The sequence below is a fragment of the Haliotis cracherodii genome, unplaced genomic scaffold, assembly GCF_022045235.1.
Source record: "Haliotis cracherodii isolate W230 unplaced genomic scaffold, xgHalCrac1.p SCAF_6, whole genome shotgun sequence".
NCBI lineage: Eukaryota > Metazoa > Mollusca > Gastropoda > Lepetellida > Haliotidae > Haliotis > Haliotis cracherodii.
Window position 1 is genome coordinate 59,725,936 of NW_027266319.1, and position 106,072 is coordinate 59,832,007.

Below are 106,072 nucleotides of genomic sequence, written 5' to 3' on the forward strand. Positions count from 1 at the left end.
CGGTGTGTGTATGTTTGTGTGTGTGTGTGTGTGTGTGTGTGTGTGTGTGTGTGTGGCTGCTTGTACCAGTCGAGACTGATGCCGATTTCTAGTGCTAGCTCACTGAGATACCATGCCGCAGTTTAACATGAATACCCCACTCAGACATAGTATACTGACTCCAAGCCGATTAGCCCCTTGTTTTAGCGGTGTCTCGCCGGGAGAGCCACATTAGTTAGAGGGTGTTTCTTTCACTTCACCCAATGTATCTGGAAGAGGGTGCAGAAAGAATGTCTGGTGATGGACTATAAGGAAGATGAGGAGGTGAAGAAGCTGGTGAGAATAGCTGCTGCCCTCCCTCTAGTACCTCGTGACAAAGTGGATGATGTGTGGCTTGATGCCATTGCTGACTCTCCTGCTGGCCCTAAAGTGACTGCCTTCATGGACTACGTGACAACCAGTTGGGTTCAAGGAGGGGCCTTCATGCCAGAGATTTGGAACCATTTCGAAAACCAAGGCCACCGTACCAACAATCACCTGGAAGGGTGGCACAACAAGATAAAGAAACTTGCCAAGAAGTGCCACCCGAACATCTACGAGGTAGTGAAGCTATTTCAGCGAGAGCAGTCACTCAAAAAGGTTGCAGTCCTGAGACTCTCTCACCAGCGGTGAGAACCTTCACGAAGAAAGAAGTACAAGGCAATCGATGCACGTATTGCAGTAATGCAGTACGTAATGACATTAAATCCATTATGATATTCATATGCTATTCATATTCATCAATGTAAAGTTTTGATGAATATGTTATCCTTGTTGAATAATAAATGAGAAAACAAGACTTGTTTTGTTATATACGGTAACCTGTTAGAATCACAAAGCATGTTTTGACAGCATAGCCGCGAGAGCCACATTATACAATCACGCAACCATAACCATTGCCGCGAGAGCCACATCAATTTGGGCTATCTATTTTCGAAATGTGGCTTTGCCGGCCTGTAACCGTTTTAGCCCCTTTATGCCGTGTGCCAGACAGGGTAACAATTTACAAGTAAATGTGATGCCACGTGACACTGAATGAAAATTAAATACTGACTCCAATTAGCAAAACGGTTACTGCTACCAGAGACCATAACCATTTTTAACAAGATCATAAAGAGTACAGAGTCGTGGTAATTTAAACTGCAGTTATATCCTGGGTATACGGGCAGTTTGATCAGCTAGGGTGTTGTCACCTAAACATATCCACATTCAGTACCTTATTCGACGTAATAAGCGCCCAGCTCTAATAAGCGCCCACGGTGACATTTGCTAAGATATTGGCAAGTGAACAATCCCATTTAGCACCCCTTCCGGTTGATCAATGTACACAAGATTTATTTATTCGCATATAATAAGCACTCATGTGTTATATGCACCCTTAATTATGGGTAATTGAATTATGGAAATATATATCTGTCGTACATAAATATTTCAGCATAAATAACGATATTTATCTTTCAACTCAGTTTTTTTCACCAAAAAAATATTCTAGTATAAGCCCCCTATTTCTATTTTTGAGAGTGCCCTGGTCGCTTATTATGTCGAATACGGTATTCTACATAGGTTTGCATTGGTTACATATGTATATACTTACCACGTGATTTTCTGTTTTTATATTGATTAATTGTGTCTTATTGCAAATGTATATAGTTTAGTGCGACTTGGCCAAGATGTTAGGTTTATTAGTTGTTTTCTCAGTACACCCCGGAAGTCCAACTTTTACATAGTACCACTGGCAACATGGCTGCGAACCTCGTGGATCTGTTTGTTGGCATCGGCTTGAGTGAACAAAAAGCGAAAGAAACGCTAAAAAATGAACAGCTGACACAGAACTTGAAACATACCATTGACCAGGTACAAACGTGGCATTGTTGTGAATGCCTAATATTTTGGGGGCCGAATTATACCTTGACCTGTCACTTTCGTTTTACCTGTGGATGATGAAATCTTTGACACTTGTTTGTTAACATATTTTCAACAGAGATATGTCATCATTAAAAAAAAAGCAAAAGCTTTTGAAGACAAAATATAGACTAGGTCTATGATTATAATGCGTTCATAGTTGCTATTTTCAGAGACCATGTACCGAAATATACTCTTTGCTATTTTCAACTACAGATTTTCATAGTTTTAGCATGTTTAGATAGCAAATGCAGTTTTATGTTGTTTTATGCACCATCAAGCACATGCTTAGTTCAGTCACATCTGTGGCTGAAGACTGTGATTTAAAAGAGCCTGCTTGTTTAAACCTAATTGTATATGTGACCGAAATGAGCATTGTCTCTTGGATAGCGTATACAAATGCAATTAAAATATTTATCTGAAGAATGACATTTGGAAATATTCATTGATTATTTTTTTTCAGATTCCTAATCCTTTGTAAAAAAAATTAATACAAATTTCAATTACAAGGATATATATACCTGCATTGTAAAGAGCTTCTGTCTACAAGGATCATTTTATAATTTCCCTTAAAACTATGAAACATCAAAATGGAGATTTCATACAAAGTTCAAAACATTTAATTCAAACATATCTTTGAACACACTCCTGCAGGAAATAATTTTCATATGAACATGATGAATACCTACATTCCTCAAATAAACACTGGGCTTAACATGCTTAACATATCTAAGGTTCTCAAATAGATAACATCCAAGTGCTTATTCAAGGATTTACAGTATTCATATAAGCGGTCTTTCCAAAGCTTGCATCATGCAAGTTGCTATTTGGGTTATCAGTTAGCACACCCATAGATGTCATGGTCATGATGGACAAGTGGTCATGCTAGATTATCCAACATAACCAAGCATGATGAAACATTTATAATGTGTATAAATGCTGGAGTAGACATGGTAGAGAACTAAAGACATCAGTAATTCTCAGGCGCATAGCAAATTTCAGTTGTTACCAGCCTGAAAGGAATCTGAGAGATATTTTCTGGATTAGAAAATTTTGTAATCTTACTATTTTACTAATATGTCAAGAGGACGGAGGAATACTTTGCTGACTGATCAGCTCATTGAAGAGGTTGTACTATGACCCCTGACTTTTTTGTATATTTTGTTTTGTGAATTAATTTTAAGTAGTTGTTATCATATCCGAATGTTAATGTGTATTATCATTTATTTGTTGTGTGATTTTTTGTTTTGTTTGTTGTTAAACGCCGCACTCAGCAATATTCGAAGATGGGAGCGGGTGTTCAGGGTCGCTCTCTGGTTGATGCACGTCATCGTATCCCAGTTCCGCTTGATGTTAATCACTGGATTGTCTGGTCAAGACTCAATTATATACGGACTGCCATCATATACGTATAGCTGAAATGCTGAGTGCGACGTTAAAAAAAATGAAAATAACCTGATTATTTTTTTGGCTATGATTTTTAATTTCGTTGTGTTATCTTAGTGGAACAGTCAATTTGACCTGCAAAGCTGTAATGTCGCCAATGTTTATGAGTGTCATGTATGTTGCAGGCTGAGAAGTACGCCCCTGGCCAGGTAGCCAACAAGGACGTAGGCAAGCTGTTGTACAGCCTTGCCACTAAGCTGAAGGCACAGATCAAGACCCATCAGTCCATGCTGGTGGAATATGTGGCAAAGAAAAAGATTGCATCTGAGGCACAGCTAACTGGTGAGAGATTCAGATTGGGCTTCTTAAGGCCATGTTGTTATCACATCAGTTGTATCAAGATCCATGTGACCTAACATTTGGTGGTTTGAAGAGGAAAATTACATTCAGTGATCACTGTTTTTTGTCCTTTTTATCTTGCTCTTGACTTTCATGCTGCCTTAAGGGGGCACGGGCGGCCCAGTCATCTAAGGCGCCGCGATTCGCTGTGCAGAGTTGCGTCCCTTGGGCATGCCAGAAACCTATGATTGTGGGTTCGAATCCCGGTTCGCCCTGATTATGTTTCTAGGTTTGTCAGCACCATACCCGTGCTCGTGGGTTTCACCGAAGTGGTAAATGTCTGAGACCTACATCACTTGGGGCTTTCCTCCCACATTAAGCTGACACGCTGTGATATACGGGTAACTGGTATAAAGAGTGACATTAAACCCAACTCACTCACTCACTCATGCTGCCTTAGTTACCCTCCTGTAACCATGGTATCATGTCTAATCTTAAAGAAAACTGAAGAAAAAAAATATGTCTAATTCGATAACAGTGGCTGCTGTAGTAACTGCTTTTAACAAATTTAACATTAGGGCTATGACAAGGACCACTAGATTTTTTAAGTGTGCAACACTGCATATTTTGATGGATCACATGAAAGGCTCCTCACTTTCAGTGCGACCCGTGAATGTTTCCGGGGTAGAATAGGTCTTCAGCAACCTATGCTTGCCGTAAAAGGTGACTATGCTTGTCATAAAAGGCGACTAACGGGATCGGGTGGTCAGGTTCGCTGACTTGGTTGATGTATGTCATCGATCCCAATTGCGTGGATCGATGCTCATGATTTCAATCACTGGATTGTCAGGTCCAGACTTGATTATTTACAGACCGCTGTCATACAGCTGGAATATTGCTGAGTGCGGCGTTAAACAACAAACCAACCAACCAATCATTTTCAGTGCATTTTCTTTATGTTTCAGCTGCACTTGAGTATTTGCTGTCCAACCCAATTGAACCAGTGGACAAGGGTCAGTTTGAACAGGCGTGTGGGGTGGGTGTGGTCATCACACCAGAAGAGATTGAGACAGCGGTCAGTCTATTTTTTACATGTTTGTTTCTTTCTTTCTTGTTTAACCCTGCACTCGGCAATATTCAAGTTACATGACAGTGGCCTGTACAAACTATGGACCAGACAATCCAGTGATTGACATTATGAGCATCTATCTATGCCTGGGGTACAATGAAATGGATAATCAACCAAGTCACCAAATCTGTGTGAAAGTTTATCTTCTTCCATTTCATTGTGATTGAAAATTCCCATTTTAATTTCTGAATGCCCAAATTAATTTCAACAATGCCATTGTGATTTTACCTTGCCATCATCACAAAAATACAAGATATTTCCAACCTGTGAGTTATTGACGAATGTTTAATTTATGAGCATATACATGTGCTGTCATTGGTTATAGATTTTACTTTATGTATTCAAGCTTTCATGGCCGTGTCCGACATGGTCTAGTGGTAGAGTGGAAGGTCCGGGGTTTGATCCCCGGCCGTGTCATACAAAACATGTTAAAGATGGTGTTTGTTGTTACCCTGTCTGTGTCTCAGCATTAAGGGGCTAAAACAAGGACTGGTCAGCTCTGGGTCAGTATACTGTGTCTGAGTGGGGTATTCACGTTGAACTGTGGCATGGTATCTCAGTGTGCTAGCACTATAAATCGGCATCTGTCCGAACTAGTACAAGAAGCCACACAAACACACACATGTGCATGCACGTGGCTATATAAGTGCAATAATCTTGGACACAACGTTAAACCCCATTTCACCCCACCTCATAGCAGTGTCAAAGCGCCTTGGAGCGTCTGCCCGGAGAGCAGAAAATCTAGTGTTCGATCCCCGTCCGCGTCATACCAAAAGTTATTAAAAAATGGTACCCTGTCTGGCGCTTGGCATTAAGGGACTAAAACAATGACTAGTCGGCTTGGAGACAGCATCCATTAGGACAAAATCCAACCACAAAGAGTTCAAAATCAGAAAACTCCAAGAACCCATCAACATCAAAAGACTCCAACCATCAAGGCCATTACGTACCCTGCGTACCATCTGCGAAGAAGAAGTTGTTCATCCATATATCTTACCCTTACTTTTACTCCAACCTGTGAATGCAGAATTTATTTTTTGATTGTGCAAGTGCTTCAGATGACCAGGTTGACCCATGAACAACGTGTGATACTACATCACCAGACCTGACATTTGTTTTTCATCTTATATCCTAAGTGTTCTGTCTTTGACTTCAGGTGGAGAAGGTTATTGGCAAATACAAGAATGACCTGGTAGAAAAACGGTACCGATTCAACTCTGGGCTTCTTCTGAGTAAGATTGTTTGCAGAACTCATTGCCACGATAATTTCCTGAAAATTGTTTCATAAGTAAAGACAGACATAGATTAGGTCTTCTTTCCAAAGCTGCAGTAAGTTTTGGTGATGGTCGTGAGAGAATCTTTCTGAATTCCACATCAGCTCTATTGTGAAGCTACTCGTGGTGAGAAATCTCCATCTTTACTATGATTCTTTTTGCCTCTGATATGGTTCTATAATCAATATACCGTATTTGACGTAATAAGCGCCCGCTCTAATAAGGGCCCACGGCGATATTTGCTGATATATTGGTTAGTGAACAATCCCAATAAGCACTCCTTCAATGTAAACAAGACTTATTTATTCGCGAATAATACGCACTCGTGTGTTATATGCATTCTTAATTATGGGCAATTAAATTCTGGAAAAGTTTATCTGTAATCGAAATAAACATTTCAGTGTGTCAGCATAAACCACGAAATTTATCTTTCAATTCTCTTTTTTCCACCAAAATAATATTCTAATAAGAGCCCCCAATTTCTAATTTTGAGAGTGCCTTGGGGGCTTATTACGTCGAATATGGTAAATACTTGTATAGCATCAATGTTAACTCCTCTCATGTTATAGCATCCTTAAAGCTCAACAGACTACTGCTATAAGTGTAACGCTATTTTTCAGGGCATTATCATTTGCAGAAGGCCGAGGTCTTCCATTAACTGCCCGACGAAGGAGGGCAGTTGAAAAGACCGAGGGCTTCTGCAAATGATAATGCCCTGAAAAATAGCGTTACCATTATTATAGCTAAAATGGATGGAATTTGTTATCAAATAAAAAGAAACAACAATGTCGATTTTGAAACATTTACTGCAATCAACACGAATGTCACTGACCCACTTTTACAAATATGGAAGCGTCATAGAACAAACCAGATGACGTCACTATTGAACGTTACGTCACCTATCCCTATCCTATGACGTCACCTAACAACGGGCGTGATAATGGCCCGTCGTCAAGCAATATGAGGGCATTATCAAGTTACAGTGGCCCGCTCATTTCTGATAACATGCAGGCGTTTTTATGATAAATCTATCCATTTGAGCTATAATATCAGTTAAAATCATTTAATCACTTTATATGATTGATTTCAGTATTGTGTAAGGGAATGTGGAATCGAAAACCATGCACTGTAATCTTATGATTATCTTTCAAGTCTTTAGCACAGTTGTTTTTTGGTTCAGGTGAGGCTAGAAACAGCTTGAAATGGGCTGATGGCAAGGCTATCAAGAATGAAGTGGACATGCAGGTTAGTTATCAAGTCAGGTGGTTCTCAGATGTTGCTTTCACTTGATATTATGCTAAAATTCAAATCCGATAGATCCTGCTTATGTGTATCTAACAGCAGCTTGTAGAACGTACGGCACTGAGGAGCAGGAATTTTTCTTGGATTCCCAACTTAGTTGCCCTCGGCAAGCAAATTTGAAAAAAATAGCTGTTTTGTTTGAAAGTAGGATTTTTTTATTTTTCCTACATTCAGAGGCCCCTTAACATAGTTTTTAAATTTTGCGTTCAGTGAGGGATTGTAAAAATAAGCACAAGCTTTCTTCATCTTTATTGGTCCTGGTATCAGTGAAATGTCCGTCACCTCTACGAATTCGTAACATGAGTGGACTATATTAACACGAACTAAGAGATTTTTCAATGGTGAATTCAACTTATATTTTCGGCAGACTCTGGGCTGAATATCAGCTTCTGATCATGTCTAGATAAATCCCAGCTGTCCTGTGTGTTAAGTTTTTGTTCATACTATTTTGAGACCGCCTCCGTGGTCTAGTGGTAGAGCGTCCGTCCAGAGAGCGGAAGGTCCAGGGTTCGATCCCCAGCCGCGTCATACCTAAAGACATTAAAAGAAGGTACTTGTTGTTACCCTGTCTGGCACCTGGCATTAAGGGGCTAAAACAAGGACTGGTCGGCTCGGAGTCAGTATACTGTGTCTGAGTGGGGTATTCATGTTACACTGGGGCATGGTATCTCAGTGAGCTAGCACTAGAAATCGGCATCAGACCGGACTAGTACAAGCAGCCACACACACACACATAAACGTGCATGCATGTCGCTATATAAGTGCAATAATCTTGGACGCGACGTTAAACCCCATTTCACCTCACCTCATGCTATTTTGTACGACCAACATGAAGATGCTTTTTTCAGTGACTTGCCTCCTCTAATTAAGGGAGATACTTCATCTTGCTTGCGTGAATGTTGGATGAAGGTGTTGATGACATCCATGTGTACCATCAACTGGTGACTGTACTGTATGTTATGACCACAATGACATGTTAACAGCCAAACTGTAACAGAAATTCTGTTTAATTAACTTTTTGAATTGAGAAGAAGGTTTTGAATAAACATAAACAGTAACTATCCCTTTTACTGCAGATTTTAGATCTCCTGGGCCCAAAGACTGATGCTGACCTAGAGAAGCCCCAGAAACAAAAGGTACAGCTGTCGTCATCTAAATGGATGATTCTTAAATTGACCTTTTTGAAAAATAATATTTTGAGGATTTTGTAAATACTCTGGAAATTGGGACATGCCATGTTCTTAAAGATTTAGGAATCATTTTAGTATAATTGAATGATTGTCCAGTCATCTAAAGAAGCACAACAAAGTTTTAGAGGTATGCTGAAATGCTGATTATCATTGATTTGTCACCGATAAAGTAGAGGTATTAGGAAAGATGCAAAATGCTGATAATCAGTGATTTGTCACCGATAAAGTAGAAGTGTTTAGAAACATGTGAGTACTGATGAAAATGTTTTATCTTCTGCAGACTCCAAAGCCAGCAAAGTCTGCAGGTGATGCCCAGAAAGCTGCTGCTGCTGGCCCATCTTCAGAGAACTGTAAGTTGAACTCCGTTGTGTTTCTATTTGAGGAACTGTGCAGACATTCCTGCATAGAATCGGGCCTCAACAACCTGTACATGGGGTACGAAGTGATTGAATGGACGTGAAGCTCAGTGACTTGTTTGATCACTGGTCATCATACCCCAATGAACATTGCTCATAATATCAATCACTGGATTGTCTGGTCCAGTTTCGATTATTTCTAAAACTGGAGTTTTGTGTAGCTTTGAACAACAAGTGAACAAACAAACAAACAAAGCTCTTTTGAAGATTTTAAAGACCATAATAAAAATGACTTCAAATTTGTCTTTGGCTAAATTTTGTGAAATTCATGTGTTAAACATTGATGTTGTGTTGTGCGGAGTAAGCAATGTAGCAATTGTTTCAGTCCTGGGGGAAGACGGTCACGTGAAGAGTTTCATGGAGATGATGGGGGATGCTGTCAAGTTCCACAAGCCAGGTGAGCTGTGTGGATCAGAATTCTTCTTGTTGACACTCTTAAAAAACATGGATTTCTATCCCTGAAGTGATAAATATTCAATTATAAGGGGACTTTGTATGATTTTATAAGGATAAAAGGATAAGCATTTCTACCTGTTAATGACAAAAATTTAATTGTAAGGGGACTTTGTATGATTTCTTAGGATCAACAAATAGGAGTGTAATTCTATATCCAACTATCCAACTATCCAACTATCAAACTATCACAATTGTTTGCCCTATGATTATACTATATTAATAGGATTTTATAAATGCCAATTGTATTGTCGATAGTATGCATAACAATTGATCGTATAAATAGTTGCAATGAGTTATAAATAATACATATGTTAGGCTTAGATTGGTTCTCAGGCAATGGTTTTAAAAATATAGTGGGGGTTGGTGGTGTCTGTTTTTGTTGTTGGTTGATTAAACTAGTACCTAACCATATATGTAATTGTATAAAATCAACCTGGGAAAAGGCCTCCCTACATAAATGTATTCCTTGATGAGTAAAATACTGGAATATAGTATTTGACTTCTGTTGAACTTTGAATATTTAAGTTTTATTTATGTTTTTATTAAAACGGAAATAAAATGAAACGTACGTCGTACTATATGACAATGAGGGTGTTGCCTGAGACTACTGTTACTTTTAGCCTTGTGCGAGTGAGTGAGAGTGAGTGAGTTTGGTTTTACGCCACTTTAAACAATATTCCAGCAATATCACGGCGGGGGACACCAGAAATGGGCTTCACACATTGTACCCATGTGGGTAATCAAACCCAGGTCTTCGGCGTGACGAGCGAACGCTTTAACCACTAAGCTACTCTACTTATGTGAATTTCAAACCTGGTTGATTAGCAAGGTTTACCGAAAATCAGATTAGAACTTTCATTTCTTTTTGAGTAGCGACAGGGAGGATAATTACATTGTTGAGATTGTCAACCATACTTACTCATTTTTGTTACATTGATGAATATAATTATCAAGCATTGAAGTTGGTTTACTACTACTGCAATAGCTGACAACTATCGCAATTCTCCTGCAATAGTGTGTGCTACTAATGCAATAGAATTGCAATAGTGAAAGTAGCTCTAATAGTCACCCCTATTAACAAATCATGTGAAGTTAGGAAACTGGAATAATAATATGGGGAAAGGAGTCAAAGGCATAATCAAGTTTTTTTAGCAGATATTATTATCTCCTGTTTGTGAAAAAATGGTATGTGTTATGATCAGTTGATGGAGGAAATTGTGTTCCGGTATGATTGGTTGGAACTCTGGCTTGCTAACAAATGACACCAGTTACCCCAGAAGCACTTTTGTCAGATTTTAGGCAAAATTAATTTTTTCATGAATGTTTTGATTCATTTTTCAGGTGAAAATTACAAAACTGATGGCTATGTTCTCACACCAAAGACTATGGACATCCTAAAAGAACATCTCCGGATCACGGGTGGCAAGGTCAGAGTTGCCTCCCTTAGTTGTGCTAGGATATGTTGATTTTGGGTTTGAATCCTTGATTCATCCTTAGTATGATACTTGTTAACATCATTACCATGCACGACCTGCATTACTTACTTCAACTTTAATTAACGGGTTTTATTTGAAAATGATATGCAGTTCAAAGCGATGTTAAATGCATCACAGTCTCTCTCTTAGACTGAAATGGGTATGAGATGGTAACAATGGCTAATGAGATGGATGACTCAACTGTGAGACCAGCATCATTTACTTCATTACTTGAATTTGAAACCACCTCCGTGGTCTAGTGGTAGAGCGTCCGCCCGGGGAGAGGAAGGTCCGGGTTTTGATCCCCAGCCGCGTCATACCATAAGACATTAAAAGATGGTACTTGTTGTAACTTCTTACCCTGTCTGGTGATCGGCTTTAGGGGCTAAAACAAGGACTGGTCGACGCGGAGTCAGTTTACTGTGTCTGAGTGGGCTATTCATGTTGAACTGAGGCATGGTATCTCAGTGGGCTATCACTATAAATCACCATCGGTCTAGACTAGTACAAGCAGCCACACAAACACACACATGTGTACTGCAATTCGCTGTACAGAGTTGTGTCCCTTCAGTGAGCCAGAAATTTTTAGTCTTGAGTTTGAATCCCAGATTTGCTCTGATTATGCTACGAATACATCTAAGACCTGCATCTCGGACTGGCGTCAAATGGGAAGCTGACGCACGGGGATGTAACTGAAACACTGATCAACTGAAATACTCACTCACTCACTCACTCACTCACTCACTCACTCACTCACTCACTCACTCACTCACTCACTCACTCACTGATATAACTGTAATTTCCCTGACGCTCACATTCACAATTGTTACATTTGCATGCAGTCGTAAAATAGCTGACTGCATACTTTTATAATTATAATGTGTTGTGCTCAAAATTTGATATTACCCTTTTCTTTCCCTGACATGTAGGTATATTCAAGATTTCCCCCCGAGCCTAATGGTATTCTCCATATTGGCCATGCTAAGGCAATCAACTTCAACTTCGGGTATGCCAAGGTAAGTACCTGCATCTAGGGGCTCCCTGTCACAGCTCAGGGTCAATACTTCACACTACGTTCCTCCATTGAGAGCGGAACCAGTGATTGTTCTAACCAATGAGCATTCAGATTACATCGCACATCAGCAAAATGTCTCGTGCAACATATGTTGCCATCTGCTTCAATATCAGGCACATTAGGGTTGGCACTGTGTCCATGCATGGAGTAGAGCTCATTTAGTTATCATGAGTTAAAATGTCCTTGTGTCATTAACTGACTGAAAATTTTGCTACTACATTGCTGGACCTACACTGTGGCTTGATTCGTTGGTTAGATAATGACTACGCTGCATATCGTCTTTATGTATTAGGGTTGATGGAGGGGAGTACTGTATGTTTTGTTTGTATGTTTGTTTGTTTTTTAACACCGCACTCAGCAATATTCCAGCTATGTGACGGGGGTCTGTAAATAATCGAGTCTGGACCAGACAATCCAGTGATTGACATCATGAGCATCGGTCCATGCAATTGGGATACGATGACATGCATCAACCAAGTCAGCGAGTCTGACCACCCGATCCCATTTGTCACATTTTATGACAGGTATAGTCGCCTTTCACGGCAAGCATAGGTTGCTATTCTACCCCGGATCTTCACGAGTAGTGTTGTGGATGTACTGATGACAAGGCCCTCAAGCTTGACGGGGGCTCAAAGGGGGCATTATCATCATTGCTATTATATTGCGAATTGGTCACCTCTGTGTGGAGTTGTGCCCCTTAGACATGCCAGAATCCTTTGATCGGGGTTCGAATCCTGGTCCGCCCCGATTATGTTTCAAGGTTTCTCAGTGCCAACCTGTGCTCATGGGTTTCACTAAGTTGTAAATATCTGAGACCTGCATCACTTCAGGCTTATCTCCTACTACAGCTGTCGCTCCATGACCTAATTGAAATATAGAAATAAAGAAATTCAATCAAAATCCATTGATTCGTAATGACACCCAGCAGATTTTGAATGAAGATGTATTTTGACTGAAGTTTGGATGTCCCCCAGGCTACAGGTGGGAACTGCTACCTGAGGTACGACGACACAAACCCCGAGAAGGAGGAGGAGAAGTTCTTTGTTGGGATCCGAGAGATGGTGGAATGGCTTGGTGAGTAGATGGTCCAGTGAGCTAGTTCTGCTGTCTGCCTACTGTGTGATGCTAACCTCATCCCCAGCAACGTATGCTGTCTTAAAGGGGACTTGATTGATCAGGTGGTAAAGCTCGGTGACTTGGTTGATAGTGTGTCATCATTCCCCAACAGACATCTTCCCAAGGCAAGAGAGTTAACTGACTTTAAAAGTCCAGTTTCCACCCTTGCCGAACTAGGCTGGAATTCCTGGGCTCGATCGTAGCGCCACCAGTGGCTATTACCAGTTATGTCCCCTCTAAGCCTCTCCTATGGACCAATGAGATTCCACCTCTTGTATCACTTGTGTTTGCTTCACACAAAATGGTGGCACCCAGTCAGGACGATCTGATCGATAATAAAGATCTATATTGTGATAAAACGAGTCTTACATCGCGAAATGCATCAATTCACGTGAGCACCTTGATCAAAAACATGAAAAGATTTGGAAAATATCTGCTGACAACGAGTTGGCTGTGCACATGCTTTGCAAATCCTGCAAATCGACCGAAATCTGCTTGACAGTTTACGAACCGGATTTCGATTTCGGTGTGCGATTTTGATTGGACTATGCATAGACTAGTTAGTCCAGCCAAAATGTAACTCCATAAAACCAGCCTAGTTCAGCAAGGGTGGAAACTGGACTTTTATTATCAGTTAACTCACTTGCCTCAGGAAGATGCAACAGCATGGATTGTTGCTCACGTCAATCACTGGCTTGTCGTGTCCAGATTTACAAGCCACCGTCATCTAGCTGGAATATTGTTGAGTGCGGCGTTAATCAACCAACAAGTAAGCAAGAATCAAGTTGGGACAGTGCTGGAAGATTTCTAAAAGTCACACAACACTTGCTCACTTGCTTGTGGGGCATTAGAGCCGTCAAGAGCCATCAAGAGCTCAAGCTGAAATAGGGTCAGTATTTCATTAACCCCTCAAGCCGAGGGTATCAGTTGCAGACGTAACATGTACATGGCCTACGTTCTCTTGTGTCCTCGATAGGTGTGGTCAGCAGTATGTAGAGTAGCACCTGACCGACACGAACGATTTACGTCAATGTGATGGCTGTTTTCAGGTTACAAGCCTTGGAAAGTGACCCACGCCTCGGACAACTTTGACCAGCTGTATGCCTACGCTGTGGAGTTGATAAAACGGGGCCAGGCTTACATCTGCCACCAGCGACCAGAGGAAGTGAAAGGTTACAATAACCCGGATTCTCCCTGGAGGGACAGACCTGTTGATGAATCTCTGCAGCTCTTCGAGGTAAGTTCGGAACATAATACCGTGAAGAGGAAATGTTGCACATAATGTGGGGGGGATATAGTCGATGTCTCGTCTGTCTGTCCTTCCATCTGTCTGTCTGTAATCATATCGTTTCTGGAGAACAACTCTAAAACTGTTCAATATTTTTCAACAAAATTTGGCAGATATATCAAACAGATCCTGAAGTGGTGCCTTTTGCTATTTAAAGATTTGGGGCATTTGTATTTTTCTCGATTTCCATGGAATTATTTTGGACTTATTATCATAAGGGGGTGGATTTCGTTTCTTGAGCTCAGCTTGAAAACTGTTTAATATCTTTCATCAAAATTTGCTATTTGTCGATTTTGGGCATTTTTAATTTTTCTTCGTTTCCATGAAAGCAATTGCATTTGTTCTCAAGATGGGATGGATGTCAGAGCAGGGTTTGAAAATCATGAAATATTCTCGAACAAAACATGCCTGAGTGGTTCTTTTAATTTAAAAATGTTTAGGAATATTTTCCCCGTTTCCATGGAGACGAATGGGACTTAGTCTGAAATTGTCTTGCTGTTTCTGTGAGAGTAAAACTTAAAATCCTTTAAATAGGAAAAGTGTTTCAAATATAATAAAGATTTTTTGGTATGGTTGTGTGATTTTTTTTTCTTCATATTGACAGTTGTCAGGAAGTATTATCATAGGATAAACATCTTAAAATGGTTCCCATTGCTATTTCTAGAAAAATTTTAAATGTTTGCTTGAAAATGTGTTTCAAGGAAATAAAGATTCTTTAATCGGGTTGTGTCATTTCTTTTTGCACAAAGACTGATCTATTACTGTAGAATAAACATGGTGTGAGAAGTTTGTCTTACTGCTTTTGACATACACTAAACTTTTTCACAAATGTTTTGCAAATGTCAAATAAACCATTCTAACACCAATGCGACATACCATAGTATATGTGTATAAGCCAATCTCGCAGCATATGCTCACACAAATATTTAAAGAATGCTAAAATTGAATTCCTGCCATTTGTAAATTCCCCCATCCTTTTTGTGTTCGATGCTTGATTGGCCCATTGGGCTTATATTAAAAAAAAAAGGGACAGGGGGGGGGGGGGGGGGGGGGAGGATATATGTCATCTTCTGATGATTTATCCTGAAAAGACTCAGTTAAGCATTCCAATTGTTGTCCATTTAAATAGGAAGTTAGAAGTACAGTAACGTAGGAATTATTTCCTCTGGTCATGTCACTCTGTTGATAGCATCTTCAGTTTCTTTGTATATCTATCTGTCCAGAGTTGGGGAACCCAAGATGTCCTTGTCTTATTATTAAAATGGACACTGTGTAATGCTAATTTCCAGAGAAGATATTGAAAGCCATACACTACTTCTTTATCAAACTTGGTACATTGATAGGTCCAGTGGTGACCCTTGACTTAGGCTGAAAATGGCGGCAATGCTCATTTCCGGAGCAGATCTTGAAAACCGTACTATATTTCTTCACCAAACATGGGAAATGGATAGGTCCAGTGGTAAACTGATACCTTTTGGTTGTTTAAGGGTTTTTTAAATAATTATTTTTCAAGTTTCCATGGCAACAATATATATATATATAATTAGCTGACATATTCATGACAAGCATTTAACCATTGCAAGGCATATCAATGTTCTCTTGTTCTTCATATGATTGGCATTTGAGCTGCATTTTAGGGGAACTTGATCTTGCATTTTTGGGAGCATTTGACCTTCAGTAAATGTAATTTTAGTGTGCCTGATCTCATGTGTAACAGTCAAATAACGATTGTCTGTTCTGTAGGATATGAAGCGAGGCAAGCTCGCTGAAGGGGAGGCAACTCTGCGCATGAAGACAACGCTGGAGGAAGGAAAGAAGGACCCCGTTGCTTACAGGATCAAGTTTGTACCACACCATCGGACCGGTGACAAATGGTATGGGCAAATACAGTTTATGACAGCTCTGATTATCTTCTGTGGGTATTCTGGTGGAATAGGTACTAGGGCTGGGACAGGTAAATCAGGTCCCCGGGTCGGGATGGTACTGAGTAGGAGCCAGGTACCCACAGGACTACCCGGACCCTTGGCTAGTCACGTGATATATAGTTTAATGTTTAACAGTTTAATAAAATTCAATAAAAATAAAGCTTCAGTCAAGCTTCATAGTGTACCTGAATACTTTTTGCCGGGGTTCTGGTCAAACAATTCCCTATCGGACATTTTGTACCAATCTCTTCAGACCCACAGCTGGTACACAGGTAGGGTTGTATGATTTGGGGTTGGGTACCCGGGTAGTAAATTTGCACTCGTCCTAGCCCTAGAAGAGGTCCACAGTACCGACTGATGAGGATTGGATGGTAACACTGTGTGATGTCGCTGATTGTGTATTAACATGTGGAGACAGTAGCGATAGTAACTTATGCCATCTACCACTGGTCAGCCATGATATTAGGGCTGGGACGATACACCAAATGTGCGATTCGATACGTATCACGATATCTTACTCAATATGTTAATACACAAAATGGCCAAATACCTGGCACACTGACGATTTACACTTGTTTTCGCCTCAGTGCATTGTCCCACCGAAGGTGGTTGATGCATGTCATCATATCCCAATTGTGCGGATTGATACTCATGATGATAATCACTGGATTGTGTGGTCCAGACTCGATTATTTACAGACCGCCGCATATAGCTAGAATATTGCTGAGTGTGGCGTTAAACAACAAACAAACAAACAACATGAGAAAGCTGTAAAATTCCTCACTGCAGCTCAAAACCTCTTTCCTTCACTTACCATAGGATTCTTTTAAATAAAAGACTTCAAATAACCAAGCTCCTTAATACATTTCCTGATTTGAATTTAATGTTTGATTTATGTCGCAATTAGACTCTATAAATTACTGTCAGGTGAATATTTTTACAGAACTTAGCATGCTTAATACATTACAGGTGCAGGGTCTTTTAGTGTTGACAGTTATATACAGGAATAACTGACTTGATTTAGAGAAGTGGCCAGTGGTATTCCTTGTAAAAAATCATCAGATTTAATGAAGCCAAATGAATGTGTGTTTTTCACAGGTGTATTTATCCGACGTACGACTTCACTCACTGTTTGTGTGACTCCATAGAAAACATCACCCACTCTCTGTGCACCAAGGAGTTCCAGTCCAGGTGAGGAGCGTTCTGTGTTTGCCTCCCTGTGGGGACCCAAGTATGGGGAGTGGTGGGCTAGCCTAGTGGCGGTCCCAGCTTTCATTCCCACATATATATTACAGCCCATGACCTGTGAAGATCCGGGTTAGAACAGGTCTTCAGCAACCCATGCTTGCCGTAAAAGGTGACTATGCTTGTCATAAAAGGCGACTAACGGGATTGGGTGGTCAGGCTTGGTTGATGCATGTCATCGTATCCCAATTGGATGGATCGATGCTCATGATATCAATCACTGGATTGTCTGGTCAGGACTTGATTATTTACAGACCGCCGTCATATAGCTGGAATATTGCTGAGTGCGGCGTTAAACAACAAACAACAACCAAACAACAACCAAACAACCAAACACTCAGTGCCTCCCTGTTGCAGGAGGTCCTCCTACTACTGGCTGTGTAACGCCCTGGACATCTACTGCCCAGTCCAGTGGGAGTACGCCCGCCTCAACCTCAACTACGCCGTCGTCTCCAAGAGGAAAATAGCCAAGCTCATCAATGAAGGATTTGTCAGGTATGATGATGCTATGTGACATTTACACCATCACCAACAAGGATCCTCAATTCGGTGTCAAAAGTTCCGAAACTCTATGATTTCAGGATCAAGATTTTATTTTCTAATGGTTGACAATGCCTCTTATTGTAATGACAAATAATGGACAGGACACAGGACACATAAATTTTATGAAAAGGTAAAGGGGAGGCCGGGGATAATTAGCACTGACAGGTAAACAGGAGGCTAGGGATAATACGCACTGACAGGTAAACGGGAGGCCGGGGGTAATTAGCACTGATAGGTAAACCGGAGGCCGGGAGTAATTAGCACTGACAGGTAAACAGGAGGCTAGGGATAATACGCACTGACAGGTAAACGGGAGGTTCACCCTGATTAAGTTTCTAGGTTTGTCAGCACCATACCCGTGCTCATGGGTTTAACTGAAGTGGTAAACGTCTGGGACCTGCATCACTTCGGGATTTCCTCCCACATTAAGCTGACACGCCGTGATATAACTAGAATACTGTTAAAAGCAGCGTTAAACCCACCTCACTCACTCACTCACTCTAAAATGCCTTTCAAAGACTTGATGCTACCCCTCAGCGTGAAGATCTGGGGATACCTCTACAGGAGGTCGTGTCAAGTTGACTTTCTAATCTAGCAATTTGCGTCAAAGCCTCTGCATTCTCATCATAAGTGACAGGGTTACAAACTAACAGTTTTTGTCCACTAGTCCTTATAATGATAACTTAAAAAAAAACTTAAAATAGGTCAATTTCTACTAGTCCTTAGGATACCTTTACTACTTCTGTGAGGTTTTTATTTGTGCATATCAAAATTTGAAAATGGAGGTAGTAAAGGAATGAAGCAGAATCATTTTAGAAAGCTGACATCTGATTGGCTCAGAATCATTTTATAGAAAGCTGACATCTGATTGGCTCGGAATCATTTTAGACAGCTGACATCTGATTGGCTCAGAATCATTTTAGAAAACTGACATCTGATTGGCTCAGAATCATTTTAGAAAGCTGACATTGGCTCAAGAACCCACGCTACTTCCATTTACAAGTTTGCTCAGGGTTGACTTGACGCAACCCGTGGAAGTGTCCTCAGATCTTGACACAGAGTGGTATCCTATCGGAATATAAAATTTTAATGAAATGGCTTTAAATTTCCCTGCATATTTGTGGTAATAGTTGAAACATAATGAAGGACCCACCCATGAACTATTTCATATTTGACATTTCAGTGAGAGTTCTATTCTTTCAGTGAAAAATAATTTAGATTGCTATTTTATTGGAATAAACATGATTATATGGAAGAAATGCTCTTCTTTGAGTTGGACCTCACGTATAGTTTGTTCATGTATATGTATGGAGATGTCTCTATGAACAGATATGATTGTATTATAACGGACACATGTTAAATGTCGCAGGGACTGGGACGACCCTCGTCTGTTCACACTGACCGCATTACGAAGACGAGGATTCCCCCCTGAAGCAATCAATCTTTTCTGTGCCAAGGTCAGCTGTTTCTCCTTCATCTGCATTTCCAAAAACTGTTGACTTTCAAAATGTTACCAAAGAAATGTATGAAAAAATGTAAAGAAACTTTCTCGGCAGTCATATTGAAAAGTGTTAGTCCACTAAGGCGTCTTGTTCTGCCAGATATTCTTGTAGTCGCTAATTTGATATGTTGCATGGTGGGTAGCTGTGGTGAAAGCGTTTGCTTGTAACGCCAAAGACATGGGTTCAATTCCCCATGTGGGTTCAGTGTGTGAATTCTTGCCCCTTCTCTGTTGCTGAAAGAGATATGAAACTATACTCACTCTGTGAGGGGGATTCTGTTTTATGAGGGGGATTTGGTTTGGTTTGCTGTTTAACGCCGCACTCAGCAATATTCCAGCTGTATGATGGCAGTCTGTAAATTATCGAGATCAGACAATCCAGTGATTGATGTCATGAGCATCAATCATCACATTTGGGATATGATGACATGCATCAACCAAGTCAAAGAGTCTGACCACCCGATCCCGTTAGTCGCCTCTTACGACAAGCATGGTCACCTTTTACAGCAAGCATAGGTTGCTGAAGACCTATTCTAACCCGGATCTTCACTGGTATATGCTAGTCATAAGAGATGACTTAGAGGTTTAGATGGTGAGGCTCGTGACTCTGTTAATTGCATGTTTTCATAGCCAGTTGGTGGATTTGTTGCTCATAATATGGATCAGATATGGTCCAGACTTGATTATTTCAGGCGATGCAGTGTAAACAAGAAACAAACACTAGTTTAATATTTTTAGTGACTATCATCTAGGATGATGATACAAAATTTTGAAAAGAATTATGATCTTTAAAAAGTACCAGTAACAAAATAGATGTCTTGATGGCCCACATCAGCATCTACAGTGTTATTTGCCTAATAGTGAACATTTATGTTTGAAGCTAAATAACTAAGTAGCTCTGCACAAGAACGATTAGCCATCCTTCAATGATGACAGATTTCCTTGTAAAGGGAAGTAACTCTAGTGTAATTCCTGACTACAGGCCATATCCAAATATGAAAAAAGATTTCATTGCTTCTCGTCATGTGTTTTGTTGTGTGTTTTAACCTGCTGCTGATGTTGCAGGTGGGAGTGACGATGGCTCAAACCGTTATTGATCCCATCATGGTGGAAGCGTGTGTCCGAGATCTGCTTAATGTCACAGCCCCCAGGTAGGTTGTAATGTGATCTGTGTTATGCTGTTCTACAGGACCGTAGTGATATGGTCCTGTGACTGATGCACCGATATCTTCATCCCTGTGGCGATTCTAGCAATCTTAAGAAACTACTAAATGAATCGGGGCGTTGGGCACGCGTGGGTGGCCCAGTCGTCTAAGGCGCCGCAATTCGCTGTGCGGAGTTGCGTCCCTTTGGGCACACCAGAAACCTGTGATTGTGGGTTCGAATCCCGGTTCGCCCCGATTATGTTTCTAGGTTTATCAGCACCATACCCGTGCTCGTGGGTTTCATCGAAGTGGTAAACGTCTGAGACCTGCATCACTTCGGGCTTTCCTCCCACATTAAGCTGACAGGCCGTGATATAATTGGAATACTGTTAAAAGCGGCGTTAAACCCAACTCACTCACTCACTATGACTATAAACATTAAACAATCTTACATACAGCTGTGTGCTCAGATCATAGCCATACAAGGCATGGACACCTCCAAATATAAAGTAGATAGTGTTACAGAGGGCATTAAACATTCCCAGGAAACATTATAAAATTTGCAATCACACTGCACACATATGCGACCCATGAAGATCCGGGCTAGAATAGGTCTTCAGCAACCCATGCTTGCCATAAAAGGCGATTATGCTTGTTGTAAGAGGCGACTAACAGGATCGGGTGTGGTCAGGCTCACTGACTTGGTTGATGCATGTCATCGTATCCCAAATGTGTAGATCGATGCTCATGATGTCAATCACTGGATTGTCTGGTCCAGACTCAATTATTTACAGACTGACGTCATATATCTGGAATCTTTCTGGGTGCGGCGTTAAACAACAAACAAACAATCAAACTGTGCCACAAACGTTTGCGTCTACTTGCCCGAACAATCATTTTAGCAGATTTGATCATATTGGTATTAGCTAAGCTTACTAGACTGAACAGAATTTGGCTAGACTTGGGCTTCGAACAAGTGGCTAAAGTCACTGACTGTAACTGTAGTATTGCTGACTGTGAATTAAACAACAAACAGACAAAACCTGATGTTTGAGGAGCATGAAATATCAACCAGATGTGTGTTCTGTGTACAGGGCAATGGCCGTCCTGGAACCTCTGAGAGTGACAATAACCAACTTACCTGATGGCACCAGCGAGGTGTCCGTACCCAACTTCCCCGCAGATGAGAAGAAGGGCTCCCACAAAGTACCTCTCAGGAAAACAATATTTATTGAGCAGTCGGACTTTAGAGAAGTAAGTGCCTGCCATTAAAACACACAAAGAATTACAAGAAAAATCTAGTCTGGCTAAAAAAAGCATCTTTAAGATGTCTATCATGTCTACAGAACTCTACAAACTGGGATGTATTATGCTTATTTAATGTGCCAATAACGAGTAATATTTACATCAGTTCTGAATTGTGTTGTTTCACATAATTGTTGTCGTTATTTTCATTTGATTTTTATTGAATTACTGCATTGCATATAGATATATATATTACTCAAAAGACATTTTATGTGACTTAGTTATTTTGTCACTTTGGGTGGTCAGACTTGGTGACTAGATTGATGCATGTCTTCATGCTCCCGATGAGGCTCGGCGACTAAGCTTGTCGTAAAAGGCGACTATGCTTGTCGTAAGAGGCGACTAATGGGATCAGATGGTCAGACTTGGTGACTAGATTGATGCATGTCTTCATGCTCCCGATGAGGCTAGGCAACTAAGCTTGTCGTAAAAGGCGACTATGCTTGTCGTAAGTGGCGACTAACGGGATCGGGTGATCAGGCTCGCTGACTTGGTTGATGCATGTCATCCATCCCAATTGCGTGGATCGATGCTCATGATATCAATCCCTGGATTGTGTGGTCCAGACTGGATTATTTACAGACCGCCGTCATATAGCCGGAATATTGCCGAGTGTGGCGTAAAACAAGGAACCAGCCAACCAACCCGATGAGGCTGCTAATAATATCAATCACTGGTTTGTCTGGTCCAAACTCAATCATTTACAGGCCACCTTCATATGGTGCAGCAACAAACAAACAAACAAACAAAACAACAAAAAACAAAACAAAACACCTTCACTCACTCCCTCACCTGACTGTTTGTCTCAGGAAGCAGACAAGAACTACAAGAGGCTGGCCCAGAACCAGTCTGTTGGTCTTCGACACGCCGGTTATGTCATAGCAGTCGACAAAGTCAACAAGGTAGGCTCACAATGACAGGTGTTTATTTGGTTTGTTCCTATTTCTCCTTCTTTTTGGAATTGAACAATGTTTCTCTGATTAGTTTTCTGCATAAGTACATGATTGCACTGTTTACCATATTCGACCCAATTAGCGCCCAGAAATAGGGGGCTCTTATTAGAATATTATTTTGGTAACAAAAGAACAGATTTGAATGGTAAATTTCTTTGTTTATCCTGACAGCCTGAAATGTTTATGTACGACAGATATAGTTTCCCAGAATGTAATTGCCCATAATTAAGGGTGCATATAACAACGAGTTTGTATTATACGCGATTAGATAAGTCTTGTGTACATTGATCAATCGGAAGGGGTGCTAATTGGGATTGTTCACCAGCCAATATATTAGCAAATATCGCCTTGAGCGCTTATTAGAGCAGGGCACTTATAGCGTCGAATACGGTATGTAGTTTTCAACTTGGAGAAAATGTTTATATAGAAAACGTCCTTAAAAACTTACATCTCTGGGAATTCTAGGCAGAAGAAACTCTGATTATTGTATGCTTGTTGTAGATGCTGATTACAGTTGGGTGGTTTGTGGGACTGCATTGTGTCCCAAAGGGGTTCATACTGTAGACTACTGACTTTGGGACAACTTTACCTCATTTGTTTCATGAACCCGTGCAGATCCGGGGTAGGATAGGTCTTCAGCAACCCATGCTTGCTGTAAAAGGTGACAATGCTTGTTGTAAGAGGCGACTAAAGGGATTGTGTGGTCAGGCTCGCTGACTTGGTTGATCCATATCATCGTATCCCTGTTGCGTGGATCGATGCTCATGATGTCAATTGATTATTTACAGACAGCCATCATATAGCTGGTATATTGCTGAGTGCGGCATTAAACAACAAACAAACAAATCATTTGTTACATGTAACTTTTCCTGTCAGCTTAGTGTTGAGATGTAGTATAGGGTAGTGGTATAGTGAATACAATGTTTAAAATATCCACCTGCCTGACAGTCCAAGACGGTGCATGATTGATGGTTATTATTGTATTCCCTAAATTACCAGTCAGTCTAGTTTTTATTGGATGTAACTGGTGAATTAACTGTAGTTGACAATCTGCCAATTAATTGTTATATTCTGAGAACTGACATTAAACAGTACTGCACTTATGTTTACCGACGCGTGAAGATTCCGGGGTAGAATTGGTCTTCAGCAACCCATACTTGCCGTAAAAGGCGACTATGCTTGTCGTAAAAGGCGACTAACAGGATCGGGTGGTCAGGCTCGCTGACTTGGTTGATGCATGTCATCGATCCCAATTGCGTTGATCGATGCTCATGATATCAATCACTGGATTTTCTGGTCCAGACTCGATTATTTTACAGACCGCCATCATAAAACTGGAATATTGCTGATTGCAGTGAAGGGTTGGCATTATAGTGGAGGGTAGTGGTATAGTAGAGGGTTGGCATTATAGTGGAGGGTTGGCATTATAGTGGAGGGCGGTGGTATAGTGGAGGGTTGGCATTTTAGTGAAGGGTTGGCATTATAGTGGAGGGTAGTGTTAAAGTTGAAGGTTGGCATTATAGTGGAGGGTAGTGGTATAGTGGAGGGTTGACATTAAAGTGAAGGGTAGTGTTATAGTTGAAGGTTGGCATTATAGTGAAAGGTAGTGGTATAGTTGAAGGTTGGCATTATAGTGAAGGGTAGTGGTATAGTGTAGGGTTGGCATTTTAGTGGAGGTTGGCATTAAAGTGAAGGGTAGTGGTATAGTAGAGGGTTGGCATTATAGTGGAGGGTTGGCATTATAGTGAAGGGTAGTGGTATAGTGGAGGGCTGGCATTATAGTGGAGGGTTGGCATTATAGTGGAGGGTTGGCATTATAGTGGAGGGTGGTGGTATAGCTGAGGGTTGGCATTATAGTGAAGGGGGGCGGTCGGGTAGCCTAGTGGTTAAAGCGTTCGCTCGTCACGCCGAAGATCGTGGTTCGATTCCCGACATGGGTACAATGTGTGAAGCCCATTTCTGGTGTCCCCCGCTGTGATATTGATGGAATATTGCTTAAAGCGGCGTAAAACCATACTCACTCACTCACTCACTCATTATAGTGAAGGGTATTGGTATAGTTGGGGATTGGCATTATAGTGAAGGGTAGTGGTATAGTTGGGGTTTGGCATTATAGTGAAGGGTAGTGGTATAGTTGAAGGTTGGCATTATAGTGGAGGGTAGTGGTATAGTGGAGGGCTGGCATTATAGTGAAAGGTAGTGTTATAGTTGAAGGTTGGCATTAAAGTGAAGGGTAGTGGTATAGTGGAGGGTTGGCATTAAAGTGAAGGGTTGTGTTATAGTTGAAGGTTGGCATTATAATGAAAGGTAGTGGTATAGTTGAAGGTTGGCATTATAGTGAAGGGTAGTGGTATAGTGGAGGGCTGGCATTATAGTGGAGGGTAGTGGTATAGTTGAAGGTTGGCATTATAGTGAAGGGTGGTGGTATAGTGGAGGGTTGGCATTATAGTGAAGGGTTGATGGAGAAGTGAAGGGTTGGCATTAAAGTGAAGGGTAGTGGTATAGTGGAGGGCTAGCATTATAGTGATGGGTAGTGGTATAGTGGAGGGTTGGCATTAACGTGAAGGGTGGTGGTATAGTGGAGGGTTGGCATTATAGTGGAGGGTGGTGGTATAGTGGAGAGTTGGCATTATAGTGGAGGATTGTTGTATAGTGGAGGGTTGGCATTTTAGTGAAGGGTTGGCATTATAGTGGAGGGTAGTGTTATAGTTGAAGGTTGGCATTATAGTGGAGGGTGGTGGTATAGTGGAGGGTTGGCATTAAAGTGAAGGGTGGTGGTATAGTGGATGGCTGGCATTATAGTGAAGGGTAGTGGTATAGTGGAGGGTAGTGGTAGTAGTATAATGAGGGGTAGTGGGTGGACTATTCAAGTGACACACAGAAGATACATGACCTCGTTATATTGCAGGACAATGCAGGCAAACCCACAGAACTGCTTGTGTCTTGCAAGAAGGCAACTGAAGCTGACAAACCAAAGGCTTTCATACATTGGGTGTCAGACCCTCTCCCCTGTGAAATACGACTTTATGAAAGATTGTAAGTATACATACTTTATGTTGTAAATGTAGTTTACTTTAGTCATCTTCCCAAGGCAAGAGCGTTAACTGACTTTCCACCCTTGCCAAACTGGTATTATGGAGTTACATTTTTGCTGGAATAACAAGTCCATGCATAGTCCAATCAAAATCTCACAAAGAAATCCAAATCCGGTTTGTAAACTGCCGTGCAGATTTCAGTTGATTGCAGGATTTGCAAAGCATGTGCACCACCAACTCGGCATCAACAGATATTTTCTAAATCTTTTCATGATTTAAATCAGTGTGCTCACATAATTTTATGCTCTGTGCAATGTAAGACCCATTATATTACAATGTAGATCTTAGATTATTGATCAGATCGTCATGAGTGGGCGCTGCCATTTTGTTTGAAGCAAATGCAAGTTATACGAGAGGTGGAATCTGATTGGTCTAAAGGAGAGTCATAGAAGAGACATAACTCGTAATAGCCACTGGTGATGCGACGATCGAGCGCAGGAATTCCAGTCTTGTTCGGCAAGGGTGGAAACTGGACTTTTATAGTCAGTAAATTCCCTTGCCTCAGGAAGATGACTTTAGTACACTCAGGATGTAGATTTTGATGAGCAGATGTGCAGTTTGGAAACACCAATTTATTTTTTTGGTTCTTTTGATTCATTTTTCCATTAAGAATACTGCAAATGGATGCTTTTATTACGTGACACTTATTTATGGGAATATCTCAATGTGGTGTTGTACTTGCGAGGCCTCTTGGGTCTATTTTAATCATGTTGATTCAATAGATAGCTTTGTCTTGACAACTGGACCTCCTACAAACATCGCCAATGTTTACTCTTTTTCATTTGGGAAGTGGCCATATTAGAAAACTCAATATCACCCCAAAGATGTGAAATGTTTGGAAAGTCGAAACAAACAACTGTTGGTATTGGTCCAAATATTCAGGCATTCCTGTAACCCCTTCCGAAGGCAGTGCAAGTACTATGTCATTTATGCCGTTTATTGCAGTTCATTTCTATTTGGACTGCCTCCGTGGTCTAGTGGTAGATCGTCCGCCCGGAGAGCGGAAGGTCCAGGGTTCGATCCCCGGCCGCGCCATACCAAAAGACTTTAAAAGATGGTACTTGTTGTTACCCTGTCTTGCACTCGGCATTAAGGGGCTAAAACAAGGACTGGTCGTTTCGGAGTCAGTATACTGTGTCTGAGTGGGGTATTCATGTTAAACTGCGGTATGGTATCTGAGTGAGCTAGCACTATAAATCGGCATCAGTCCGAACTAGTACAAGCAGCCATACACACGTACATGCACGTCGCTATAGAAGTGCCATAATCTTGGAGGCGACGTTAAACCCCATTTCAACTCGCCTCATTTCTATTTGTCTATTTCCAGGTTCTACCATAAAAACCCCGAGGATGCCAGTCAAGTGCCTGGTGGTTTCCTGACAGATGTAAATAAGGTGAGCTTCTGGGGAACTACGCCGTGAATGGGACTGGACTGAATAATATGCTTTTCAAACAATACATATTGCAATATCTTTTCTATGTTCTATGTGGGGGCACGGGTGGCCCAGTCATCAAAGGCGCCGCGATTTGCTGTGCAGAGTTGCGTCCCTTGGGCACGCCAGAAACCTATGATTGTAGGTTCGAATCCCAGTTCGCCCCCATTATGTTTCTAGGTTTGTCAGCACCATGCCCGTGCTCGTGGGTTTCACTATGTGGTAAACATCTGAGACCTGCATCACTTTGGGTTTTCCTCCCACATTAAGCTGACACGCCTTGACATATATACTGGAATACTGTTAATAGCGGTGTTTAACCCAACTCACTCACTCACTCACTTGGTGTTCCTAAGTTATTACTTATAATGGCGTAAAACAATACTCACTCCAATATTCAGCTGACACATCAATACATAACTGGTACTTCTAGTCTATTCTGTAAAACAAATTGTCAGTCAGGGTTAAATTCAAAATAAAAAACCTCTTCGTTTCATAAGGTAGTAAACATTTGAAGTACCATGAAGATCCGGGTTAGAATAGGTCTTCAGCAACACATGCTTGTCATAAGAGGTGACTAACAGGGTCGGATGGTCATGCTCACTGACTTGGTTGATGCATGTCTTCATAACCCACTCAGAAATGTGCGTTCTGTATGCACAAATGTATAGCATGGACGCAGAAAAAAGAATATATTGCATCCAGAGGGAGGCATGGTAATATGAATTGTATATAACTGTTAAAGAAATATAAAGGTCCTGTGATTAAAGTAAAACCTATACGTACAGTACACTACAACTATGTACTATGCAAGACCCTCATCTTTCCTGTGGGGGCACGGGTGGCCCAGTCGTCTAAGGCGCCGCGATTCTTCGCTGTGCAGAGTTGCGTCCCTTGGGCACGCCAGAAACCTATGGTTGTGGGTTCGAATCCCGGTTTGCCCCGATTATGTTTCTAGGTTTGTCAGCACCATACCCGTGCTCGTGGGTTTCACTGAGGTGGTAAACGTCTGAGACCTGCATCACGGCGAGCTTTCCTCCCACATTAAGCTGACACGCCGTGATATGACTGGAATACTGTTAAAAGCGGCATTAAACCCAACTCACTCACTCATCTTTCCTGTAACGACTCTTGATAATTGGTGGCTCTCATGGATCCCCAGTTTTGTAAGATAATGCTAACACTGCACCCTGGACATGAGGTGAGACATTTGGATATTTTACTGGAGCTTCACAGCGTATGTGTAAGTGAAGTGGAGAAAATGATAACCACAATTTTACTTTACGTAAATAAAGTGTAAAGTCTTTTAATCTGTTAACAATCAAAGTCAGTGTGAATCTGTAACACACATAACAGCTGAAATATGTACAGTATAATGTTGGAGAGGCAATGGTAAAGTAGGTGAGATAAGATCACTGTCACCGGAGTTACCTCCCATGTATTGTCAATCTCAGGGTACGACATTTTTGGGTTTCATTCCACTGTCCTTCAAGACATGCTGAATAATCGTTCATGCTTGCGTTGTATTGAATCATTTGATGTCTGAGACTTGTTCAGACCTTCCCCCACAGCAAGCTGACACTCTATGATATAAGTGAATACCATCAAGTACTATGATACGGCAAATACACTTGCTTAATCACTGTGTGCATGGTATGTGACCCTGTTCACTTAAAACCGTTTTCTTTCCTATTTCATTACATCAGTATATCACCAGATAGGCTAATAGTCTGTTTATTTACAGCAGAAATTGGAAATTGTGACGCTTTTTTGTTGTTACTGTAATGATAAAAATGGAGGAAGCCACTCACTTACTGTTGTGCATCATGACAGGATTAAATATTTAACAATTAACAATGTGCAGTCAAGTCTCGTTAATCCGACACTCGTAAATCAGACAATCGGCTTTATTCGACACAAATGATGGGAACTGATTTAATTTGTGCAATTTAGACCTGTTAATCCGACAGTCGCGCACTCCGACTCCGACACACCTAATTTGCAACGAAATGCTGAAATCACTCATTAATTAGTCTCGTTGATACGACACAGGGATCAGCGTACTCCTTGGTCATCTGCCTGCGAGTAAACAGCCTGTGTGTTGATGCGAGACGAGTCGGCGAGCAGCTGCATATTTTACTGGCTGCAGAGATAAACTTGCTTAACAATAAACAATTATTGCTTTAAATATACAAAACAGGATTAATCACATGCCTAGATTACCTCAATCTCAATTTCGTAAATCCGACATAATCCAACCAACAATGTCGGATTAACGGGACTTGACTGTAGTTGGTATTTTCTTCATTTCTGTTTGATTTTCTCCCAGTTACCACAATGTATGCATGTGTTTTATAGTCAGTGTAAAATGACAGGGCAGGTCCAAATAGCCCACCCGGGACTAGACCCCTTATTACCCGAACCTACCTGGGTACCCTGTAGGTCTAAAGTTGGCTACAAAATTTTCAGTTGGTAATTGTTTTACAAAACCCTTGCAAAAAGTTTAAGATAGAGTATTAAAAAATCTGATCATGTACACAATGAAGTTGACTGAAGCTTTGTCTTTACACAAACATTTAAAAGTCAGAATGAATGTGTGCATAGTCCGAAAGAAATGCGAACATTTGCAACTTGTACTGGTGTAACCATGGAGTATATTTTTATTGTCATCCGGGTAGACCTGTGGACTCTTGTAACTCTTGTGGGATGGAGTCAGAATAGGACACCCCCAATCTCTAGTAGGTCCTGATAGGCAACAAAGCTGATTGGATGGTCAGACTCGGAGTCAGAATAGGACATCCCAATCTCTAGCTAGTCCTGATAGGCAACTAAGCTGATTGGATGGTCAGGCTCGGAGTCAGAATAGGACATCCCACTCTCTAGCTAGTCCTGATAGGCAACTAAACTCATTGGATGGTCAGGCTCGGAGTCAGAATAGGACACCCCCACTCTCTAGCTAGTCCTGATAGGCAACTAAGCTGATTGGATGGTCAGGCTCGGAGTCAGAATAGGACATCCCAATCTCTAGCTAGTCCTGATAGGCAACTAAGCTGATTGGATGGTCAGGCTCGGAGTCAGAATAGGACACCCCCACTCTCTAGCTAGTCCTGACAGGCAACTAAACTGATTGGATGGTCAGGCTCGGAGTCAGAATAGGACATCCCACTCTCTAGCTAGTCCTGATAGGCAACTAAGCTGATTGGATGGTCAGGCTCAGAGTCAGAATAGGACATCCCACTCTCTTGCTAGTCCTGACAGGCAACTAAACTGATTGGATGGTCAGGCTCAGAGTCAGAATAGGACACCCCCACTCTCTAGCTAGTCCTGACAGGCTACTAAACTGATTGGATGGTCAGGCTCAGAGTCAGAATAGGACACCCCCACTCTCTAGCTAGTCCTGACAGGCTACTAAGCTGATTGGATGGTCAGGCTCGGAGTCAGAATAGGACATCCCACTCTCTAGCTAGTCCTGATAGGCAACTAAGCTGATTGGATGGTCAGGCTCGGAGTCAGAATAGGACACCCCCACTCTCTAGCTAGTCCTGACAGGCTCCTAAACTGATTGGATGGTCAGACTCGGAGTCAGAATAGGACACCCCCAATCTCTAGCTAGTCCTGACAGACTACTAAACTGATTGGATGGTCAGCCTCGGAGTCAGAATAGGACACCCCCACTCTCTAGCTGGTCCTGACAGGCAACTAAACTGATTGGATGGTCAGGCTCGGAGTCAGAATAGGACACCCCCACTCTCTAGCTAGTCCTGACAGGCAACTAAACTGATTGGATGGTCAGACTCGGAGTCAGAATAGGACCCCCCCACTCTCTAGCTAGTCCTGACAAGTAACTAAACTGATTGGATGGTCAGGCTCGGAGTCAGAATAGGACACCCCCAATCTCTAGCTAGTCCTGACAGGCAACTAAACTGATTAGATGGTCAGGCTCGGAGTCAGAATAGGACACCCCACTCTCTAGCTAGTCCTGACAGGCTACTAAACTGATTGGATGGTCAGGCTCGGAGTCAGAATAGGACACCCCCAATCTCTAGCTAGTCCTGATAGGCAACTAAACTGATTGGATGGTCAGGCTCTGAGTCAGAATAGGACACCCCCAATCTTTAGCTAGTCCTGACAGGCTACTAAACTGATTGGATGATCAGGCTCAGAGTCAGAATAGGACACCCCCAATCTCTAGATAGTCCTGATAGGCAACTAAACTGATTGGATGGTCAGGCTCGGAGTCAGAATAGGACACCCCCACTCTCTAGCTAGTCCTGACAGGCAACTAAACTCATTGGATGGCCAGGCTCGGAGTCAGAATAGGACATCCCACTCTCTTGCTAGTCCTGACAGGCAACTAAACTCATTGGATGGCCAGGCTCGGAGTCAGAATAGGACACCCCACTCTCTTGCTAGTCCTGACAGGCTACTAAACTGATTGGATGGTCAGGCTCGGTGATGGTGTGTCATTACAACCCGACAGCATAGGGCTTTCCTCATAATATCAACCACTGTTTTGTCTGTCCAAGACTTGATTATTTACATGCCATTATAATGCAGCTGAAATATTGCTGACTGCGGCATAAAATAACAAACAAAGCACACAAAAGCAGCGTTGAGAAATTGGCACTAGTCCTGTAGTCCTTGCCAAACTGCCCAATGGTAAAGGTATCCTAAGGACTAGTAGAAATTGGCCCATTTTAAGGGTTTTGCTATATGTTATCATTCTAAGGACTAGTGGACTAAAAACGTTAGTTTCTACTCCTGAATAGTCGTTGTGCGTTTTACCTTGCAGGACTCGCTGTCTGTGATAAAAGGTGCAATGGTGGATATATCAGTGAGGGGGGCCAAAACATTTGACAAGTTCCAGTTTGAGCGGAATGGCTTCTTCAGTGTCGACCCAGACTCTACACCAGAATTGGTAAGTTGAAGATGTTTGGCAGAGAAATGTTACGTTGTTCAATAAATTGGAAAATTGGAGTGTTCCCAAACATTGGTTTATTTTGGATAAACTACCAACAGGTAGTTTGAACATGATGAAGGATCAGTTGAATTGTGATAAACTCATTACCATGTTCCATTCATTCAGGAAAATCCACATTCCGATTTTTATGATTGCCTTGACTTGAAGCAGTCAAGTGAAAGGGGGTGAAAGTCCATGAGCTTCCACTTCCTACTGCTTTGTATTAGATCTGGTGATGAAGCATATAAAATGTCCTTTCTTTGCTTCTTGTATTGATTATAGTCATGAAGCATCATGTATTTCCCTTCCTGACTGCTTCTTGTATTGAATCGGATGATGAAGCATCATGTATTTCCCCTCCTGACTGCTTCTTGTATTGAATCGGGTTATGAAGCATTATGTATTTCCCCTCCTGACTACTTCTTGTATTGAATCTGGTGATGAAGCATCATGTATTTCCCCTCCTGACTGCTTCTTGTATTGAATCGGGTTATGAAGCATCATGTATTTCCCCTCCTGACTGCTTCTTGTATTGATTATAGTCATGAAGCATCATGTATTTCCCTTCCTGACTGCTTCTTGTATTGAATCGGATGATGAAGCATTATGTATTTCCCCTCCTGACTGCTTCTTGTATTGAATCGGGTTATGAAGCATTATGTATTCCCCTCCTGACTGCTTCTTGTATTGAATCTGGTGATGAAGCATCATGTATTTCCCCTCCTGACTGCTTCGTGTATTGAATATGGTCATGAAGCATCATGTATTTCCCCTCCTGACTGCTTCTTGTATTGAATCTGGTGATGAAGCATCATGTATTTCCCCTCCTGACTGCTTCGTATTGAAGGATGGCACTCTCAGAGCTTCATCCTGAACAGGGCGGTCGGGTAGCCTAGTGGTTGAAGTGTTCGCTCGTCAAGCCGAAGACCCGGGTTCGATTCCCGATATGGGTACAATATGTGAAGCCCATTTCTGGTGTCCCCCGCCGTGATATTGCTGGAATATTGCTAAAAGCGGCGTAAAATCGTACTCACTCACTCATCTTGAACATGCTGAAGGACAGAAGAAAGGACTCACAGCCTGCTTGGCTACATTTTGGAACTGCAAAATAATTCTATACTTCCTAATATTTGTTTGTTGAAAACAGTTTTGCTTGATTTCTATTTTGTCTGGAGACAGCTTGTTTTGCTACCAGTGTCCCTTCCTACAGAAGAAACTTGTTTTTATGACAAAGACCTCTGGATAGGGGCCAGATTCCTTTGAACATTTTACATGGCATACAACATAGCCTTGTGCAGTGATGGAAGTCATCAGTGCTCAAAACATGTGTTTGTGAAAAAACAAACATTTAACAGTTTTGTTGACATGTGAAGACTGTAGACAGGAATGTGTTGACAAGATGGAGTGAGGGCTTAGATCATACCTCCTTACATGGTGATGTGGAAGTCCGCAGGCTGACTGGCAGAGTTACAAACTGAACCCATTCCTGTCACATGTCACACTGTCACTTGGTTGAATCTGGGAATTTTGCCAAAGCAAAATTCACGTCAAATATTTGCACCAATGTAGGGCTGGAATGAGTCCAACTTTACTACCTCCTATTATCCGACCCAAGCTGGGTACCCGCTGTAGGTATCAAGAGACAGGTATAGACTGTCCGATAGGGAATAGTGTGACTGTAGACCTGGCAAAATGTGTTTATATGTATGTATTAAACAATCTGGTCATGCATACACTGAAGTTGCCTGAATATTTTATCATTATTCAAACATGTAAAAGTCAGAAGGAATGCGAACATGAAGTGACTTGTAGATTTAGATTATTTTTGTCATAAAATATTATATCATGGGTCCGGGTAGTCCTGTGGGTAACAGGGTGCTACTCAGTACCCACCCGACCCAAGGTACCAGCCCCAGCCCTACACCAATGACTTGCTATGATGACTGTACCTTTTTCAGGGCTTCACATGAGAGTTTGACACAACTAACACCAAAAATACTCCTTAGACTATAGATGTTGGCATCAGTAATATCCAGAAAATGGTTCCCTGATGTTTGAGGTTTCATTGTGTCGGATAGGGGCAGTAGGGTAGCCTAGTGGTTTAAGCGTTCGCTTGTCACGCCGAAGACCCAGGTTTGATCCCCAACATGGGTACAATGTGTGAAACCCATATTGCTGAAATATTGCTAAAAGCAGCATAAACCATACTCTCACTCACTCACTCACTAACACACTGTGTCGGATAACAACAAGGATATAACACTCAAATTATACAGTTATCATGTTTAGTACAGCATGGTTTTCAGACAAACAAATAGTAACAAAGTTAGCACTGCAAATGTTCGAGCTGCCACAGCAACTATGTACAGCAAGAACCACTATGTGTGGCGAGCAGCAAATTATGACGATACATAAAATAATCCCTTGATCTCGCATGAAAGTATCTCACATTTACTCTTTAAACTCCATTTAAGCTGTTATCCTAAAACATCAAGGAAACCTGCAAGAAAGCTCCATTGAATACTCTGCCGGAGGGTACTGCTCGTGCATGTTCATTTTGAAACTCCCATTGTATGTTATCAACCTGTTCCTCCAAGCTTTAAATTAGCCTGTACAGTGGGGCTTCTTTCTGTTGCTACATTTTCAGTCAGTATCAAACGGGGTTCCTCTCTCCATTGCCTCGTCACCTGTCAAGGTGTCACTGATCTTATCTCAGCTTGTTCATGTATTTATCTTATGCAATTCCCGTGTTTAAGTCTGGCAATGCTCCTCATCTGTTTTACCCCCAATCTGATGACAGGGAAGGTCACATCACAGCATGGGACTTAGACTGGGAGCATTCACTGCAGATCAGTGGAAAGGAGCTGGCTGTTCAACCAGGCATAGCCAAGGGTACAGGCGATTGTCGATGGCACTATCGGTCGTATATATAACCATGTCTACCTTGATGGTAGGGAGCCAATTAGTATTGAAATTAAATCACGCTTTCAGGATTGTTTGTATGTTAGTGCCCTTTAAGATCCGGTTCATTCCATTCCTTGTGGTGTTTTAGCAACGATAAAATCAGTTGCAATTTCTTTTCCTGCTGAGAGAGCTATTTTACCTCACATTGAGCTGGTCGGAATTTTTGGTTTCAGGCTCATTAGAAGACCAAACTTGTTATGCTGGGAGAATGAAGGCGAACAGATTGACTAATTGAGTCTGACAGTCAAATTGAGAATAATCCTGGTTGATAAGGACTCAATTCATGTGTTGTGATCGCTCTTTAAATGTTTTAAATGCTTTAGACTGCATGTTATTAGAATGTGGATGTACCCTACAGTATGGTCTCAAAGCTCATTTATTGCAGTCTCCTTGAGATACACGCTAGTTGATTGCGTTTCTGTGGTCTTAGATGTTGGGCAACTTTCTAGAGGGGATTTTGTGGTAATAACTTCAGATGTCTTCCCTAAGAGTAACATTTGTTATGATTAATTTTTTGGGCATTTCAACTCAAAGAGAACTTTCTTCAAAGGAAAATCTCATTAAGATGTAATTGTAGACTTTGGTTAAATTTATTATGTCTACTTGCAGTGTGTCTTCAATTGTAATGACTTTCCGGTTGACATGATAATTAGTTAGTCTCATGAAGAACAAAAGTTTTTTGGCTTTGTGGTTTTAAGGATGAATCTGATGAACTTAGCCACTTTGCAGATATTAATGCTTCAGGGCATGTTTAATTACAAATGTTTGACCAAAATCAAATTTGAAAAACGGAAATAGATGCAGATGCAAAAAAACGATCAATCGCTACTAAAATGAACAAAATCCAAAGCTGGGGTTAAAACTGGTTCCCCAGTTTTTATCGTGCTGTGCAATTTCAGGAATGGGTCAGTACCCAGTCTGCCCTTTTCCGCCACTAAGGCGCCCCGATTTGCTGTGCAGAGTTGCGTCCCTTGGGCATGCCAGAAACCTCTAATTGTGGGTTTGAATCCCGGTTCGCCCCGATTATGTGTCTAGGTTTGTCAGCACCATACCCGTGCTCGTGGGTTTCCCCGAAGTGGTAAACGTCTGAGACCTGCATCACTTCGCGCTTTCCTCCCACATTAAGCTGACATGCCGTGATATAACTGGAATACTGTTAAAAGTGGCGTTAAACCCAACTCACTCACTCACTCACTCCTCCGCCACTAAAGTTTTAATCATATCACAGGCTTTTCTGTCTGGTCATCCGTTTTATTACAGTGTCCACAACTTACAGAAAACATTAGCAGCAACATGACGCTTTTAGTCGGGATTTTTGATGATGTGATCTCTAATCTCCAAACACAGCAGGTGGTTTATGGTAACTAAAGAGGATGTCAGTCATATAAAGCTAAATACAGTCATAAGTTGTTACTTTAATTGTTCAGCAACCCATGCTTGCAGTAAAAGGAGACTATGCTTGTCGTAAGAGGCTACTAACAGGATCGGGCGGTTGGGTAGCCTAGTGGTTAAAGCGTTTCCTCGTCACGCCGAAGACCCGGGTTCGATTCCCGACATGGGTACAATGTGTGGAGCCCATTTCTGGTGTCCCCCACCGTGATATTGCTGGAATTTTGCTAAAAGCGGCGTAAAACCACACACTCACTCACTCATTACTAACAGGATCAGGTGGTCCTGCTTGTTGGCAGGTTCACAATGACAGGTGTTTACAGATTATGTTTGTTGGTAACTAATGTCACTTACTTTTTAGATACCCGTGAAGATCCAGGGTAGAATAGGTCTTGTCTATGCTTGTCGGAAGAGGCAACTAACGGGATCAGGTGGCCAGGCTTGTTGACTTAGTTGATGCATGACATCATATCCCAATTACGTAGATCGATGCTCATGATATCAATCACTGGATTGTCTGGTCCAGACTCGATTATTTTCTGGCCGCCATCATGTAGCTGGAATATTGCTGAGTGCGGCATTAAACAACAATTATTCACAATGTTAACTTCAAAGGTCGTTTCGCACACTCAACAATGTAATGTTGTTGTCTGGTCTGTGAGAGCTAGGCCCACTCTTCATCTTCATCTGCGCTTGAATTGTCAACTCAGTGGAAACAGACAACGTATTCTTACTAACCAGTGTTCATGTGAACCAATGAAAACACGCACTGCTGCTCCGGTAGCTTTTGGCCACTTCCCTAAATAGGTTTCTTTTGGAAGCCAATTACAGATTTTTTTATTTCAGCACTTACACTTGAACATTTGAATACTTTCCGTTGTTGTAGGGACTGAAATTTAAGGCAATATTTCTGTAAGCAGTCATTTATTCAACAACCGCAGCTGTTAAACACATTTTTCTAACCATATCACAATTCTAACTGACCGCAGACAGAAGGACAAATGTCAGGATTTTAAGGAGTTACAACGATCGAAATCTTTCGCGATAAAATATACAAAATTTACCGTTTAACAACATGTTGGCTGCAGTAGAAATATATATTGGCTGCAAATAAAGCATTCTCCGGTCATACTCACAAAATTTTGGTGCCTCAAATCCCCAACAAAAGTCAAAGTTTGTCGATAACCGCAGCTTTCAACTTCCAAACAAAACATGGTTTCCAAAATAGTGGCCAAAATCCTAAACAGCACAAACCAAAACCCGGTAATTCAGACTTGGAAAAACTGCCTTGAAATACAAAAACTGTTGAACATTTGAATACTTTCTATGAATGTTATGAATTTGTTTCTCTTGGAAATGGACTTCATGTGTCCAGAAAAATTGATATTCACAACAAAACCTCATAGGCATTACTTAAGAGTTGATGACTAGGTAGACACAATTTATGGATAACAACTTCTTTAATACTGTAAAGGCGACGTTTCGGTATAGATCCTTGTACCGTTGTCAAGCAAGACCGTATTAAAGAAGTTGTTATCCATACATTGTGTCTGCTTTAACAAAATCTCAGTCAGTTGTATTGCTTGATAACATATAACAGCATGACAAACTTGTATGAAAGATGTTTAAGGTCCTGTCATTAAGTTTTGTTTCTTAAGGTAAATTTGATCCATTTTTGGTAAGCGTTTGGAAGAACATGAAGACCTGAAAATTTTGATGGTCGACAGCTTTGTTGTTGTTTGTAATGGCGATTCAGGGCCTTCTGAAAAGCATCTGGAAAAGAAATAAATTAAACATAAAAATGTTTATTTTTATTATGTCTCCTGCTAGTAATATAAACCCTCTTATACAGTGTCAACATCACTATCTGTGATTCAAGAAGCCAGCTGCAGTTTTAACTCCACAGCAGAATGACTTTCACATAAATAAATAAATTATTGACATAGCTATTGATATTGATATTGATTTTAATTTTGACAGATCTTGTGTTGAAAGCTGGATTAAATCCGTGAAACATAACATTAAAAAAGTGTGGCCTGAGATGATTACTGGGTCAGCCATTAACAAGAACCGAGGTATCTACCTTCTCAGTGTATACCAGAGCTCCAGATAAAACTGGGTATTTACGTAAAATACAGACAATTAATCACCTTACCCCAAGGTCAGGTGACTTGGCTGATTGCGTAACATTGGGATCAGGGTGGATCATTGCTCATGGCATCAATCACTGGTTTGTCTGGTCCAGACTAGATTATTTACATATAGCTGGAATATTGCTGACTGCACACAAAACACACACGCACACATACAGACACACACACACAGACGCACACACACAGACGCACGCACGCACGCACGCACGCACTCACGCACACACACACACACGTGTCAAGGCCGTGATAACTCAAATTCTAAATCCTCTCTCATTTTCTAAACTGCTTAAGCCCCAGACTAGACTCAAGAGCATCGTCTGAAATACATACCTATTTTTATCAAAGCTAGATATGAAATTAAATTATTTCCCATATCTTGTATTGGTTTACGAGAAAGCAGATCATCAGATTTGATCATACTTTGAGGTCAGTATTTTCTGTTGAAATGTGTTAGGTTAGTTTTAAGGTGTTTGCTTGTCAAACCGAAGGCCAGGGTTGAGTTCCCAATATGGCTACTATCTATGAGCTCAGTGAAGATTCGGGGTAGAATGGGTCTTCAGCAACCCATGCTTGCGTAACAGGCGACTATTTTTGTCGACTATCGGGATTGGTTGGTCAGGTTCGCTGACTTGGTTGATACATTTCATCATATCCTAATTGTATAGATCAATGCTCATGATGTCAATCACTGGATTGTCTTGTCCAGATACCGCTGTCATATATCTGGAATATTGCTGAATGTGGCGTTACAACAAACAAACAAACAAAACTGTATATGAAGGCCATATCTTCAGTGATATTGCTGGAATATTAGAATAAGTTGCATGAAAGCTGGCTCAATCACCCTTTTAAACAACACCTACATGTTTGTCTTAACTGGTCCTAGGCTGTTTTTGTGTGTTGTCTATGTGAGACATGAGCGCATAACGTGTTTCATGTTAATATGACACTGTGTGGCCATGCACGAACAGGCTCCGAAGTGTCATCCAGTCTCGTGTAAGAAAGGTTAGTTTCATATTACATTCTATGACTTTTACTGATTGATCCATTATCTTGGTTCATTTTTTGAAACTTTCCAAAAGAAACAAAAGTATATGTTACATTTTCTACATCATTGCTTCACTGAAAACTGTTCCAAGGGATTTGAATTTACCCAGACCAATCACGGTAGCTGAAATTTTGTGTGCGAAATATTTATGTAGTTATAGTCATAAGATGTGAAATGCATGGAGTTTAATCAAATCTATATTAGGAATTTTTATTTGGTTGACATTTTTCTTTATTTTCTGCTAACCAGGCACTTAGCTGTCATAGCAACAAGTGACATGATCCATTGTTTTTTATATCCCTGCTTTCCAAAGTTAATCATTTGTTTTTACAGTTGTTTAGGCCATAGTTTTGTTACAGTTAAACCTTTTCATCAAGGTTTGAGTAGTTTCAGTAGCAAACGAAAGAACTCATCTTTATTTCATGAGACAGCCTCCGTGGTCTAGTGGTAGAGAGTCCGCCCGGTAAGGTCCGGGGTTCAATCCCCAGCCGCGTCATACCAACAGACGTTAAAAGATGGTACTTGTTGTTACCCTGTCTGGCACTCAGCATGAAGGGGCTAAAACAAGGACTGGTTGGCTGGGAGTCAGTACACTGTGTCTGAGTGGGGTATTCATGTTAAACTGTGGCATGGTATCTCAGTGTGCTATTTCGGTACACACCTACCCACACTAGTTATGCATGTACATAAAGTGCAGTAATCTTGCATTTCACCCCATTTCATCTCACCGCATCACTCTTGTTGCTGACTTACTGAAGTTGCGAGATGTCTTGGTGTACTATCAGTGTAGCCATTGATCTGTATTTCCCAGATAGGTTTTAAGAGTTTGTAACTATGATATTCATGGAGTTTGGAAATAATTTTGAAGGTGAAAGCTTTCGTTGCAGTATCAGTTAAGATAAGAAAGGAAAGTCCAAGTGAGTGAGTGAGTGAGTGAGTGAGTGAGAGTGATATTTTGTTGTTCTTCATACCAATTGTTTAGAATGGAAACGATATTTCCATTGCCTGCATTAGTTACACAGTCAACATGGGAAATAAGGAGCCATGATATCCTGTTGAACAAAAACAGTTGGTGCCATCAAGCTCTGGAAATGGATAACGGCTTTCATACATGAGAAGCTAATTTGAGTTATTACAAACTGGTTTTGAAATATGTCCCGTGGTGTTTATGAGAATAGGTGTTCATCCAGTGCCAGACATACAAATATCCAGACATTTATATACAAGACAATGTTGTTCACTCTTGAATTCTCTCAGTTGATCCAGATGCAAACTGTATTCATTTGTCTTAACAATATTTGAAGTGTTTAGGTTGGGTTTAACACCACTTTGATCAATATGTTTAAAAACACTGTGAAAGGGATATGAGGTTTTTTGTTTTTTTTATGTTATGTGAACACCATTATACACAGAGATAGAAACTGACATTTAAGTGCCAATAGTCCTTAAAATGATAACATATCAAAACACTTCAAAATGGCAGATTTCTACTGGTTCTTATGTTACCAGTACTATTGGGCAGTTTGGCTAATGGACGAAGGATAATACTATCACTGATTTAACTTTAAGAATATTTACCTTATTTTGGCCTAGAAAACATTGATGATTTTCTGCAATGGGAATAAGGTTTTTAAAAGAAAATGCAGCATTACCGTATTCGATGTAATAAGCGCCCAGGGCGCTCTCAAAATTAGAAATAGGGGGCTCTTATTAGAATGTTATTTTGGTGGAAAAAAAACAGAGTTGAAAGATAAATTTCGTGGTTTATGCTGACAGCCTGAAATGTTTATGTAAGACAGATATATTTTTCCAGATTTAAATGCCCATAATTAAGGGTGCATATAACACACGAGTGCGTATTATACGCGAATAAATAAGTCTTGTGTACATTGATCAATCGGAAGGGGTGCTAATTGGGATTGTTTACTAGCCAATTTTTATATTAGCAAATGTCGCCGTGGGTGCTTATTACGTCGAATACGGTAAGTTCTGTATTCTGTGACAATCATAAAAAAATAACTTCCTCAAGTGCTACATAAATGTAAATTGACCAGGTTCCCAGCATATCAATGGAAATTAATCTATGGTGCTACAGAGTTCCTGCACATCATCATAACCTGTCCCAAGCCAAGATTAGACTGCTGCAGAGCATAAACACAGACTTTTTGTGGACAGACTGGAACATGATGCCGTCTTCACCTGACGAGATAAATCGTTATTTGGTCCCTGTACGAACAGAAAGCCTTTCATGTTGGGTGACGGCCCGTCAGTCAGTAGACACGGATAGCAGGATGGTATTTTGTATCATCAGGACTTTATGTACATAACACGAGGACCTCTTTTGTCCCACTGTGAGTGAGATTGTACACTACATTGGTATGGGGCCTGTGTTGTAGGTAATGTGTTTATGAGGGGCCTGGCAGGGAGATCAGAATATACAGATAGGAGTGATTGTCTTGCTGGTGAAAGGTTTATCATGGAGATTGTGTTTAGGATGTTTAGTGGGTCGATGATGGTGGTGGTGGTGGTTGTTGTTGTCAGAGCTGCAGTTTACAGGCTGTGCAGGATGCTGTATGGCAGTCTCAGAGCTCCAGATAAGCTGCATGTCTGCGTAAAATACGCATCAGAAATGCAGAAATATGCAGTAAAATAAAATCCAAGCGTATCAAATACGCAACGAACATTACAGATACGCTACAAAAATAAAATTTGTGAGTATCATCAAAATATTGTGAAGTAACCCTGCATATTCAATTAGCAAATCAGCAACTATTTTGAAATTATAAACGGGCATTCCTTCAACCTTGCCAAACTCCACGATGACAGTTACATCATGATCATTTGCCATCACACTTTCTTGTGGAAGTACCATGGTATTTTTGAGTCCTATAAAGCTCTCGAACCCACACGACACCAGTTTGCATGTCATCGTATCCCAATTCTGTGGATCGATGCTCATGATGTCACTCACTGGATTGTCTGGTCCATACTGGATTATTTACAGACCACCGTCATATAGCTGGAATATTGCTGAGCATGCCTTTAAACAAACAAACAAGCAAGAATATGGTAAGACTAAAATCTACTGAAAATAATGACGAAATATATTTTAGGGGCAGTTGACGTGAAAGTATTTGGCACAGACTTGAACGGTGTGTGGTGCTTGTAGACGTATTGCTGAGGTAGTTTAAAGCGGCGTTAAACCCAACTCACTCACTCACAAGGAATTGACAACAGAAAACAATAGGGCTGGGACAAAACACCAACCATCCGATCCAAAGTATCACGATACCTTGCTTGCGATACGATACGTATCACGATAATTGCTATCTTCTGTGGTGCGTAACCCATGTTTTTCTTAGACAGGACAGCCAAATACTTGGCACACTATCGATTTACACTTGGCAGTGTCAAGTATGGCGCAATGGATGAAAATATTTATGTTTTCTCTTCTCAATTTCACTAGTCTTTGGTGTAACATTTATTAAAAAATACATTTAAGGTTAGAATCAATACTTTATACTTTGTGTGCGATTGTTCTCTATACTTGTATCGAGGAGTAAAATATTGCGATCCACCAATTCATCAGTGCGTCGTCCCACTGCTAGAAAACAACGAAAGCATAACGAAAAACTAAAAAACAGCATCATAAAACTGAGAGCATGCTCGTCAAAACATGGAAATGGCAGAACTGAAACACACAGACTGCAACATTCCAAGCTAGACATGCACAGAACAAAGATCTCTTTGAAATCTTCAAAGAAAGTCTCAGAATGCACAATTGTTCCTCCAAAGTTGTGACATTTAGACACCAAAGGCTGGAACTGTTGTAATATTGCTCAACATATTTAAAAGAGAAAGTTGACTCTTGGAAAGTGGAAGTACATGCTGTACAATTGAACAAAAAACTTACCGTATTTAACGTAATAAGCCCCCAGGGCGCTCTCAAAATTTGAAATAGGGGGCGCTTATTAGAATATTATTTTGAGTTGAAAGGTCGTAAATTTCATGGTTTATGCTGACAGCCTGAAATGTTTACATACGACAGATATATTTTTCAAGAATTTAATTGCCCATAATTAAGGGTGCATGTAACACACGAGTGTGTATTATATGCGAATGAATAAGTCTTGTGTACATTGATCAATCGGAAGGGGTGCTGATTGGGATTGTACACTGGCCAATATCTTAGCAAATATCGCCATGGGCACTTATTAGAGCGGGGCGCTTATTACGTCGAATATGGCATAGGCAATCACAGTAAAGATGGAGATTTCTCACCACAAGTAGCTTCAAAATACGTCGAATACGGTAATTTATTTTCAGTGTTTATAAAGAACAAACCCTCAAAGTCTCTCACAATTGAGACTGTCGACTGGCTCACTGGACCAATGACTTGGAGTACCAGCTGACGTGTGCTATTTCTGTGGCCATGTAATTAAGTCGTCCCCTGCTGTAATATGTTGTAAGTTTCTCAAATACTGTAAATCTGGAAATTAATGCGTCTCCAAATTTATACAACTGCTGACACCTAGCAAAAAATGTGACTCAATATTAATGCGACTCCCTCTGCCCCATCTGTGGAATGATACATATCCTTACCTTTATCCAATCAAACAGGGAATAGCACCGCTTATTAGCGCTGAGTAGAGCACTTTCGTAAAAACAATAAACAGTATTTCCGAAAAAACAACACACACCTGCATTAAGGATGTTCAAAGGCAATAAAATAATTGATCTAACAACAGTTAACTGATTGGTATGAGGAGAAGGTGTCAACAAGTTTGACACAAGTGGGTAGAATTCTCGACCCCAGCAGTGATAACTCACCGAATACCCATTGTGGAAGATCTGTTCTTTAAAGACATTGTTATGTACTTGTTACAACTGCTGCTCAATAAACCGTGTTTGTGTTTATATTCATTGGTATTTCTGCTATCCTAAGTGTGAGACTCGTGAAGATTCCGGGGTAGAATCGGTCTTCAGCAACCTATGCTTGCCGTAAAAGGTGACTATGCTTGTCGTAAGAGGCGACTAACAGGATCGGGTGGTCAGGCTCTCTGACTTGGTTGATTCATGTCATCGATCCCAATTGCGTGGATCGATGCTCATGATATTAATCACTGGATTGTCTGGTCCACACTCGAATATTTACAGACAGCCGTCATATAGCTGGAATATTGCTGAGTGCGGCGTTAAACAACAAACGAACCAACTATCCTATGTGTGCAGTGAGGCCGTCTTATTGTTGGCAGTCATTTTGAGACATAAATGCGAAGTTAATTAATGCAAACGAAGACCACTCGCATTATTCACATTTAATTCACGTTCACATTAATTTCTGGATTTGCAGTAAATGTTTATCTCCAGCTTTCAGCTTATGGGAGTGTACCGTCATGCTTGTAGAAAGGACAACAAAAAAAACCAACAGAACCGACCCCGGAGCCCACAGACCTGTTTCAGGGTCGAATATTTGTTTTGGGCTTATTTTATTTTGTTTCTATAACCTTTGATTTACGGGTACCTCCATTTGGTTCTGTTACTGCATTTTTGACATCTCTGAACCTGTGAAGACCTGAGGTAGAATAGGTCTTTAGCAACCCATGCTTGCCTTAAAAGGCGACTAAGCTTGTCGTAAGAGGCGACTAACGGGATTGTCTGGTCCAGACTCGATGATTTACAGACCGCAGTCATATTGCTGGAATATTGTTGAGTGTAGCGTTAAACAACAAACAAACAAAACAAAAACATTTCTGAATCTATGGATTTTGTATACCTGATCTTGCTGTAGTGTCCCTAAAAAGTCCTCACAAAATGTTGGTCCATTTTTAAACATGGCAACGATTATTTCTTCTTAAGACAAGTGAACTACAGAGCTATGTGGCTCTATATTTGCTTCTAGGTTTGCTTGAGTTGGACCCTAGATATTGCTTTCCATTTCGCTGTATAATTGGGTCTGGTCCAGACAACAGGTGACTGATATCATGAACACCCACCCAATCACCTAGGTCCCCGAGCCTGACTACCCAATCCTCTTTCTTGGTTTCTGGAGACTCTGATATTGATTTGATAATCAGAGAGCTGTGATTGATTTTTGGAACAGGCCCCAGACCTGAACAATCAGAGCTCAAATGTAGCCAAGAAATCTGTTTGACAAACGCACATGTTTTGTGTAATTTTATAAGCAACTCCTGTCTAAAGTCTGCGGGAATTACTATAATCTATCCACGTGGTTTGCCCATGTTTAGATTCCACAGTGTTGTGTTGACAAGCTGTTTACACTGTGACATGTGCCGCCACTGTTCCGGTGACCTGCGTGTGTGTTCAACAATAAATAGTTGCCTCTGTTGCTGGTGAAGTTTGTTTCTACGTCATGATTCTTGTAACAGGCCCATAATCAAGTTCAGAGGTCAAGGGTTAGAGGTGTCACTGACACATCTCAGGTGCTGTTTGACATGTCGGAGGGAAAACAAACCTTGCAGAAGCCGACATGTGTTGGGCTGATGACTTTCATGGAGTTTTTTGTAAATTCAAATTTTCAAGCGTTACTGCAGAGAATTCAGATTGGTTTGTGTGAATACTTATGGGTCAAGTGTACCACTTCCTGTAGAGTCAAAGATCAGAGATAGAATCGGTCTTCAGCAACCCTCGCTTTGTTTGAGAAGCATTACTTAGAAGTTGACAGATGACAAAGTAGACATAATTTATGGATAACAACTTCTGAAGTAAAAGTCAACTCCTAAGTAACCCATGCTTGCCGTAAAAGGTGACTATGCTTGTCAAAAGAGGCGACTAACGGGATTGGGTGGTGAGGCTTGCTGACATGGTTGATGCATGTCATCGATCCAAGTTGCATGGATTGATGCTCATGATATCAGTCACTAGATTGTCTGTCGAGACTTGATTATTTGCTGACCGCCATCATATAGCTGGAATATTGCTGAGTGTGGTGTTAAAGAACAAACGAACAAACAAACAAAATCCTGTGGAGTCAGTCAGTCAGTGAATCAGTCAGTCAGGCCCCAATTGTGTAGACTGATGCTCATGATGTCAATCACTGGATTGTCTGGCCCAAACTTTATTAACAGCCTGCTGTCATATGGCTGGAATATTGCTGAGTGTGGGGTTAATCAACAAACAAACAAACACAGGTACCTGTGCTGGTTGTAAGACGTGGCATTGGATTGGGGGTCAAACAAACATGTTTTTGTCAGGTCAATGTTTGTCTGGACCTTGATTTGAAATGGGCACCAGGCCATGGACCTAGACAGATTAAGGATTCTTTTTTCTCATCCAAAACTGGCTCCCACAGGATTAGATCAAGCGGTATCTACACTGCAATGAAAGTACATCACAATGCTTTGCAGACCATTGTGACGTCACTGGTTACCATGACATCACAATCAAATGACATCACTAATGGCTCTGCTACTGAAGCTGTTAGCAGTACTTTTTACACTGAAAACACTGCTAATTACCATGATTACTGTCTACAAATTGAAAAAGTTGGAAGAGTGATGTTGGATGATAAATAAAATCTCACCCTCGTGTCTTTTGATGTCAAATATATCAACACCCATTGACAAAAGTAGCAAAAATCCTTGGCAAGTCTCAGAATTTTTCCACTTTTATCAACTCGTGTTGATATATTTGATATCAAAAGACACTCGGGTGAGATTCTCTATTTCTCCATATGAAGATGGTATTACTTCTGTGATTGACATTGGCTTCACTTGAAATATTTGACTCGCAAGCAAATACCGACCTAATTGTTCTTTGAAGGAATTCACTCAGGTTGTGTTGGTAATTCCACTTTGCAGAAGCAAAATCGATTGCATTTTGAACAGTGCAAAGCAAAACATTTGGTGAAAAAACGTAATGTATGCTAACTGAGACCATATAATACAGCCTCTGATGCGAATAACTTGTGAACACTTGAAATTTGATGAATCAAAACTAATTTTTGATTAGTTTTCGGCATGAATAATCATTGTGATGATGACTAATGTATCGGTGGAAACAAATTGTGATAATTGTGTTTTCTCAAGTTAACATCCAGCTGAAATTATTAAACAGCCACCTTTGTGTGCTTCGTCATAGCAGGGGCAGCAGTGTAGGGGCCAGCAGTGTAGGGGCCGTTTCGAAAGCAAAAAATATAAATTGTTACGAGAGTAATCCTTTTCCATTATAACTGCACACATTCTTACTTTTGTATGTAACCCTGATGTGTTCTACGTCATTAAAATAGTATACAAACATAACTAAGTCTTTGACTAGCATTGATCCTAGCATCCTGACTTCTTGAAGAAATTTGGAATTAGGAAATCGGTCATAATTCTTTTGTGAACACCTTAATGATTTCTGTGGTGAAAAATGTTTGGGATGTCCTGGTCATGATTCTTTTTTACCTGGTCAGTGGCGTAGCCAGCCGGGAAGGGGGGGGAGGGGTGGGTATGGAATTTTTTTAATTTGAATCATGAAAATACAAGTTGGGAACAAGTGATACTTGAACAAATATTTGCCCCCCTTGTCAAAAAAAGTTAACTACGGCCTTGCAGGTGTGCTAAACAGGTTTTGCCACAAGCCAGTGTCATTGATTTAACATATGAGAATCTTAACTGGTTAAGTTAACCTGAGGGGATTCCAAGTTAGAATTTGGCTTATCCTCACTTTGCCCCCAGGCTGGTGGGGATAACAGTGGTGGTGTTTTCACTAGGAAAGGGAGCATGTCCAAAGGTGGCAGGTGAACTGATCTCACTTAGACAATCAACAGCTATAGGTCCAACAGTGAACAGGTTAACCTCATGAGCCAGCAGGTTGATCAGGCCTGGATTCAGTTATTTCAAGCCTGCCATAATATACCTGGAATATTGTTGAGTTCAGTGTTAAACAACAAACAAACTTTACATGGTTACTTACATTTTCTATTGATGTTCTTCTTGAAATCCCCATCTATGATAGACTTAGTGAGTGAGTGAGTATGGTTTTATGCCGCTTTTAGCAATATTCCAGCAATATCACGTCGGGGGACACCAGAAATGGGCTTCACACATTATACCCATGTCAGAATCGAACCCGGGTCTTTGGCGTGACAAGCAAACGCTTTAAGCACTAGGCTACCCAACTGGCCCTATATTAGACCAAAGGCTTGTGAGTTTAAGCAATGATATGACATTAAGTCTTCATAGAAATCAGGTGGGCGTGGGCGGCCCAGTCGTCTTAGGCGCCGCAATTCACTGTGCAGAGTTGCGTCCCTTGAGCACTCCAGAAACCTATGATTGTGGGTTCGATTCCCAGTTCAACCTGATTATGTTTCTATGTTTGTCAGCACCATACCCGTGCTCGTGGGTTTCACCGAAGTGGTAAACGTCTGAGACCTGCATCACTTCGGGCTTTCCTCCCACATGATGTGATGTAATTGGAATACTGATCAAAGTGGTGTTAAACCCAACTCACTCACTCACTTTTGGAAATCAAGTGACGCTGTCTGGGACCTCCATGTCCATTCCTGTACTTATGAGCATCCCAAGGACACAAAAGTTATTCCTAAAAGTGCCTTTAAACCACACACATTCATTCAGGAACAACATGCACAGTCTTCAACAAACAAGCTGCAGAACATGTACATCGAAAGCCCTCGGCAATCGTTCCAATCCAGTGTGAAATCTCCCTATTGTTACATCTTGGAGTGATGTTGCTACTTACAGTGACAGTTTATTAAGGGAAATGTTTAAAAAATGTGCCACACCCGGGGCTTTGTTTTTCTCCAGCTCTGCTGTGTGTGTATGCCTTTATCAATATTTACTCCCTACTGGCACTGCGATAACAGACGGGTAGATGACAGGATAACAACAACAACAGACAAGATAACCAACGGAGATGTGCCAGGAAGTCAGAGATGGAACTGGGGCGAAATATTCTCCTGGCTTGTTTATTTTCAATGTATCCAACATTCTCCCTGGCAATATTTTGTAATCTTTATTCATTGACACTGCGAAACACGGTTTCAACTTTTGAATTATCGCGTATGGAAGTAAATTAAAAAAATTGTAGAATTTTGTTTTGTTTTTCCTGATAAGATTCTGCTTTGCTGTAAAGTACCCAGAGATCAGAGCTTTGTTTGTTTGTGTTATAGGCTTTGCTGTGAACAATTAGCAAAATTATAAGATATTACCCTCAAAGTGACAGTGTTTATTATTTAAGAATTTAGTTCCATAGACTATGAGTGTCTGGTATTAATGCAGCCCTGGATTTGGGGGGGTGGACATTGATCATTCATTATCAAGGGTCAAGGTCATCCCCAAGGACATTGCAGCCAAACTCAAGAAGCACTTATTTTAGGTCATTGGAACTTGTTACATGTCATTCTTAGGGTAGGGACCTGTGAAGATCCGGGGTAGAATAGGTCTTCAGCAACCCATGCTTGCGTAAAAGGCGACTATGCTTGTCGTAAGAGGCGACTAACAGGATCGGGTGGTCAGGGTCGCTGACTTGGTTGTTGCGGCGTTAAACAACAAACAAACAAACAAATATTAGAGCAGGACTTTGATCTGGAAAGGTTATGCATGACAAACATATATCAGGTCAAGGTCGGGTAACAGCGCTTTTTCTTTTATACTGGTTAAAAAAATTATATAAGTAATCATGGTAACACGAAAAATTGGTCTGGCACATTTTAATCGATCATTGACTGGCTCCAATAACTGTTGCTGTTCTGATGTTAGGCTCTGATGTCAGGCACTGATGTCAGGCCCCCCAATAAATTATCAGTACGAAATAATGAAATATAATTCCTTTATTTCTGGTTCTTTAAATATTGACGAACATCGGTGAAAAATCTCTAATTTCGTCGTCCTTATGTCGCCCTCTAAGCACAGAAGCACAGCTTTCATCCCGGGTTCAAACCGGAGGAAAAAACCCTTATCCTATAACTTGTTGTAGAGTATGTGACACTTCATGTCATTGTTGTTTATCCTGCACAGATTCTATGGTTGTGTATTGCAGCACCAGCATATCAACACGCACCATGCGGACACATGCACAAAAATTCAGATCATAAATGTGTCTCCTAGTTGATACAAATGTTTGGGGAACTTGTCTCGTCTGAAGAAGCATCCAACATGCTGTCACAAGCAAGATGCTGCTGTTGCACAAGTGCCGTTATCAAAGCTCTATCAACATTGTGGCTCTGATCTATCGTGTTCGCTGTCACTGATAGCTCTGGAAGGAGAGAATCTGTATCACCGCTCAACCCTTTTAGTCATTTTGTACCAAGAACATTCACGATAAAATCAGCTGGGCAAATTTCTTGAGTTGATTAAATCTGGAGACTACAAAAAATGGCGTTCAGTCTGTTACACTGATTAAATCTTTAAGATAAAGTCTCTACCCGTTGTTTTATGCAATTCAAAATTGCAGCAGTGCATTGATCGTACTTGCATGTTATTGTTTCCCAATTTGGCGGCCATTAGTGGATGTTTAATCAATTTGTGTCCGCTGATCCCAGACTTGGCTCGTGGTCCACCACTGCAGCGATTTCGTAATGTTCAGAAGTCACTCAAATCGCTATTAATGGAATACTGTCTGATCAGTTTGATGTCTGTGTGGGAAGGTGGAATGGCCAATGAATGCATCCTAATGCTGTCTTAGCATATACATGACTGTTTTATTGTGTTTGCGGTTTGTGTCCCAAGGTGTCGATTATAGAACAATGTCTCCTGCATCATGTGCATGTTGGCTTTAAGGGAGACAGGATCAAATGTTCGCAAGTCTCTTAGGGTATATCATTATTTCACATTTGGATGGATTACATATTTACTTAGATTGATGATGTTTTTAGAAGATACCTCATATTGGGCTTTCATCAAGTTATGATCATCTCGGGTAAAATAATATTTTTAATCCAATGTTTTGTCAGGAAATTTGATTTGGTTTGTGAGTTTCACAGAATTTGAATATTAGTGTTCATGTCTTAGAACATAGGAAGTTGGGTTGGAATGGAAAATGTTCCACTGATCCTGATATGATTGGCAACAGGTTGTCGGGATAAAGCTGAAATATTGCTGACTGCAGCATTAACCAACATTCACGCACTCACCACTATAGAAAACAAGTAGTCTTGTGGGATGTTTGAAAACTTCTGGCCTTGAATTAAAAAAATATATAAACAAATTACTGAAAAAATGCTATTTAACCTTTGCATGCATCCGACGAATGAAACTTACAAGGATTTTGCAAAGTGCAGGATTGAAAAAATGGAATAAAAAAAAGAGGAAAAAATAAATTTGATGTAGCGTCCCTTCTACAGAAATAGCATGATTCCCATCTGTGGAAGCTGAGGGTGCTGTGCTGTGCTGTGCTGTGCTGTGCTGTGCTGTGCAAGAATATGTTGCTGAAGACCTATTCTACCCCAGATCTTCACGGGTCGGATAAACTATTGACAAGGGATATTATGGATTACTTCTTTCTTGCATATATGGGGCGGTCGGGTAGCCTAGTGGTTAAAGCGTTCGCTCATCACGCTGAAAACCCAGGTTCGATTCCCGACATGAGTACAATGTGTGAAGCCCATTTCTGGTGTCTCCTGCCATGATATTGCTTGAATATTGCTAAAAGCGGCATAAAACCATTCTCACTCACTCACTCACTTTCTTCCATCTATTCTTGAGAGAGTGAGTGATGTTAACAGTATTCCAGTTACTAGTATATCATGGTGTGCCAGTCAGCCCCACGTGATACAGGTCTCAGACAATAATATTCCTTGGTTGATTTCCTTGTGATAATCTTTTCAAAAATTTAAAGTACTGCACAGCAATTAATAACTTTCTGCTGACATGATCGACTCAGAAAAACAAACAAACAACCTGTTGATCAAATGCACTTATCAGCATGTTCAGAGCTGTAGAGATAGAATAAGCTATGACATTTTTGACAAACAACAGCGAAGTTGTCTTTTCTTATGTGGAGATAAATACCAAGGTTTAAACCTGGTGCACACATGTTGAGACCAGGAACTGATTTGTAAATCCAAACCAGGGACAAGTATGGCAAGTCAAGCCATATTTTGTCTACATAGTTAGCCGTAGGCATATGTGGGTGGTGTATCATCAGCTAAAGATGTAATCACCAATACTATCATGTCTCCCGCAGGATAACATTTATGACTTTATTTAATGTCAAAATACTGGGCTGGAGCTTGGTACCCTCCTATCTCAGCAGATATGCAGTTATCAAGATGGCTGCCAGGATCCAAGATGGCTGCTGACAAGAAGCAGACGCAAATGTTGTTGACATAGATTGAGTGTTTTTACAGGTCAGCCTTAGACAAAACAGGTTTTGTGATAAGTTTCATGAAAGCGTATCATTGAAATGGATGATTATTTACCCTTTGATGCTACTGGGTCGTTTGAAAATAAGCAAATTGAGTGACTATGATGTTCTTTTCACACTGACATTCATTGGTATCAGTGAGATAGGAATCTAAGTTTTTGGGTGGATTGCAAAAGAGTATGTCAGTGATAAAATGCAACTCAAAACAAAGGGTTAATTGTTGAAAATGCAAAATACAGTTTTCAACAAGAATTTGTCATTTCATATATATACACATTATAGCAGCGGTATCCAGAAAGCTCAAAAGTGAAGTCAAGTGTGAACACACCTGAAACTCACTTATGTGGACATGTTGAAGGCTTCATTGAATAGATATGTCGTCAGTCTGGGTTTGAAAGTACATCATTCTGCAGCTGTTCTCACACCAAGTGGGAGTTTGTTCCAAGGTGAAGGTCCTGCTGCTTGGAAAAAACGATCACCAAATGTCTTTGTACGTGACGGTAGAGTTCTTGCCATGAGTCAATCTGATGTAGTGAGGAGATGTGATGGCTGGTTATTTCTGTACAAGATCAGACAGACATGCTTGAGCCGCTTAATTTCTGTACAAGCCGCGTTTTTGAATGCCTGGAACCTTAAAACTCATATGACCATAAACGGGGGGCACGGGTGGCCCAGTCGTCTAAGACGCTGCGATTTGCAGTTGCATCCCTTTGGCACGCCAGTAACCTATGATTGTGGGTTCGAACCCCGGTTCACCCCGATTATGTTTCTAGGTTTGTCAGCACCATACCCGTGCTCGTGGGTTTCACCAAAGTGGTAAACGTCTGAGACCTGCATCACTTCGGGCTTTCTTACCACATTAATCTGACACACTACGATATAACTGGAATACTGTTAAAAGTGGCGTTAAACCCAACTCAATCACTCACTATGACCATAAACATTAAACAATCTTACATACGGCCGTGTGCTCAGATCATAGCCATACAAGGCATGGACACCTCCAAATTTAAAGTAGATAGTGTAACAGAGGGCATTAAACATTCCCAGGAAACATTATAAAATTTGCAATCACACTGCACACATATGCGACCCATGAAGATCCGGGCTAGAATAGGTCTTCAGCAACCCATGCTTGCCATAAAAGGTGACTATGCTTGTCGTCAAAGGCGACTAACAGGATCAGGTGGTCAGGCTCGCTGACTTGGTTGATGCATGTCATCGATCCCAATTGCGTGGATCGATGCTCATGATATCAATCACTGGATTGTCTGGTCCAGACTTGATTATTTACAGACCACCGTCATATATCTGGAATATTGCTGAGTGCGGCGTTAGACAACAAAGAAAGAAAGCACACATATGCTACTTTGTCCCTTGTCGTATGTCATTATCGTGTAATGACTGCACTTTTTCCAGGCACACTCTTCAACAAAAGTTTCAAAATGTCAACCTCGCTCAAACTATTGATTGAGACATTACTGCGACTGGATTGAGATATCGGAATTCTTGAAAAAAAGTCAGTTGTATAATTTTCACATTACAAATTCGACTCTGTACTCTTATTGATTAAGATCACATGTTAATGTAATGTTATCCATTTGGGTTAAAAAATATGATCTTTAAAGCTATAATGTCTTCTATATGCACTCCTTCATGCATTTTTGGCAAATCTTTGACAAGTTGAGTCAGTATTTCAGAGATTCTATCAACGACCAGCGTCATGCTCATTAAGCCTAGCGAAGACTTCAGAGAAGGGTTCTGTAATTGCCTCCAGCGCACCCCTCTTTAAACCATCTCTCTAAGATGCTATCTTGGCACAGTTAAGAAGATTCTTTCAAGATCTTTGAATTTGCCAGGGATAGGACAAATGGTTGCATGATGCCAGGTGATCTTCATTCTGAACATTTCCGTTGTTTGATGGCAAAGCCACATTTATGTATTTCTTGCATTGAGCGTGAGACAAGATCTGTTGGATATGTGGCTTTGTATTGCTTTGTTGATAGTCTGTATAGTCATACAGACCCAGTGTTCCCGCTGGCTTTTGAAACTGTGGACTGGCATCTCTAAAAATTACCAATCCCCCCTAATTTTTAGCCAGTCCCAACTTTCAACAAATAAAAAAACGTATGAAAATTATTTGGTTTTAATTCTTGCCACATCATGTTCAGTGCAAAGATGTCATCTCTGAAGTAACTTAGTTAGATATATACGCCATCCAAACAAACTTCAGTCACAATCTTCTCTTCTTTTTTTATATATTTCGAGACAAGTCACTACAAGTGGATATTTAACCTAGAAATAGACACAGGGAAACTCTGATGGTAACAGACAAGCCAACTTGAATATCACCAATGTTTTGTTCAACAACAAAGATTTATAAGGTACTTATTTGCCGGTCCACAGGGACTGGCAGTCACATGAATTACCGGTCCAAGCCTAATTTTACCGGTAAAAAACTGGTAATTACCAGTAAACGGGAACGCTGAGACCCTGAAACAAATATATCCAATACAACCCATGCAAATCTATAATGTTTGGCAAGTCTAGATTACTGCAGTCAGGGTCTGTACAAATCTGCTGAATTCACAGAGCTGAAAATGAAGAAAGTGGGCTCTGGGCTGCTTTTTATTATATTTTATAACTATAAGTTAAAAACTGTTTTTTTCTGTAAAATATGTTCATTTCAGAGACTAGATGTTAGTCTCTTTGGTGGAGTTTACTTAATCTTAGTATGGCATTTGACTGCTTTGAATGACTAGATCATTATCATACTCTTGAATTGGTTTGTTTCCAATTTGCTAATTTGTGTATTTTCTGGAAATGACATGTGGCTGTAGAAATGTTTATCATTTTCATTATCATGATAAACATAAACACAATCAACAATCAACCATACTCCTTCAGAAATTTCTATATCAGAAAAAGGTTTTTGTAAGTTTGAAAGAATTATGAAAACTTTGTAGCGGGATACTAATATCCACAGAGACCAGTGTTGGAAATTGGTGTAAAATCATCTTCCCAACTGATGATGTTTGAAATTATTCAGTTTGCATCGTTTTCCCATTTTGCAGTGTTAAGGTCAGTAATACTCAAATACACCTAACAAAACAAGAAATAGGAGCTTACTTCAGCACTTTATTTGGAAGAAAAAGACGCTGGTCTCACTTTTTTTTCCCATGTACTATGTTTTAAGTAGTGAATCTTTCGTGATCGTTTAGACCTTCGGATCAATCTTAGATTATTTCAGTAAATCGAGGAGCCACTACCAGAGACACAAGAGCCTTGATTATTTCCAAACCATTGTGATATATTCCTGATTGTCTGAAACAGCATTTAGTCACTCACTCAATGCTCATGATGTCAATCACTGGATTGTCTGGTCATGACTATATTATATATTGATTGTCTGAAACAGCATTAAGTCACTCACTCAATGCTCATGATGTCAATCACTGGATTGCATTATATACAGATCGTCGTCATATAGCTGCAATATTGCTAAGCATTGCATGAAACAAACAACACACCCCCCCCCCTTAATTTTGAAACTGAAAGTAAGGGAGTTATGCCTAACACTGCATTGAACAATATTTCTGTTATATCACAGTGTGTCTTCTAAGTGAAGGAGTCAGTTTTATGTCACTTTAAGCAGTGTATCAGTTTTAGCACAACATATCAGGTTAATGTGGGAGGAAAGGCCTCAGTAATGCAGTTTCTAAAATTATACTACTTCAGTCAGTGAGTGGGTTGGTGGGTGGATGGGTGGTTGGGAGGTTGTGTGAGTGGGTGGGTGGGTGTGTGAGTGAGTGAGTTGGTGGGTGAGTCGGTGGGTGGGTGAGTCAGTGAGTCTGTGGGTGGTTGAGTGAGTGAGTGAGTGGGTGGTCGGGTGAGTGAATGAGTGAGTGAGTGAGTGAGTTCTACTCTGCTTTCAGCAATATTCCAGCAGTATCACACGGTCCTTTCAAGTGAAACCCGAAACCCAAAACCCACAAGTTTGGTGATGATTCTCGTTTTAATGCATCTGTGGAGGAGGATAAACTTCAACACAACACAACATGAATCAATTACAAAGGCTGATGACAGACATGATCTCAAGCCACGAAGCTGTTTCCTTGCAGATGTGTTTGTGTGTCAGAGTCTGAGAAAATATCATTTGTGAGTGGAGCTATTTTATTTATCATTTCCAAGAAAAAAGAAGCATGTTTAATTTATTTAACCATTCTTTCTGGTTAAATTTGCCAATTCATCATGTTTGTGATTCACCTTATTTCAAAGGGTTTGGAGTTGCGCACAAAGACATGTGGAAAGCCGATATGTATTTGTTTAGTGCTCCTGCAGCATCTGGCCAGGTCTATTAAACTCCTACAGTGACACCAGCAGCTCCCGGCCACTCCATCATCAGTTAAGATGACAGCTCTTCTCTTTATATGTACCCAAGGAGTAACATTGCTGAGTCTTGATTAAAAAACATTTTCATATTGGATCGGACAAGGGTTAACACGCTGAACCCCATGAGGCTGGGGATCTTATTTATGTCTGTAGACTTGATTAATGAAGACCTTTTAAGTCCATTGGCGCAAAGGGTTTTCATAATGAGTTCTAAGTGTGAGTCTATATAAGTCCTCCAGAGGGTTTTCAGATAAACTTTTATGATGAAAAATGAATCTCAAGTCGTCAACATGTTTTAGGACATTTTGAGGTTGTTGAGGACGACAGAAGGGCGTGAATGTTGTTAATGCTGCAGTCAGCAATATTCCAGTTGTATCATAGTGAGTGAGTGAGTGAGTTTGGTTTTACCCCGCTTTTAGCAATATACCAGCAATATCACGGTGGGGGACACCAGAAATGGGCTTCACACATTGTACCCATGTCGGGATTCGAACCTGGGTCTTCGGCGTGACGAGCGAACACTTTAGCCACTAGGCTACGCGACCGCCCCTGTTGTATCATGGCAGTTTGTAAATAACTCATTCAGGACCAGGCAAACCAGTGACTGAAAACATGAGCAATTATCCAATTGCAAGAACATGCAGTCAGCCAAGTCATAGACAACCTGTGAAGATCTGGGTCAAAATAGCTCTTCAGCAACACATGCTTGCCTTAAGACGACTATGCCTGTCCTAAGAGGCGACTAACGGGATCGGGTGGTCAGCTTTGCTGACTTGGCTGATGCATGTCATCATATCCCGATGTGCATGATATCAATCAGTGGATTGTCTGATCCAGACTCGATTATTTACTGGCTGCTGTCTCATATGGCTGGAATATTGATAGCAAACCAAACAAACAAAAAAACAAAAAAACAAAATCATTGTACCTCAAAGGCATGGATCGTTGTTCACTGGTTCATCTCATCCAGACTAGATTACTTACAGACTGCCCTCATATAGCTGAAATTTTACTGAGTGCAGCGTTAAACAAGAAAATATCAGTCAAACAAACCTGTTTTGTGTCTAATCAGAAACTGAGGTTAATGTAGTGAGAGTCCAACCTGTGACTTCAGCATGACGCATCATGTCGATAAGCAGACACAGTCTCACTCTGTTTTCGGTAAAATATGAATCAAGCCTCTATGGGTATTTTTAGTGCAGGTTTTCGTCGGATATCACTTATAGATAATAAATTTGTTATGCCATGTGCTGTTTATTTAGAGACGAACTTTGATAAAATCAAGGACTTGAGTCTAAATGGCAATATCTATTATATATTTAGCCGAGAAACAAATATTGTAACAACTATATCTCCCTCTATGTAAATCCAGCTGTGTAAGTAGCCATTAAATAATCTCTCTGCTGTGAGTGTTCTCTATGTCCATCTATCATCCAAGTTTTTCAATTCTTTGAAAATTTCAAACTGAAAATTAGTCTTACTTGACGAGGGGCGGTCGGGTAGCCTATGGTGGTTAAAGCATTCGCTCGTCACGCCAAAGACCCAGGTTCGATTCCTGACATGGGTACAATATGTGAAGCTCATTTCTGGTGTCCCCCGCCGTGATATTGCTGGAATATTTCTAAAATTGGCGTAAAACCATACTCACTCACTCACTCTTACTTGACTACTAATAGTACAAGTGATATTAAGGAGACGTACATTTGTTCAGATTTGCAGTATTATTGTGAATTTGATGCGAGAAATTTCAACTGGAACTGACAGTGTTAGACAAAGTTTTCTTTCCAGGCATCGAATACTCAATAACAACTGCAAATCTGAAAACACTCGACGTTTAACGACTTTGTAAAATATGAAAGTGAACAGTAATTCTTAGTGGCACTCTCGCGACGGGGACTCGCACAGTTGTGAGACAGACGTCACAGCCGTGGAATGTTGTGACGTCACTCTAGTGTCAGCTGGGGTCAATTTCTGGATAACTATTTCAGCCAGTGTCATAGCCGTGGAATGTTGTGACGTCACTCTAGTGTCAGCTAGGGTCAATTTCTGGATAACTATTTCAGCCAGTGTACCTTAGTTGTGACGATGTCATGCGATAACAAGAACGCGAGAACCCAAACACACCAGCGAAGGGGTCGGGTCCATGTTAGGATCCTAGGTTTGACATAATGATCGCCAAATAATCGCCAAATACAATAAATTGTTTTGTTATACTGAATTTTAGGGGTGTCACCATACAGGTACCTCATGATACGATATGTATCTCGATTTTGAGGCCAAGATACGATACTTACCTCGATATAGCATTACCAACCTTTCATTCGAGAAATTTAGAAACAATCTTTTTAATTACATATCACATTCACAATAATGTGTTCTTATCACTGTCAGTAGATTATTTTGTAACTAATAATACTTAGAAAAGGTTGATTCTGTTTATTCGAACAAGTGTCAGACACTAACAAGTTTTCACGTGTGTCATATTCAGATCAAAAATATGACATTTCGATTCGAAAAGAAAAATCAATCTATATGTCAACAAATGGATACCAATTTCAATAAGAATTCGTATCGATATAAATTTACATGTATCTCGTATCGTATTCTGAGAATTATCTACCTATGCATCGGTACAATCAGTAAATCATGACATCCCTATTCAGATTTGTGAAGTGCTTAATTTCACTTGGGATTTTCTTAGTCATCCAACGTTTGATAAAGATCTTTTTGAGAAAGATCAGCTAACTGTGTATTGCCATTTGGAGACACCATGTTGTTTTCCAGCAGTCAGATCACGTGACAGATTAGAATGGATCATTGTCAGTAGTGACCATGTGCTAAGTCATTATTTGAGGTCATCGTCCGACACATGATTTGACGAAACCTTTTCGGGTCAGTTTTCTATTTACAATCATCAGCATTCATATAGCTTGTTTCAACACATAATATAGACTTACCAATAAAATTCAAAGATTCTTGACAGAATTATGTATGCATTAAGTTACCAGGTTTATATTCGTTCAGATGGGGCATGGGTGGCCCAGTCATCTAAGGCGCCGCAATTCGCTGTGCAGAGTTGCGTCCCTTGGTCACGCCAGAAACCTATGATTGTGGGTTCGAATCCCAGTTCGCCCCGATTATGTTTCTAGGTTTGTCAGCATGCTTGTGGGTTTCACCGAAGTGGTAAACGTCTGAGACCTGCATCCCTTCAGGCTTTCCTCCCACATTAAGCTGAAACGCCGTGATATAACTGAAATACTGTTAAAAGTGGCGTTAAACCCAACTCACTCACTCGCTCACATTCTTGTAGGACCCGTTACGACAAGAACCTCTTCATCATTACATCGAGGTTAACTGTGCTTGGAGTCAGCCAGGACAGTTTATTCACTAGAAAGACATGGTTCACTTCACAACAGTAGATGTCTCTGACTGATTCCAGGGTAAGTGTTTGTGTCATGGGAAAATGGAATTACGGTCTAGCCGTTAAAGTTGCACTGTAAATGAGAGTACATTATAATAAAGATGCAGCTTGTCAACACTTTGTTTTTTAGTGATTTCGTTATTGCTATGATGTTACTATGCAGTAATTCGTCAAGTTGTGGCACTAGTCCCATTTGCCATGGGAATATTTTATATTTATTTGTTATATAACACTATCTTTGACAAGAGACCTGTGAAGATCTGGGGTAGAATTGTTCTTCAGCAACCCATACTTGCCGTAAAAGACGACTATGCTTATCATAAGAGGCGACTAACGGGATCCGGTTGACAGACTCGCTGACTTGGTTGAAGCATGTCATCGATCCAAACTGCATGGATCGATGCTCATGATATCAATCACTGGATTGTCAGGTCCAGACTCAATTATATACAGACCACCATCATATAGCTGGAATATTGCTGAGTGCGGCGTTAAATAACAAACATCACATCACATCATGGTTTGATTGACGAAAGATTGATTTACTCTCACAACTCAAGTAACATCCCTTGTACAGACCCTCAAACAATGCTATCCCAAAATCCACAGAGCAGCCTTAGCAGTGTGATTGTCGTATGTCTATTTTAAAGTATGGGAGTTACAGTCGTCTCAGCGTTACGATGGCTTTGTGGAACCGGGCACTGGTTTGTTTAAGCATTTTTTGTTACCAGAAAACAATATCATGAAAATTGATTACATTTATTCCAAGCTGTGCAGTATCCGACACACATCTTGAAACAAAGACGAGGGACAGACATTGGAGCAGTCTTGCTTTATTTTTTTTGACGCCTATTTATTAGAAGGGAAGAAATGAAAGGGAAACACTGGCATTGTCTCTGTACAAACACATAAGAAGGCCAACATGGCTAAGGTCCAGTTTTTTGTAAGACATTTTCTTTTTAACAAGATAATTTATTTTCAAGCATGATGAACAATGCCCTCACAAATTGTTTTTAAATGGATTTTTTTAAAGTGAGCAATATTTCACTTGTGTTACAGTGAGGGAGTTTTTGTGTGAAGATCTCGAGCGGGCTCATGGATGATGCTTTGAACATGACGAAGGTCATCTTGTTCTTCCTGTTTCCCCAACCCTCTCACGTTTGCTTAGACACATGGTTGTTATGTTCATGTTAGTGTTGATTGTCATTACATGGAGCTTTACCAGAGTCTTGCCTACAGAATCTTACCCAGAATGCCCACGGAATCTTTCCCAGAATCTTACCCAGAATGCCCACGGCATCTTTCCGAGAATGCCCACAGAATCTTACCCAGAATGCCCACAGAATCTTACCCAGAATGCCCACAGAATCTTACCCAGAATGCCCACAGAATCTTACCCAGAATGCCCACAGAATCTTTCACCGAAATGGTAAACATCTGAGACCTGCATCAGTTCTAGATTTCTTCCCACATTAATTAAGCTGACACGCTGTGATATAACAGGAATACTGTTTAAGGCGGTGTTAAACCCAACTCACTCACTCACTCTTTTCTCTAATAGAAGATCTGGTATGTATTTTTTCAGCCATCATAATCATTGACCATGGCCATCAGTCTGGGACATTTCATTTTTTATATAGATCTTTCATTTATGAGACGTTGCCTTTATGCTTCAAAGGTTGTTTTGACCCAGCGTCTATTAGAAGCCTAGTGTCAATATGAGCCTCGGCATATATTAGTTCAAACATGATAGCCGTATAAGACCTTTGATTGAAACTCAAATTGGGCAATAAAATTTATTTACATATAGATTAGTTTATTCATGAAACATATCTAGAGTATGGAAAGTTACTTGTACTTTTAATAGAAAAAACAGATCAGAAAGTTTAAAATGTGCTCCCATTTCTCTACCCAGTGTACGTCTGCAAACATGTGGCCATTTTGAAATATTCCTTTCTTTGCCCTATCACCTGTGTCCTTCCTTATTACTCCCCAAGAAACATTCTTTGTTCAAATCTCTAGCTAGAATAGAAAATGGAAAACGTTTACTCAAACAATCATTCATTGCACAGGAATGTACTTTTTTTTCTGTCAGTTTCCCCTGAAATATTGTTTTTGATAATTCTGTCAGATGAACTGATCAAAGCTTGGTTCTTCAAGTGTAAAATATGATTAATGAAGCGAAAGCAGCTGCTTTGCAGGTTACCAATTAACTCGGAGTAATCCACGACCCATCTATCCTTCCCACGGCAGGGGTAGGGTTTCAATATTGATTACACGCAGTCGATAATCATATTTGTCATAAGGCTCATTTCACAATAAACGTTACGATATTAGTGCAGATGTTGAAATAGTCAACCCACCCATAGTGGTCAGCGATGAGGTCTCATTAAAATGTCTGTGCCTCAATAGGGATAATTAACATTTGAAATAATTGACCGGTTAATGAGTTTGACCAGTGTCAGTTCAGTTGGCACACCCCTGAACATGAAAGATTGTTTGTGCAATGAATCATATAGCATGTAATTTGGGGGAGGGTATCGTGATGACGTCTTGTCGAGAGGCAAACGATTATTAATTGAATTTTTCATGGCTAGTATTATTTCAGGTCCAGTTTGAATGGTCAGTGGGGGTCAAGATCACGATCGTTTGCCAGATTGTCAATTGAATCATTCGCTGTGCAAATTGTATACAGAGTTATTGACAGTGACTGGTCAGTGGAGGTCCAGAGAGCAGCCATTTATAGAAGCAAGAGGCCTTGAGTGGTCAAGATATGGGCTTTAATCAGCAGTTGTCTGCCCTGGTCAGTGCTGGACTCGGCCAACTCATTAGCAGTTGAGGAGCTAAGTACCTCACACAGGGGCATCGGTGAGATGAGACAGCCCCGATACAGGAAATATTTCACAGATTAAATAGGGTTCAAGTTCACAGGTTGGCCTGGGAGTGTTGATATAACCATCAAGGACCCATTCCACAAACAGATCTGTGAGCTACGACTGTCAGTGTAAAAGTATAGAAGTTATGATGGTGGTAGCACTGAGCGCTCTGTGCCCTGTTCCACAAAACAATCTTAGCGTATCAGAGTAATGAACTAGGCTGTATTCCACAGAGAGATCTCTGTGCTATGACTGTCCATGTAACAATGTAGGACAATTGTCGTAGCACTCTCTAAGATTTCGTTGTGCCCTGTTCCACAAAACGATCTTAGCGCTAAGGCTGATCTGGAAGTATTAGTGTAATGAACTAGGCTGTATTCCTCAGAGAGATCTCTGTCCTATAACTGTCCATGTAAGAATGTAGGACAATTGTTGTAGCCCTCTCTAAGATTTCGTTGTACCCTGTTCCACAAAAAAAATTGTTTAAAGCAACAGAAAAATCCAGGCTCACTAGCCTACAATTATCCTTCTTTACTGTTGTTACAAATGAGTAAAACTTGTTTTTTCTCCGTGAATATCAGTTTGATAGATATAGAACTCTGTATCATCAAAAGTTTGAGTGTATTGGATTCTCAGAGGCATCAATTTATGTTGGTAAAAAAAACTAAGATAAGATGTGTTGTAAGAGCACACTAATACAGCTTTGGAATGTATCCATTATTTTTTAGTTGTTGATTAATTTTTTACAAAAAGCTAGAACGAAGTAAGACACATGGAGAGACATAAGTTTGTTTTTACTTTGTTTGTTGTGGTAAATTAGAATTGCTAATCAAATATTGTAATCTCATTTGTTGTGGAAGCCGTTTCACGTTTCGGCTGAGACAAAAACAGAGCTAAAGATAAGCACCATATTTGCGTAAAATACCCCCCCCCCCAAAATATTCAAAACAGAAACAGAAACGCATGCAATAAATGAAAAAAAAATGTTTAAAAACAGCACATGTAAAGACACAATGAAGATTTTTCAGCATGCGTACAAAGCAGCTAATTTCCAAAACACAATTACCAGCTAATTTACTTTCCGAGTCAAGACTATATATTTAGAACAATTATCATGGTTATATACGCCTTATTTCATTTTTTTTTAAATCTTCAGATGTTCACTCTTTTGGGGGAAAAACCCAATACAGTTATGAATAGATGAGTGAAAAAATATTGGTTACCCAATGACATATGTAATAACCCAATTTAAATATTTAAATAGAAACCCTAGAGTAAAAACTTGATTACTCAAAATGTTATTTGGAGCGCCGGACCAAAGTAATAGCTGGTTTCTTCTGTATCTGTTGTTTACATATGTGGAATAATTATGATCAGATACCACTGTTTTAAAAATACAGAGATGTACATTGTAAATAACTTTACAATATGTGTCCTATTTTTGCCCCCTCTCCCGAGTGAGCATTCTTTTTACAATTAAAATGATCGAATATTCTTTATTATCAGTCACGAAATTCCATGTGGCCATGCAATTTAATTTCCAACTCTCTTCTACTGAAGTCTGGTAAAAAAATATAAAATAATAGAAATAAGGAGCAATTAGGGAGGGTACAAACTGACAACCTTGTCAAACCAATAGCTATTATGATCAACTGTCTTTTGCATTTTTGAATTTTGAAAATGGTCCTTTAAAGTTTGGCAATGCCCTGGGACAGATGTCACTGTGAAGGATAGGGTTGTGGACAAAGCCATTGTCCGGGGTCGCTATGTCCTTGCAGCCATTGACCAATCAGTCAACAGCCTGACACATGACCCCAGTCAGTCGCCACGATGTCCATGGGAGGGGGCATCTGCACGGCGCCGTGCACGGTTGGCGGGAATTCTTCATGAGGTTTTAATGCTGGATAGGTGATGATAATTGTGCCATAATTGCAAATTAAATATTATTGCAATTTGTGACTGTGTTTCAGTTATTAGGATAATCCAGAGGGTGACTCTAGGTTGCTTTTATGGACACGTTTGCAAATGAAAGTAATATTTTTGTGAGTTTGATTGTCTAGTGTGCGACTTTTTGTTGTTCTTTTTATATAAATGGCAAATATGTAAATATGATAATTCAGGGTGTGATTGACACTTTGAGAAAAAAAAATTCTTAGGTTGACTCAGTGAAAACAAGTTTATGATCAAGGTTAGATAATTCCAATTTTAAGAAAATTAAAAGATTAATTTTTTCTAGAGTCAGTCAGTGATACTGTTTTCCAATAGGACATTTGTCTTTTAATCATATAAATATGCAAGTCTGTGTTTTTTTGCTTATCACACATACAAGGGTTTGCATTTGGAAAAAAGATTCTTCCCCGCTTGACTTTGAATTATTAGCAACCGAAGAGACAGTGATGTTCTCGGAGACAGCAAAGCTCAGGTCACATCCTCCATGATGATGTACAATTACAGCATGAAGCCATCTTGCCATAGACCCCGCTCTTGACTAGACATGGTAGACAAAGCTCCTACATCATCGTCATGGTGACTCCTCATCCCAATAAAAAATAATATCAGTATTGGAATTACAATTTAGAAGAGACAGGTGCCCCTTGGGCTCGTCTGGACCAAGTCCCAGGGGAGTCAGCTGGCTCAGGTGACAAATAGCTCTTATATTTTTACAGACAGATTCTTCAATTTATTCCAATAAAAGTCTTTGTCTAGGTTTTGGCTTGACTTTTAATCAACCAGAAAAGGAAAAAAACGATGCTCATGTTTTTTGTCTCTGGGCATACTGGGCAAAAAATATTGTTGGATAGAGTAAGAAGTGCATTTAAATAAGTATCTTTAAGAAGCTGTTCGAGATTTGGTGTTTAGTTTTTGTTGCAGTGCTTAGCTTGAAGCGCTGCATCATCCCTCCTTTAAGTATCATTGCATGGGGTATACCGGTATATGTACAACGTTAGATTGCTTTGTTGGGATCCAGATGTTAGTGTCTTAAGTGATTAGAATCGGAATCAAATGGCAGTGATATACATATTCATAGTTGGAAATTGTGGGGTCACTCCATTGTAAATTAGGGGATGGGGGTCACTCTATGGTTGAACATTGGGAACAGGGGTAGCTCCATGGTTGAAAAATGGGGGGTGGGGGTGCTCCATGGTTGAAAATTGAGGGATTGGGGTAACTCCATGGTTGACAATTGGGGGATGGGGGTAACTCCATGTTTGAAAATTGAGGGATGGGGGTAACTCCATGTTTGAAAATTGAGGGATTGGGGTAACTCCATGGTAGACAATTGGGGTAACTATGGTTACAGCGCTCTGGCCTTTGCTTCCCTCCCTGAAGACCCAGCTTCAGTATCCATGGTTTCCTTTGCTGGGATAGAATGCTAGATATTACTATAAACAGCAGAAGCGTATTCACTCACTTTTTCAAAGGTATAACAAATATTGAAGATTTCATACTTTCATCATATCTTCATCAAAATTCAAATAATTCTAAAACATAAAAATGAATTTGAATGTTGTAGATAATGATATTCCCTTAGGCCTCCCACTGTGGGACTGTAGTGTGGATTAGTAATACCATTGATGCACAACAGCCTGATTGTGTACATGGGACATGCTTGCCTTAGTAATACCATTGATGCACAACAGCCTGATTGTGTACATGGGACATGCTTGCCTTAGAAAGCGACTAACGGTATCGGAGGGTCAGGCTCGCTGACTTGGTTGATGCATGTCATCGTATCCAGATTGCGTGTATCGATGCTCATGATATCAACCACTTGATTGTCTGGTCCAGACTTGATTATTTACAGACTGACGTCATATAGCTGGAATATTGCTGAGTGCGGCATTAAGCAATAAACAAACAAACAACAAACATGGGAGGCAGCCATGACAGACAGCCATGACAGACTGTGCAATGTACTTGTTCATGTGGAGTTACGATCATCTTAGCGCTAAGATCGCTTTGTGCAAGTGGACCCAGGTTAGAATTGATCCCCGGCATCCTACGCTGGTCGTATGAGGGGACTTAAGAGTGAGTGAGTTAAAAATTATCAATGCATCAGCAGAAACCTATGATTCAGGGTTCGAATCCCGGTTCGCCCAGACCATGTTTCTAGGTTTGTCAGCACCATACCCGTGCTCGTGGGTTTCACCAAAGTGGTAAACGTCTGAGACCTGCATCACTTTGGGCTTTCCTCCCACATTGAGCTGACACGCTGTGATATTACTGGAATACTGTTAAAAGCAGCGTTAAACAAAACTCACTCACTCACTCACTCGTAGGAGACGTTATGACGTCATCGGTTACCATGACATGACAATCAAATGACATCGTTAATATCTCTGTCACTGAAGCTAGTCAGTTGTTCTTTTTGTTCTCAAGACACAATATATTACTGTTTACAAACTGAAAAAGTTGGGAGAATAATTTTGGATGATAAATAGAATCTCACCCTTGTGTATCCAAAAAACATATATTTAGTGTTATTTTGATGTACCAAAATTGCTCACAGTTATTTAATGTTTCACAAAAGATATCTTCTTTCATTACAGAAAACGTTTCATCCACTATTTCTTTAAAACAGAAAAATGAACTCTTTTACATTATATTATGTTAAAATTGTTTGATTTGTTTCCAATTTTCATTGTAAGATGTGCTTCTCTTAAGTTTCATTTCATGATGTTAATAGCACGGCTTTGGGTAAATGGAAGTGGTGAAATGGATTACAGGGTAGCTCTCTACTGAAAAATGAGATGTGAGATGTTAGCATGATGGCACCAAAGCCATATTTTCCCACAAGTTTTCAAACACTCTTCAGTATAGGAACAGCAGAGCTCTCTTTTCGTCTCTCCGCTTCATGTTAATTTTTGAGAAATAACCTCCATGAGTTGCCGTGACATTACAATAGCCCAAGAAGATGTTGAGCAACTGCCAATTAGCTTTATGACGAATGGCAAAGGCAATCAGACAGAAACACAATCCCCTCTATCAGACAAGTGTCTCCGGCATGCTCAAATTTGGTCTGAATTTGGCAGATTAACGTACACTTAACGCCCATAGAAAGTCCAATGTCTTGGCGATTCGACACTTTTAAGCTTGCCAAACAGAGGTGAATTTTTTATTTGATTAATGGGTAGTTTCTCTGAGAAAAAGCTTCTAGTCTTGCGTGCATGTTCTACATCAAGGCCCAAAGTGCTGTTTAACAATAGTTTGTTACATGTCAAAATGCCCCATACCATTTCGGCTGCAATCATTACATCACCCACAAATGCTTTTTGCACTTCATAAAAGTGACCATGTTTCAAGAAAATTAAGAGAGGGTGATATTTTGGAGGGGGAAAAAATGCGAAAAAAGGAGTTCCAAACTTAATAAATATCGCAAGGATGTTTCTCTCCAACTGTGAACAGCAGCTGTCATGGATGGAAACAATGTAGGAAATATTATCATTTGTAAATGTTATTTACTAATTTGTTAGAAAACAACAGCATCAGTTTACTGAAATATGAGTGATGATGACATCTGAAACTGACATGAAATAAAACCCCGTACTTTTTCCTTGATTAGACTCGTTAAAATTAAGGCCTGTCTTTTGGAAAAAATGCAGTATTTGCTGGGATGTCTTCGTATATTGCAATATTAAATTATCGTTAAGTTTTTAATTTGATGCAGTATTGATACAAATCTATGAATATTGATACAAAATAAATATCTCACTGCATCAGTAATGTTTACATTAAATAAAGTCTCTATGGTTACAAAGATGGACAAGGAGAAGGCAGAAGGTTCAACTTTAAACATGGAATGGATCAGCTAGGTTCATAATAAGCACTAAATTGATTGTTTGTAGAACTGCCTAGGCTTTTATCTATACTCTTACAGATATCTTGGCTACAATTTTCTATCAATGACACCCTAATTATCTTTATGTCTCTTGCTGTGCTTTAGATTCTATCAAAATAAAATAGAATAAAATAAAATATATCAAGGCTACAATTTTCCATCAATGACACACCCTAATTATCTTATGTCGCTTGCTGTGGTTTAGATTCTATCAAAATAAAATAAAATAAAATAAAATATATCAAGGCTACAATTTTCCACCAATGACACCCTAATCATCTTTATGTCTCTTGCTGTGGTTTAGATTCTATCAAAATAAAATAAAATAAAATAAAATATATCAAGGCTACAATTTTCCACCAATGACACCCTAATTATCTTTATGTCTCTTGCTGTGCTTTAGATTCTATCAAAATGAAATAGAATAAAATAAAATATATCAAGGCTACAATTTTCCATCAATGACACACCCTAATTATCTTTATGTCTCTTGCTGTGGTTTAGATTCTATCAAAATAAAATAAAATAAAATATATCAAGGCTACAATTTTCCATCAATGACACCCTAATTATCTTTATGTCTCTTGCTGTGGTTTAGATTCTATCAAAATAAAATAAAATAAAATATATCAAGGCTACATTTTTCTATCAATGACACCCTAATTATCTTTATGTCTCTTAAATTGCTGTGATTTAGATTCTATCAAAATAAAATAAAATAAAATAAAATATATCAAGGCTACCATTTTCCATCAATGACACCCTAATTATCTTTTATTTCTGTTGCTGTGCTTTAGATTCTATCCAAAAAAAATAGAATAAAATAAAATATATCAAGGCTACCATTTTCCATCAATGACACCCTAATTATCTTTTATTTCTGTTGCTGTGGTTTAGATTCTATCAAAATAAAATAGAATAAAATAAAATATATCAAGGCTACCATTTTCCATCAATGACACCCTAATTATCTTTTATTTCTCTTGCTGTGGTTTAGATTCTATCAAAATTAAATTAAATTAAATTAAATTAAATCAAATTAAAAAAAACAAAACAAACTTCAATGATGTTTTCAAGCAACACAAATCCCCGGAAAGCAAAGCATTTTAATATATTTTGTATATACAATTAAAAACTTTTAAAAGTACCTCTCAGAGAATTATATTAAAAAACGTAATTTTGAATTGTTTGGGTGAAGAGTGGCATGTGGCATACTGGGTGAAAAGTGGCTTTTGGGAAGAAAACACTGACCAGAGTTGGTCCCTTACATCTGTCTAAATCTTTTAACGTCTTTGGTATACCCGGGGATCGAACACCGGACCTTCCGCTCTCTGGGCGGACGCTCTACCTTTAGACCATGGATGCGGTCGGATCACAGGAACAGCTACAAAGACATGTTCTCAGGGAACAGCAATCTCATTAAAATCAGATCTTAGTTCTCGCTACCGCTAAACAAAGCTTGTTTAGCGGTAGCGAGAACTAAGATCTGATTTTAATGAGATTGCAGGGAACAGTGACATAATCGGACAGTGCACCTCACACAGCCACCTCCTCAAGTCAACTGTTACTAGGTCTGGACAAAATGATCAATAATCAGAATCATCGTCACTGGGAAGAAATAGTAACAATTATCGAAATGAAACTGTTGTCATCGATAATAATTCAGATAAACTATTGTGATGAAATAAAGTTTACTTTAAGAGGCTTGTCATTGTCAATAATGTCACTTGTCAAAGACAGAAAGCAACTGTTTATCTCAAATGTCCACAAGGTATTCCATGGTTAAATGTGTCACTGCTCACCAGTGGCGTGAAATCTGTTGATTTCTTTTGGGACTTTCTTGTATATTTTCTTAAAGTTACTTCTCCGATATTTATCGATAATTGATCAGTATTTAGTTAGTGATTATCGATTTCTATGATCTATATCGATAGCCAGCCCTAAATGTTATAACAAGGCAATGGAACCAATGCAGCCTGATGGATGTGGGATTGTTTGTTATTTTGTTTGTTGTTTAACGCCGCACTAAGCAATATTCCAGCTATATGACGGCGGTCTGTAAATAATCGAGTCCCGACCAGATAATCCAGTGATTGACATCATGAGCATCGATCTATGCAATTGGGATACGATGACATGTATCAACCAAGTCAGCGAGCAGCGGCATGGTATCTCAGTGTGCTAGCACTATAAATCAGCATCAGTCCGGACTAGTACAAGCAGCTGCACACGTGCATGCAAAACGCTATATAAGTGCAATAATCTTGGATACGACGTTAAACCCCATTTCACCTGACCTCCTGTGATCCAGGCTTACTGACCAGGCTTAATGTTTAGGTGATCTATTGCCTTGCCTTTGCATGTGTTTGTGATGGGTGCCACTGTTTGATAGTGTTTCACAGTTGTATGCCATATATTTTAAGTGGTTGGACCCCCTGGGCAATGTACATTAGTGTAAGATGATAACAGGGATGATATCGTTCTTCTCAGAGGCCAATTTTCGGACCCGGTCGGGATTTATCCATACATCCAAAACTAAGTGCCCTTGAGAGGCAAGTTTTGGGGAAAATTCTTATTTTTGATCAAAATATATGTTTGGATTTTTTAAAAGTTCTTATTTTCCTATTTTCCCTTGGGCACGCCAGAAACCTATGTTTGTGGGTTCAAATCCTGGTTCGCTCCGATTATGTTTCTAGGTTTGTCAGCACCATACCTGTGCTCGTGGGTTTCACTGAAGTTGTAAATGTCTGAGACCTGCATCCCTTAGGGCTTTCTTCCAACATTAAGCTGACACGCCGTGATATAACTGGAATACTGTTAAAAGCGGCGTTACACCCAACTCACTCACTCACTAACTCCTCATCTTTTGGTTCTGCTATCCATGGAATACAAGTCACTACATTTTCATGAAGTAGGACCATTTTTATTCTCATTTTGGAATTTAACTGACATTTGCTGCAGACTTGGAGCCGAAGACTGATCTACATAAATCCCCTGCCAGGGCCCCGTTCCTCAAAGCGATCTCAGCGCTACAGTGATCGTAAGCCTATGTTAAAGTATGGGACTTATGATCACCTTAGCGCTGCAGTCAGTGTCATTTTGTGATATTCAGATGACAAATGTTATAGCTTGTGAAGGTTGCTTGTAGTGTACTTGGAACTAAAGGCTTGCAATGTTAAAATACCTCGGAAATTAAGCAGCATTATAGAAATTGACACTAGTCCTGTAGTCCTTGCCAAACTGCCCAATAGTTAAGGTATCATAAGGACATTTGACAATTTTAAAGGTTTTGCTACATGTTATCATTAAAAGGACTTGTTGAATAAAACTGTTAGTTTCTACCACTGTTATGAATTTTAAATCAATTCTCATTGGACTTTTGTTTTCTCCAAATTTGTCTTTCAATATTGGGCACATTGTTTGGAAGAGTCATATTATCAAGATAAGCAGTAATTCAATAGAATCAGGGTTTTTGAAAAAACATGTCAACTGTAGTAGTGCAAGTTAGCACTTTTCCATTTGCCCAAGCGTGTTGCCTGATCAGGTTGTCCTGAAGACTTGTAGAACTTCAGCTCTTTCAGGGGTGTTTTACCGTTAGATAAATGTTCAGTTGGACTGAAGATACATACTTTGGAGAATCTGTCTGGTTTGACATGATCAAACACTTTCCTTGAAATGTCTCTGATGTTTAAAGTGCCCTGTGGACTGCCTCCGTGGTCTAGTGGTAGAGCGTCTGCCCAGAGAGCGGAAGGTCCGGGGTTCAATCCCCTGCCTTGTCATACCAAAAGATGTTGGTACTTGTTGTTACCCTGTCTTGCGCTCCGCATTAAGGGGCTAAAACAAGGACTGGTCGGCTCGGAGTCAGTATACTGTGTCTGAGTGGGGTGTTCATGTTAAAACTGCGGCATGGTATCTCAGTGTGCTAGCATTTTCCTTCATGTGTCTGTACCTTAAGAGAGTCCTGGTTACTCCTGCCGTTTACCCGTGCTAGGTTGAAACTAAATCGGCATCAGTCCGGACTAGTACAAGCAGACACACACACACACATACACATGCATGCATGTCGCTATATAAGTGCAATAATCTTGTACGCGACGTTAAACCCCATTTCACCTCACCTTAAAGTGCCCAGTTTTTTGTTTGAATTTTACAATTTCAATATGTCTGTAACAATTGAGGCTGCGAACATTTAGAGGGTACATGGTCCCAGGGGTGTTGTATGTGGGACAAATAGCTGATAATATTTGGTATGCAGAAATAATATTTCAACATTTAAACATAATATTTGTGTTCGTAAGCATTTCTTTATATAATTTACTCCAAATCACACCCTTTTCTCAATGCTTTTTAGATTTGTGTTAAATAGTATCCGGGACTCAGAGCTGAGCAAAGAGACCCAGAATGCAAAATGTGATGGTATTTTGGATTCAGCGCGTGACCATTTGAGAAGATACTCTTGGTTTGTAGTTGTTGAATGAGAAACACTTTGAGTTGCATACGACCCCAACGTTCACAAGGACATTTCTCAGCTGCACCTATTACAATAATTCGACATCGTCAATTTGTTTCCCATCTATTGGTTCGAATGGCGACAAAAACAGTAACTTGACATTGCATTATGAGATAGTTGTGGCACCATATGACAGATTTAACCACTGTTCTGAAAGATTGGACATGTTGAATTGGATTTGGGCTGGAATCCTCCAAGAATGTCTGCCGAAGTTCTAGCAGCTCTGAGACTTTCTGGCCAATTGTGAGACGAGAAGTCTGAGAAGGGTTTTTATTTCCCTTCATTTTTGCGCAAGCATGATGAGCTTTGGTCAAAGGTGTTTCCCAAATCCAATTATTTTTGTTTAATTGTGAGAGCTACTTCCCCTATGAATATGATATGAAACGTTAATCATATTGCTTCCGTACCAGTGTATCTGGCCAAAGTTTATGATTGCCTTGACATGTTCTAGTTTTTAAACATGTGAAATGACCAAAGCTTCGAGAACCATTGCCGGAGGAATCATGCCAGTATGATTTAAAGAGTTCTGTGTCTCATCTCTGATTGAAAAGTTTTTCTTCCAAGTTTTTGGGTACCATTTAATATAATGTAATGTAATCATGGAATGGTGGTATGGAATGTAGATTTGACATTCCTTAGACACAGCGTCTCTTTTTGAATGGTTGATATCTTTTTGTTAACTCTTAACAAATACTGAATATTCTTTTCATGTTTATTCTATTGTACATGTTGTGTAGTATTTAGGAAGGTAAGTTGTTTATTTTTTTATCTTAAAACAGACAAAATTATTTTCTTGTTTTAAGAATTGACTTCAATTTTGTGGGTGTACGCGAAGGTATAAACGATAAAAAACGGTACGCAAATTGCGCAAATCGGTGCAGCATGTATTCGAAAGTCAACAATAACTTCACAGACTGCTTTTTTTATTGTTAACACAAAAAACTGCAGACGATGATAAATAAGTGACATCCTTCAGTGCAATAATACGACACCAGCCCTGACGCTCTATATTCAGACAATAAGGAATAGTAGCCCTTGAGTGGGCGTGGCCTGACCTTGTTTGGGGTTTACGAAGACATGAACATAAAACAGATTGCTAAGTTACCCAATCAAATGCCACAGAATCACTCGCACCTTATATTTGATGAACCAACCCTGACACTGAAAAATTGAAAAAATAAAGAGAGAAATTCAATGTTTTAATGAAAATTCTTTATTTGGTTAATTTTAGTTTCCAAGCTGTTCAAGAAACACCTTGATTCAAGAAAACCATAGCCTTAATTTCTATACAAGTCATTCGGGGTGAAATTTTTTTTTACTAGATTGTGGGTAATCATCATCGGGGAAAGGTGTGGTGGCGTAGCCCAGTGGTTAAAGCAGTCACTTTTCATGCTGAAGGCCTGGGTTCGATTCCCCACATGGGTGCAATGTGTGAAGCCCATCTCTGGTGTCCCCTGCCGTGATATTGCTGGAATATGGCAAAGTCACTCACTCACTCACTCTCACCCAATCACCCAATCACCCAATCACCCACTCACTCAATCACCCACTCACTCACTCACTCACTCACCCCACTCACTCACTCATCCACCCACCCACTCACTCACTAACTCACTAACTCACTACCCAGAGACTGCTGGTCCACCTTGGCCCTCACTCACCCACCCACTCACTCACTCACTCACTCACTCACTCACTCACTCACTCACTCACTCGGTCACTCACTCACTCACTCGGTCACTCACTCACTCGGTCACTCACTCACTCACTCACTCACTCACCAGAGACTGCTGGTCCACCTGGGCCCCTCTGAGGACAAATAGCAATATATAGAGCTCCTGAATATTGCTGTGTGCAGCATTAAACAACAAACAAACAAACAAGTAGCAATAGCAAAAGATGACAGCATCACATGTAAGTGGGCAAGTGAAGTCACTCAGTAAACTGACGAGCTGATATATGACTTGCCCTTTGTTCAGTACACAGTTTTTAACCCCCCGAGACATCGATGGCTACAGAGGAGTCCTCATTCTGTAGCATTCTTTACAAAGTTTTTGAGACCTATTTAAAACAGGGTTCCATCTGCATGTGATTTTTCAATTTTAGCAGACTTAGATCTGCAAAATAATCTAATTCTATTTCTGATGAATACGTTACATTTATACGCTAGACGGTGTTCCTTATATACACCAAGAATCACCTTTTAAGAGAATTCTACGTGCAGCTTTTAGCTACACGCATCCATAAATCTCCGAAAAAGGCAGACAGATTTGTGAAATACGGTAAAGGTTAAGTTAAATCTAAAATTATGATCTGTCGTCATCAGAACAAGCATTCATCTTCTTGTCTAAGACCCAGAAGGCGGAGATTCATAAGAAATTTAGCCGTAGAATGTCAGGAACGTTATTATATGCATTTGCTCAGCAAATACATCTTCTGGATTCTCTGATTTAAACCAGATTGCTTAAATTCATGGAGAAAAATTGGAAATAGCAGTCGTGATATGTATGTAGAAGATATGCGTCAGTAATTGGCTGTGTTTCGTATTTGTCTAGCTTGTACATAACATATAGGCAATCTATCAGAGCTGGGCTTTAAAGACGTAATGTCAGTCTTGTTTGGTTGGCTTAGGAATTTGAGAAACTTCAGAAGGTTAAAAGTAAGCACATTAAATGTTAGGAGAAATGTTGTCACTGCCAAATATTGTATCTTGTTAGAATCTGTCATAAGATTCCACTTGTTGTAGAAAAAGTGTACGGAATAGTTTATTATCAGAAAAGTATTTCATAATTAAGAAAACAATGCACATAAATTAGCAGGAATGTTTGTTCAGTGTACCTGTCTGTGTGGAATGTTTTTTTTAAGATATTTATGTTCAGAAAATTAACGGTGAAGTTCATTATCAGAGAAGAATTTCATCCTGAAAATAATTTTGCAAAGAAAAGGTTGTGAGAAATGGGGTGTTTTTGTTTTTTTTCATCTCTTTGCAGATTCTTTTTTAATATGTTTTTTTTAAAGTGCAGAATATTTTGCTATTAGAAAAGAAATCTATAATCAAGAGACGTAAATAATGGGGAATGTTTAAAGGAGAAAAGAAGATATTGACGGTGCCCAGACAATCGTAAAGGACCATTAGATACTCATATTTCCTCCAGAACAATATGTTATAAATGTTTTTAATGTATATAAGCCTATAAATCATTGCTTTGATCTCTGCAAAATGTATGTGCATAATTTTTTACATGATCCTCTTCTGGCATTTGTTGCTTGTGATGAGGCGAGTTGAAATGGGGTTGACATCGCATTCAAGATCATTGCACTTCTATTGCAGTGTGCGTGGGTTTTAAAGTGCTAGCCTTCTGAGATACTATGCCGCAGTTTAACATGGTGTCCCACGCACACACAGCATACTAGCTCCAAGCCGACCAGTCCTTGTTTTATCCCCTTAATGCCTAGTGCCAGGCAGGGTAACAAAACAAAAAGTACCATCTTTAAATGTTTTTTGATATGACAGCCAGGAATCAAACCACTGACCGTCCCCTCTCTAGGCAGACACTTTATCCACTAGACCAAGGAGAGGGTCTTTAAAAGACCTGAAAGTTTACATTTTACCAAATAGACATGGCTACAAGTATTTTTTTCCAGGTAGCGAGTGGTAAAATTAGGAAATCAAGCCAATAGTGTAGGTAGCCAAAAGCATTTGAAATTATGTTATGTCAAATAACTATTATTGTATATTAGTGGAAACTGTGCTTGAGTTTTGTTATTTGTGACTCGAACAATGATGCAATTTATGTTACTAGATTATGTTGGTATATCCTTGCTTATCCCATAGATTATCAACTAAAATAAAATACCAATTACATTAATATTTATGTATTTCGGTTCATTGTTGACTTTAGGAAGAATTATTTGTGAGTACATTTAGTAGCACACATGTTTATTTTTGTAGTCTACAGATGTGTAGTAATAGAGTTTAGCTGCCACAAGATATTTTCCAAGGTAGTCATTTGGCTACCTCTGAATTTTAGACAGTAGACAAATTGAAATTTAGGTCACATTGGTGACCGTTTAAGTCACAACTTTGAGGCCTGAAACTCTAAACTAGGGGTGACTATTGGTCTGGAAATCACTATTGCAATAACTATTGATATTGAAAGAAACTATTGCGATAACTATTGACATTGTAAGTAAGTATTGTGATAAATATCAATGCTAATATTGTCACAATTTCATTTCTTCTGAGTGTTCGCACATCACGCCAAAGACCCGGGTTTGATTCCCGACATGGGTACAATGTGTGAAGCCCATTTCTGGTGTCCCCCGCCCCGCCGTGATATTGCTGGAATATTGCTATAAACAGCGTAAAACCATACTCACTCACTCACTCACTCACTCACTCACTCACTCACTCACTCACTCATTTCTTCTGACAAAACTGGTTCCCTTGGTGTTCTGTATGCTGATATGAATAGACAGAGCCCAGTTTCCTCCTGTGACCCCATCATGATACCAGCAAGTCCACTTCTTTGTGAGAATTGAGTTGCTTTAAATGTCGGCTGATCAGGCTCTTCTACCACAAAAAACATGAAAGGCTCTATTTTAACTCACACTCAGTTCCTTATTATATTGTTAATCAGTTTTGACATTGTCGCCGAACGATAATCCTCGGAGCTATTTCTGTATGCAGCCTCTTCTCTAACACCAGGTCTACCTCCATTCTGACACTAACTCATATCAACAGATGACATTGAATGCTCAAGTGAAATTAATAGCATCATAAGTGCAAAATGAAGAAATTTCAAAATACAGTTGTGTTTAATTGCTAATAACTTTGAAGAGCCTGACATTTTAAACACAGACTTCCGTTTATGGTCACAATTAACATCTTAATTGAGCAATAATATTAGCAACATGTCATTCTCAAGGAACTGGTTATTCAAAGCAATCTTAGCTCTTAAGCAAATTCAGCATGATGCAATAACCTTAGCGCTAATGCCACACTTTGGAATATTTTTAGTTCAACATCATGTTTAAACTCTTTTCAGAAACTGATATTCATAGAAAAATATCAAAATTATATGTGTCTTTCCTGGTTTGTTTTTTAAAGAATAAATAACAGAAGCAGAGTTTAGCTGATAATAAAAATTATTAAATTTTAACCATAAAAAAGGGAAATTTGGTATTTTGTGTCAAAGGATATTTGAAACAACTTTATCAACAATGAGTAAGGTTTTCGCATTTTGAAATATTCATAATGGCTGCAATGACAATGGTTAAGAAAAGGATTTATGAATGAGCTACATAGTGAGTGAAGCACTCATAATTTGTTTGTAAATTTATTAAAGAAAATTAACTAGTTTCAAGTGAAAGCTTTAATTTATTAAATTCAAATAGGAACATTGTAGTAGTGATTGATTAACAGTATCTTGAAAAAATATTGATTCATATTGCAGTTTGGTTTGTGTTGCATCATTCGGACTGTCTTGATCTATTAATGTTATTATTCTCTCCAAGAGGGTTTCAGGGGAGCACATGATGAATTTCCCCTTGGAGATTCCAGGGTAGAGGTGGTTTCCATCAACCTATAAAGGTTTAATGCTGCTTTGAACGATATATTTCGGTGATATCACGTCTTGTGAGCTGATGTAGGAGGGGGCGCGGGTGGCCCAGTCGTCTAAGGCGCCGCGATTCCCTGTGCAGAGTTGCATCCCTTGGGCACACCAGAAACCTATGATTGTGGGTTCGAATCCTGGTACGCCCTGATTATGTTTCTAGGTTTGTCAGCACCATACCCGTGCTCATGGGTTTCACCAAAGTGGTAAACATTTGAGACCTGCATCACTTCGGGCTTTCCTCCCACATTAAGTTGACACGCCGTGATATAACTGGAATACTGTTAAAAGCGGCGTTTAACCCAACTCACTCACTCACTGATGAAGGAAGAAGTTCTTAGATGTTTGGTGAAAGGCATGAGTAGGGAGGCGCTGACAAACCTAGAAGCATTACCAGGGTGATGGAGCCCACTGTCAATAGGTTTCTGTCAAACTGAAGAGACGCAAGTTCTGCACAGCGCCTTCTTGCACCCATCTTCCCGAGGCAAGGGAGTGAACTGACTTTAAAAGTCCAGTTTCCACCCTTGCTGAACTAGGCTGGAATTACTGGGCTCGATTGTTGCGCCACCACTGGCTATTACCAATTATGTCCCTTCAAAGCCTCTCCTATTGACCAATCAGATTCCACCTCTCGTATCACTTGCGTTTGCTTCACACAAAATGGTGGCGCCCAGTCAGGACGATCTGATCGATAATCAAGACCTATATTGTGATAAAACCGGTCTTACATCGCGAAATGCATCAAATCACGTAAGCACCTTGATTAAAAACATGAAAGGATTTGGAAAATATCTGCTGACAACGAATTGGCGATGCACATGCTTTGCAAATCCTGCAATCGATCGAAATCTGCACGACAGTTTACGAACCCAATTTTGATTTTGCATAGACTCGTTAGTCCAGACAAACATAACTCCAAAATACCAGCCTAGTTCGGCAAGGGTGGAAACTGGACTTTTATAGTCAGTTAACTCTCTTGCCTCGGGAAGATGTCTTGCACCTTACACAACTGGTCCTACAGTCACTCCTAGATCACTTTTACTCGACTCAAACCTTGCCATGAGACTAGTGGCTCTGCTTACACACTGAAACACCGTTTGCTTCCAAGTTTTAATAGTGTGTTTTGTTTTTTTGGTTGTTTTAACGCCGCTTTTAACATTATTCCAGTTATATCGCGGCGTGTCAGCTTAATGTGGGAGGAAAGCCCGAAGTGATGCAGGTCTCAGACGTTTACCACTTCAGTGAAACCCACGAGCACGGGTATGGTGCTGACAAACCTAGAAACATAATCAGGGCGAACCGGGATTCGAACCCACAATCATAGGTTTCTGGCGTGTCCTGCGGATGCAACTCTGCACAGCTAATCGCAGCGCCTTAGACGACTAGGCCACCCGTGCCCCCAGTAAACTGGCTGCTTGCATGACATCGTACTTGGATCACACGTTTTGTTCATGTTATAGTGGAATATTTGTGAGTGTGGTGTTAAACAGTGTTCGCTCTGACCAAATAAGTTTATGCCATGCTATTTAGTTCAGAAACAAACAGACCCCTGAAGATCTGGGGCAGAATAGGTCTTCAGCAACCCATGCTTGCCATAAAAGGCGACTATGCTTGTCGTAAGAGGCGACTTACGGGATCGGGTGGTCAGGCTTGCTGACTTGGTTGAAGCATGTCATTGTATCCCAAATACGTGGATCAATGCTCATGATGTCAATCACTGGATTGTCTGGTGCAGACATGATTACTTACAGACCGTCATCATATAGCCTGAATATTGCTGAGTGCGGCATTAAACAACAAATAAACAAAACAAAAAAACGAACATAATTTGTGGTCCTTTGGTGAAATAACTGACAACTGAAATGTAGCAGAGAGAATGAAGAGTGCTGCACAAGCCAAATATTGCTGCCACCAGACGGGAAACAAACGATGCACAGATAAGATGCTTCTGATTATGACAATCCAAAGTATTCGTGATGCAGCCAACTCTGGCTGGCATTAGTGGAGAAACATGTCGTGAGACTTGAGGAAATAAGAACCACCTCGTAAGCTGTCTGTGGTCCCAGTCTGGTGCATGTCTGTGGTCCCAGTCTGGTGCATGTCTGTGGTCCCAGTCTGGTGTATGTCTGTGGTCCCAGTCTGCTGCATGTCTGTGGTCCCAGTCTGCTGCATGTCTGTGGTCCCAGTCTGGTGCATGTCTGTGGTCCCAGTCTGCTGCATGTCTGTGGTCCCAGTCTGGTGCATGTCTGTGGTCCCAGTCTGGTGCATGTCTGTGGTCCCAGTCTGGTGCATGTCTGTGGTCCCAGTCTGGTGCATGTCTGTGGTCCCAGTCTGCTGCATGTCTGTGGTCCCAGTCTGCTGCATGTCTGTGGTCCCAGTCTGGTGCATGTCTGTGGTCCCAGTCTGGTGCATGTCTGTGGTCCCAGTCTGGTGCATGTCTGTGGTCCCAGTCTGGTGCATGTCTGTGGTCCCAGTCTGCTGCATGTCAGTCTCTCTGCTGCATATCTGTCTCTCTGCTGCATGTCTGTCTCTCTGCTGCATGTCTGTCTCTCTGCTGCATGTCTGTCTCTCTGCTTCATGTCTGTCTATCTGCTGCATGTCTGTCTCTCTGCTGCATATCTGTCTATCTGCTGCATGTCTGTCTATCTGCTGCATGTCTGTCTATCTGCTGCAATGTCAAGGTGTGATGAAGGGGAGACAACTCACCTGCGAATAAAGACCCTTGACGGAAGTGACAGTTGGCACCTTTTTTCAGCAGGCAGAAAATAAACCTTTGTTGAACTATCCAGGAATGTAGGACATTGTGGCAAACATACAGAAATAGATACTGGCGCCTCTCCACCAGCTTCATTAAGTTCCCCGCATCTTAAAGGTGTGTGGAAGACCTGTAGAATTTTGAACTGTTTATGTGCATAGGCGAAGTAGTCATTTTATTTCACTAACACCACTTAATCATTTCACGATATGACTAGTAGGGTTAGTCATTTCACAAGATTACAGATTTTGCAGTCACATGTCATTATATCCCAAATCCGGGACAAATGCTCATGAAATCAGTCTCTTGATTGTCTTGTCCAGACTCGATTATTTACAGACCACTGTCATATAGCTGGAATATTGCTGAGTGCGGCGTTAAACAACAAACACACTCAAATATGAATAACAGAATTAAAAGCATACTCTTTCATCACTTCTCCCACTTAAGATGTGAAGCAGCGTTCATGAAATTAATAGCATGAAATGCCAAATAAGGCATTAGACATGAGCTAGGAATGCTAGGGGTAGAAAAGGTCTTCAGCAACCCATGCTTGTTGTAAAAGGTGACTAACGGGATCGGGTGGCCAGGCTCGCTGAGTTGGTTGATGCATGTCATCGATCCCAATTGCATGGATTGATGCTCATGATATCAATCACTGGATTGTCTGGTCCAGACTCGATTATTTACAGAGTGACGTTATATAGCTGGAATGTTGCTGAGTGCGGCGTTAAACAACAACAAACAACAATAACAATATGAGATAGGTCGGGTCAACTTCTGAAGATCGTTCCAAGTGTTGTTACAAAAGTTAGCATGATCTTAGGAGTAATAAGTAATCACCAAGTTTGGTGGTACTGTGCCAGACATGAGCAGTGTCTTGCCTTTAATAATGACAGAATTGCCAAGAACAAAGACGCCATCGTACACAGCCAGCGACTGCTGTGGCTGTTTGAGCAACTCATGTTAACAAATCCCGACAAGACATGACCAAAACTAGCGCTTAGTCTCTGAAAATAGATGATTTTGATTAAATCAAGCAACAACATTTAAAAGGAGCCCCAGTGAGATCGGAAATCCTGAACCTGTGGAGAATCTAGTTGCTTCATTTAGGGCATTAGCATAATTACAGCAGGGGCTGGGCGGAAGGTAGTCTGTCTTACAGACCCTGATACAAATATATATCAAAAATAGCCCATGCAAGTCTATAATGTTTGGCAAGTCTAGATTACTGCAGTATCAGGATGAAGAGAGTCACTGGGCTCCCTTTTATCATATTTTTATTAAGATAACTGAGCAACTGTTTTTTTCTGTACGATATGTTCATTTCAGAGACTAGATGTTAGTCTAGGCGGAAGGTTAAATAATGTGGTTCAGAGATTGTCTAAGACATGACCATTAACGTAGCAGTACATTAATGAATAAATAAAAAATTGAATCCAACTCAAGCCTAGAAGGATATGGCAAGTCTAGATTGCCTCAACTCAAGGAAATTAAGCATTCTTCTTGGCTCCATTTGGATTTGTTGTTTTATTTTGTAGATTTATATCTTTAAATAACATAATCTGTACTGGGACTAAATGTTTGTCTAAATCTGCACTAAATTACACTGTTTATTGGGGGGTCATAATGCGATAAGTGCCAATATTTCCTCAATGTGCAGTGAACCGAACATGACAATAAATTTTTGGCTTGGAATTTCTGTACCTGACGTTTGTAAGCATATCACAACACCACTTAACCATTCAGCTGTGATAACCTGCCTTCAATGATTTTGCACTTGTGCTCTGGTTTAAGAAAATAGGCTGTACCCAGTGTTTTACAATTAGATAATGGAAGCGTTGTCCGCCACACACATTGAGCAAGAACAGGGTGGTGGGAAGTTATGATAGTCATATTAACGCACATTGTCGAGTGGTCTCTGGTTCTGTACCGGGACCTTGCAGGGATTCCAGAATACACCTTCATTGCTTGATGTGTGTGGTAGGACCTTATAGCATGGGGATCGGGTTGTCATGGTGTGTGAACTGGATATTAGTGTGAGATTGTTGCCCTGGCTAGCAACTGCTGGGTTTTTTTGTTTAAGAAAATGTTTTTTTTGTTCCACTGTGGATGTTGACAACTGATGTCAGCACTCCCTCATATTCACTCCCTCCCTCCCTCTCTCTCCCTCCCTCTCTCTCTCTCTCTCTCTCTCTAGGGGTGCTGGTGTAGCCTAGTGGTTAAAGTGATCGCTTGTCACACCGAAGATCCGGGTTCGATTCTCCAAGATCCGGGTTCGATTCTCCACGTGGGTACAATGTATGAAGCCCTTGAATATTGGGAATATTGCTCTCTCTCTCTCTCTCTCTCCTCTCTCTCGTCTCCTCTCTCTCCTCTCTCTCTCTCTCTCTCTCCTCTCTCTCCTCTCTCTCTCTCTCTCTCTCTCTCTCTCTCTCTCTCTCTCTCTCTCCTCTCTCTCTCTCTCTCTCTCTCTCTCTCTCACTCTCTCTCTACACTATAAGCTGTAATGTTATATTCAGCATTGTGAATTGCACGCAACAAGAGGAACTTGTGACCACAACCTCAATAGCTTCACAAACTTTCATTGTTAGTCTATGAAATTAATCTTCTACTAAACATTAAATTTCTCTATTTGGAATAAATAAATCCAAATTTCTTTTCCTTGTGCTTGTTTCATGCAAAGACATATACATCTTTGTTTCAAGACAGTGCTCTAGCTAGACTTGATTATTAAGAATTACATCTAGAATTGGTTTCGCGGGCCAGTACTTTAGTGAAATGGAGAGGGGCAGTCGGGTAGCCTAGTGGTTCAAGTGTTCGCTCGTCATGCCGAAGACCTGGGCTCAATTCCCACAGGGTACAATGTGTGAAGCCCATTTCTGGTGCCCCCTGCCGTGATATTGCTGGCATATTGCTGAAATCCACACCCATTCATGACAAGCTGAGCACTAAGATCTGATTTTGGACCAATCTTGGAACTATTTTGTCTCCTACACAAATACATAAACTGTCCCAAGTCTTGGCACCACATGTGTTTGTGATACACAGGCTTCTAACCATGCCCCCTCCTGATGCTGGAGACAGCCCATGGCTACACAAGGATCGGTATATCAGGTATCAAGTTCCACAGTTTGGACTTCTCTCTGTCATCTGCCGGTGCCAATCATGCTGCGGCTACCAACAGGCATTGTTGGTATTAATGGAATATTTACGACATTTCCAAAGACAACACAATATCTCCAAACCACCAATTACTTACGGAGGGCAACAATAAAACCAGATCCTATTTGTGCAGGGGTTTACAATTTGTCTAGAACGGACAGCTGAGGGTGATTTAAGGAGGGGTATTTGGTGATAGCATCAAGCCGTGCACCAGCTTCTCGCAGATTCATTTTGACGACTCTCTGCAAAGTTCCATTGAAAAGGTCGGGACCTGATTGAAAAATTTGGTTTTGCTGGTGGTGTTTTGATTGAAAAAATTGTTAGTCAGAGAAATGTTTTTGATCTGTTAGAGAAAAAACTGTTATCATAGTCCACAAGACCCATTCTGGCTTCTCAAGGTTGGTTTAGGAGACAGAAGCATTATCGGGATGTTTTTAATTTGTTCGGCACTAAAATATATCTCTTGCAATTGAATCAGTCCGCTGCTATCCTTGGAGATTGAATTCTTTGACTTTGATTGCGGCCGTGTGAAAAGTAGCAGATTTATATCAAGGAGGAAGGATAAATTCAATTATTTTTCCTTGTTCAATTACACAATAAAAATATGGCTCTGTACATCTTGTGGATGGCAATTTGGGTTTCAAGTCTGCGACCTTTAGGATATGCCCTTTGAACTTTCGAGTGTCATAAAAGTTCAGAATCCTATTCGGTGGGCTGGAGGGGTGGGGGGTGGGAAGACTTTTTAGTCATTGAATGTGTCATGCTCATTGTATTGATTGTATTATATGTACAAGTTCAAAGAGGCCAGACAAATTTAGTTGTATTTTTTCTGATTTTCTTTATCAATATTCAATAAGGCAGGAGGCCAAAAATAGTAAATAGATACAAGAGTGTATTGTTTGGGGGGTTGGGGGTTTGGGTTGGTAATGTTTGGTAATGTTTGTTTCTTTGTTGTTTAACGCCGCACTCAGCAGTATTCCAGCTATTTGACAGTGTTCTCTAAATAATCGAGTCTGGACCAGACGATCCTGTGGTTGACATCATGAGCATCAATCCATGACATGCATCGATCAAGTCAGTGAGCCTGACCGCCCAATCCCGTTAGTCACCTCTTAGTTGAGAGTTGCCTGTTATGACAAGCATGGATTGCTGAAGACCTATTCTACCCCGGATCTCCACGGGTCTGTTTGGATGCGAGATGTGTGGGCCTTAATTGCATTGTCTGATGGGATTGTGTTTTCAATAAATTCAACATTTTTCATGAAATCTAATAATTCATTTATTATGCTTAACAACTGATCGTGATAACACTTCGGCTCGGATATAATGTCCTAATGTTGATTGATTACACAACACCAGACAAGATGGCTGACACATATATGCGTTTTGCCCACTCACACAAAATCATAATGTCAACAAATACTGCCCCTGCTGTTAATTATTCTGTGGAGATATGGAGACATTTGAATACAAGCACAACACAGTTCGAAACATTAGAATACTGCTGCATTCATGCAAATATGATTACTGACGTTAACAATGATTAGACAATTAATTCTGGATGTGTACTCTCTGAAAAAGACAAACTAACGGAATGAACCCAATACAGGCGTCAGACCCGCTGTCTTAGCTATTCCCCTTGGGAATTTAATTTGGGCTCGGAAATCGCTGCGCACAATACTGAAAGAATAATGAATATTTATCATACAATCTGTGCAGGCTAGGCCTACATCGCAACACGTTTTCAATAAATAACATATTGAGCTAATCAAGGGCTTGGTAGTTTAGGGTTAAAACATGGTATTGAGGAGAGTTAGGAATTTCCCTTTCTATCCTGGGTTGTGGCCCCATGAGGGGAAGCTTTTAAACTGCGGCTTGTGAAAACAGACCGAAACAGACCCGGGTACTGTGTGAATGTATATCTTGGCATATCAAGGCAAGGAATATGTAGTTTCGGGAAATGACTTTACTTGAGGGAGTTCTTGTACTTGGGGCCCCCTGTCAAGAATTGCTCGAACTTCTTTTTTATCCCTCGTAGATTTTCTTCTCTCTCTTCTCATACCATTTTTTGGATATCGTGTTAAATTTGACATAACGTCATACAATTTTTATAAATGACTTTTTTTTCTTGTGTTTAAAATCAATTTTTTCTTTTTCAAGCTGTGGGGAATTTAGTTGTGACTGGTTAAAAATTAATGGAATGAACTAATATATTTTTAATTGAATTTGAAAAATTGAAATTTTATGTTATATGACTTTCATATGGCGGGATGATGATTAGGTGTCATTTGTGAAGTCCCCATGAACGTGATATTTAATTCAATTTCAGTATTGATTTTTTTGGAAAATGAAATTGAAACGAAGGAAAAACTCCAAATTTTCAAAACGAGCCATTTTTGCCACAAGCTCATACTTTGGGTGTACGTCTAATCTTTTTAAGGCACAGCAGAAAATCCAATGTAATTGTGTTTCCCATTTATTATAGCAAAGAGACATGTTTATTTCCGTGTTTGATATTAACCAGACTCTGTAGCATCAGGGTTAGGAGAAATCCTATAATGGAAAACCTCTGTTTCTATCCCTGTTGCTAATATCACAGGCAATGGGTCAGTACTGGGGACCCCTCTTTTATCAATGTCGCTTTCCTTATTTGTACCAAGTTGAAAAAATTGGATGGCGCCAATCAGTTTGTCATTTTCTGCAAATTTCCGAAAGGTTTGGTCTTCATTAATGATAGATCAGGAGCAATAAGCTCTGGACAGACCAGATTTCTATGATCGTAATCTGTAATATTGAATTAGTGAGTACATTTTATTGTTGATATCTGTTAAAAGGATGCGAGAGAATTTTTGATTGAATTATCCCTGAATGTGAATTTGGATGAAGTAAGTTCTCGATCATCTAGTTTTTCAACTGTGTTTATGAGACATTTGTCTGGTCATGTTCATCTGATTCGAGAGACTGAATTATCGTCATAAATCTCCTACTGTGATATGAAGGAGAGAACTGGATTTCATATGATGGAGAGATTTGCATCCTTGTCTGTATTGACTTGTGCATACATGCTTCAGGGTTTTGTGCAAGGGCTGTTTGTTATTCAGGCAGTGTGGTAGTTGAGCGGGTCGAGCGTTGGATGAAGACCTGAGTTTGATTCCTAACTGTGAATTTGGATGAAGTAAGTTCTCGATCATCTAGTTTTTCAACTGTGTTTATGAGACATTTGTCTGGTCATGTTCATCTGATTCGAGAGACTGAATTATCGTCATAAATCTCCTACTGTGATATGAAGGAGAGAACTGGATTTCATATGATGGAGAGATTTGCATCCTTGTCTGTATTGACTTGTGCATACATGCTTCAGGGTTTTGTGCAAGGGCTGTTTGTTATTCAGGCAGTGTGGTAGTTGAGCGGGTCGAGCGTTGGATGAAGACCTGAGTTTGATTCCTAACTTGGTTATGCTGAAGCAGAAAGAAAGTTTGAAACCATTTTCCCCTGTTGATATATTCCTGAGAATACCGGTGAAACATTAAATCTAATCTCACTCACTCACTCACTCACTCACTCACCAGATTGAATTGCTGAAACAAGTTATATCCTTTCACTCCTGTAAAAGAGATATACCAACTTTCCTGATATATGCAAGAACAAATAACATTATAAAACAACCCTATGATAATGGGTATTTTGTCTTGTTGGAATAAATTATTTTCATTTATTTGCTTATTTCCAATCAACTTGTTCATCTGTGTAAATAGGAATGCAATACACAAGGATAGGTCTATGATATTCTAGTACCAGTGATGAATCAGCTTGTCCCACTTTTGTCAAGGGCAATGGAATTCTTTTTACCAAGCCTTGACTACATACAGCCCTCTATACATCAAACAATCGAATGAGAAAACAGTATTCAATCAATTCCAATGGGAAAATGTCAGATAATCCTAGCAAATTGGTATTAGTATTCTTTGATCTCCAAATAAAAGCCTTCACAATTAATTATAGTATAGTGCCTGTTTTGTCTCAATAGTTCCTCTTCTCGTCCTACGAATGAGACAAGGCTTTATCAGTTGGTCATCCCACCAATAGCCTTCTAGCATATCAGGCCCTGATGAATAATACAGGCCCTGATGAATGCGATAACACCTCATGTCCGAGGGAAGTCATTCAACAGGTTGATATGTATCAGAAGGGCTTGATAAGGGGCCAGTGGGGGCCAATTTCCCTTGGCTATAACCTTTGCCAGTGATAAGGGTTCCCTGGAGAAATCTGGACTTTTAGGACTTGTGGCAAATCATGTCCATTAGTTGTAGTGAGTATTCGTGACGTCCCATGGTATATTGGTGAAGCAATGGTGCGGATCTGGGCCCTGTTCCACAAAGCGATCTTAGTGCTATGATCTATGACTGTCGTAAACCTATGTTAAAGTATGGGAGTTACGATCATCTTAGCGCTAAGATCATTTTGTGGAACGGGGCCCAGGCTTACACCCTGCACCTTTTCAAAGCAGGCATCCAGATTTTTAATGGTGGTTAGCTCTTTTAGTTTCCTCGAAGATGTGTGATTTGATTTTTGTTTGTATGTTTGTTGTTTAACGCCACACTCAGCAATATTCCAGCTAAATGACAGCGGTCTGTAAATAATCCAGTCTGGGCCAAACAATCCAGTGATTGATGTCATGAGCATAGATCCATGCAATTGTGATATGAGGACATGCAATCAGTCAAGTATATAAGCTTGATCATCAGATTCATTTAGTTGCCTTTTATGACAAACATAAAGTGCTGAGGACCTATATTCTTACCATGAATCCCAATAGGTGGTTTCTTTCCTATTTCAGTTTCAATAACATATCAATGTCTGATTCAAAATTGTCAGTGTTAGTGCAGCAGTTACATTTTCAGGCAGTCTGCCAGGAAGGAATACATTACAACCATCTTATCAGCCTTGTTTGATACCAGACACGTACCAGGATAGCGCGCAAACACCTATTTTGGACACTGCCAGTAATATTTGATGGTCATTTTGTTGAAAATATACATTAATGTGGTGTTTTATGATTGTGTTGGTGTGATGTCACAAGAGCACATTTCAGACATTGTCCTGTCTCGAAGATATTACAAATAGTTGCTGGCTTTCAATAGATAACCTACATTAACATCGAGGCTCTGAAATTAACAGTTGTAAAACAGTTGTTAAATTATAGTTATAAACATATAATAATAATAAAAAGGAGCCCAGAGACTCTCTTCATTTTCAGATGATACTGAAGTAATCTAGACTTGCCACATATTATAGACTTGCATGGGCTGTATCAATCTCATTAAAATCAGATCTTAGTTCTCGCTAACGCTAAACAAAGATCTGAGGACATCCCATTACGGGTCACGTCAGAACGACCTTTCATCCGACCAATCAGATCGTCGCTTACCAGATCATGAAAGTGACAGTCGGAATGGGATTTCTCATCATGCAACCTCGAAAACTTTTAAACGGGGTATTCCGAAAGATAATTACGAGCTTAACGACTGAATCTATTTAGTCTAGACCATATATTAGCCATTCGAGAATGTTCTTTTGTTCAGGTTTCAATTTTATAAGCGAGAATTTGCCAAAATATGTTTCGAAGCGTAGTCGTCAATTTGAAATTAGTGCCGTAAAGCATGAGAAAGCTGCCTTCTGATTGGCTAATGTCGACCTCTTGTCAGTATTTCCATTGGTCGGTCAGAATTCGCGAAAGGTCGGCCTGACGTGACCCGTAAGGGGATGTCCTCAGATCTTTGTTAAGCGGCAGCGAGAACTAATATCTGATTTTAATGAGATTAGGGCTGTATTGGGTCATGAGGAATGTTTTCTTTGTCCATATTGAGTTCATAGTTCGGGTTCTTATTGGATGGCCCTGCTGGACTGCAGATCTCTTCGTCTGAAACCTAACCCTGTGGTAGGGGCCTACGGAAGAACTTGAATACCAGATCATCCACGGATTGTTTTGTTCACTCACTCACTCACTCACTCACTCACTCACTCACGCTTCGTACATCTGACTCACTGAATGCATCTTGATACATCCGTATATTGAAGTAGAAGAATTGTACCAATCGCCAAGTTACATGTTAACTTCTCTTTACAGATGGTGTTCAACCGCACCGTGACATTGAAGGAAGACCCAGGCAAGAACTAGACAGTCACAAATGGCAAACCGCCCTGACCAGGTCATCATTTGTCACAGACAGGTCATCTCCTCTGTCCACTCAACAATTGTCAGGGCCAGCACAGCAGCCGGCACTTATTGCCACAGCAGATGCTAGTTATTACACAGAAGCAGACGACACTTTTGTCTGAGGCAGACGCCAAATTTAGGTTGAATGACCTACGATTTGATGCATCAGCCATAGCTGGCTGTTAACATGTATATTTAATGTGTTATTAACGCCCTGGTATAGTATTAGTATTTGCAGTGTTAGTCCATCATGATAATTTGTAAATTATGTTATGTGACATCTTTCTTCTTGTAAATTATTACATTCAGATTATTTGTCTATGCTCATCCAGCACATGTAAAGAATATTTTTTCAGACATTTTATAACTGAATACACAAAAAACAATATTTGGGTAAGTCATGAAATTAATCGTTCTTAGGACACATTTTTGGTTATTGTTAACTTGGTGATCGGATTAAAAGAAATTGTAAATGACTCCAGGGCATTTCATTGGCTGACCTAGCAAATATTTCCTTTTGCATTTTTGTCCATAAACAAATAAAAAAATAAGACAATATGTTAATTCTCATAATTGTACTAAACAGTGTGCACACTTAGCATAAAACTGCTGTGCTGTGTTTAAATAATGTGTACCAAGTTTTTACGTTTATACCTCCATATGTACAATTAGGATATTTTCAAGAACACTGGACAATTTCCTCTATGCAAAAGTCTCATGTAAATCAATTGTTATGCATTTTTGAATTCAAAAAGAATCTCTCTGCAAAACTGTTCGAGTCGAGTAGGCAAATCCCCCAAAATTGCTGGTGTCAAAACAAAATCCAATTGTTGAGTATATACATCGTATACATCAAATATCATTAAGTATTTCAAAATTCAACAAATATATGTTTGTACAAGTGAATCCGATTCTTAAATGGCTTCGTTCTTAACACAAATCAAGGTTTCCATTGCTGATGTTCAGTAAACAGTGTTTGAATTTAAGGATAAATATCAATGGGTATTTGTCATAATGCATTAAACGTAAATTTTTGAAAAAGAAGCCCCCCTTTTACTGAAAAATAATGACGTATACCTTCCATTGTAAGGAAAAACATTATGTGCCCATTTTATTGCAGACGAGTGTCTGAATACAGTTGGTAACTTTTATTTATTAAAACAAGCTGAAACATTTGAACACCAGTTACTGTTGAAAAAAATAATTTATCTCCTAAACATTAAACAATAATATTCTGATATCCAAAATCCCGGCGGCCAAGTGTATGTACTAACTTACCCCATGTATCGGATTTACATATCAATTTGTCTTTGTATCTTTAATTGAACAGGAAACAAATATTTCATCTGTCTAAGTTAAACATATATTTAATCAGTAATCGCAGCCACTTGTATGATCATGACTTGACACTCCAAGTGGATGTATACCTGTAATGGCAGTGCAGTCTGAGACAGTTTGTAGTAACACCAGTCGGAGCAGACGCAGTCTCAGTTGGAAGCAGACGACATCTAGTTGTAGACGCTACATCACTGGGTGGAGGGGGATGCTGTAATTTAGCATCCTATCTGTTTAATATTTTTGTCAGACTCCGCTGGTTATAACAAGTTGTTGAAATATCAAAACTGACATTTCAATCTAATTTTAATCTTCGGGGCAAGTCTTCTTCCTGTTATGAATAGATAGTATTTTTTCAGAATTTCTTTGCTCAATTAAACTTGTGTATCATCCCACCTTCCCAATCGCTGCTGAGTCAACATGTTCGGTGTGAATAAACGCTGTAATCAGTGCAGTATTAGGGAAGCATGACATGTCAGTAACCATGTGACATTTGATACTGCTGGTGAAATGGTGATGAGTAATGCTCACTCTCCCACCTTCGGGCGGCCCAGTCGTCTCGATTCGTCCCTTAGGCACGCCAGAAATAATAAAAGGGGGCACGGGTGACCAAGTTGTCTAAGGCACCCACGCCAGAAACCTATGATTGTGGGTTCGAATCCTGGTTCGCCCCGATTATGTTTCTAGGTTTGTCAGCACCATACCTGTGCTCGTGGGTTTCACCGAAGCGGTAAACGTCTGAGACCTGCATCACTTTGGGCTTTCCTCCCACATTAAGCTGACACGCTGTGATATAACTGGAATACTGTTAAAAGCAGCGTTAAACCCAACTCACTCACTCACCCACCTTCGGAGATACGGAAGTGTATGTGCACTGAGTCCACAAACATTATAACTTGAGTATCAGACAAGCATTCACACATCCAGAGCTCCAGATAACTTTTTGAGCTATTGAGTTTTAACTGGGTTATTACATTCATTACATTCATTGGGTAACCGATATATTTTCACCCATCTATTCATCACTCTATTGGGTTTTTCCCAAATTATGTAAACGTTTTGAGATTTTAAAAAAAATGAAATAATCTTCAAGATGTTTACAACGGTTCTAACTATAGGCTTGACTCGGAAAGTAAATTAGCTTGTAATTGTGTTCAGAAATTACCGGTAGCTCTGTTGTACATATGCTGAAAAAGCTTCATTGGGTATTTACGCGGGCTGTTTTCGAACAATTGAGTTTTCCATTTAGTGCATGCGTTTCCTTATGCAAGTTAATTGAAAGTAATTGGGTTTTGAATAGTTTTAGTTGGTATTTTACGCAAATACGCAGCTTATCTGTAGATCTGCACGTCACAAAAATTTGACATGATTTGAAAATCGGAAATTTATAATCTGTTATTTTACTAACAGGAGTCTGGATTCAAAAGGTTTAACAATGTCCATAGTTTTTGAAATTCAAGAAATGAGTAAAGTACTTGTAAGCCTAAGTCTAAGACTTAAAGATTATAGGTCCTTTGATTCAAGGACTACAGTGATAAAATAGACAGACACAGGCTCTTCATATACACTTGTGTGTGAAGCCCATTTCTGGTGTCCCCCGCCGTGATATTGCTGGAATATTGCTAAAAGCGGCGTAAAACCTCACTCACTCACTCACTCACTCATATACACTTGTATTCAAAATCCATCTACCAACACAATACACCTCCTGCACTCACACAGGTTAATTGTCACTCAACTGCCTGGCTAGAGCAAACCAAGATGGCCACCGTAGTCATTCTCAAATCATAGACGTCAGTTTCGTATTCGAGGGGAAGTTTCGTATCCACACATCAACACACAAGACCTAATTACTGACAGGGAATGGGGCAGTGGTTAAAGCATTTGCCCGTCACACCGAAGACCCAGGTTTGATTCCCCATGTGGGTACGATGTGTGAAGCCTCGCCTTGATATTGCTGGGATATTACTAAACGTAAAACCACACTCACTCACTCTAACATGGAAAACTTTGCCACAGTACATACAATACCCGGTCAGAAATATGTTTGATCTTACATGCAGGTGTAAGAAGAAGATGACATTTATGCATATTCCTGACTCGATCACCTCTTGAATGGCATCAGTAGCTTCCGTGTATAAGACTGTGTATATTGCAGTGTTTCTTCACATCGATGTGGTGGTAGGGAGAAATAGCTCCCTACAGACAGTGTTCAGTAATTATTGTGCAAATACTCATTACAGAATAATCTAGATAGATAGCTTTGTACCAATCTGATAATTTTCAGCATTACATATTATATAGAATAACCAATACATACTGATAATATTTTGTATAATTTATTGATATATATTTCTGTTTAGTGAGAGACTTTGATTTCTTAAGGGCCGACCATTTGATATTAAGGTTGGTTGGGTGGGGTGGTGGCGTCATAATTAATTTGTCCTTAGGATTGACCTGCCTAATTATATTGTTTGTTAGACATGCGGAATGTCTTTAAATAATGTTCTGTGATGTTATACATGGCCCCTTTCACCGACGAAAAATGCACATTTTGAATCAGTGACCAAAAGAATATTTCATGTCTCTAATAAAAGGGGGCACGGGTGGCTCAGTTTTCTTAGGCACCCACTCCAGAAACCTATGATTGTAGGTTCGAATCCTGGTTCACTCCGATTATGTTTCTAGGTTTATCAGCACCATACCCATGCTTATGTGTTCCACTGAAGTGGTAAACGTCTGAGACCTGCATCACTTCGGGCTTTCCTCCCACATTAACCTGACGCCTTGATATAACTGGAATATCGTTAAAAGCGGCGTTAAACCCAACTCTCTCACTCACGCTAATGAAAAATCCCAGCCTCCCAGAATATTAAATGTTGAGTCCCTATGATCCAGTGTACATGTAGGCTTTGTGTTTGTAGCTTTGGTTCAGGGGGGCCAGAAGTAACGGCTTCTGCTAGAACAGAACAAGTTAGGGGTAGTGGGGTAGGGTATTGTATTAGTATCGTATTATTGTCATGTGATGTAGTGGGACATGGATAGTGCGATACGATGAATATTGAGGCTTTGTATAGAAAATGAATTAATGAATAGAGGCCAAGGCAACACGCCCTAGTTGATTGATCAACAATAAGACATTTTGGATAGCAGAAATACCAACTTAGACATACGCTGTAAACAAACAACTATGTATTCCACATCACTGTTTATTGAGCAGCACTTGTTACAAGTATATAAACAATGTCATTCAAACATTTATTACATCCTGTGAATTGTCACTGCTGGGGTCAAGACAAGCGTTCTACTCACTCATGTCATCACTGATCACACCTGCAAGTCCAGACAGACGCCACCCAACACGGTGTCTTTGCTCTTTGCGACTGCATCGAAGGCCGACACGAGCCAGCACGCACGTATTGTTTTAGCTGAAGTACTCTACTCAGCGCTAATAAGCGTGCTATTTGGTAAGGTTGGATTAAGGTGTAGATTCTCCTGTAAACCTGACAGAGGACATTTTGTTTAGATATAATCCACTGATGCTTGAGAGGAGGGGATGTCGCATTTTGGGCTAGGGGCCAGCGGTCGCATCCTTTTGGAGACGCATTAATTTCACGTTTTACAGAATCTAAATCAGCTGCAAGATCAGTATGATCATTGTTACATCATTTGTGCGAATTGCCGTCCATAAAATACTTGTCACAATGATAGTTTGCCAAACATATGTGTTATTGGTTTGTGAGTGATGATATTCTGGTTAGGAGGTGTTTGATGAACTGATTGTGATACTGTACCTGCTATTGTCACGATGTAGCAAAGTACATTGGCTGGCACAGTGGGTCCAGTCATGTAAAAGGCTGCCATTCACTGTGTCGACTTGCATCACAGAATCTTGTCTGTCTTACAGACCCTGATAGAAATATATATCAAATACAGCCCATGCAAGTCTATAATGTATGGCAAGTCTAGATTACTGCCTCCGAAAATGATGAGAGTCACTGGGCTCCCTTTTATTATATTTTTATTAAGATAACTGAACAACTGTTTTTTTCTGTACAATATGTTCATTTCAGAGACTAGATGTTAGTCTAGCCAGAATGCTATGGCCATGGGTTTGCATTGTTTGCCCTGAATATGTTTCTAGGTTTGTCAGCACCATACCCATCCTTGTGTGTTTCACCGAAGTGGTAAGCATCACTTCTGGCTGTCTTCCCACATAAAGCTGACACATTTTGATATTACTGAAATAACTGAGGCCAAACTGATTCCGTTTCCAGTGAGATGGCCTGGTTAGGGCGGCCTTGCTTTATGTGTGACATGTTGTTCCCGGTTCTGCCTTCTCACACCTGGCATAGACAATAAACTACCTGAATCTGATTGTGTCTGTCTTGTGTCTCTGGATTGTGTGTACGTGCTTTGGTGATGTGTAGAGGTGTGGATGTTGTGTAGAGGTGTGTACAGGTGTGGGTGATGGAATGGGTTGTGTGTAAAGGTGTGTACAGTTGTGGGTGATGGAGTGGATGACACTGGGGTTGAGGTGAGCTCCTAATGGGCTTGTCACTGCAGGAGGGGAGAACTGCCACCATGATGGATATAGCTTCAAGAACTATACAAGATTAACTTGTAAAATCAGTTTGACCACACCTACTGATTCTGCAATGAGGCAAGATGCTTCCATAATGTTTAGGTTGTTGAGTGGAGTAGAAAGAGCTCGAAGGTGCTCCTGTCCCTGGAAGTTAAACTGTAATGCTTTTAATGTGATTTAAAGATAAAACCAAACATGTATGTAGGATTGGTTTGGTTTGTTGTTTTACGCCACACTCAGCAATAATTCAGCTTATTGACGGCGGCCTGTAAATAATCGAGTCTGCACCAGACTATCCAGTGATTGACATGATGAGCATCGGTCCACGTAACTGGGATACAATGACATGCATCAACCAAGTCAGCAAGCCGGACCACCCGATCCCCATAGTCGCCTCTTACGACAAGCATGGGTTGCTGAAGACCTTTATCTTCAGGGTATGTAGGAAGACTGGCGTGTGGCAATATTGCACAGAGTCTTTCGTTTAATCAAAATTGGTGTCATCCGTAAACCGCTAGATTTAGTGGCTCAGTTATTTTATTTCATCTTAAACCGAGAGTTTTCTGTAATTAAACAATAACTTTAATAGATGCCATGACAGTTATGGTTTATAGTATGACACACTATATTATCGCGATATCGATACATCTCGTAATCCACACATCCCTATCGACTGTTTACCTATGCAAATGTTAGCACGAAATTTCATTGCTGGATCGAATACAGAAATCATTGCCGTATGTCACGGCTAGTCGCAAGTGTACACGCGTTGCCTTTCTTATGTTAGTTTCTGGAATGTTTTTGAAGTGGAATTCCATCTCATTAAAATCAAACCTTAGTTCTCCTAGTTTGTTTAGCGGTAGCGAGAACTAAGATCTGATTATAATGAGATTGCACATATCACACCACAAAGAAGCCATATCGCGATAATATGGAGTTACCCACCCTTGGGTCGCTAACGACAGGTACTTTGTTTACCGAGCTCGATAAAGAAAATCAGTATCGATCACTCCTAATTGATGTGTCATAAAAGTTGAACAAAAAATAAGAGACTCTTTCCGTATGACATATTTAAGAGGTTAGTAAGTGCGCCGTTACGATCCATTATAAATTAACTACCGCGATAATATAGCAGGAAACCTACATCAAGTGATTTTGTTTCCAAATTGCACGAATAATCTTGCAGACTTTCACAAAAAGAACTTTGGCCTATTCTTTAATATTGTTTTACAGGAGGGGATGAATTTCAAATTGAAGCATATTCTTTCAGTGTTTGTAACTATATTAATAAATATATTTTGTGCATCCAATTTGTAAAATATCATCCACATCAGAAATGACATCAACATTTGCATAATGCTTCCCGGAAATCAGACAGTGCCAAGTCTGGGCTGTAACCGATCAGGATCGACTGTCTTTTTCGTTTTTGAATCTGCCTGTGCAAAAATGGCATTTTATGCTCACTAAACATCCTGGTCTTGTAACGATGAGAACTGTAAATGTATTTACACCATTGTAATTGATGGCCATGGGGTTTCCTGGATGTAGAGTTATTATTGGAGACATGAACTCAACATATAGTCATCAATAAGAAGTAGGGGTCCAACCAGACAGAAGTGAATCATCATAATTGTGGATTTTAATGGCCTTTTTTCAAACATTATATCTAATAACATAAAGGCAGTGATATTGTGTTAAACTTCAGATGAAACGGAGTGGTTGGTAAATATATTTCCCTAATATTACTAAAAGCTTGAAAAGGCTGTTCAAATTTCAAAGAGTGGCTGCCCTTTCATCAAATTTTGACAGCACGTGACTCACAACCGCGAGAGGACCATAACTTCTGTTCACATTAAGTCCGTAGCGGGTTTTTTCCAATCTTCAAAATGTCGATGACTTCCCGTTTCTTGACTCTCTGATTTTCGACATCCATCATATTAATGGTACCTGCAGAAGTAAAAGCCAAAGAAACATCCATTCACTTTTCAAACTTTTGTTGTTGGAGACAGACGCCTACGATATGTACATGGGCTAGCCAGCATCATAAAAATTAAAGACTGACTCCACTCTCTGACTTGAGAAGACCGCCTCCGTGGTCTAGTGTTAGAGCGTCCGCCCAGAGAGCTGAAGGTCCGGGGTTCGATCCCCAACAGCGTCATACCTAAAGACGTTAAAAGATGGTACTTGTTGTTACCCTGTCTGGCGCTCGGCATTAAGGGGCTAAAAGAAGGACTGGTCGGCTCGAAATCAGTATACTGTGTCTGAGTGGGGTATTCATGTTAAACTGCGGCATGGTATCTCAGTGAGCTAGCACTATAAATCGGCATCAGTCCGGACTAGTACAAGCAGCCACACAAACACACACACGTACATGCACGTCGCTATATAAGTGCGATAATCTTGGACGCGACGGTAAACCCCATTTCACCTCACCTCTGACTTGAGAATCAAAAACCTTCAATATTGTTCGGGGTTAAATGGTATACGTTTGTACCGGTGTTTGAAAAAGATCATATACATCTGTGTCGCCTCTGTTACTTTTTTATGTTTTTCATTTTTTTATTTTTTTTTTTGCTATCAACAATATTTTAGCTCTATGTCGGCGTTCTGAAAATAATCGTGTAAGGAACAGACATTACAATGACTGACATCATGATAATCGATCCACACAGTTGGGATACGATGACGTACATCAACCAAGTCAGTCAGCGAGTCTGACCACCCGATCCCGTTAGCTGCCTCTTACAAGCATGGGTTGCCGAAGACCAATTCTACCCAGGATCTTCACCGGGGCGTCTCTGTTACGAAGAATGTATAATATAGGCCGGGAGATTTAAACTGTTTACTCCTCAGCCTTAATTTCTGTGATACTTCTTTGTTTGATGTTTTAGGCCGCTCTCAGCAATATTCCAATATAAGTCAATATTATCGTGGGCGGTGGCATGGAGCTCATTTTCCCGAGGCAAGTGAGTTAACTGACTATAAAAGTCCAGTTTCCACCCTTGCCGAACTAGGCTGGTATGATGGAGTTACATTTTGGCTGGACTAACGAGTCTATGCATAGTCCATTTAAAATCGTGCACCGAAATCGAAATCCGGTTCGTAAACTCTCGTGCAGATTTCGGTCGATTGCAGGATTTGCAAAACATGTGCACCGCCAACTTGTTGTCAGCAGATATTTTCCAAATCCTTTCATGTTTTTAATCAAGGTGCTCAAGTGATTTGATGCACTTCGCGATGTAAGACCCGTTTTATCACAATATAGATCTTGATTATCCATCAGATCGTCCTGACTTGGCGCCACCATTTTGTGTGAAGCAAACGCAAGTGATGAGAGAGGTGGAATCTGATTGGTCCATACGAGAGGCTTAAAAGGGACATAACTGGTAATAGCCACTGGTGGCACTACGATCGTGTCCAATAATTCCAGCCTAGTTTGGCAAGGGTGGAAACTGGACTTTTAAAGTCAGTTAACTCTCTTGCCTCGGGAAGATGCATGGAGCTGTGCAGAGCTGCATCTCTTAGCCTTGTCAGCTGCTCGTGGGGGCAGGACCTTCTTCGCAGCGATCTTTGTCAGCTACTGCTGTCGTAACCCATACTTAGTTCTGGTTCTGTTTGCAGCATGAACATAAACTGAAGTTGTGACGAGTAAGATTGAACAGCCTTTCATCACCTGCCCCGATGGCTCAGTGGAAAACAATCTCATTAAAATCAGATCTAAGTTCTCGCTACCGCTAACGATCTGAGGACATCCCATTACGGGTCACATCAGAACGACCTTTCGCGAACTTTGACCGACCACTGAAATTACTAACAATAATTCGACATCAGCCAATTAGAAAGCAGCTTTATCGAGCTTTACGGCACTCGTTTCAACCTGCCGACTTCCATTTCAGACTATGCTTGAAAAATATGTTGACACAGTTCTCGATTAAACTTTTGAAAACTAAACAAACAAACATTCTGGAATGTCTTACATATGGTTGAGATTGTATGGCAGGTTGAGATTGTATGTTTATCCCACGGAAGCGAGAAATAGACGATGACTTTGACGTAATCAGTCGTGCGGGCCGTAACTATCTTTCGAAATACGCCGAGTTATCTTAGTTCTCGAACGACTTTTCATCCAACCAATCAGAGTGTCGCTTACCAGATCATGAATGTGACGGACGGAATGTGTTTTCTCATCATGCAACCTTGAAAAAATTAACAGAGGGTAATCCGAACGACAGTTACGTTTTATTTTATTATTATATCCATACATAAGCCATTCCAGAATTTCTTTTTATCAGTTTAATTTTTTTTAATCGAGAATACGTCAAAATATGTTTCGAAGCGTAGCGCCACTTCTCGTCAAGAGGAGATTTTCGACATATGGCGACGATACAAGGATGGATATCTCTCCCTGACCCAAGTACTCTCACAATGTTCGGTTGTACATGGGCCAATATTGTGAACACGATGAAGGTGACGATGGACATGCCGACAAAACTGTATATATAGATGTTATCACGTGAGCGTGTTTGGGGATGGTAAATATCCTGCATTAGGAATAAACATTGTATTTAGCGAGCCTTGGCCGATGGTTAATTCTGACCGCCGAATGACGAGGGCGACGCCATGTTTGTTTATAAACAGTGAAAGTAGTCCCTACTTGACCTTTGATATTTGTATCTCTATCCGCATATGACCCCAACGGATATCGTTTTTATCCGTTGGCTTTATCCTGCCGAGAAACCTACCCATTATATGATAAATGAACATATGTACTTATCTGTGAAAACAAGAAATACCATGTTAATACATCACATGCTTTCAATAACATGTAAATACAACAAATACCATGTAAATAATCCATATATATTACTACAAAAATCGTTGTTATCGTTATTAAAAATAGAGGTGCCGTTTTCGCCCGACACATAGTAGCCGTTTTCGCCAAATGCGGTGCCTTTTCGACAGAGAAATCGGTAACGTTTTGCTGAGGTGCCGTTTTAGCCTGCACCCGGTCAAAGTTCGCGAAAGGTCGTTCTGACGTGACCCGTTATAGGATGTCCTCAGATCTTTGTTTGGCGATAGCGAAAACTAAGATCTGATTTTAATGAGATTCTATACGTACCGAATTAGATAATGCTGCCATTTGTTTTAAAAATGCACATTACTTGAAGAGGCACAGTTCGTTTAGCAGTATTATCACAATACTCACGTTACCTAGCGTGAGTAATCTGATGAATCTACGATTTGGTACCGGTGAACGTGTTACGCACAAACTTCATGTCGGATAATCCAATACGTTGTAGGATGGTGTAGAGGCACTTATAAATCGGTCGCAATACTGTTGCAGTAGTTTACCATTATCGCAGTAGTGTCACAATTGTGTTTCAGCTAACGCGATAGCAATGCAACAGTGCAATATCCCTCTATAGTCATCGATAATTACGACCAGACATCATTCGTTTGGCGTGTTAGTATCATTACTGGCTTCGCGATCATCTGATATTACACTACATTGTATTTGACATTAACACGGGTTCACGATATACAGGAAGTTGAAATAGTACAATGTACTCTGCTTTTAGCAGAGATTTTTATGATTATGGAAATGGCTTTTGTCAGTTGTATTTTAAAGACCCAGGCAAACTGTCTGTCTTGGCTAATTTTATTGACGCCTCCATGATGGTTGTCAATTACCGGAATCGTAGGTCTTGATCTTGAGTGAGTGAGTGAGTTTGGTTTAACCCCGTTTCAACATTATTCCAGTTATTTCACGGCGTGTGGGAAAGCCAGAAATTGTACAGATCATAGATGTTTACCACTTTGGTGAAACCCACGAACCACGAGAGTGTGTTTATCTCTACTGAAACATTGAATTATGGTGCTACCTTCCGTGTCACATTTGAATGATTGAATGGTGGTCTTCCGTTGTATTCGGGGTGGTCGGGTAGCCTAGTGGTTAAAGCGTTCGCTCGTTACGCCGAAGACCCGGGTTCGAATCCCGACATGGGTACATTGTGTGAAGCCCATTTCTGGTGTCCCCCACCGTGATATTGCTGGAATATTGCTAAAAGCGGCGTAAAACCAAACTCACTCACTCACTCCGTTGGATTCACCCGCTCGTATACGTCAGCGCCGCCTTTATAGCTAGGTAGCCATCGGGGGCTCCTGTCAAGCGCTGCTTATTCCCAAAACGGAACTTCAAACTATCGTGCTATTATAACATCCCTGGGTTCCCCACATATATGTCCTATCAGAAAGTTATGTAGCTGTTGTCGTGTGCAGAAATGTAAATCCAGTGTTAAGTAATCAGATCACGTGATTCTTTAGGTCTTCCAGTCTTTGGGTATCGCTCGATGGCTTCCATGAATGGGATTGGGCGTTTCCAATGTCTGACAAGGCATGCGGCGTTGTATGCCTGGCGCTAGGCATTAAGTGGGTGACACAAGAGCTGGTCCGTTAGGAACTAGTATACAGTGTCTGAGTGTGGTATCCGTGTTAAAATGTGGCACGGTATATCAGTGGGCTAGCACTATAAAGCCGGGCACTAGTCCTGACTAGTACAGGCAGCCACGGTTGTTTCCAGTGAGTGATTAGACTTGTTGACCCCGTACCCTGTTGATCACTGATCATTGTTGCTCACGCCATTAGCCTCTGGTTAACAGAGGCCTATCATATGATACAGCGGCGTAAAACAATATGATTTCCAACTTAATCCAACACACCAAAGCCGGAGAACAGCGTCACATCAATCTTTCCTCCAAATTCAAGCTGACACGCCGTGATATAACTGGAATGCTGTTCAAAGTGGCTTTGACCAAGACTCACTCACTCACAAGTAGAAGGTGAGGTGAGGTGAAATGGAGTTTAACGTCGCGTCCAAGATTATTGCACTTATAAGATAATATTTATTGCAGAAACGTTCCATTACGGGACAGATGCAATTTTAAAAGACAAGACATTATGATTCATATATACATATATGCAGACATACATAATTTACATTCCTGTAGACACATACAAAAACAAAATAATCAATATAACATATTTGATGATATTTTTATACATAAAATGTCAACGGTTGATTATGAAGGGGTATTCATTGTTTGAAATTATAGATATGGATTCTTATATAGCGACGTGCATGTACGTGTGTGTGTGGCTGCTTGTACTAGTCCGGACTGATGACGATTTATAGTGCTAGCTCACTGAGATACCATGCCGCGGTTTAACATGAATACCCCACTCAGACACAGTATACTGACAGTATACCGAGCCGACCAGTCCTTGACAGGGTAACAACAAGTACCATCTTTTAACGTCTTTAGGTATGACGCTGTTGGGGATCGAACCCCGGACCTTCCGCTCTCCGTGCGGACGCTCTCCCACTAGACCACGGAGGTGGTCTCTATCAAGCAGAAACAGCACTCAGCAACATTCCAGCTATATGACAGCATTCTGTAAATAATCGAGTCTGGACCAGACAATCCAGTGATTGATGTCATCAGTTAAAAAACAACTCACTAGTACACTGTTAGGTAAAACAGGCTTCATTCGCTTTCCCAATACGTTTCAGAAAGAGTGTTTCAATTGTTCGGACCAGCCCACAAACCTTATACTGCAAACTGGGCCCCGTCCCCCAAAGCAATCTTATCGCTCAGATGATCGTAACTCCCATACTTTAACACTGGCTTACGACAATCATAGCACTAAGATCGCTTTGTGGAACAGGGCCCTGGTTCTCGCGGTGATATTTTTGTCTCTGAGGACCATGATAAGAAAGGTGACTTGGAGGTCAGGTTATCGCCTGCCTAAAACACATGCGTCTAATTGAAACTAATCTAAAATTGGAGCTGGAGATGCCAAAGTGACGGTCAAATATGTAGAGTCTTGAAGATCCCCCCAACCCATCCGATGTAGGCATTTTCCTGTTCTTTTATTGCCTTTTTTGCCAAGACAAAAGAAGCGCAAAGCGACAGGGAACATTTTAGCCCACACATTTTGCAATATGTTA

General features: G+C 40.3%; 1 protein-coding gene across 1 annotated transcript; it reads left to right on the top strand.

Moving 5' to 3' along the window:
• Positions 1 to 1,758: 1,758 nt before the first annotated feature.
• Positions 1,759 to 97,850, top strand: LOC139444626 (glutamine--tRNA ligase-like). Its single transcript, XM_071225540.1, has 23 exons — positions 1,759 to 1,872; positions 3,492 to 3,648; positions 4,611 to 4,720; positions 5,931 to 6,006; positions 7,229 to 7,293; positions 8,427 to 8,486; positions 8,821 to 8,890; positions 9,282 to 9,353; positions 10,754 to 10,839; positions 11,817 to 11,903; positions 12,937 to 13,036; positions 14,128 to 14,315; positions 16,110 to 16,240; positions 17,390 to 17,482; positions 17,894 to 18,031; positions 19,449 to 19,536; positions 20,646 to 20,731; positions 21,820 to 21,979; positions 22,840 to 22,932; positions 25,892 to 26,019; positions 27,406 to 27,472; positions 32,304 to 32,429; positions 92,055 to 97,850. The coding sequence occupies exons 1-23, from the start codon at positions 1,759 to 1,761 to the stop codon at positions 92,103 to 92,105; spliced, it is 2,346 nt and encodes a 781-aa protein (XP_071081641.1). The 3' UTR covers positions 92,106 to 97,850.
• The last annotated feature ends 8,222 nt before the right edge of the window (positions 97,851 to 106,072 follow it).

What these genes read in the sequence shown, in the direction of transcription:
- LOC139444626 (XM_071225540.1), top strand. Translation starts at nt 1,759, where the DNA reads ATGGCTGCGAACCTCGTGGATCTGTTTGTTGGCATCGGCTTGAGTGAA. An exon ending in TGAAACATACCATTGACCAG is followed by an intron (nt 1,873 to 3,491) that starts GTACAAACGTGG and finishes TGTATGTTGCAG; the next exon opens with GCTGAGAAGTACGCCCCTGG. An exon ending in TCCTGACAGATGTAAATAAG is followed by an intron (nt 27,473 to 32,303) that starts GTGAGCTTCTGG and finishes TTTACCTTGCAG; the next exon opens with GACTCGCTGTCTGTGATAAA.